The sequence below is a fragment of the Rhinopithecus roxellana genome, chromosome 13 (genome assembly GCF_007565055.1).
Source record: "Rhinopithecus roxellana isolate Shanxi Qingling chromosome 13, ASM756505v1, whole genome shotgun sequence".
Lineage (NCBI taxonomy): Eukaryota > Metazoa > Chordata > Mammalia > Primates > Cercopithecidae > Rhinopithecus > Rhinopithecus roxellana.
The window spans coordinates 58,078,927-58,221,750 of NC_044561.1; the positions used below are offsets into that span (position 1 = coordinate 58,078,927).

Consider the following 142,824-nt stretch of genomic DNA (forward strand, 5'->3'; position numbering starts at 1 on the left):
TTTGCATCCTACTTTTTCTTACTTTTGTTAAATTTGGCCTAAAGCTGCCTCATAAACAGTGAACTATATCCTAATTTAAGCATGTAAGCATTTTACTAAAGGAACATACAAGTAAAATGTTAAAGAAAGAAAGAAAAAAAGCGTAAACATTTGGGAAAAAGCCTTTAGGCCTTGTCAGTTTCTAGAATTTATTTATTTTCACTGCCCTGGGGACTCCATTTCCAGTATTAAGGTCCATTCTCAGAAGATGGATTTGGCTGAGCATGAAAAAAGGGGTGGGGGAGTAATCATACAAATAATTGTGTCCAGTTCAGGTTCCTAGGACCAGAGGGACCCCTCTGTATGGCAGAGGCACTCGACAGCCGTAACCAATGTGTATCCTTGGAACGACTTTATGGTCAAAGAAGAAAGTGTGTTCGGAGCCCCAAGCTAAGGAATCACGAGTGGCAAGATCCTGGAAGGATGCCAACCTGTGAAACTCTGAGTCAGGAGGTCAAGCTGGACAGTTGGTTTCTCAGGTCGACCGCTTGGCCCTCTTCCAAGTTCTACTTTCCTTCTTTCCTTTACTTCCTGTTCTAAAGTTTTTTCATAACCATTTTTTAAAATACTATCTCACTCTATAGCCCAGGCTGGAGTACAGTGGCTCAGTCTCAGCTCACTGCAATCTCCACCTCCCAGGTTCAAGAGATTCTCCTGCCTCAGCCTCCCAAGCAGCTGGGATTACAGGCGCTCACCATCACGCCCAGCTAATTTTTGTATTTTTAGTAGAGACATGGTTTCACCATGTTGGCCAGGCTGGTCTCCAACTCCTGATCTCAGGTCATCCACTGGGCTCAGCCTCCCAAAGAACTGGGATTACAGGCATGAGCCACCATGCCTGTTCCTGGCCTGCTTTTTAATAAAATTTTACTCCTGTTCTGCAACTTGCCTCTATCTGGTTTCTACTTTATGACCCTCAGTTAAACTCTTTCTTCTGAGGAGGCAAGAATTGAGGTTGTTTCAGTTGTGTATGGATTCACCACTGGGAACTCGGATACCTTCCACTGGTAACAGGTCGAGGATGCTAGGTGAAAATGTTATGGAAGCTGCATGCTTTTTACAAATGTAGCGGTTCTCATGTCCAGCCACAGCCACTGCACCTGTGTGCAAGTCCCCTTAATAAACCTATGTCTCTTTTACTGTCCCCAGATCTCTTCCTCTACCCTTCCACACGATGCCTTCCCTACTGGAGTAAAGTGGGGTCCCGCAGAGCACCCTCTCCCTGAAAAAAAATTTTTTTTTTTTGAGATAGAGTCTTCCTCTGTTGCCCAGGCTGGAGGGCATTGGTGTGACCTTGGCTCACTGCAACCTTTGCCTCCCAGATTCAAGCGATTCTCTAGCCTCGGCCTCCCGAGTAGCTGGGATTACAGGCGCCTGCTACCACGCCCGGGTCCTTTTTTTTTTTTTTTTTTTTTTTTTGTATTTTTAGTAGAGACGGGGTTTCGCCATGTTGGCCAGGCTGGTCTGGAACTCCTGGCCTGAAGTGATCCACCCACCTCAGCGTCCCAAAGTGCTGGGATTACAGGCTTGAGCCACTGCACTTGGCCTCTCTCCCTGCATCTTCATATGTCTTCAACGCCAAGAGGCAGCCTCTGGCCCCTTACTTAGGGTCGGGGTCCCAGAGGCCCAGGGTCAACGCTATGGCCGCCTCCCAAGGACGTGCATCCCTGCAAGAGGCTGCATCCAACAGTCAAGGAAGAGGCTCCGCTGGGGCCTGCTCCAATTCCTGCTGGGGAAAGAAAGTGGAGGTGCCCCTTGAAGAAACGGGGATCCCACCAATCTCAGGGGTTCTGTCCTGGTCTGCCGCCCTGGATCATCCAGCCTCTGCTGCTGGGATGGGGAGCAGACGACGCCCTTCTTGGCTGGCGCTGAGGGTCGGGGGGTCCCGCTTTCCCAAAGGCCTAGCGGGGGGTTCCAGCCACAAGCCCCACTGGGCAGCACCTGGCGCCGCCCCGCGTCTCCAGGCTTGGCACTTGCCCTCAACAAAGATGGCGCGGAAGACCTCACGCGCGTCACGCGACCCGTCCGCAGGACTCCTCCTGCGCCGCTCACATTCCCGCACACGGCGGCCGAGATGGGGAGGAGGAAGCATGGACTGGCGGGCGGCTGTGGCCGGGGAGGCTCTCGGGCTGCTGTTGTGTGGCTGCGCTGCTGGAGCTGCCGGGCGGGATGCTGTACCCCCGGAAGAGACCGTCGCAGGAGCGCCAGGAGCTGGACGGCCTCTGGAGCTTCCGCGCCGACTTCTCCGACAGCGGACACAGGGGCTTCCAGGAGCAGAGGTACCGGCGACCGTTGCGGGAGGCGCGGGCTCAGGGCAGGGCCAGGAGGCGCCCGGAAGCCCGGCGGTGGGAATGGGGTGAGCCCCGGCGCCCGGCAGTCTCCTACATCTGAGCGCCCCGGAGCTGGGGGCCTGGAGGAGGTTAAAGGTCAACGGGCTTGGGGTCGCGGGGTTGGAGGACGAGGGGGACTAAGGGGACCCGGGAGGGCCCGGGCGGAGGAGGCGGAGAGGCGGAGGAGAGGAAGCGCTCCTGTTGAGCCCCGTCCGGAGGCGAAGGCTGAGCCCGGGCAGTGTCCTTTCTAATGTTTACTTCGAATTTTTGAAACGTTTTTGAGACTGGGTTTGGCCCTGCCGCCCAGGTTGGAGCGGAGTGGCGCAATCCTAACTTCTGAGCTCAAGCGATACTCCCGCCCCAGCCTTCCAAGTTAGCTGGGGCCGCCATGCCTGGCTAATTAAAATAAAAACAAAAACAAAACTTGGTCTGGCTCCGTGGCTCACGCCTGTAATCCCAGCACTTTGGGAGGCGGAAGTGGGCCAATCATCTGAGGCCAGGACTTCAGGACCAGCCTGGCCAACGTGGTGAAACCCCGTCTCTACTAAAAATACAAAAATTAGTCGGGTGTGGTGGGGAGCGCCTGTAATCTCAGCTACTTGGGAGGCTGAGGCAGGAGAATTGCTTGAACCAGGGAGGCGGAGGTTGCAGTGAGCCAGGATCAGGCCACTGCGGTCCAGCCTGGGCGACAAAGTCAGACTCCATCTCAAAACAAAAACACAGTTAAGTTTTTTGTTTTGTTTTGTTTTGTAAGATACTGGGTCTGACTACGTTAACCAGGCTGGTCTGGAACTCCTGGCCTGAAGCCATCGTCCCACCTTGACCTCCTACAGCTCTGATTACAGTCATGAGCCAGCAGACACTCGGCAGGCCTGAGCGGCAGGCGCTGCCCAGAGCTGAGTCTGGGATTGGGAGGACGGGACAGTTTAGACATTCTGAGGTCAGCTCTGCGCAGGTAGGAAGGTACCTTGGTTTTCAAGGTTCAGATAGAGGACAGAATGTGACATCAGGCTGAGGATGCCACTCCTGTTCCCCTCCTGACTTGGATGCGGTCAGCAGAGAAGTGGGATCCAGTGAGGTCTGGTCCGCTTTTGCCTGGTCTACATCCTTTTTTTTTCTTTTTCAGAAGGAGTCTCGCTTTGTCACCCAGGCTGGAGTGCAATGGCACGATCTTGGCTCAGTGCAGCCTCCACCTCCTGGGTTCAAGCGATTCTCCTGCCTCAGCCTCCCGAGTAGCTGGGACTACAGGTGCCTGCCACCACACCCGCTAATTTTTGTATTTTTAGTAGAGATGGGGTTTCACCATACTGGCCAGGCTGGTCTCGAACTCCTGTCCTTGTGATCTGCCTGCCTCCGCCTCTCAAAGTGCTGGAATTACAGGTGTGAACCACTGTGCCCAGCCAATATCCTCTTTTTCTGACCGTGGCATTCAGTACAGGAGGAAGAGAGGAGAAGGCTGGGTGCCAGCGTGTGCGTCACTCACAGTGTCCTAAGCAAAGCCCCCCCATCCCCCTAACCAGGCTTCCTCCCTGTGACAGGCAGTGGGTCATTTGCATCTTAGTCACAGGTCTGAACCTTCTTGCCTCAGGCTGGGATGTGCCCCTGGGTTCACCCGTGTCTCGGGAGATACTGGGTCCCATCCGCTCCAACGAGGATCTCCTGGCCCCACTGGCCCAGATGCACAAACCGTCCTGGCAGTTGACCTGTCATCAGCAAGTTATCTGGGGAGGCAAGTGAGCTGAGGTCAAAAGACCCATGGCAAGGGCCCAGCGAACCACAGTCCTCCGCCTTAGGTATCCCAAGGTTACTTTGTCCAGAACACAGACTGACTTCTTCAACTACATGAGACTGGAGCGGTCTGTGGTTGTATACACAACACCAACTACCTGCATCGATGACATCACCATCACCACTGGTGTGGAGCGAGATAGTGGTGAGGGCTTCTGGTGGGATCCTCCCTCAGCGGGGCCCGGGGTGGCTCTGTTTGTTCCCTGTTTGGAAAGCTGTCCCAGGAAAAAGGTTCTCCCAGCATCTCTAAATCCTCACAGGTTCCCATCCACCTACAAAGCTAAAATGCAGGCTGTCTCAGCGGCACGGGCTCCCGAGATCACTCATGTGGTTGATCTCTCTTGGAGAAGAGAGGTCTGGCCTAAGGTCACATAGCTCAGGGTGGCAGTCCTGTCCCTTCCCCACGGTGCTGCTCTCACTCTAGCTCCCCTTGATACACCTCGTGTTCAAGGAACAGGCAGCTTTGGGGGGCTGGGTGCGGTGGCTCACGCCTGTCATCCCAGCTTTTTGTAAGGAGAACTTGGTAGGAGGATCACTTCAGGCCAAGAGTTCAAGACCAGCCTGGGCAACATAGCGAGACCATCAGCACAAAAAATTAAAAAATTTGCCAGTCATGGTGATGTGTGCTGGTAGTCCCAGCTGCTGAGGCAGGAGCATCAGTTGAGCCTGGGAGGTCAAGGTGCAGTGAGCTGTGACTGCGTCACTGCACTCTGGTCTGGGCAACAGAGGGAGACCCTGTCTTTTTAATTTTTATTTGTTTTTGAGCTGGAGTCTCACTCTGTAGGAGTCCAGACTGGAGGGCACTGGTGCAATCTTGGGCTCACTGCAACGTCTGCCTGCCAAGTCAAGTGATTCTCCTGCCTCAGCCTCCTGAGTAGCTGGGATTACAGGCACCTTCCACCACATCCAGCTAACTTTTTAATGTTTTTTAGTAGAGATGGGGTTTCACCATGTTGGCCTGGTTGGTCTTGAACTCCTGACCTCAGATGTTCCACCCGCCTCGGCCTCCCAAAGTGCAGGGATTACAGGTATGAGCCACCGTGCATGGTTGGGCTACCCTTTCTTTAAGAAAAATTTTAAAACAATTTTTTTAAAATATATCTTTTTCCTCTTGTGAGAGGAGGCCTTGCACTGTTGCCCAGGCTGGATGGCAGTGGTGTGACGATTGACAGCTGTTGTGGGGCCGCAGTTGTAAGTTTCAAAGAATTTAGGCTGGGTGTGGCGGCTAATGCCTGTCATCCTAGCACTTTGGGAGGCCACGGTGGGTGGATCGCTTGAGCTCAAAAGTTCAAGACCAGCCTGGGCAACATAGTAAGACCCTGTCTCAAAAAGAATAAATAATTAAAATAAATAAAAAAGAATTTAAATGAGAATCACACAGCAAAGATGATGCAGCATAGAGCAATTTATTGTAAAGGGAAAAGTATTTTGCAAGTGAAATGCAGAATAACCCGGGCATAGAGGCTCATGCCTGTAATCGCAGCATTTTGGGAGGCCGAGGCGGGTGGATCACTTGCGCTCAGGAGTTCAAACCAGCCTGGACAGCATTAGCTGGGTGTGGTGGCGTGTGCCTGTAATCCCAGCTACTAGGGAGGCTGAGATGGGAGAACTGCTTGAACCCGAGAGGTGGAGGTTGCAGTGAGCTGACATTGCAACACTCAATTATATAATCCCAGGTACTCGGGAGGCTGAGACAGCCTGGGTGACAGAGCGAGACCCCATCTCAAAAAACATGGTGAAGTGCAAAATACACGGTTCACCCTGAGAGAGAATTCAGGGCAGGCTGCTTGTAAGGATGAGAGAGCGCTGGTTATTATTGGGGTAACTCCCTTTCTAGGAGTCTTCCATGATGAATTCCTAAGGAGCTGGGAAGAGGTGTTACTCTAAGCACGTTCTGGGTCATCCTCTGGGTGCACATGGGCTGTAGCTGTACATGCTTGTTCACACATCACACGTCTCAGTGCTGTGGTTGGTACGTCTGAAGGACACGGTCGCTTCCTTGACTACCTACTCTGCCTCAAGATCGTAGCTCACTGCAGCCCCAGTCTCCTGGCTCAAGCAGTCCTCCCACTTCAGCCTCCCAAGTACCTGGGGCTTCTGGGACTGCAGGCACGTGCCACCATGCCCAGCTAATTTTTGTTATTTTTAGGGAAGATGTGGTTTCCCTGTGTTCCCCAGGCTGGTCTTGAACTACTGGACTCAAGCAGTCCTCCCACCTCAGCCTCCCTGTGTTGGTGTGTTGGGATTACAGGTATGACCACTGTGCCTGGCTGAAAAAAAAATTTTTTTTCTTTTTTTTTTTGAGACAAAATCTTGCTCTTGTCACCCAGGATGGAGTGGTGCAGTGGCACGATCTTGGCTCACTGCAACCTCCACCTCCGAGGTGCAAACTTTTCTCCTGCCTCAGCCTCCCAGGTAGCTGGGATTACAGGCATGTGCCACCACCCCCGGCTAATTTTTGTATTTTTGGTAGAGATGGGGTTTCACCGTGTTGACCAGGCTGGTCTTGAACTCCTGACCTCAGGTGATCCACACCTCTCGGCCTCCCAAAGTACTGGGATTATAGGCGTGAGCTACCACACCTGGCCCCCAAAAAATGTTTTTTTAAATTAAAAAAAGCGTGCCAGGCGCGGTGACTCATGCCTGTAATCCCAGCACCTTGGGAGGCTGAGGCAGGTGGATCATGTAAGGTCAGGAGTTCGAGACCAGCCTGGCCAACATGGCAAAACCTGTCTCTACTAAAAATACAAAAATTCACCAGGTGTGGTTGTGCATGTCTATAATCCTGGGTACTCAGGAGGCTGAGACAGGAGAATCAACTGAACTCCAGAGGTGGAGGTTGCAGTGAGCCGAGATCACGGCACTACAGTCCAGCCTGGGTGACAGAGCGAGACTCTGTCTCAAAAAAAAAAGAAAAAAAAAGAAAAAAAAACAGAAGCAAATGGCTGCCTGGGAGTGGCCGCTGTGGGGCATTCCCATTTGTGTGACCCAGGTCGTGTCCCTCCCTAAGCCCTGGTCTCTCTTGCCTCCTGCAGGGCTGGTGAATTACCAGATCTCCGTCAAGTGAAGTAACTAGTTCGAGTTGGAAGTGCATCTTTTGGATGCAGAAAACAAAGTCGTGGACAACGTGGCCGGGACCCAGGGCCAGCTGAAAGTGCCGGGTGCCAACCTCTGGTGGCTGGACCGGATGCACGAACGCCCCGCCTGCCTATACTCGTGGGAGGTAATGGTGGTTCGGGACTTGCTTAAGGGAAGTCTTTTGCCCCCTCTGGTAGTCCTGGTTTCAGCAGGGGCCTGGGACAGGTGAACAGGCAGGCGCGGTCCTCTGAGCTCTCTGATGTTTCCCACTTTTGGCGGGAGGCCCAAAGGGTTTTTTTTTTTTTTTTTTTTGAGGTGGTCTCACTCTGTCACCCAGGTTATAGTGCATTGGCCTGATCACAGCTCACTGCAGCCTTGAGCTCCCAGGCGGCAGCTGTCCTCCTACCTTGGCCTCCTGGGTAACTGGGACTGTAGGCACATGCTGCCATGCCTGGCTAATTAAAACAATTTTGTCTGTAGGCCGGGCATGGTGGCTCACGCCTGTAATCCCAGCCCTTTGGGAGGCTGAAGTGGGCAGATCACTTGAGGCCAGGAGTTCGAGACCAGCCTGGCCAACATGGTGAAACACTGTCTCCACTAAAATACGCAAATTTGCTGGGCATCTGTACTCCCAGCTACTCAGGAGGCTGAGGCAGGAGCATTGCTTGAACCTGGGAGGCAGAGGCTATGGTGAGTTGAGATCACGCCACTGCACTTCATCCTGGGCGACCGAGTGAGACTGTCTCAAAACAAAATCTTTTTTATAGAGTTGGGGTCTCACTGTGTTGCCCAGGCTGGTCTTGAACTCCTGGGCTCAAGTGATCCTCCTGGGGATTCCAGGCATGAGCCACCTCGTCTGATCAAGGAGAAGGCCCGATTTTGAAGGGCAGGTCCCAGGGTCAGCCAGGAAAGGGCAGAGCCTCTGATTGCTGCTTCTCTGCAGGCCCCAAGGCGGCTGCTGGGGTGCACTGGGGGTCTTCCTGCTGCAGGGTAGGGCAGGCCAGATGGGGCTCAGGCTGTCGGGGTGCTCACACCTGGCGCTTTAGCTATCGTAGCTGTGGCTGACTGCACAGACATCACTGAGGCCTTTTTCTGACTTCTAGACACTCCCTGTGGCGATCCTCACTGTGGCTGTCACCGAGAGCCAGTTCCTCATCGATGGGAAACCTTTCTGTTTCCACAGTGTCAACAAGCATGAGGATGTAGACGTGCATTGGGGCTCCTGGGTCCTCATGGGGGCTGCTTCTGGTCACCTTCCACTTTCGCCTTCCCTGTGTGCTGTAGCTGAGGGCAGCTCAGGGCAGTGAGGCAAATGGCTCCAAACTACCCCACTGTGGAGCTGGTGCTTGGGCTGGAGTGGGGGCTCATGGCATGGCTCTCCAGAGTCCTGCCATTGGAGGAAGTGCAGATTTGACAGGGACAGGGGTCACTAGGCTCTGCTGTCTTCTAGATCCGAGGGAAGGACTTCGACCTGCTTTGCTGGCTTGGCACTAACGCCTTCTGCACCAGCCACTATCCCTACGCAGAGAAGCTGCAGATGTGTGACCGGTATGGGATTGTGGTTATTGATGAGTGTCCCGCTGTGGGCCTCTTGCTGCCATGAGTCCCTGCTGTGCACCTGCTCCGCCTGGCCAGCCCATGGGCCACACCGTGCCTCTGTCCCTTCCCTCCTGGCCCGCGGCAGCTCTTCAACAACTTGTCTATGCATCACTACATGGGGTTGATGGAAGAACTGGTGCACAGAGACAAGAATCACCCTGCCCTGGTGATGTGGTCTGACCAACGAGCCTGCGTCCTACCTAGAATCTGCTGGCTACTACATCAAGTGAGTGCCCCCGGCCTCGACTTCACTACAGCCTCGACTTCCCAGGCTCAGGTGACCTTTCTGCCTCAGCCTCCCGTGTAGCTAGGATAGCAGGTGCCCACCACCACGCTGAGCTAATGTTTTGTATTTTTAGTAGAGGTGGGATTTCACCATGTTGGCCAGGCTGGTCTCTAATTCCTGACCTCGGGTGATCCACCCCCCTCAGCCTCCCAAAGTGCTAGGATTACAGGCATGAGCCACAGCGCCCAGCTGTACCAGGGTTTTCTATTGAGTTTCTTGCCAAGGGTGACTTCCAGTAACAACCCCCCTGCACTTTTCTCAGGACTGGAAAGCTCAGGCAGCCCAGGGTGAATAAAAGCCTGAGTAGTGCAGTTAGCACAGGGGCCCTGGGTGGCCACAAGGTGGGCAGCAGCAGGGATGGGCATTGTGAGGCCTTGGGTGGGACTGTGGGGCTGGAGATTGTGAGTCACTAGCCTGGCCTGGCTGTTTCCTGGTAACCAGGTGACATAGGAAGCTTTGTGGGTTATAGGCATCAGCCAGGGCCAGCAGCCCTCAGTCGGTAGTGAGGAGGAAGAGGAGGAGCTCCGACTGTGCTGTGTCCCAGCAGTTTGTGCCTCTCGGCGCTTGTCGTGTTCATTTATCTGTGTCTTCAGAGAAGACAGCAGGTGGCGGCAGAGTAAGAGCTGAGGCCCCAGATCTGCCTGGGGTCAGGCTGCTTCTGTAAGTGCTGTGCCAGCCTCAGTAGCGTGGCTGCTGGGACAGCACCATTTCAGTTTCATCGAAGGCCCAGGCTGGACTGGACAGGCGTGTGGGTGACCCATGGGGTGTATACTGACCTGTTGTATCGACTCTACCTGTGGCTGTTGCGGGGTGGAGGAGGAACCCTGTTGTGAATCTGATACTTATGAGGCTGTGGCTGCTGCAACATCAGAATCCGCTACTGTAGAGCCTGGCAAGCTGGATGTGGGAGCCACGGAGGGCCACGACCTGCAGCACATCAGCAGGCAAAAGATGCCCACAGGTAAAAAAGCCTTGGGTTCCATTTACTCTCTGGCACACCTCTGGCCACCTCACCCCCTTCCCATACCCTCATCCCCAGAGACATCCTCAGCTTCCAGCTCCATCCTGCCCATAGCCAGCTTTCCCAGGTCTGGGCATGGGGGGCAAAGGTTGGCTCTGCCTCTTGTCTTAGACATTGAGGCTTTTTTGATCTAGAAAAGGGAGAGCCCTCTTCTCAATGAAATTTCAAATACCCCAATTTTGGAGTTCCCGTCCCATCCAGCCCTGGGCTGGATCGGGAAGGAGACCCTGGCAGGTGGCAGACGGGTGGACGTGTGCAGTCCGAGATCAGCGTCCCATCCCACCCCAATGGGAGGGCCGTCCATACCCGGGCAGTTCAGGGAACCAGATATCCACCTACCCAAATTGTGGTTTTATTTTTCTATGTTTTTGAGACGGAGTTTTGCTGTGTCGCCCAGGCTGGAGTGCAGTGGTGAGATCTTGGCTCACTTCACCCTCGGCCTCCTGGGTTCAAGTGATTCTTCTGCCTCAGCCTCCTGAGTAGCTGGGATTACAGGCACGCATGAGGGCATGCACTTGGCCTGTTTTGTTTTTGAAATGGGGTTTCACTCTGGTGGCCCAGGCTGGAGTACAGTGGCACGATCTTGGTTCACTATAGCCTCGACTTCCCAGGCTCAGGTGACCTTTCTGCCTCAGCCTCCCGTGTAGCTAGGATAGCAGGTGCCCGCCACCACGCTGAGCTAATGTTTTGTATTTTTAGTAGAGGTGGGATTTCACCATGTTGGCCAGGCTGGTCTCTAATTCCTGACCTCGGGTGATCCACCCCCCTCAGCCTCCCAAAGTGCTAGGATTACAGGCATGAGCCACAGCGCCCAGCTGTACCAGGGTTTTCTATTGAGTTTCTTGCCAAGGGTGACTTCCAGTAACAACCCCCCTGCACTTTTCTCAGGACTGGAAAGCTCAGGCAGCCCAGGGTGAATAAAAGCCTGAGTAGTGCAGTCAGCACAGGGGCCCTGGGTGGCCACAAGGTGGGCAGCAGCAGGGATGGGCATTGTGAGGCCTTGGGTGGGGCTGTGGGGCTGGACATTGTGAGTCACTAGCCTGGCCTGGCTGTTTCCTGGTAACCAGGTGACATAGGAAGCTTTGTGGGTTATAGGCATCAGCCAGGGCCAGCAGCCCTCAGTCGGTAGTGAGGAGGAAGAGGAGGAGCTCCGACTGTGCTGTGTCCCAGCAGTTTTGTGCCTCTCGGCGCTTGTGTTCATTTATCTTTCAGAGAAGACAGCAGGTGGCGGCAGAGTAAGAGCTGAGGCCCCAGATCTGCCTGGGGTCAGGCTGCTTCTGTAAGTGCTGTGCCAGCCTCAGTAGCGTGGCTGCTGGGACAGCACCATTTCAGTTTCATCGAAGGCCCAGGCTGGACTGGACAGGCGTGTGGGTGACCCATGGGGTGTATACTGACCTGTTGTATCGACTCTACCTGTGGCTGTTGCGGGGTGGAGGAGGAACCCTGTTGTGAATCTGATACTTATGAGGCTGTGGCTGCTGCAACATCAGAATCCACTACTGTAGAGCCTGGCAAGCTGGATGTGGGAGCCACAGAGGGCCACGACCTGCAGCACATCAACAACAAAAAGCTGCCCACAGGTAAAAAAGCCACAGGTGTCGTTTACTCTCTGGCACTCCTGTGGCCATCCCCACCCCCTTCCCATACCCTCATCCCCAGAGACATCCTCAGCTGACAGCTCCCCCCTGCCCATAGCCAGCTTTCCCAGGCCTGGGACATGGGGGCAAAGGCTGACTCTGCCTCTTGTCTTTGTTATTGAGGCTTTTTTGATCTAGAAAAGGGAGAGCCCTCTTCTCAATGAAATTTCAAATACCCCAATTTTGGAGTTCCCGTCCCATCCAGCCCTGGGCTGGATCGGGAAGGAGACCCTGGCAGGTGGCAGACGGGTGGACGTGTGCAGTCCGAGATCAGCGTCCCATCCCACCCCAATGGGAGGGCCGTCCATACCCGGGCAGTTCAGGGAACCAGATATCCACCTACCCAAATTGTGGTTTTATTTTTCTATGTTTTTGAGACGGAGTTTTGCTGTGTCGCCCAGGCTGGAGTGCAGTGGTGAGATCTTGGCTCACTTCACCCTCGGCCTCCTGGGTTCAAGTGATTCTTCTGCCTCAGCCTCCTGAGTAGCTGGGATTACAGGCACGCATGAGGGCATGCACTTGGCCTGTTTTGTTTTTGAAATGGGGTTTCACTCTGGTGGCCCAGGCTGGAGTACAGTGGCACGATCTTGGTTCACTATAGCCTCGACTTCCCAGGCTCAGGTGACCTTTCTGCCTCAGCCTCCCGTGTAGCTAGGATAGCAGGTGCCCGCCACCACGCTGAGCTAATGTTTTGTATTTTTAGTAGAGGTGGGATTTCACCATGTTGGCCAGGCTGGTCTCTAATTCCTGACCTCGGGTGATCCACCCCCCTCAGCCTCCCAAAGTGCTAGGATTACAGGCATGAGCCACAGCGCCCAGCTGTACCAGGGTTTTCTATTGAGTTTCTTGCCAAGGGTGACTTCCAATAACAACCCCCCTGCACTTTTCTCAGGACTGGAAAGCTCAGGCAGCCCAGGGTGAATAAAAGCCTGAGTAGTGCAGTTAGCACAGGGGCCCTGGGTGGCCACAAGGTGGGCAGCAGCAGGGATGGGCATTGTGAGGCCTTGGGTGGGGCTGTGGGGCTGGACATTGTGAGTCACTAGCCTGGCCTGGCTGTTTCCTGGTAACCAGGTGACATAGGAAGCTTTGTGGGTTATAGGCATCAGCCAGGGCCAGCAGCCCTCAGTCGGTAGTGAGGAGGAAGAGGAGGAGCTCCGACTGTGCTGTGTCCCAGCAGTTTGTGCCTCTCGGCGCTTGTCGTGTTCATTTATCTGTGTCTTCAGAGAAGACAGCAGGTGGCGGCAGAGTAAGAGCTGAGGCCCCAAATCTGCCTGGGGTCAGGCTGCTTCTGTAAGTGCTGTGCCAGCCTCAGTAGCGTGGCTGCTGGGACAGCACCATTTCAGTTTCATCAAAGGCCCAGGCTGGACTGGACAGGCGTGTGGGTGACCCATGGGGTGTATACTGACCTGTTGTATCGACTCTACCTGTGGCTGTTGCGGGGTGGAGGAGGAACCCTGTTGTGAATCTGATACTTATGAGGCTGTGGCTGCTGCAACATCAGAATCCACTACTGTAGAGCCTGGCAAGCTGGATGTGAGAGCCACAGAGGGCCACGACCTGCAGCACATCAACAACAAAAAGCTGCCCACAGGTGAAAAAGCCACAGGTGTCGTTTACTCTCTGGCACTCCTGTGGCCATCCCCACCCCCTTCCCATACCCTCATCCCCAGAGACATCCTCAGCTGACAGCTCCCCCCTGCCCATAGCCAGCTTTCCCAGGCCTGGGACATGGGGGCAAAGGCTGACTCTGCCTCTTGTCTTTGTCATTGAGGCTTTTTTGATCTAGAAAAGGGAGAGCCCTCTTCTCAATGAAATTTCAAATACCCCAATTTTGGAGTTCCCGTCCCATCCAGCCCTGGGCTGGATCGGGAAGGAGACCCTGGCAGGTGGCAGACGGGTGGACGTGTGCAGTCCGAGATCAGCGTCCCATCCCACCCCAATGGGAGGGCCGTCCATACCCGGGCAGTTCAGGGAACCAGATATCCACCTACCCAAATTGTGGTTTTATTTTTCTATGTTTTTGAGACGGAGTTTTGCTGTGTCGCCCAGGCTGGAGTGCAGTGGTGAGATCTTGGCTCACTTCACCCTCGGCCTCCTGGGTTCAAGTGATTCTTCTGCCTCAGCCTCCTGAGTAGCTGGGATTACAGGCACGCATGAGGGCATGCACTTGGCCTGTTTTGTTTTTGAAATGGGGTTTCACTCTGGTGGCCCAGGCTGGAGTACAGTGGCACGATCTTGGTTCACTACAGCCTCGACTTCCCAGGCTCAGGTGACCTTTCTGCCTCAGCCTCCCGTGTAGCTAGGATAGCAGGTGCCCGCCACCACGCTGAGCTAATGTTTTGTATTTTTAGTAGAGGTGGGATTTCACCATGTTGGCCAGGCTGGTCTCTAATTCCTGACCTCGGGTGATCCACCCCCCTCAGCCTCCCAAAGTGCTAGGATTACAGGCATGAGCCACAGCGCCCAGCTGTACCAGGGTTTTCTATTGAGTTTCTTGCCAAGGGTGACTTCCAGTAACAACCCCCCTGCACTTTTCTCAGGACTGGAAAGCTCAGGCAGCCCAGGGTGAATAAAAGCCTGATTAGTGCAGTCAGCACAGGGGCCCTGGGTGGCCACAAGGTGGGCAGCAGCAGGGATGGGCATTGTGAGGCCTTGGGTGGGGCTGTGGGGCTGGACATTGTGAGTCACTAGCCTGGCCTGGCTGTTTCCTGGTAACCAGGTGACATAGGAAGCTTTGTGGGTTATAGGCATCAGCCAGGGCCAGCAGCCCTCAGTCGGTAGTGAGGAGGAAGAGGAGGAGCTCCGACTGTGCTGTGTCCCAGCAGTTTGTGCCTCTCGGCGCTTGTCGTGTTCATTTATCTGTGTCTTCAGAGAAGACAGCAGGTGGCGGCAGAGTAAGAGCTGAGGCCCCAAATCTGCCTGGGGTCAGGCTGCTTCTGTAAGTGCTGTGCCAGCCTCAGTAGCGTGGCTGCTGGGACAGCACCATTTCAGTTTCATCGAAGGCCCAGGCTGGACTGGACAGGCGTGTGGGTGACCCATGGGGTGTATACTGACCTGTTGTATCGACTCTACCTGTGGCTGTTGCGGGGTGGAGGAGGAACCCTGTTGTGAATCTGATACTTATGAGGCTGTGGCTGCTGCAACATCAGAATCCACTACTGTAGAGCCTGGCAAGCTGGATGTGAGAGCCACAGAGGGCCACGACCTGCAGCACATCAACAACAAAAAGCTGCCCACAGGTGAAAAAGCCACAGGTGTCGTTTACTCTCTGGCACTCCTGTGGCCATCCCCACCCCCTTCCCATACCCTCATCCCCAGAGACATCCTCAGCTGACAGCTCCCCCCTGCCCATAGCCAGCTTTCCCAGGCCTGGGACATGGGGGCAAAGGCTGACTCTGCCTCTTGTCTTTGTCATTGAGGCTTTTTTGATCTAGAAAAGGGAGAGCCCTCTTCTCAATGAAATTTCAAATACCCCAATTTTGGAGTTCCCGTCCCATCCAGCCCTGGGCTGGATCGGGAAGGAGACCCTGGCAGGTGGCAGACGGGTGGACGTGTGCAGTCCGAGATCAGCGTCCCATCCCACCCCAATGGGAGGGCCGTCCATACCCGGGCAGTTCAGGGAACCAGATATCCACCTACCCAAATTGTGGTTTTATTTTTCTATGTTTTTGAGACGGAGTTTTGCTGTGTCGCCCAGGCTGGAGTGCAGTGGTGAGATCTTGGCTCACTTCACCCTCGGCCTCCTGGGTTCAAGTGATTCTTCTGCCTCAGCCTCCTGAGTAGCTGGGATTACAGGCACGCATGAGGGCATGCACTTGGCCTGTTTTGTTTTTGAAATGGGGTTTCACTCTGGTGGCCCAGGCTGGAGTACAGTGGCACGATCTTGGTTCACTACAGCCTCGACTTCCCAGGCTCAGGTGACCTTTCTGCCTCAGCCTCCCGTGTAGCTAGGATAGCAGGTGCCCGCCACCACGCTGAGCTAATGTTTTGTATTTTTAGTAGAGGTGGGATTTCACCATGTTGGCCAGGCTGGTCTCTAATTCCTGACCTCGGGTGATCCACCCCCCTCAGCCTCCCAAAGTGCTAGGATTACAGGCATGAGCCACCGTGCCCAGCTGTACCAGGGTTTTCTATTGAGTTTCTTGCCAAGGGTGACTTCCAGTAACAACCCCCCTGCACTTTTCTCAGGACTGGAAAGCTCAGGCAGCCCAGGGTGAATAAAAGCCTGATTAGTGCAGTCAGCACAGGGGCCCTGGGTGGCCACAAGGTGGGCAGCAGCAGGGATGGGCATTGTGAGGCCTTGGGTGGGGCTGTGGGGCTGGACATTGTGAGTCACTAGCCTGGCCTGGCTGTTTCCTGGTAACCAGGTGACATAGGAAGCTTTGTGGGTTATAGGCATCAGCCAGGGCCAGCAGCCCTCAGTCGGTAGTGAGGAGGAAGAGGAGGAGCTCCGACTGTGCTGTGTCCCAGCAGTTTGTGCCTCTCGGCGCTTGTCGTGTTCATTTATCTGTGTCTTCAGAGAAGACAGCAGGTGGCGGCAGAGTAAGAGCTGAGGCCCCAAATCTGCCTGGGGTCAGGCTGCTTCTGTAAGTGCTGTGCCAGCCTCAGTAGCGTGGCTGCTGGGACAGCACCATTTCAGTTTCATCGAAGGCCCAGGCTGGACTGGACAGGCGTGTGGGTGACCCATGGGGTGTATACTGACCTGTTGTATCGACTCTACCTGTGGCTGTTGCGGGGTGGAGGAGGAACCCTGTTGTGAATCTGATACTTATGAGGCTGTGGCTGCTGCAACATCAGAATCCACTACTGTAGAGCCTGGCAAGCTGGATGTGAGAGCCACGGAGGGCCACGACCTGCAGCACATCAGCAGGCAAAAGATGCCCACAGGTGAAAAAGCCACAGGTGTCGTTTACTCTCTGGCACACCTCTGGCCACCTCACCCCCTTCCCATACCCTCATCCCCAGAGACATCCTCAGCTTCCAGCTCCCCCCTGCCCATAGCCAGCTTTCCCAGGCCTGGGCATGGGGGCAAAGGCTGACTCTGCCTCTTGTCTTTGTCATTGAGGCTTTTTTGATCTAGAAAAGGGAGAGCCCTCTTCTCAATGAAATTTCAAATACCCCAATTTTGGAGTTCCCGTCCCATTCTCTAGCCTTACCTATCCGGCCGGTTTGGTACCTAAATGAAGGAAACAGGTAAGGGTCAGATTGTTTCTTTTCTTCCATCCCTTAAGGTAGCTTATTTTTATTTTATTTATTTAATTAATTTATTTAGATGGAATCTCACTCTGTTGCCCAGGTTGGAGTGCAGTGGTGCGATCTGAGCTCACTGCAACCTCTGCCTCCTGGGATCAAGCCATTCTCTAGCCTTAGCCTCCTGAGTAGGGACTACAGGCGCCCGCCACCACGCCTGGCTAATTTTTTGTATTTTTAGTAGAGACGGGGTTTCACCGTGTTAGCCAGGATGGTCTCTATCTCCTGGCCTCGTGATCCACCTGCCTCAGCCTCCCAAAGTGCTGGGATTACTTAAAGGCATGAGCCACCGAACCCAGCCCCTAATTTAATTTTTTTTTTTTTTAAAGTTCTGAGATACATGTGCAAGATGTACAGTTTTGTTACATAGGTAAAATTGTGCCATGGTGGTTTGCTGTACCTGTCAACCCTTCAACTAGGTATGAAGGCTTGCCTGCATTAGCTATTTATCCAGATGCTCTCCCTTCCCCTGGCCCCTGACAGGCCCTAGTGTGTGTTGTTCTCCTCTCTAACACTGTACATAGTCTAAGACCACTCCCTTGCTGATGACAAATGTAAGTGATGGGTCGCGGGGGACTCTCTTGCCTGCTTTTGTCTGGAGAGCCTGCCTGGCATCCGGTTCCTGATAGGAGTGAGGACCTGGAGTGCAGTGTGAGAAACAGATGGCTCCGTGAAGAACTGTGATCGTCCACTGGAGACCCTGGAAACAGCCATATCATTTAATTGGTGTGGGTTTGTGTGCAGCAGGGTTGGGAGGTAGCTAGGGGTGAATCCATGTGTAGTGAGTGTGAGCGTGTTTGTCAATGTGTGTTTTCCCCCAAAAATGGGCCCTGCATGCCCAGCACAGTACAAGTGTCACTTTTCTTGAATTCCTGGCCTATGTGGTCCTCTCACCTCAGCCTCCCGAGTCATGTCTTCTAATAAAAAGGAAGAAAAACTTGAGCACCACCATACACTTTACATAAATGACCTCTTTCCTCCCTCACCCCAGCTGTACCTGAAGGTCCATTCAGTATCCCTACTCCTTAGCTGGAGAGAGTGCAGAAAGGAATGAACCCAGATTCTGACCTCCTGAATCGAGGAGGTAAAAGCAAACCCAGAAATGGGTCCCAATGTTGAAGGTCTGTATTAATCAACTGTGTCATCATTCAGGCTTGGTGATAGGACCCCACACCAGGGAGTTCCAGCACCTATGTGTGCACCTGGAACTGTGTGGCCTATAAGCTGCCAAACTTTGCCCATCATCAAATGGGGCCCCAGTGGTCACATAACCCAGGGTAGCAAAAGGTACACGGAACAATAGACGTTTGCATGCACGTTACTGTGAAATACACATAGAAAGCCCACAGGCTTCTGGTCAGCTCACAGATTCTGAGAAGTGTAAGGGTTCACATAGAACAGTGCAGCTCAACATCTGTCAGTGCTGGGGTCATTCGTCAGCACTTGGTCAAAGCAGGGAAGGATCAGGAAGATACTGCACTGTATTTAATAACAGGACTACCTCAAGCCTTAGAAATGCTCCAATCCATGGCCTGGCGCAGTGGCTCATGCCTGTAATCCCAGCACTTTGGGAGGTCGAGGTAGGTGGATTGCCTGAGGTTAGGAGTTCGAGACCAGCCTGGCCAACCTGGTGAAACCTTGTCTCTACTTAAAATACAAAAATTAGCTGGGTGTGGTGGCAGGCTCCTGTAATCCCAGCTACTCAGGAGGCTGAGAGGAGAATCTCTTGAACCCAAGAGGCGGAAGTTGCAGTGAGCCGAGATCGAGCCATTGCACTCCTGCCTGAATGACTGAGTGAGACTCCGTCTCAAAAAGAAGAATAAAAGAAAGAGAAGAGCAGAGGAGGAATAGCTAACAGGGTTAGTACTCATATCGCTGAGAACCCTTCTGAGTAGGAGTGAGCAGGACCTGGCCTTCCTGTCTGCCGAGAGCATGGCGTGGACATCATCCTAAATGCCTCAAGAATGGAGTTTCAGGCCGGGCGCGGTGGATCAAGCCTGTAATCCCAGCACTTTGGGAGGCCGAGACGGGCGGATCACGAGGTCAGGAGATCGAGACCATCCTGGCTAACACGGTGAAACCCCGTCTCTACTAAAAAAGAAAATACAAAAACTAGCCGGGCAAGGTGGCGGGTGCCTGTAGTCCCAGCTCCTCGGGAGGCTGAGGCAGGAGAATGGCGTAAACCCGGGAGGCGGACCTTGCAGTGAGCTGAGATCCGGCCACTGCACTCCAGTCCGGGCGACAGAGCGAGACTCCGCCTCAAAAAAAAAAAAAAAAAAAAAAAGAATGGAGTTTCATCGCTTTCTCTTGTCTTCTCCATCTTTGTGTGATGATGGCGGTGACACCAGCAGAAATTGGTGAGGAGGCAGAACAGGAATCAGGTCCCCACTTCTCTGACACAGAGCAGACAGGACACAAGTCAGGACAGACACAGACAGGTCCCAGGCCTGATCTTTCTGGGGCTAGGACAGATGAGTTTTTCTTTTTCACCTCTTCTGGAAGCCACTTGAGGAATAGTCCTTGAGGAGACAGTATTGTCCAAGGGTTGTCTGCCCTAGAAATGTGCTTTTTTTTTTTTTTTTTTGAGAGGGACCCTCACTGTGTTGCCCAGGCTGGAGTGCAGTGGTGTGATCTCAGTTCACTGCAACGTCCACCTCCCAAGTTCAAGTGATTCTCCTGCCTCAGCCTGTTGAGTAGCTGGAATTACAGGCATGCACCACCACGCCCAGCTAATTTTTGTATTTGCAGTAGAGATGGGGTTTCTCCATGTTGGCCAGGCTGGTCTCAAACTCCTGACATCAGGCGATCCGCCCACCACGGCCTCCCAAAGTGGTGGGATTACACACGTGAGCCACCATGCCTGGCTGACGTGTTTCAACTGGACAGAGCTCCCTAGCACTAATACCAGGGGAGGTGGGGAGGGACACAAGTTCCAGTGCACCAGGAGCCAGCAAAGGGATGGGGACTGATTCCAGAGTCCAGCTCATCCTTGCAACTGTTCTGTGGAATCCACAACACATCAGTTTCCACTTATTTTGTAGAAGGTTTGGAATCTTCAGTGTCAAACTCTATCTGTGTTGTGTCTTCCCACAGGGTGGATAGAAGAACCCTGGCTATGGATGTTTCCTGCCAGGGCAGTGACTGTGTCTTCCTCATTAGTCCTTACCCCAGAGCTCAGTCCTGGGGAGAACATGTTAGGCCCCATGGGCACTGTAGTGAACACATCCCTGGGGTGAGTTCTAGGTCAGCCCTGGGCTGGGATCTAGCGCAGGTGTGGAAATGTTCCCTTCTCAGCCTGTCCAGCCTGTTGAACCCTACACCAATCCTGGAGCCTGCCCCAGCTTCTGAGTCAGGGTCCCTGGAGATGAGGTTGAGCTCCTGAGGACAGTGAGGTGCCCCTGCCCCTCGGCTTTTGCTTCTCTGATGCTGTCTAGACAGGGAGTGCAGGGCCACGCTCTTCCCCTGTGTGCACATGCGCCCCCTGCTGGCCTGCCTCTGGACCTGGATGTTGTCCTCATTGTCATCTCCCCAGCCCCACACAGTGACTGGCCCTTGTGCACATGCCCAGGAAGTAACCATAAATGTGTGGTAGCAGCACAGCTGTAAACCAATTTGCAAGAAAACACCAGGGGAGGGGGTCATGTCTTCCTCATGTCGGGGTCTCCTGTGTCATCTATTGTGGTTGTCAGTCATATATGTGCCTCCTCGTATTTCTTCTTCTTTTTTTTTTTTTTAGAGATGGAGTCTTGCTCTGTCGCCCAGGCTGGAGTGCAGTGGCCAGATCTCAGCTCATTGCAAGCTCCGCCTCCCGGGTTCCCGCCATTCTCCTGCCTTAGCCTCTGGAGTAGCTGGGACTACAGGCGCCCGCCACCTCGCCCGGCTAGTTTTTTGTATTTTTTAGTAGAGACGGGGTTTCATCGTGTTAGCCAGGATGGTCTTGAAATCCTGACTTCGTGATCCGCCCATCTCAGCCTCCCAAAGTGCTGGGATTACAGGCTTGAGCCACCGCGCCTGGCTGCCTCCTCAAAAGTTCAGGACTGGGCATGGTGGCTCACACCTGTAATTCCAGCACTTTAGAAGGCCAGGGCAGGTGGATCACCTGAGGTCAGGAGTTAGAGACCAGGCTGGGCAACATGGTAAAACCCCATCTCTACTAAAAATGCAAAAATTAGCCATGTATGGTGTTGCATGTCTGTCATCCCAGCTACTCAGGAGACTGAGGCAGGAGAATCGCCTGAACCCGGGAGGCGGAGGTTGCAGTGAGCCGAGTTCATGCCATTGTACTCCAGCCTGGGCAGCAAGAGTAAACCTCCATCTCACAACATTGAAAACAACAAAAAAAAAACAAAAACCTCATCACAACAGCCGCCGTGCAATGGCCTGACAGAACGCTCTTTCCCATCTGCTGTGAGCCTGACTGAGGGGCCGATTGTTGAACTCCTGTAACTCAAAGCATGCGTGTCAAAGTGGGAATCTCAGGGCTATGAGATTGGAGGTGAGACCTATAATGTGCCAGTGGAAGGAAAAAGTTGAAAGGTGGTTCCTTCAGTTCTTCTTTCTCACTTGAAGGCTGGCAAGTGTGAACGATGCCTTTCTAGAGACCTCTGACTCCCCAGAGCCCAGGGATAGTCTGACAACACCAAGGGAAGGACAGAGTGATCTTGTGTAACCCAGTGTGGCCTCACCTGGAGTAGGAGGGTGGGCGAGTTGCTCTCTGGAATAACTTCTTGTGGAGTTTTTGTTTCTAATGATTGGCCAGTGGACACCGTCCATGAGGCCAGCTGCAGTGAGGCAGACCTGCAGATGGAGAATGATACTCTAGGAGGATCTCTGGGAGCAGTTGGGTGACACCTGTTGCTTTGGAACCTAGGAACAGGGTGAGGAAGTCAGAACCAAAGGAAATACGTGTAGAAGTCTGACTTGTTCCTTTTGTATTTTAATAAGATAGAGGTGAGAGACAATTAGTGTCCATGGGCTTTGTGTGCTGTAAACATTTTTTTTTTTTTAACCATTTTGTAACCATTTTTTTCCTTGCTCTGATTTTAATGATTACCTTTCCCAGAAGACCAGTTTTTCCTTTCTATGTGACAGCAAACATCAAAGCCTTGAGTTTTGATTGGTTAATATCTTCTGGAACTTGGGAATGCAAGAGCCTTATTAGGTCCAGGCACTGACTAAGATGCGAGGTATCTGGTGAGACTCCCTCATGCTCACTACTTGAACATAGTTGTTTCTCTGAGATGGTGTCAGAATCTTCAGTCCCGCGCTCCATATGCCGCATCCAGCAAAGCTCCCTGAGGGACTCACAGTCTCCAACCCCCAGGGCACTGACATTAACTCTGTGTCCTTTTAGGTCCCCCTGAGGACAGCCTGAGTTTAAAATCTCTAACACCAAGTGAGAAACACATTGCTGATGTCCAGGTAAGACACCCTTTCTTTGCCTTCTGAGGAAATGTTGCTTTCCTGATGTGAGAAACAAACTCACCCATCCAAATCCAAAGAATGAACTCAGGCCCGCAGAACAGAGAAAGCGAGACTTTTAATGGTGGTCTTGCAACATTGGGTGTCTGAGGGCAGACACACCCAGAACAGTTTCTTTTTTTTTTTTTTCTTTTTTTTTTGAGACAGAGTTTTGCTCTGTCGCTCAGGCTGGAATGCAGTGGCATGATGCTGGCTCACCACAACCTCTACCTCCTGGGTTCAAGCAGTTCTCCTGCCTCAGCCTCCTGAGTGGCCGAGATTACAGGCACTTGCCACCACACCCAGCTAATTTTTTAATAGTTTCAGTAGACACAGGGGTTTTACCATGTTGGCCAGGCTGGTTTTGAACTCCTGACCTCAAGTGATCTGCCTGCCTCAGCCTCCCAAAGTGCTAGGATTACATGCGTGAGCTACCACACCCGGTCCCACCCAGAAGAGTTTCAACCACCAATTTATCCCCTGGTGTGCAGGTCCCTCCCCTGGTTCCTCATAGGCTGAGTACTATGAGGTCACAATCTTCCCGGGTGTCACATATTGACTGATGTGTAGGGGCTTTAGGTATTTTTTTTTTTTTTTTTGAGACAGAGTCTCGCTGTCACCCAGGCTGCAGTGCAGTGGCCGGATCTCAGCTCACTGCAAGCTCCGCCTCCCGGGTTTACGCCATTCTCCTGCCTCAACCTCCCGAGTAGCTGGGACTACAGGCGCCCGCCACCTCGCCCGGCTAGTTTTTTGTATTTTTAGTAGAGACGGGGTTTCACCGTGTTAGCCAGGATGGTCTCGATCTCCTGACCTCGTGATCTGCCCGTCTCGACCTCCCAAAGTGCTGGGATCACAGGCTTGAGCCACCGCGCCCGGCCTAGGTATTCTTTTTATTGTTGTCTTACTGCATTTTGTTGAAGCCACATGCGTTGCCATCCTAGTCAGCTCAGGGGCTCTTCAAGTATTTGACTTATGACCTAAGTAGCTGGGTAGGCTGATAAGAATAGACAAAGTGAGCTATTCTGCAGGCTAGTGAACTTTCAACTTAGACTAAACTTATTTGTTAAAGTGAGGACAAGTAAGCGGGGTGCAAGGGGGACCCAACAAGCAGGCATTGCCCATCCAACCAGGAGCCTAGGATTTCTTCTGTCCTTTGCTGACCTAAACAGGTTCAAGGCACTTTGTCTTAAAAATGAACAGCTGTGGCCGGGCGCGGTGGCTCAAGCCTGTAATCCCAGCACTTTGGGAGGCCGAGACGGGCGGATCACGAGGTCAGGAGATCGAGACCATCCTGGCTAACACGGTGAAACCCCGTCTCTACTAAAAATACAAAAACTAGCCGGGCGAAGTGGCGGGCGCCTGTAGTCCCAGCTACTCGGGAGGCTGAGGCAGGAGAATGGCGTAAACTCGGGAGGCGGAGCTTGCAGTGAGCTGAGATCTGGCCACTGCACTCCAGCCCGGGCGACAGAGCGAGACTCCGCCTCAAAAAAAAAAAAAAAAAAAAAAAAAAAAAAATGAACAGCTGTGTGGCTGGGCGCTGTGGCTCACGCTTGTAATCCCAGCACTTTGGGAGGCCGAGGCGGGCAGATCACGAGGTCAGGAGATCGAGACCATCCTGGCTAACATGGTGAAACCCTGTCTCTACTAAAACAAAAAATTAGCCAGGTGTGGTCACGGGCGCCTGTAGTCCCAGCTACTCGGGAGGCTGAGACAGGAGAATGGCGTGAACCCGGGAGGTGGAGCTTGCAGTGAACCGAGATCGCGCCACTGCACTCCAGCCTGGGCAACAGAACGAGACTCCGTCTCAAAAAAAAAAAAAAAATCGACTGCTGTGGTCGGGTGTGGTGGCTCACGCCTGTAATCCCAGCCCTTTGGGAGGCCAAGTGGGCAGATCACAAGATCAGGAGATCGAGACCATCCTGGCCAACATGGTGAAACCCCATCTCTACTAAAAATACAGAAATTAGCTGGGTGTGGTGGCACACGCCTGTGATCCCAGCTACTCGGGAGGCTGAGGCAGGAGAATAGCTTGAACCTGGGAGGTGGAGGTTGCAGTGAGCTGAGATCGCACCACTGCACTCCAGCCTGGTGATAAAGCTAGACTCCATCTCAAAAAGACAAACAACAACAACACCAAACAGACCACTGGATGCATTATTTCCTTCACCTGATTTCTTTCCTTCTCAATTAATTCTGATGTAAGATGAGGCCCATTATGTACAACGTACATAATAGTCCTTCTTGGGGTGGAGTTCAGCGGGAATGTCTTCCCATCTCATACATGACATGCTAGGATGTTTTTAAATCACAACATATATCATCAACTGTAATGCAGAGGCATTTTCCTCCACACCAGTTTTCCTCTTTGAATTAGGCATTGTGCGCTTGCCAATCTAAATCAACTTCAAAGAAATTCTGTGGGAAAAGCTCTTGTCTTTTCCACACATGTCCTCTATGCTAGAATGTTTTGTCTTTGACATGGACTCAACCACTGTTTCACAAGTAGTTTTGTGAAGTCATCAGGAGACTAACAGATCTGTGTAAAGGGTGCAGCAGAATTGATCTAATCCTCATGGCATCTTCTTTTGTCTCATTGCAGATTTACCATCAGTTGTCCAGGGTACGTACCTTGAACTAACTCACTTTCTGAGAAACAACCTTGCTGGCTTTAATATATAGAAACCTTAATCTGGGTTCCTGTTAAAAATCTTGGGGGTGTGGTGAGAGGAAATGATTTTGCAAGTGTATAACTGTGAGCAGAGGGGCTGTAGAAATGTGTGTGAACCCAGAGGACCAACCAGGAGATTGTTTGTGAGCCAGTGTGTCTTCACCTGGAGTAGGAGAAGTGAGTGCACTTCTCACTGACTTATCCTGATGTTGGTGGCTCTAAAGAGTGGATTCTGGAGAATCTCAGCACCGAAGAGGATACCTTTCCAGGTAGGCAACAGGACTTCAGATGGGATCTAATCAAACAACATTTCCAGGAACCTTCATGTTATACCTGCTGCTTGGGAGGCTGAGGGAGGCTGTAGAAAGAGAAAAAGGAAAAGTAAATATAAGCTGCGTTTGTTATTTTCAGAGTTTAATGTCATCTTGGTGAGAAGTACTATGTTTATGGACTTTTGAGTATCCTGTGTTTTCGATCACCTCTTCTTGCTTTATTATTTAAAGATGATTTTTCTGAGAACAACTGCTCTTTTCTGTCTGTGCCACTGTAAAATCTCAGAGCCTTTGGTTTGGGATGCAGTTCTGTCACAGGCAGTTACTTAATCTTGGATATAAAATTCTTCTGCAGTGTGCCCGGATGCTTAGGATAAATGGATCCTCACCTTATGAACTGTTAGGTTTCATGGCAGCACATTCATTTGTCTGTCCTTGCTGTTTTACCTCTGGTATCAAGACATCTCCCTGGGTGTGGAGGACAGAACGAAAATTCACTCTGGGTTCACTGCAGAAGCTCCAATGTCTTGGAAATGGAGGGAGAAGCACAACCGTGAGCACACTGTCAGCATTCCATTTCTTCATTTGAATGAGAATGTGCAGTTTTACCGTCATTTGTGGAAGAGACTTTCCTTTCCCCATTGGGTATTCTTGGCACCTCTGTTGAAGATCAGCTGACTCTATGTGTGCATTTAATTCTGGGCTCTCGATTCTATATCTGTGATACTTATGGGTGCCCCCATGCTAGAAGCATGCTGTCTCAGTTTCTCTGTTTTTTATAGATTTCAATCTCATGAATGTGTTTCCTCCAACACTATTCTTTTTCAATGTTACCATGGTTATTTGCGGCATATAAAAATTCCTTAAAGTCTTAGGATTAACGTTTCCATTTCTGCACAGATGTCTGTTGCCAGTTTGATAGCAGTTGTTGTGAGTCTGTAGATCATGTGTGTAGTATTGTGTGTTAGTCAAGTTTACTCTTCCTATCCATGAATACAGGAAGCCTTTCAACTTATTTGTATGATCTTTACTTGAGTCTTTATTTTGACAGCTGATTAGCTAGATTTAACATGACTAAGATAGATTTGTGTTTTTTTTTTTTTTTTTTTTTTTTTTTTTTGGAGATGGAGTCACTCTGTCACCATACTGGGGTGCAGTGATGTGATCTCCGCACACTGCCACCTCTGCCTCCCAGATTCAAGTGATTCTCCTGCCTTATCCTCCCAAGTAGCTGGGACAACAGGTGCGTGCCACCGCATCCAGCTAATTTTTGTCTTTTTAGTAGAGATGTGGTTTTGCCATGTTGGCCAGGATGGTCTTGTTCTCTTGACCTCATGATCCACCCACCTCAGCCTCCCAAAGTGCTGGGATTACAGGCATGAGCCACTATGCCTGGCCAAATTTGTGGTATCGTATACCAGTATTTTGTATATCTGAATGAATAGGCATCAAAAAAATACTATGTAAGCTAGTTAACCAAAAATCACCCCCGTACTCATGGACGTTTTTTCATGAATTTCTTCATTTCTATTGGTATATATTTTCTCATTTCAGTAGATCATGTATATTTGAACCTGGAAACTTATCCTCATGGCAGAAAGTGTTCAGAGTCACATCTCTCAGCTTCACTGGTATAGGTTGCGCAGGCTCTGGGTGCTTGGCCTGTTCGAATGAAGCTTGATCTTTAGGGAATCTCCTCAGGGAGAGTGACACAGAGCTGCTGAAGCCCTTGACCGCAGGGGTCCAAAAGGTTGTGTGCACACACCCTGGTTCCAGAAGAAGACTTCCAAGGAGGAAATCATGACTATTTTTTTTTTTTTTTTTTTTGAGATGGAGTCTTGCTCTGTCGCCCAGACTGGAGTACAGTGGTGCGATCTCGGCTCACTGCAAGCTCCGCCTCCTGGGTTCACACCATTCTCCTGCATCAGCTTCCCGAGTAGCTGGGACCACAGGCACCCGCCACCACATCCGGCTAATTTTTTGTATTTTTAGTAGAAACGGGGTTTCACCATGTTAACCAGGATGGTCTCAATCTCCTGACCTTGTGATCCGCCCTCCTCGGCCTCCCAAAGTGCTGGGATTACAGGCATGAGCCACCGTGCCTGGCTGACTATTTTTAATTGTAGCATTTTAGTATTTAATTTTTGAACGACCTCTATGAAAAAGAAATTGTGATCAGCTGGGCGCGGTGGCTCATGCCTGTAATCCCAGCACTTTGGGAGGCCGAGGTGAGTGGATGATGAGGTCAGGAGATTGAGACCATCCTGGCTAACATGGTGAAACTGTGTCTCTACTAAAAATACAAAAAAATTAGCCAGGCCTGGTGGTGGGTGCCTGTAGTTCCAGCTACTCAGGAGGCTGAGGCAGGAGAATGGTGTGAACTGGGCAAGCGGAGCTTGCAGTGAGCTGAGATCACGCTCCTGCATTTCAGCCTGGGGGACAGAGCAAGACTCTGTCTCAAAAAAAAAAAAAAAAAAGAGTGTGTGATCAGTAGAGTAGAGTAATTTGGGTGAAATTGAATCCACTTCACCAATAAATTAAGTAATTAATCCTTTAAAACAGATGCTAAATATAGTACCATCATAATTGGATCCTAGTGTACTGCCATGGTCTTGAATACATTAAGAAAATGCTGTTTGTTTAGAAGACTTTCAAAACATTTGAGAGGGAGGAAGGCACTCTTCCATTGACCCTCAGTGTGCATTTTAGATCCATTTGGGGTAGACTGTTTTGTGTTGCTCCCTGATGCCTCTAGCACAAGGCCAAGGCCTCCACGTCTCATGTCTTTCTTTCTCCCCTTCTCTGCCATCCCTCTTCCACTCAGGGGAATAGTACAGCATCAACTCAGTCCATGCTTGTTAATCAACCACCTCCATATACCACATCCAGCAAAGCTCCCTGAGTGACTCACAGTCACAAACACCCAGGGCACTGATCTTTCCTCTGTGGCCTTCCAGGTTCTTCTGAGGACAATCTGAATTTAATACGCCTACCGCCAAGTGAAGTTGGTGATTGGGAAAATGATGATAATGATGAGGATGATGAGGATGTTGATATCATCCAGGTAAGACCACCTTTCTTTGTCTTCTGAGGAAGTGTTGGTTTTCTGATGTGAGAAACAAACTCACTAGTCCAAACCCAAAGAATGGACTCAGGGAGCTGAAAAATAGAAAAAGTGAGATTTTCTTTCCTTTTTTTTTCTTTTTCTTTTTCTTTTTTTTTTAAGAAAGAGTCTAGTTCAGTTGGCCAGGCTGCAGTGCAGTGGTGCAATCTCGGCTCTATCTCCTGGGCTCAATGAATTCTCCTGCCTCAGCCTCCTGAGTAGCTGGGATTACAGGCATGTGTCCCCATGCCTAGCTAATTTTTGTGTTCTTAGTAGAGATGGTGTTTCAGCATGTTAGCCAGGCTGGTCTCGAACTCCTGACCTCAGTAATCTGCCCACCTCAGCTTCCCAAAGTGCTGGGATTACAGGCATGAGCCACCCCGCCTGGCCGAAAGTGAGACTTTTAATGACAGTGTTTCAAGATGCGGTATCTTATGGGCAGACACACCCAGCACAGTTTCCACAAGGAATTTATCCCCTAGTGTGCAGGCCTCTCCCCTGGTTCCTCATAGGCTGAGTATTATGGGGTCACAATCTTTCCAGGTGTTGCCTATTGATTTTTGGGGAGAGGCTTTAGGTATTTTTCTAGGGTTGTCTTACTGCATTTTGTTGCAGCCCACAATGCATTGCCGTCCTGGTCAGCTGTCTCTGGGCAGGCTGATAAGAACAGACAAAGCGAGCTATTTTGCAGTCTAGTAAACTTTCATCTTAATCTTCTTTGGTTGAAGTGAGGGCAACGAAGCGGGGAGGAGGTGGGGCCAATAAGCAGGCATTGCCCTTCCAAGCAGGAGCCTGGCATATCCTATTTCTTCTGTCCTTTGCTGACCTAACCGGTACAAGACACTTTGTGTTAGAAATGGACTACTGTATACATTATTTCCCTCACCTGATTTCTTTCCTTCTCAGTTAATCTTGATATAAAAATATGACAAGGCACATTATGTACAACATACACAATTCTCTTTGTGAGGATGGAGTTCGGTCTGAGTTTCTTTTCATCTGATACATGACACACTAGGATGTTTTTGAAGGACAGCATCCATCATCAACTGTATTGCAGAGGGATTTTCCTCCAAACCAATTTTTCTCCTTGGATTAGGCCTTGTGCATTTACCAAGTTAAATCACCTTCAGAGAAATTCTGTGGGAAAAGCTTTTGTCTTTTCCACACATGTCCTCTATGCTAGAATGTTTGGCCTTTGACCTTGACTCACCACTGTTTCACAAGTAGTTTTGTGAAATCATCAGGAGACTAACAGATCTGTGTAAGGGGTGCAGCAGAATTGATCTAATCCTCACGGCATCTTCTTTTGTCTCATTGCAGATTTTCCCATTGCGTGACCAAGGTATGTACCTTGAACTAACTCACTTTCTGAGAAACAAGCTTGTTGGCTTTAATATATAGAAACCTTAATCTGGGTTCCTGTTAAAAATATTGGGGGTTGGCCAGGCACGGTGGCTCAAGCCTGTAATCCCAGCACTTTGGGAGGCCGAGATGGGCAGATCACGAGGTCAGGAAATCGAGACCATCCTGGCTAACACGGTGAAACCCCGTCTCTACTAAAAAAAAAAAACACAAAAACTAGCCGGGCAAGGTGGCGGGTGCGGTAGTCCCAGCCTTCTCGGGAGGCTGAGGCAGGAGAATGGCGTAAACCCGGGAGGCGGACCTTGCAGTGAGCTGAGATCCGGCCACTGCACTCCAGTCCGGGCGACAGAGCGAGACTCCGCCTCAAAAAAAAAAAAAAAAAAAAAGAATGGAGTTTCATCGCTTTCTCTTGTCTTCTCCATCTTTGTGCGATGATGGCGGTGACACCAGCAGAAATTGGTGAGGAGGCAGAACAGGAATCACGTCCCCACTTCTCTGACACAGAGCAGACAGGACACAAGTCAGGACAGACACAGACAGGTCCCAGGCCTGATCTTTCTGGGGCTAGGACAGATGAGTTTTTCTTTTTCACCTCTTCTGGAAGCCACTTGAGGAATAGTCCTTGAGGAGACAGTATTGTCCAAGGGTTGTCTGCCCTAGAAATGTGCTTTTTTTTTTTTTTTTTTTGAGAGGGACCCTCACTGTGTTGCCCAGGCTGGAGTGCAGTGGTGTGATCTCAGTTCACTGCAACGTCCACCTCCCAAGTTCAAGTGATTCTCCTGCCTCAGCCTGTTGAGTAGCTGGAATTACAGGCATGCACCACCACACCCAGCAATTTTTGTATTTGCAGTAGAGATGGGGTTTCTCCATGTTGGCCAGGCTGGTCTCAAACTCCTGACATCAGGCGATCCGCCCACCACGGCCTCCCAAAGTGGTGGGATTACACACGTGAGCCACCATGCCTGGCTGACGTGTTTCAACTGGACAGAGCTCCCTAGCACTAATACCAGGGGAGGTGGGGAGGGACACAAGTTCCAGTGCACCAGGAGCCAGCAAAGGGATGGGGACTGATTCCAGAGTCCAGCTCATCCTTGCAACTGTTCTGTGGAATCCACAACACATCAGTTTCCACTTATTTTGTGGAAGGTTTGGAATCTTCAGTGTCAAACTCTATCTGTGTTGTGTCTTCCCACAGGGTGGATAGAGGAACCCTGGCTATGGGTGTTTCCTGCCAGGGCAGTGACTGTGTCTTCCTCATTAGTCCTTACCCCAGAGCTCAGTCCTGGGGAGAACATGTTAGGCCCCATGGGCACTGTAGTGAACACATCCCTGGGGTGAGTTCTAGGTCAGCCCTGGGCTGGGATCTAGCGCAGGTGTGGAAATGTTCCCTTCTCAGCCTGTCCAGCCTGTTGAACCCTACACCAATCCTGGAGTCTGCCCCAGCTTCTGAGTCAGGGTCCCTGGAGATGAGGTTGAGCTCCTGAGGACAGTGAGGTGTCCCTGCCCCTCGGCTTTTGCTTCTCTGATGCTGTCTAGACAGGGAGTGCAGGGCCACGCTCTTCCCCTGTGTGCACATGCGCCCCCTGCTGGCCTTCCTCTGGACCTGGATGTTGTCCTCATTGTCATCTCCCCAGCCCCACACAGTGACTGGCCCTTGTGCACATGCCCAGGAAGTAACCATAAATGTATGGTAACAGCACAGCTGTAAACCAATTTGCAAGAAAACACCAGGGGAGGGGGTCATGTCTTCCTCATGTCGGGGTCTCCTGTGTCATCTATTGTGGTTGTCAGTCATATATGTGCCTCCTTGTATTTCTTCTTCTTTTTTTTTTTTTTTTAGAGATGGAGTCTTGCTCTGTCACCCAGGCTGGAGTGCAGTGGCCAGATCTCAGCTCATTGCAAGCTCCGCCTCCCGGGTTCCCGCCTTTCTCCTGCCTTAGCCTCTGGAGTAGCTGGGACTACAGGCGTCCGCCACCTCGCTCGGCTAGTTTTTTGTATTTTTTAGTAGAGACGGGGTTTCATCGTGTTAGCCAGGATGGTCTTGAAATCCTGACCTCGTGATCCGCCCATCTCAGCCTCCCAAAGTGCTGGGATTACAGGCTTGAGCCACCGCGCCTGGCTGCCTCCTCATATTTCAATACATTTAAATATTTACAATTAAAAGTTCAGGACTGGGCATGGTGGCTCACACCTGTAATTCCAGCACTTTAGAAGGCCAGGGCAGGTGGATCACCTGAGGTCAGGAGTTAGAGACCAGGCTGGCCAACATGGTAAAATCACATCTCTACTAAAAATGCAAAAATTAGCCATGTATGGTGTTGCATGTCTGTCATCCCAGCTACTCAGGAGACTGAGGCAGGAGAATCGCCTGAACCCGGGAGGCGGAGGTTGCAGTGAGCCGAGTTCATGCCATTGTACTCCAGCCTGGGCAGCAAGAGTGAACCTCCATCTCACAACATTGAAAACAACAAAAACAAAAATGTCATCACAACCGCCGCCGTGCAATGGCCTGACAGAACGTTCTTTCCCATCTGCTGGGAGCCTGACTGAGGGGCCGATTGTTGAACTCCTCTAACTCAAAGCATGCGTGTCAAAGTGGGAATCTCAGGGCTATGAGATTGGAGGTGAAACTATAATGGGCCAGTGGAAGGAAAAAGTTGAAAGGTGGTTCCTTCAGTTCTTCTTTCTCACTTGAAGGCTGGCAAGTGTGAACGATGCCTTTCTAGAGACCTCTGACTCCCCAGAGCCCAGGGATAGTCTGACAACACCGAGGGAAGGACAGAGTGATCTCGTGTAACCCAGTGTGGCCTCACCTGGAGTAGGAGGGTGGGCGAGTTGCTCTCTGGAATAACTTCTTGTGGAGTTTTTGTTTCTAATGATTGGCCAGTGGACACCGTCCATGAGGGCAGCTGCAGTGAGGCAGACCTGCAGATGGAGAATGATACTCTAGGAGGATCTCTGGGAGCAGTTGGGTGACACCTGTTGCTTTGGAACCTAGGAACAGGGTGAGGAAGTCAGAACCAAAGGAAATATGTGTAGAAGTCTGACTTGTTCCTTTTGTATTTTAATAAGATAGAGGTGAGAGACAATTAGTGTCCATGGGCTTTGTGTGCTGTAAACATTTTTTTTTTTTTAACCATTTTGTAACCATTTTTTTCCTTGCTCTGATTTTAATGATTACCTTTCCCAGAAGACCAGTTTTTCCTTTCTATGTGACAGCAAACATCAAAGCCTTGAGTTTTGATTGGTTAATATCTTCTGGAACTTGGGAATGCAAGAGCCTTATTAGGTCCAGGCACTGACTAAGATGCGAGGTATCTGGTGAGACTCCCTCATGCTCACTACTTGAACATAGTTGTTTCTCTGAGATGGTGTCAGAATCTTCAGTCCCGCGCTCCATATGCCGCATCCAGCAAAGCTCCCTGAGGGACTCACAGTCTCCAACCCCCAGGGCACTGACATTAACTCTGTGTCCTTTTAGGTCCCCCTGAGGACAGCCTGAGTTTAAAATCTCTAACACCAAGTGAGAAACACATTGCTGATGTCCAGGTAAGACACCCTTTCTTTGCCTTCTGAGGAAATGTTGCTTTCCTGATGTGAGAAACAAACTCACCCATCCAAATCCAAAGAATGAACTCAGGCCCGCAGAACAGAGAAAGCGAGACTTTTAATGGTGGTCTTGCAACATTGGGTGTCTGAGGGTAGACACACCCAGAACAGTTTCTTTTTTTTTTTTTCTTTTTTTTTGAGACAGAGTTTTGCTCTGTCGCTCAGGCTGGAATGCAGTGGCATGATGCTGGCTCACCACAACCTCTACCTCCTGGGTTCAAGCAGTTCTCCTGCCTCAGCCTCCTGAGTGGCTGAGATTACAGGCACTTGCCACCACACCCAGCTAATTTTTTAATAGTTTCAGTAGACACAGGGGTTTTACCATGTTGGCCAGGCTGGTTTTGAACTCCTGACCTCAAGTGATCTGCCTGCCTCAGCCTCCCAAAGTGCTAGGATTACATGCGTGAGCTACCACACCCGGTCCCACCCAGAAGAGTTTCAACCACCAATTTATCCCCTAGTGTGCAGGTCCCTCCCCTGGTTCCTCATAGGCTGAGTACTATGAGGTCACAATCTTCCCGGGTGTCACATATTGACTGATGTGTAGGGGCTTTAGGTATTTTTTTTTTTTTTTTTTTGAGACAGAGTCTCGCTGTCACCCAGGCTGCAGTGCAGTGGCCGGATCTCAGCTCACTGAAAGCTCCGCCTCCCAGGTTTACGCCATTCTCCTGCCTCAACCTCCCGAGTAGCTGGGACTACAGGCGCCGCCACCTCGCCCGGCTAGTTTTTTGTATTTTTAGTAGAGACGGGGTTTCACCGTGTTAGCCAGGATGGTCTCGATCTCCTGACCTCGTGATCTGCCCGTCCCGACCTCCCAAAGTGCTGGGATCACAGGCTTGAGCCACCGCGCCCGGCCTAGGTATTCTTTTTATTGTTGTCTTACTGCATTTTGTTGAAGCCACATGCGTTGCCATCCTAGTCAGCTCAGGGGCTCTTCAAGTATTTGACTTATGACCTAAGTAGCTGGGTAGGCTGATAAGAATAGACAAAGTGAGCTATTCTGCAGGCTAGTGAACTTTCAACTTAGACTAAACTTATTTGTTAAAGTGAGGACAAGTAAGCGGGGTGCAAGGGGGACCCAACAAGCAGGCATTGCCCATCCAACCAGGAGCCTAGGATTTCTTCTGTCCTTTGCTGACCTAAACAGGTTCAAGGCACTTTGTCTTAAAAATGAACAGCTGTGGCCGGGCGCGGTGGCTCAAGCCTGTAATCCCAGCACTTTGGGAGGCCGAGACGGGCGGATCACGAGGTCAGGAGATCGAGACCATCCTGGCTAACACGGTGAAACCCCGTCTCTACTAAAAATACAAAAACTAGCCGGGCGAAGTGGCGGGCGCCTGTAGTCCCAGCTACTCGGGAGGCTGAGGCAGGAGAATGGCGTAAACTCGGGAGGCGGAGCTTGCAGTGAGCTGAGATCTGGCCACTGCACTCCAGTCCGGGCGACAGAGCGAGACTCCGCCTCAAAAAAAAAAAAAAAAAAATGAACAGCTGTGTGGCTGGGCGCTGTGGCTCACGCTTGTAATCCCAGCACTTTGGGAGGCCGAGGCGGCAGATCACGAGGTCAGGAGATCGAGACCATCCTGGCTAACATGGTGAAACCCTGTCTCTACTAAAACAAAAAATTAGCCAGGTGTGGTCACGGGCGCCTGTAGTCCCAGCTACTCGGGAGGCTGAGACAGGAGAATGGCGTGAACCCGGGAGGTGGAGCTTGCAGTGAACCGAGATCGCGCCACTGCACTCCAGCCTGGGCAACAGAACGAGACTCCGTCTCAAAAAAAAAAATCGACTGCTGTGGTCGGGTGTGGTGGCTCACGCCTGTAATCCCAGCCCTTTGGGAGGCCAAGGTGGGCAGATCACAAGATCAGGAGATCGAGACCATCCTGGCCAACATGGTGAAACCCCATCTCTACTAAAAATACAGAAATTAGCTGGGTGTGGTGGCACACGCCTGTGATCCCAGCTACTCGGGAGGCTGAGGCAGGAGAATAGCTTGAACCTGGGAGGTGGAGGTTGCAGTGAGCTGAGATCGCACCACTGCACTCCAGCCTGGTGATAAAGCGAGACTCCATCTCAAAAAGACAAACAACAACAACACCAAACAGACCACTGGATGCATTATTTCCTTCACCTGATTTCTTTCCTTCTCAATTAATTCTGATGTAAGATGAGGCCCATTATGTACAACGTACATAATAGTCCTTCTTGGGGTGGAGTTCAGCGGGAATGTCTTCCCATCTCATACATGACATGCTAGGATGTTTTTAAATCACAACATATATCATCAACTGTAATGCAGAGGCATTTTCCTCCACACCAGTTTTCCTCTTTGAATTAGGCATTGTGCGCTTGCCAATCTAAATCAACTTCAAAGAAATTCTGTGGGAAAAGCTCTTGTCTTTTCCACACATGTCCTCTATGCTAGAATGTTTTGTCTTTGACATGGACTCAACCACTGTTTCACAAGTAGTTTTGTGAAGTCATCAGGAGACTAACAGATCTGTGTAAAGGGTGCAGCAGAATTGATCTAATCCTCATGGCATCTTCTTTTGTCTCATTGCAGATTTTACCATCAGTTGTCCAGGGTACGTACCTTGAACTAACTCACTTTCTGAGAAACAACCTTGCTGGCTTTAATATATAGAAACCTTAATCTGGGTTCCTGTTAAAAATCTTGGGGGTGTGGTGAGAGGAAATGATTTTGCAAGTGTATAACTGTGAGCAGAGGGGCTGTAGAAATGTGTGTGAACCCAGAGGACCAACCAGGAGATTGTTTGTGAGCCAGTGTGTCTTCACCTGGAGTAGGAGAAGTGAGTGCACTTCTCACTGACTTATCCTGATGTTGGTGGCTCTAAAGAGTGGATTCTGGAGAATCTCAGCACCGAAGAGGATACCTTTCCAGGTAGGCAACAGGACTTCAGATGGGATCTAATCAAACAACATTTCCGGGAACCTTCATGTTATACCTGCTGCTTGGGAGGCTGAGGGAGGCTGTAGAAAGAGAAAAAGGAAAAGTAAATATAAGCTGCGTTTGTTATTTTCAGAGTTTAATGTCATCATGGTGAGAAGTACTATGTTTATGGACTTTTGAGTATCCTGTGTTTTCGATCACCTCTTCTTGCTTTATTATTTAAAGATGATTTTTCTGAGAACAACTGCTCTTTTCTGTCTGTGCCACTGTAAAATCTCAGAGCCTTTGGTTTGGGATGCAGTTCTGTCACAGGCAGTTACTTAATCTGGGATATAAATTCTTCTGCAGTGTGCCCGGATGCTTAGGATAAATGGATCCTCACCTTATGAACTGTTAGGTTTCATGGCAGCACATTCATTTGTCTGTCCTTGCTGTTTACCTCTGGTATCAAGACATCTCCCTGGGTGGGAGGGACACGAACGAAAATTCACTCTGGGTTCACTGCAGAAGATCCAAGTCTTGGAAATGGAGGGAGAAGCACAACCGTGAGCACACTGTCAGCATTCCATTTCTTCATTTGAATGAGAATGCTGCAAGTTTTTACCGATCATTGTGGAAGAGGACTTTCCTTTCCCATTGGGTATTCTTGGCACCTCTGTTGAAGATCAGCTGACTCTTGGTGTGCATTTAATTCTGGGCTCTCGGCTAACACGGTGAAACCCCGTCTCTACTAAAAAAATACAAAAAAAACTAGCCGGGCGAGGTGGCGGGCGCCTGTAGTCCCAGCTACTCGGGAGGCTGAGGCAGGAGAATGGCATAAACCCGGGAGGCGGAGTTTGCAGTGAGCTGAGATCTGGCCACTGCACTCCAGCCTGGGTGACAGAGCGAGACTCCTTCTCAAAAAAAAAAAAAAAAAAAAAAAAAAAAAAAAAAAAAAAAAAAAATTCTGGGCTCTCGATTCTATATCTGTGATACTTATGGGTGCCCCCATGCTAGAAACATGCTGTCTCAGTTTCTCTGTTTTTTACAGATTTCAATCTCATGAATGTGTTTCCTCCAACACTATTCTTTTTCAATGTTACCATGGTTATTTGCGGCATATAAAAATTCCTTAAAGTCTTAGGATTAACGTTTCCATTTCTGCACAGATGTCTGTTGCCAGTTTGATAGCAGTTGTTGTGAGTCTGTAGATCATGTGTGTAGTATTGTGTGTTAGTCAAGTTTACTCTTCCTATCCATGAATACAGGAAGCCTTTCAACTTATTTGTATGATCTTTACTTGAGTCTTTATTTTGACAGCTGATTAGCTAGATTTAACATGACTGAGATAGATTTGTGTTTTTTTTTTTTTTTTTTTTTTGAGATGGAGTCACTCTGTCACCATACTGGGGTGCAGTGATGTGATCTCCGCACACTGCCACCTCTGCCTCCCAGATTCAAGTGATTCTCCTGCCTTATCCTCCTAAGTAGCTGGGATAACAGGTGCCTGCCACCGCATCCAGCTAATTTTTGTCTTTTTAGTAGAGATGTGGTTTTGCCATGTTGACCAGGATGGTCTTGTTCTCTTGACCTCATGATCCACCCACCTCAGCCTCCCAAAGTGCTGGGATTACAGGCATGAGCCACTATGCCTGGCCAAATTTGTGGTGTCGTATACCAGTATTTTGTATATCTGAATGAATAGGCATCAAAAAAATGCTATGTAAGCTAGTTAACCAAAAATCACCCCCGTACTCATGGACATTTTTTCATGAATTTCTTCATTTCTATTGGTATACATTTTCTCATTTCAGTAGATCATGTATATTTGAACCTGGAAACTTATCCTCATGGCAGAAAGTGTTCAGAGTCACATCTCTCAGCTTCACTGGTATAGGTTGCGCAGGCTCTGGGTGCTTGGCCTGTTTGAATGAAGCTTGATCTTTAGGGAATCTCCTCAGGGAGAGTGACACAGAGCTGCTGAAGCCCTTGATCGCAGGGGTCCAAAAGGTTGTGTGCACACACCCTGGTTCCAGAAGAAGACTTACAAGGAGGAAATCATGACTATTTTTTTTTTTTTTTTTTTTGAGATGGAGTCTTGCTCTGTCGCCCAGACTGGAGTACAGTGGTGCAATCTCGGCTCACTGCAAGCTCCGCCTCCTGGGTTCACACCATTCTCCTGCGTCAGCTTCCCGAGTAGCTGGGACCACAGGCACCCGCCACCACATCCGGCTAATTTTTTGTATTTTTAGTAGAAACGGGGTTTCACCATGTTAACCAGGATGGTCTCAATCTCCTGACCTTGTGATCCGCCCTCCTCGGCCTCCCAAAGTGCTGGGATTACAGGCATGAGCCAGCGTGCCTGGCTGACTATTTTTAATTGTAGCATTTTAATATTTAATTTTTGAACGACCTCTATGAAAAAGAAATTGTGATCAGCTGGGCGCGGTGGCTCATGCCTGTAATCCCAGCACTTTGGGAGGCCGAGGTGAGTGGATGATGAGGTCAGGAGATTGAGACCATCCTGGCTAACATGGTGAAACTGTGTCTCTACTAAAAATACAAAAAAATTAGCCAGGCCTGGTGGTGGGTGCCTGTAGTTCCAGCTACTCAGGAGGCTGAGGCAGGAGAATGGTGTGAACTGGGCAAGCGGAGCTTGCAGTGAGCTGAGATCACGCTCCTGCATTTCAGCCTGGGGGACAGAGCAAGACTCTGTCTCAAAAAAAAAAGAAAAAAAAAAAAAGAGTGTGTGATCAGTAGAGTAATTTGGGTGAAATTGAATCCACTTCACCAATAAATTAAGTAATTAATCCTTTAAAACAGATGCTAAATATAGTACCATCATAATTGGATCCTAGTGTACTGCCATGGTCTTGAATACATTAAGAAAATGCTGTTTGTTTAGAAGACTTTCAAAACATTTGAGAGGGAGGAAGGCACTCTTCCATTGACCCTCAGTGTGCATTTTAGATCCATTTGGGGTAGACTGTTTTGTGTTGCTCCCTGATGCCTCTAGCACAAGGCCAAGGCCTCCATGTCTCATGTCTTTCTTTCTCCCCTTCTCTGCCATCCCTCTTCCACTCAGGGGAATAGTACAGCATCAACTCAGTCCATGCTTGTTAATCAACCACCTCCATATACCACATCCAGCAAAGCTCCCTGAGTGACTCACAGTCACAAACACCCAGGGCACTGATCTTTCCTCTGTGGCCTTCCAGGTTCTTCTGAGGACAATCTGAATTTAATACGCCTACCGCCAAGTGAAACTGGTGATTGGGAAAATGATGATAATGATGAGGATGATGAGGATGTTGATATCATCCAGGTAAGACCACCTTTCTTTGTCTTCTGAGGAAATGATGGTTTTCTGATGTGAGAAACAAACTCACTAGTCCAAACCCAAAGAATGGACTCAGGGAGCTGAAAAATAGAAAAAGTGAGATTTTCTTTCCTTTTTTTTCTTTTTCTTTTTCTTTTTTTTTTAAGAAAGAGTCTAGTTCAGTTGGCCAGGCTGCAGTGCAGTGGTGCAATCTCGGCTCTATCTCCTGGGCTCAATGAATTCTCCTGCCTCAGCCTCCTGAGTAGCTGGGATTACAGGCATGTGTCCCCATGCCTAGCTAATTTTTGTATTCTTAGTAGAGATGGTGTTTCAGCATGTTAGCCAGGCTGGTCTCGAACTCCTGACCTCAGTAATCTGCCCACCTCAGCTTCCCAAAGTGCTGGGATTACAGGCATGAGCCACCCCGCCTGGCCGAAAGTGAGACTTTTAATGACAGTGTTTCAAGATGCGGTATCTTATGGGCAGACACACCCAGCACAGTTTCCACAAGGAATTTATCCCCTAGTGTGCAGGCCCCTCCCCTGGTTCCTCATAGGCTGAGTATTATGGGGTCACAATCTTTCCAGGTGTTGCCTATTGATTTTTGGGGAGAGGCTTTAGGTATTTTTCTAGGGTTGTCTTACTGCATTTTGTTGCAGCCCACAATGCATTGCCGTCCTGGTCAGCTGTCGCTGGGCAGGCTGATAAGAACAGACAAAGCGAGCTATTTTGCAGTCTAGTAAACTTTCATCTTAATCTTCTTTGGTTGAAGTGAGGGCAACGAAGCGGGGAGGCGGTGGGGCCAATAAGCAGGCATTGCCCTTCCAAGCAGGAGCCTGGCATATCCTATTTCTTCTGTCCTTTGTTGACCTAACCGGTACAAGACACTTTGTGTTAGAAATGGGCTACTGTGTACATTATTTCCCTCACCTGATTTCTTTCCTTCTCAGTTAATTTTGATATAAAAATATGACAAGGCACATTATGTACAACATACACAATTCTCTTTGTGAGGATGGAGTTCGGTCTGAGTTTCTTTTCATCTGATACATGACACACTAGGATGTTTTTGAAGGACAGCATCCATCATCAACTGTATTGCAGAGGGATTTTCCTCCAAACCAATTTTTCTCCTTGGATTAGGCCTTGTGCATTTACCAAGTTAAATCACCTTCAGAGAAATTCTGTGGGAAAAGCTTTTGTCTTTTCCACACATGTCCTCTATGCTAGAATGTTTGGCCTTTGACCTTGACTCACCACTGTTTCACAAGTAGTTTTGTGAAATCATCAGGAGACTAACAGATCTGTGTAAGGGGTGCAGCAGAATTGATCTAATCCTCACGGCATCTTCTTTTGTCTCATTGCAGATTTTCCCATTGCGTGACCAAGGTATGTACCTTGAACTAACTCACTTTCTGAGAAACAAGCTTGCTGGCTTTAATATATAGAAACCTTAATCTGGGTTCCTGTTAAAAATATTGGGGGTTGGCCAGGCACGGTGGCTCAAGCCTGTAATCCCAGCACTTTGGGAGGCCGAGATGGGCAGATCACGAGGTCAGGAAATCGAGACCATCCTGGCTAACACGGTGAAACCCCGTCTCTACTAAAAAAAAAAACACAAAAACTAGCCGGGCAAGGTGGCGGGTGCCTGTAGTCCCAGCTCCTCGGGAGGCTGAGGCAGGAGAATGGCGTAAACCCGGGAGGCGGAGCTTGCAGTGAGCTGAGATCCGGCCACTGCACTCCAGTCCGGGCGACAGAGCGAGACTCCGCCTCAAAAAAAAAAGAATGGAGTTTCATCGCTTTCTCTTGTCTTCTCCATCTTTGTGCGATGATGGCGGTGACACCAGCAGAAATTGGTGAGGAGGCAGAACAGGAATCAGGTCCCCACTTCTCTGACACAGAGCAGACAGGACACAAGTCAGGACAGACACAGACAGGTCCCAGGCCTGATCTTTCTGGGGCTAGGACAGATGAGTTTTTCTTTTTCACCTCTTCTGGAAGCCACTTGAGGAATAGTCCTTGAGGAGACAGTATTGTCCAAGGGTTGTCTGGCCTAGAAATGTGCTTTTTTTTTTTTTTTTTTGAGAGGGACCCTCACTGTGTTGCCCAGGCTGGAGTGCAGTGGTGTGATCTCAGTTCACTGCAACGTCCACCTCCCAAGTTCAAGTGATTCTCCTGCCTCAGCCTGTTGAGTAGCTGGAATTACAGGCATGCACCACCACGCCCAGCTAATTTTTGTATTTGCAGTAGAGATGGGGTTTCTCCATGTTGGCCAGGCTGGTCTCAAACTCCTGACATCAGGCGATCCGCCCACCACGGCCTCCCAAAGTGGTGGGATTACACACGTGAGCCACCATGCCTGGCTGACGTGTTTCAACTGGACAGAGCTCCCTAGCACTAATACCAGGGGAGGTGGGGAGGGACACAAGTTCCAGTGCACCAGGAGCCAGCAAAGGGATGGGGACTGATTCCAGAGTCCAGCTCATCCTTGCAACTGTTCTGTGGAATCCACAACACATCAGTTTCCACTTATTTTGTAGAAGGTTTGGAATCTTCAGTGTCAAACTCTATCTGTGTTGTGTCTTCCCACAGGGTGGATAGAGGAACCCTGGCTATGATGTTTCCTGCCAGGGCAGTGACTGTGTCTTCCTCATTAGTCCTTACCCCAGAGCTCAGTCCTGGGGAGAACATGTTAGGCCCCATGGGCACTGTAGTGAACACATCCCTGGGGTGAGTTCTAGGTCAGCCCTGGGCTGGGATCTAGCGCAGGTGTGGAAATGTTCCCGTCTCAGCCTGTCCAGCCTGTTGAGCCCTACATCAATCCTGGAGCCTGCCCCAGCTTCTGAGTCAGGGTCCCTGGAGATGAGGTTGAGCTCCTGAGGACAGTGAGGTGCCCCTGCCCCTCGGCTTTTGCTTCTCTGATGCTGTCTAGACAGGGAGTGCAGGGCCACGCTCTTCCCCTGTGTGCACATGCGCCCCCTGCTGGCCTGCCTCTGGACCTGGATGTTGTCCTCATTGTCATCTCCCCAGCCCCACACAGTGACTGGCCCTTGTGCACATGCCCAGGAAGTAACCATAAATGTATGGTAGCAGCACAGCTGTAAACCAATTTGCAAGAAAACACCAGGGGAGGGGGTCATGTCTTCCTCATGTCTGGGTCTCCTGTGTCATCTATTGTGGTTGTCAGTCATATATGTGCCTCCTCGTATTTCTTCTTCTTCTTTTTTTTTTTTTTTTTAGAGATGGAGTCTTGCTCTGTCGCCCAGGCTGGAGTGCAGTGGCCAGATCTCAGCTCATTGCAAGCTCCGCCTCCCGGGTTCCCGCCATTCTCCTGCCTTAGCCTCTGGAGTAGCTGGGACTACAGGCGCCCGCCACCTCGCCCGGCTAGTTTTTTGTATTTTTTAGTAGAGACGGGGTTTCATCGTGTTAGCCAGGATGGTCTCGAAATCCTGACCTCGTGATCCGCCCATCTCAGCCTCCCAAAGTGCTGGGATTACAGGCTTGAGCCACCGCGCCTGGCTGCCTCCTCATATTTCAATACATTTAAATATTTACAATTAAAAGTTCAGGACTGGGCATGGTGGCTCACACCTGTAATTCCAGCACTTTAGAAGGCCAGGGCAGGTGGATCACCTGAGGTCAGGAGTTAGAGACCAGGCTGGCCAACATGGTAAAACCCCATCTCTACTAAAAATGCAAAAATTAGCCATGTATGGTGTTGCATGTCTGTCATCCCAGCTACTCAGGAGACTGAGGCAGGAGAATCGCCTGAACCCGGGAGGCGGAGGTTGCAGTGAGCCGAGTTCATGCCATTGTACTCCAGCCTGGGCAGCAAGAGTGAACCTCCATCTCACAACATTGAAAACAACAAAAACAAAAACCTCATCACAACAGCCGCCGTGCAATGGCCTGACAGAACGCTCTTTCCCATCTGCTGTGAGCCTGACTGAGGGGCCGATTGTTGAACTCCTCTAGCTCAAAGCATGCGTGTCAAAGTGGGAATCTCAGGGCTATGAGATTGGAGGTGAGACCTATAATGGGCCAGTGGAAGGAAAAAGTTGAAAGGTCGTTCCTTCAGTTCTTCTTTCTCACTTGAAGGCTGGCAAGTGTGAACAATGCCTTTCTAGAGACCTCTGACTCCCCAGAGCCCAGGGATAGTCTGACAACACCGAGGGAAGGACAGAGTGATCTCGTGTAACCCAGTGTGGCCTCACCTGGAGTAGGAGGGTGGGCGAGTTGCTCTCTGGAATAACTTCTTGTGGAGTTTTTGTTTCTAATGATTGGCCAGTGGACACCGTCCATGAGGGCAGCTGCAGTGAGGCAGACCTGCAGGTGGAGAATGATACTCTAGGAGGATCTCTGGGAGCAGTTGGGTGACACCTGTTGCTTTGGAACCTAGGAACAGGGTGAGGAAGTCAGAACCAAAGGAAATATGTGTAGAAGTCTGACTTGTTCCTTTTGTATTTTAATAAGATAGAGGTGAGACAATTAGTGTCCATGGGCTTTGTGTGCTGTAAACATTTTTTTTTTTTAACCATTTTGTAACCATTTTTTTCCTTGCTCTGATTTTAATGATTACCTTTCCCAGAAGACCAGTTTTTCCTTTCTATGTGACAGCAAACATCAAAGCCTTGAGTTTTGATTGGTTAATATCTTCTGGAACTTGGGAATGCAAGAGCCTTATTAGGTCCAGGCACTGACTAAGATGCGAGGTATCTGGTGAGACTCCCTCATGCTCACTACTTGAACATAGTTGTTTCTCTGAGATGGTGTCAGAATCTTCAGTCCCGCGCTCCATATGCCGCATCCAGCAAAGCTCCCTGAGGGACTCACAGTCTCCAACCCCCAGGGCACTGACATTAACTCTGTGTCCTTTTAGGTCCCCCTGAGGACAGCCTGAGTTTAAAATCTCTAACACCAAGTGAGAAACACATTGATGATGTCCAGGTAAGACACCCTTTCTTTGCCTTCTGAGGAAATGTTGCTTTCCTGATGTGAGAAACAAACTCACCCATCCAAATCCAAAGAATGAACTCAGGCCCGCAGAACAGAGAAAGCGAGACTTTTAATGGTGGTCTTGCAACATTGGGTGTCTGAGGGCAGACACACCCAGAACAGTTTCTTTTTTTTTTTTTTCTTTTTTTTTGAGACGGAGTTTTGCTCTGTCGCTCAGGCTGGAATGCAGTGGCATGATGCTGGCTCACCACAACCTCTACCTCCTGGGTTCAAGCAGTTCTCCTGCCTCAGCCTCCTGAGTGGCTGAGATTACAGGCACTTGCCACCACACCCAGCTAATTTTTTATAGTTTCAGTAGACACAGGGGTTTTACCATGTTGGCCAGGCTGGTTTTGAACTCCTGACCTCAAGTGATCTGCCTGCCTCAGCCTCCCAAAGTGCTAGGATTACATGCGTGAGCTACCACACCCGGTCCCACCCAGAAGAGTTTCAACCACCAATTTATCCCCTAGTGTGCAGGTCCCTCCCCTGGTTCCTCATAGGCTGAGTACTATGAGGTCACAATCTTCCCGGGTGTCACATATTGACTGATGTGTAGGGGCTTTAGGTATTTTTTTTTTTTTTTTTTGAGACAGAGTCTCGCTCTGTCACCCAGGCTGCAGTGCAGTGGCCGGATCTCAGCTCACTGCAAGCTCCGCCTCCCGGGTTTACGCCATTCTCCTGCCTCAACCTCCCGAGTAGCTGGGACTACAGGCGCCCGCCACCTCGCCCGGCTAGTTTTTTGTATTTTTAGTAGAGACGGGGTTTCACCGTGTTAGCCAGGATGGTCTCGATCTCCTGACCTCGTGATCTGCCCGTCTCGACCTCCCAAAGTGCTGGGATCACAGGCTTGAGCCACCGCGCCCGGCCTAGGTATTCTTTTTATTGTTGTCTTACTGCATTTTGTTGAAGCCACATGCGTTGCCATCCTAGTCAGCTCAGGGGCTCTTCAAGTATTTGACTTATGACCTAAGTAGCTGGGTAGGCTGATAAGAATAGACAAAGTGAGCTATTCTGCAGGCTAGTGAACTTTCAACTTAGACTAAACTTATTTGTTAAAGTGAGGACAACTAAGCGGGGTGGAAGGGGGACCCAACAAGCAGGCATTGCCCATCCAACCAGGAGCCTAGGATTTCTTCTGTCCTTTGCTGACCTAAACAGGTTCAAGGCACTTTGTCTTACTGTGTGGCTGGGCGCTGTGGCTCACGCTTGTAATCCCAGCACTTTGGGAGGCCGAGGCGGGCAGATCACGAGGTCAGGAGATCGAGACCATCCTGGCTAACATGGTGAAACCCTGTCTCTACTAAAACAAAAAATTAGCCAGGTGTGGTCACGGGCGCCTGTAGTCCCAGCTACTCGGGAGGCTGAGACAGGAGAATGGCGTGAACCCGGGAGGTGGAGCTTGCAGTGAACCGAGATCGTGCCACTGCACTCCAGCCTGGGCAACAGAACGAGACTCCGTCTCAAAAAAAAAAAAAAAAAAAAAATCGACTGCTGTGTCCGGGTGTGGTGGCTCACGCCTGTAATCCCAGCACTTTGGGAGGCCAAGGTGGGCAGATCACAAGATCAGGAGATCGAGACCATCCTGGCCAACATGGTGAAACCCCATCTCCACTAAAAATACAGAAATTAGCTGGGTGTGGTGGCACACGCCTGTAATCCCAGCTACTCGGGAGGCTGAGGCAGGAGAATAGCTTGAACCTGGGAGGTGGAGGTTGCAGTGAGCTGAGATCGCACCACTGCACTCCAGCCTGGTGATAAAGCTAGACTCCATCTCAAAAAGACAAACAACAACAACACCAAACAGACCACTGGATGCATTATTTCCTTCACCTGATTTCTTTCCTTCTCAATTAATTCTGATGTAAGATGAGGCCCATTATGTACAACATACATAATAGTCCTTCTTGGGGTGGAGTTCAGCGGGAATGTCTTCCCATCTCATACATGACGTGCTAGGATGTTTTTAAATCACAACATATATCATCAACTGTAATGCAGAGGCATTTTCCTCCACACCAGTTTTCCTCTTTGAATTAGGCATGTGCGCTTGCCAATCTAAATCAACTTCAAAGAAATTCTGTGGGAAAAGCTCTTGTCTTTTCCACACATGTCCTCTATGCTAGAATGTTTTGTCTTTGACATGGACTCAACCACTGTTTCAAAAGTAGTTTTGTGAAATCATCAGGAGACTAACAGATCTGTGTAAAGGGTGCAGCAGAATTGATCTAATCCTCATGGCATCTTCTTTTGTCTCATTGCAGATTTTACCATCACTTGTCCAGGGTACGTACCTTGAACTAACTCACTTTCTGAGAAACAACCTTGCTGGCTTTAATATATAGAAACCTTAATCTGGGTTTCTGTTAAAAATCTTGGGGGTGTGGTGAGAGGAAATGATTTTGCAAGTGTACAACTATGAGCAGAGGGGCTGTAGAAATGTGTGTGAACCCAGAGGACCAACCAGGAGATTGTTTGTGAGCCAGTGTGTCTTCACCTGGAGTAGGAGAAGTGAGTGCACTTCTCACTGACTTATCCTGATGTTGGTGGCTCTAAAGAGTGGATCCTGTAGAATCTCAGCACCGAAGAGGATACCTTTCCAGGTAGGCAACAGGACTTCAGATGGGATCTAATAAAACAACATTTCCAGGAACCTTCATGTTATACCTGCTGCTTGGGAGGCTGAGGGAGGCTGTAGAAAGAGAAAAAGGAAAAGTAAATATAAGCCGCGTTTGTTATTTTCAGAGTTTAATGTCATCATGGTGAGAAGTACTATGTTTATGGACTTTTGAGTATCCTGTGTTTTCGATCACCTCTTCTTGCTTTATTATTTAAAGATGATTTTTCTGAGAACAACTGCTCTTTTCTGTCTGTGCCACTGTAAAATCTCAGAGCCTTTGGTTTGGGATGCAGTTCTGTCACAGGCAGTTACTTAATCTTGGATATAAAATTCTTCTGCGGTGTGCCCGGATGCTTAGGATAAATGGATCCTCACCTTATGAACTGTTAGGTTTCATGGCAGCACATTCATTTGTCTGTCCTTGCTGTTTTACCTCTGGTATCAAGACATCTCCCTGGGCGTGGAGGACAGAATGAAAATTCACTCTGGGTTCACTGCAGAAGCTCCAATGTCTTGGAAATGGAGGGAGAAGCACAACCGTGAGCACACTGTCAGCATTCCATTTCTTCATTTGAATGAGAATGTGCAGTTTTACCGTCATTTGTGGAAGAGACTTTCCTTTCCCCATTGGGTATTCTTGGCACCTCTGTTGAAGATCAGCTGACTCTGTATGTGTGCATTTAATTCTGGTCTCTCGATTCTATATCTGTGATACTTATGGGTGCCCCCATGCTAGAAGCATGCTGTCTCAGTTTCTCTGTTTTTTATAGATTTCAATCTCATGAATGTGTTTCCTCCAACACTATTCTTTTTCAATGTTACCATGGTTATTTGAGGCATATAAAAATTCCTTAAAGTCTTAGGATTAATGTTTCCATTTCTGCACAGATGTCTGTTGCCAGTTTGATAGCAGTTGTTGTGAGTCTGTAGATCATGTGTGTAGTATTGTGTGTTAGTCAAGTTTACTCTTCCTATCCATGAATACAGGAAGCCTTTCAACTTATTTGTATGATCTTTACTTGAGTCTTTATTTTGACAGCTGATTAGCTAGATTTAACATGACTGAGATAGATTTGTGTTTTCTTTCTTTTTTTTTTTTTTGAGATGGAGTCACTCTGTCACCATACTGGGGTGCAGTGATGTGATCTCCGCACACTGCCACCTGTGCCTCCCAGATTCAAGTGATTCTCCTGCCTTATCCTCCCAAGTAGCTGGGACAACAGGTGCGTGCCACCGCATCCAGCTAATTTTTGTCTTTTTAGTAGAGATGTGGTTTTGCCATGTTGGCCAGGATGGTCTTGTTCTCTTGACCTCATGATCCACCCACCTCAGCCTCCCAAAGTGCTGGGATTACAGGCATGAGCCACTATGCCTGGCCAAATTTGTGGTATCGTATACCAGTATTTTGTATATCTGAATGAATAGGCATCAAAAAAATACTATGTAAGCTAGTTAACCAAAAATCACCCCCGTACTCATGGACATTTTTTCATGAATTTCTTCATTTCTATTGGTATACATTTTCTCATTTCAGTAGATCATGTATATTTGAACCTGGAAACTTATCCTCATGGCAGAAAGTGTTCAGAGTCACATCTCTCAGCTTCACTGGTATAGGTTGCGCAGGCTCTGGGTGCTTGGCCTGTTTGAATGAAGCTTGATCTTTAGGGAATCTCCTCAGGGAGAGTGACACAGAGCTGCTGAAGCCCTTGATCGCAGGGGTCCAAAAGGTTGTGTGCACACACCCTGGTTCCAGAAGAAGACTTACAAGGAGGAAATCATGACTATTTTTTTTTTTTTTTTTTTTTTGAGATGGAGTCTTGCTCTGTCGCCCAGACTGGAGTACAGTGGTGCGATCTCGGCTCACTGCAAGCTCCGCCTCCTGGGTTCACACCATTCTCCTGCCTCAGCTTCCCGAGTAGCTGGGACCACAGGCACCCGCCACCACATCCGGCTAATTTTTTGTATTTTTAGTAGAGACGGGGTTTCACCATGTTAACCAGGATGGTCTCAATCTCCTGACCTTGTGATCCGCCCTCCTCGGCCTCCCAAAGTGCTGGGATTACAGGCATGAGCCACCGTGCCTGGCTGACTATTTTTAATTGTAGCATTTTAATATTTAATTTTTGAACGACCTCTATGAAAAAGAAATTGTGATCAGCTGGGCGCGGTGGCTCATGCCTGTAATCCCAGCACTTTGGGAGGCCGAGGTGAGTGGATGATGAGGTCAGGAGATTGAGACCATCCTGGCTAACATGGTGAAACTGTGTCTCTACTAAAAATACAAAAAAATTAGCCAGGCCTGGTGTTGGGTGCCTGTAGTTCCAGCTACTCAGGAGGCTGAGGCAGGAGAATGGTGTGAACTGGGCAAGCGGAGCTTGCAGTGAGCTGAGATCACACTCCTGCATTTCAGCCTGGGGGACAGAGCAAGACTCTGTCTCAAAAAAAAAAAAAAAAAAAAAAAGAGTGTGTGATCAGTAGAGTAGAGTAATTTGGGTGAAATTGAATCCACTTCACCAATAAATTAAGTAATTAATCCTTTAAAACAGATGCTAAATATAGTACCATCATAATTGGATCCTAGTGTACTGCCATGGTCTTGAATACATTAAGAAAATGCTGTTTGTTTAGAAGACTTTCAAAACATTTGAGAGGGAGGAAGGCACTCTTCCATTGACCCTCAGTGTGCATTTTAGATCCATTTGGGGTAGACTGTTTTGTGTTGCTCCCTGATGCCTCTAGCACAAGGCCAAGGCCTCCATGTCTCATGTCTTTCTTTCTCCCCTTCTCTGCCATCCCTCTTCCACTCAGGGGAATAGTACAGCATCAACTCAGTCCATGCTTGTTAATCAACCACCTCCATATACCACATCCAGCAAAGCTCCCTGAGTGACTCACAGTCACAAACACCCAGGGCACTGATCTTTCCTCTGTGGCCTTCCAGGTTCTTCTGAGGACAATCTGAATTTAATACGCCTACCGCCAAGTGAAATTGGTGATTGGGAAAATGATGATAATGATGAGGATGATGAGGATGTTGATATCATCTCAGGTAAGACCACCTTTCTTTGTCTTCTGAGAAAATGATGGTTTTCTGATGTGAGAAACAAACTCACTAGTCCAAACCCAAAGAATGGACTCAGGAGCTGAAAAATAGAAAAAGTGAGATTTCTTTCCTTTTTTTCTTTTTCTTTTTTCTTTTTTTTTTTTAAGAAGAGTCTAGTTCAGTTGGCAGGCTGCAGTGCAGTGGTGCAATCTCGGCTCTATCTCCTGGGCTCAATGAATTCTCCTGCCTCAGCCTCCTGAGTAGCTGGATTACAGGCATGTGTCCCATGCCTAGCTAATTTTTGTATTCTTAGTAGAAGATGGTGTTTTCAGCATGTTAGCCAGGCTGGTCTCGGAACTCCTGACCCTCAGTAATCTGCCCACCTCAGCTTCCCAAAGTGCTGGGGATTACAGGCATGAGCCACCCCCGGCCGGGCCGAAAGTGAGACTTTTAATGACACAGTGTTTCAAGATGCGGTATCTTATGGGCAGACACACCCAGCACAGTTTCCACAAGGAATTTATCCCCTAGTGTGCAGGCCCCTCCCCTGGTTCCTCATAGGCTGAGTATTATGGGGTCACAATCTTTCCAGGTGTTGCCTATTGATTTTTGGGGAGAGGCTTTAGGTATTTTTCTAGGGTTGTCTTACTGCATTTTGTTGCAGCCCACAATGCATTGCCGTCCTGGTCAGCTGTCGCTGGGCAGGCTGATAAGAAGCAGACAAAGCGAGCTATTTTGCAGTCTAGTAAACTTTCATCTTAATCTTCTTTGGTTGAAGTGAGGGCAACGAAGCGGGGAGGAGGTGGGGCCAATAAGCAGGCATTGCCCTTCCAAGCAGGAGCCTGGCATATCCTATTTCTTCTGTCCTTTGCTGACCTAACCGGTACAAGACACTTTGTGTTAGAAATGGGCTACTGTGTACATTATTTCCCTCACCTGATTTCTTTCCTTCTCAGTTAATTTTGATATAAAAATATGACAAGGCACATTATGTACAACATACACAATTCTCTTTGTGAGGATGGAGTTCGGTCTGAGTTTCTTTTCATCTGATACATGACACACTAGGATGTTTTTGAAGGACAGCATCCATCATCAACTGTATTGCAGAGGGATTTTCCTCCAAACCAATTTTTCTCCTTGGATTAGGCCTTGTGCATTTACCAAGTTAAATCACCTTCAGAGAAATTCTGTGGGAAAAGCTTTTGTCTTTTCCACACATGTCCTCTATGCTAGAATGTTTGGCCTTTGACCTTGACTCACCACTGTTTCACAAGTAGTTTTGTGAAATCATCAGGAGACTAACAGATCTGTGTAAGGGGTGCAGCAGAATTGATCTAATCCTCACGGCATCTTCTTTTGTCTCATTGCAGATTTTCCCATTGCGTGACCAAGGTATGTACCTTGAACTAACTCACTTTCTGAGAAACAAGCTTGCTGGCTTTAATATATAGAAACCTTAATCTGGGTTCCTGTTAAAAGAATTAAGAAATGGCAGATCACGAGGTCAGGAGATCGAGACCATCCTGGCTAACACGGTGAAACCCCGTCTCTACTAAAAAAAAAAATACAAAAACTAGCCGGGCGTGGTGGCGGGTGCCTGTAGTCCCAGCTCCTCGGGAGACTGAGGCAGGAGAATGGCGTAAACCCGGGAGGCGGAGCTTGCAGTGAGCTGAGATCCGGCCACTGCACTCCAGTCCGGGCGACAGAGTGAGACTCCGCCTCAAAAAAAAAAAAAAAAAAAAAAAAGAATGGAGTTTCATCGCTTTCTCTTGTCTTCTCCATCTTTGTACGATGATGGCGGTGACACCAGCAGAAATTGGTGAGGAGGCAGAACAGGAATCAGGTCCCCACTTCTCTGACACAGAGCAGACAGGACACAAGTCAGGACAGACACAGACAGGTCCCAGGCCTGATCTTTCTGGGGCTAGGACAGATGAGTTTTTCTTTTTCACCTCTTCTGGAAGCCACTTGAGGAATAGTCCTTGAGGAGACAGTATTGGCCAAGGGTTGTCTGGCCTAGAAATGTGCTTTTTTTTTTTTTTTTTTTTTTGAGAGGGACCCTCACTGTGTTGCCCAGGCTGGAGTGCAGTGGTGTGATCTCAGTTCACTGCAACGTCCACCTCCCAAGTTCAAGTGATTCTCCTGCCTCAGCCTGTTGAGTAGCTGGAATTACAGGCATGCACCACCACGCCCAGCTAATTTTTGTATTTGCAGTGGAGATGGGGTTTCTCCATGTTGGCCAGGCTGGTCTCAAACTCCTGACATCAGGCGATCCGCCCACCACGGCCCCCCAAAGTGGTGGGATTACACACGTGAGCCACCATGCCTGGCTGACGTGTTTCAACTGGACAGAGCTCCCTAGCACTAATACCAGGGGAGGTGGGGAGGGACACAAGTTCCAGTGCACCAGGAGCCAGCAAAGGGATGGGGACTGATTCCAGAGTCCAGCTCATCCTTGCAACTGTTCTGTGGAATCCACAACACATCAGTTTCCACTTATTTTGTAGAAGGTTTGGAATCTTCAGTGTCAAACTCTATCTGTGTTGTGTCTTCCCACAGGGTGGATAGAGGAACCCTGGCTATGGGCGTTTCCTGCCAGGGCAGTGACTGTGTCTTCCTCATTAATCCTTACCCCAGAGCTCAGTCCTGGGGAGAACATGTTAGGCCCCATGGGCACTGTAGTGAACACATCCCTGGGGTGAGTTCTAGGTCAGCCCTGGGCTGGGATCTAGCGCAGGTGTGGAAATGTTCCCTTCTCAGCCTGTCCAGCCTGTTGAGCCCTACACCAATCCTGGAGCCTGCCCCAGCTTCTGAGTCAGGGTCCCTGGAGATGAGGTTGAGCTCCTGAGGACAGTGAGGTGCCCCTGCCCCTCGGCTTTTGCTTCTCTGATGCTGTCTAGACAGGGAGTGCAGGGCCACGCTCTTCCCCTGTGCACATGCGCCCCCTGCTGGCCTGCCTCTGGACCTGGATGTTGTCCTCATTGTCATCTCCCCAGCCCCACACAGTGACTGGCCCTTGTGCACATGCCTAGGAAGTAACCATAAATGTATGGTAGCAACACAGCTGTAAACCAATTTGCAAGAAAACACCAGGGGAGGGGGTCATGTCTTCCTCATGTCTGGGTCTCCTGTGTCATCTATTGTGGTTGTCAGTCATATATGTGCCTCCTCGTATTTCTTCTTCTTTTTTTTTTTTTTTTTAGAGATGGAGTCTTGCTCTGTCGCCCAGGCTGGAGTGCAGTGGCCAGATCTCAGCTCATTGCAAGCTCCGCCTCCCAGGTTCCCGCCATTCTCCTGCCTTAGCCTCTGGAGTAGCTGGGACTACAGGCGCCCGCCACGTCGCCCGGCTAGTTTTTTGTATTTTTTAGTAGAGACGGGGTTTCATCGTGTTAGCCAGGATGGTCTCGAAATCCTGACCTCGTGATCCGCCCATCTCAGCCTCCCAAAGTGCTGGGATTACAGGCTTGAGCCACCGCGCCTGGCTGCCTCCTCATATTTCAATACATTTAAATATTTACAATTAAAAGTTCAGGACTGGGCATGGTGGCTCACACCTGTAATTCCAGCACTTTAGAAGGCCAGGGCAGGTGGATCACCTGAGGTCAGGAGTTAGAGACCAGGCTGGCCAACATGGTAAAACCCCATCTCTACTAAAAATGCAAAAATTAGCCATGTATGGTGTTGCATGTCTGTCATCCCAGCTACTCAGGAGACTGAGGCAGGAGAATCGCCTGAACCCGGGAGGCGGAGGTTGCAGTGAGCCGAGTTCATGCCATTGTACTCCAGCCTGGGCAGCAAGAGTGAACCTCCATCTCACAACATTGAAAAAAACAAAAACAAAAGCCTCATCACAACAGCCGCCGTGCAATGGCCTGACAGAACGCTCTTTCACATCTGCTGTGAGCCTGACTGAGGGGCCGATTGTTGAACTCCTCTAACTCAAAGCGTGCACATCAAAGTTTGAATCTCAGGGCTGTGAGATTGGAGGTGAGACCTATAATGGGCCAGTGGAAGGAAAAAGTTGAAAGGTGGTTCCTTCAGTTCCTCTTTCTCACTTGAAGGCTGGCAAGTGTGAGCGATGCCTTTCTAGAGACCTCTGACTCCCCAGAGCCCAGGGAGAGTCTGACAACACCGAGGGAAGGACAGAGTGATCTCGTGTAACCCAGTGTGGCCTCACCTGGAGTAGGAGGGTGGGCGAGTTGCTCTCTGGAATAACTTCTTGTGGAGTTTTTGTTTCTAATGATTGGCCAGTGGACACCGTCCATGAGGGCAGCTGCAGTGAGGCAGACCTGCAGGTGGAGAATGATACTCTAGGAGGATCTCTGGGAGCAGTTGGGTGACACCTGTTGCTTTGGAACCTAGGAACAGGGTGAGGAAGTCAGAACCAAAGGAAATATGTGTAGAAGTCTGACTTGTTCCTTTTGTATTTTAATAAGATAGAGGTGAGACAATTAGTGTCCATGGGCTTTGTGTGCTGTAAACATTTTTTTTTTTTAACCATTTTGTAACCATTTTTTTCCTTGCTCTGATTTTAATGATTACCTTTCCCAGAAGACCAGTTTTTCCTTTCTATGTGACAGCAAACATCAAAGCCTTGAGTTTTGATTGGTTAATATCTTCTGGAACTTGGGAATGCAAGAGCCTTATTAGGTCCAGGCACTGACTAAGATGCGAGGTATCTGGTGAGACTCCCTCATGCTCACTACTTGAACATAGTTGTTTCTCTGAGATGGTGTCAGAATCTTCAGTCCCGCGCTCCATATGCCGCATCCAGCAAAGCTCCCTGAGGGACTCACAGTCTCCAACCCCCAGGGCACTGACATTAACTCTGTGTCCTTTTAGGTCCCCCTGAGGACAGCCTGAGTTTAAAATCTCTAACACCAAGTGAGAAACACATTGATGATGTCCAGGTAAGACACCCTTTCTTTGCCTTCTGAGGAAATGTTGCTTTCCTGATGTGAGAAACAAACTCACCCATCCAAATCCAAAGAATGAACTCAGGCCCGCAGAACAGAGAAAGCGAGACTTTTAATGGTGGTCTTGCAACATTGGGTGTCTGAGGGCAGACACACCCAGAACAGTTTCTTTTTTTTTTTTTTCTTTTTTTTTGAGACGGAGTTTTGCTCTGTCGCTCAGGCTGGAATGCAGTGGCATGATGCTGGCTCACCACAACCTCTACCTCCTGGGTTCAAGCAGTTCTCCTGCCTCAGCCTCCTGAGTGGCTGAGATTACAGGCACTTGCCACCACACCCAGCTAATTTTTTTATAGTTTCAGTAGACACAGGGGTTTTACCATGTTGGCCAGGCTGGTTTTGAACTCCTGACCTCAAGTGATCTGCCTGCCTCAGCCTCCCAAAGTGCTAGGATTACATGCGTGAGCTACCACACCCGGTCCCACCCAGAAGAGTTTCAACCACCAATTTATCCCCTAGTGTGCAGGTCCCTCCCCTGGTTCCTCATAGGCTGAGTACTATGAGGTCACAATCTTCCCGGGTGTCACATATTGACTGATGTGTAGGGGCTTTAGGTATTTTTTTTTTTTTTTTTTGAGACAGAGTCTCGCTCTGTCACCCAGGCTGCAGTGCAGTGGCCGGATCTCAGCTCACTGCAAGCTCCGCCTCCCGGGTTTATGCCATTCTCCTGCCTCAACCTCCCGAGTAGCTGGGACTACAGGCGCCCGCCACCTTGCCCGGCTAGTTTTTTGTATTTTTAGTAGAGACGGGGTTTCACCGTGTTAGCCAGGATGGTCTCGATCTCCTGACCTCGTGATCTGCCCGTCTCGACCTCCCAAAGTGCTGGGATCACAGGCTTGAGCCACCGCGCCCGGCCTAGGTATTCTTTTTTATTGTTGTCTTACTGCATTTTGTTGAAGCCACATGCGTTGCCATCCTAGTCAGCTCAGGGGCTCTTCAAGTATTTGACTTATGACCTAAGTAGCTGGGTAGGCTGATAAGAATAGACAAAGTGAGCTATTCTGCAGGCTAGTGAACTTTCAACTTAGACTAAACTTATTTGTTAAAGTGAGGACAACTAAGCGGGGTGGAAGGGGGACCCAACAAGCAGGCATTGCCCATCCAACCAGGAGCCTAGGATTTCTTCTGTCCTTTGCTGACCTAAACAGGTTCAAGGCACTTTGTCTTAAAAATGAACAGCTGTGTGGCTGGGCGCTGTGGCTCACGCTTGTAATCCCAGCACTTTGGGAGGCCGAGGCGGGCAGATCACGAGGTCAGGAGATCGAGACCATCCTGGCTAACATGGTGAAACCCTGTCTCTACTAAAACAAAAAATTAGCCAGGTGTGGTCACGGGCGCCTGTAGTCCCAGCTACTCGGGAGGCTGAGACAGGAGAATGGCGTGAACCCGGGAGGTGGAGCTTGCAGTGAACCGAGATCGCGCCACTGCACTCCAGCCTGGGCAACAGAACGAGACTCCGTCTCAAAAAAAAAAAAAAAAAAAAAATCGACTGCTGTGGTCCGGGTGTGGTGGCTCACGCCTGTAATCCCAGCACTTTGGGAGGCCAAGGTGGGCAGATCACAAGATCAGGAGATCGAGACCATCCTGGCCAACATGGTGAAACCCCATCTCCACTAAAAATACAAAAATTAGCTGGGTGTGGTGGCACACGCCTGTAATCCCAGCTACTCGGGAGGCTGAGGCAGGAGAATAGCTTGAACCTGGGAGGTGGAGGTTGCAGTGAGCTGAGATCGCACCACTGCACTCCAGCCTGGTGATAAAGCTAGACTCCATCTCAAAAAGACAAACAACAACAACAACAACAAACAGACCACTGGATGCATTATTTCCTTCACCTGATTTCTTTGCTTCTCAATTAATTCTGATGTAAGATGAGGCACATTATGTACAACATACATAATAGTCCTTCTTGGGGTGGAGTTCAGCGGGAATGTCTTCCCATGTCATACATGACGTGCTAGGATGTTTTTAAATCACAACATATATCATCAACTGTAATGCGGAGGCATTTTCCTCCACACCAGTTTTCCTCTTTGAATTAGGCATTGTGCGCTTGCCAATCTAAATCAACTTCAAAGAAATTCTGTGGGAAAAGCTCTTGTCTTTTCCACACATGTCCTCTATGCTAGAATGTTTTGTCTTTGACATGGACTCAACCACTGTTTCAAAAGTAGTTTTGTGAAGTCATCAGGAGACTAACAGATCTGTGTAAAGGGTGCAGCAGAATTGATCTAATCCTCATGGCATCTTCTTTTGTCTCATTGCAGATTTTACCATCACTTGTCCAGGGTACGTACCTTGAACTAACTCACTTTCTGAGAAACAACCTTGCTGGCTTTAATATATAGAAACCTTAATCTGGATTCCTGTTAAAAATCTTGGGGGTGTGGTGAGAGGAAATGATTTTGCAAGTGTATAACTGTGAGCAGAGGGGCTGTAGAAATGTGTGTGAACCCAGAGGACCAACCAGGAGATTGTTTGTGAGCCAGTGTGTCTTCACCTGGAGTAGGAGAAGTGAGTGCACTTCTCACTGACTTATCCTGATGTTGGTGGCTCTAAAGAGTGGATTCTGGAGAATCTCAGCACCGAAGAGGATACCTTTCCAGGTAGGCAACAGGACTTCAGATGGGATCTAATAAAACAACATTTCCAGGAACCTTCATGTTATACCTGCTGCTTGGGAGGCTGAGGGAGGCTGTAGAAAGAGAAAAAGGAAAAGTAAATATAAGCCGCGTTTGTTATTTTCAGAGTTTAATGTCATCATGGTGAGAAGTACTATGTTTATGGACTTTTGAGTATCCTGTGTTTTCGATCACCTCTTCTTGCTTTATTATTTAAAGATGATTTTTCTGAGAACAACTGCTCTTTTCTGTCTGTGCCACTGTAAAATCTCAGAGCCTTTGGTTTGGGATGCAGTTCTGTCACAGGCAGTTACTTAATCTTGGATATAAAATTCTTCTGCGGTGTGCCCGGATGCTTAGGATAAATGGATCCTCACCTTATGAACTGTTAGGTTTCATGGCAGCACATTCATCTGTCTGTCCTTGCTGTTTTACCTCTGGTATCAAGACATCTCCCTGGGCGTGGAGGACAGAATGAAAATTCACTCTGGGTTCACTGCAGAAGCTCCAATGTCTTGGAAATGGAGGGAGAAGCACAACCGTGAGCACACTGTCAGCATTCCATTTCTTCATTTGAATGAGAATGTGCAGTTTTACCGTCATTTGTGGAAGAGACTTTCCTTTCCCCATTGGGTATTCTTGGCACCTCTGTTGAAGATCAGCTGACTCTGTATGTGTGCATTTAATTCTGGGCTCTCGATTCTATATGTGTGATACTTATGGGTGCCCCCATGCTAGAAGCATGCTGTCTCAGTTTCTCTGTTTTTTATAGATTTCAATCTCATGAATGTGTTTCCTCCAACACTATTCTTTTTCAATGTTACCATGGTTATTTGAGGCATATAAAAATTCCTTAAAGTCTTAGGATTAATGTTTCCATTTCTGCACAGATGTCTGTTGCCAGTTTGATAGCAGTTGTTGTGAGTCTGTAGATCATGTGTGTAGTATTGTGTGTTAGTCAAGTTTACTCTTCCTATCCATGAATACAGGAAGCCTTTCAACTTATTTGTATGATCTTTACTTGAGTCTTTATTTGACAGCTGATTAGCTAGATTTAACATGACTGAGATAGATTTGTGTTTTCTTTCTTTTTTTTTTTGAGATGGAGTCACTCTGTCACCATACTGGGGTGCAGTGATGTGATCTCCACACACTGCCACCTCTGCCTCCCAGATTCAAGTGATTCTCCTGCCTTATCCTCCCAAGTAGCTGGGACAACAGGTGCGTGCCACCGCATCCAGCTAATTTTTGTCTTTTTAGTAGAGATGTGGTTTTGCCATGTTGGCCAGGATGGTCTTGTTCTCTTGACCTCATGATCCACCCACCTCAGCCTCCCAAAGTGCTGGGATTACAGGCATGAGCCACTATGCCTGGCCAAATTTGTGGTATCGTATACCAGTATTTTGTATATCTGAATGAATAGGCATCAAAAAAATACTATGTAAGCTAGTTAACCAAAAATCACCCCCGTACGCATGGACATTTTTTCATGAATTTCTTCATTTCTATTGGTATATATTTTCTCATTTCAGTAGATCATGTGTATTTGAACCTGGAAACTTTTCCTCATGGCAGAAAGTGTTCAGAGTCACATCTCTCAGCTTCACTGGTATAGGTTGCGCAGGCTCTGGGTGCTTGGCCTGTTTGAATGAAGCTTGATCTTTAGGGAATCTCCTCAGGGAGAGTGACACAGAGCTGCTGAAGCCCTTGATCGCAGGGGTCCAAAAGGTTGTGTGCACACACCCTGGTTCCAGAAGAAGACTTACATGGAGTCTTGCTCTGTCGCCCAGACTGGAGTACAGTGGTGCGATCTCGGCTCACTGCAAGCTCCGCCTCCTGGGTTCACACCATTCTCCTGCCTCAGCTTCCCGAGTAGCTGGGACCACAGGCACCCGCCACCACATCCGGCTAATTTTTTGTATTTTTAGTAGAGACGGGGTTTCACCATGTTAACCAGGATGGTCTCAATCTCCTGACCCTGTGATCCGCCCTCCTCGGCCTCCCAAAGTGCTGGGATTACAGGCATGAGCCACCGTGCCTGGCTGACTATTTTTAATTGTAGCATTTTAATATTTAATTTTTGAACGACCTCTATGAAAAAGAAATTGTGATCAGCTGGGCGCGGTGGCTCATGCCTGTAATCCCAGCACTTTGGGAGGCCGAGGTGAGTGGATGATGAGGTCAGGAGATTGAGACCATCCTGGCTAACATGGTGAAACTGTGTCTCTACTAAAAATACAAAAAAATTAGCCAGGCCTGGTGGTGGGTGCCTGTAGTTCCAGCTACTCAGGAGGCTGAGGCAGGAGAATGGTGTGAACTGGGCAAGCGGAGCTTGCAGTGAGCTGAGATCACGCTCCTGCATTTCAGCCTGGGGGACAGAGCAAGACTCTGTCTCAAAAAAAAAAAAAAAAAAAAAGAGTGTGTGATCAGTAGAGTAGAGTAATTTGGGTGAAATTGAATCCATTTCACCAATAAATTAAGTAATTAATCCTTTAAAACAGATGCTAAATATAGTACCATCATAATTGGATCCTAGTGTACTGCCATGGTCTTGAATACGTTAAGAAAATGCTGTTTGTTTAGAAGACTTTCAAAACATTTGAGAGGGAGGAAGGCACTCTTCCATTGACCCTCAGTGTGCATTTTAGATCCATTTGGGAGTAGACTGTTTTGTGTTGCTCCCTGATGCCTCTAGCACAAGGCCAAGGCCTCCATGTCTCATGTCTTTCTTTCTCCCCTTCTCTGCCATCCCTCTTCCACTCAGGGGAATAGTACAGCATCAACTCAGTCCATGCTTGTTAATCAACCACCTCCATATACCACATCCAGCAAAGCTCCCTGAGTGACTCACAGTCACAAACACCCAGGGCACTGATCTTTCCTCTGTGGCCTTCCAGGTTCTTCTGAGGACAATCTGAATTTAATACGCCTACCGCCAAGTGAAATTGGTGATTGGGAAAATGATGATAATGATGAGGATGATGAGGATGTTGATATCATCCAGGTAAGACCACCTTTCTTTGTCTTCTGAGGAAATGTTGGTTTTCTGATGTGAGAAACAAACTCACTAGTCCAAACCCAAAGAATGGACTCAGGGAGCTGAAAAATAGAAAAAGTGAGATTTTCTTTCCTTTTTTTTCTTTTTCTTTTTCTTTTTTTTTTTAAGAAAGAGTCTAGTTCAGTTGGCCAGGCTGCAGTGCAGTGGTGCAATCTCGGCTCTATCTCCTGGGCTCAATGAATTCTCCTGCCTCAGCCTCCTGAGTAGCTGGGATTACAGGCATGTGTCCCCATGCCTAGCTAATTTTTGTATTCTTAGTAGAGATGGTGTTTCAGCATGTTAGCCAGGCTGGTCTCGAACTCCTGACCTCAGTAATCTGCCCACCTCAGCTTCCCAAAGTGCTGGGATTACAGGCATGAGCCACCCCGCCTGGCCGAAAGTGAGACTTCTAATGACAGTGTTTCAAGATGCGGTATCTTATGGGCAGACACACCCAGCACAGTTTCCACAAGGAATTTATCCCCTAGTGTGCAGGCCCCTCCCCTGGTTCCTCATAGGCTGAGTATTATGGGGTCACAATCTTTCCAGGTGTTGCCTATTGATTTTTGGGGAGAGGCTTTAGGTATTTTTCTAGGGTTGTCTTACTGCATTTTGTTGCAGCCCACAATGCATTGCCGTCCTAGTCAGCTGTCGCTGGGCAGGCTGATAAGAACAGACAAAGCGAGCTATTTTGCAGTCTAGTAAACTTTCATCTTAATCTTCTTTGGTTGAAGTGAGGGCAACGAAGTGGGGAGGAGGTGGGGCCAATAAGCAGGCATTGCCCTTCCAAGCAGGAGCCTGGCATATCCTATTTCTTCTGTCCTTTGCTGACCTAACCGGTACAAGACACTTTGTGTTAGAAATGGGCTACTGTGTACATTATTTCCCTCACCTGATTTCTTTCCTTCTCAATTAATTTTGATATAAAAATATGACAAGGCACATTACGTACAACATACACAATTCTCTTTGTGAGGATGGAGTTCGGTCTGAGTTTCTTTTCATCTAATACATGACACACTAGGATGTTTTTGAAGGACAACATCCATCATCAACTGTATTGCAGAGGGATTTTCCTCCAAACCAATTTTTCTCCTTGGATTAGGCCTTGTGCATTTACCAAGTTAAATCACCTTCAGAGAAATTCTGTGGGAAAAGCTTTTGTCTTTTCCACACATGTCCTCTATGCTAGAATGTTTGGCCTTTGACCTTGACTCACCACTGTTTCACAAGTAGTTTTGTGAAATCATCAGGAGACTAACAGATCTGTGTAAGGGGTGCAGCAGAATTGATCTAATCCTCACGGCATCTTCTTTTGTCTCATTGCAGATTTTCCCATTGCCTGACCAAGGTATGTACCTTGAACTAACTCACTTTCTGAGAAACAAGCTTGCTGGCTTTAATATATAGAAACCTTAATCTGGGTTCCTGTTAAAAATATTGGGGGTTGGCCAGGCACGGTGGCTCAAGCCTGTAATCCCAGCACTTTGGGAGGCCGAGATGGGCAGATCACGAGGTCAGGAGATCGAGACCATCCTGGCTAACACGGTGAAACCCCGTCTCTACTAAAAAATACAAAAAAAAACTAGCCAGGCGTGGTGATGGGCACCTGTAGTCCCAGCTACTCGGGAGGCTGAGGCAGGAGATTGATGTGAACCCGGGAGGTGGATCTTTCAGTGAGCTGAGATCTGGCCACTGCACTCCAGCCTGGGCGACAGAGCAAGACTCTGTCTCAAAAAAAAAAAAAATTGCAGGTGTCGTGAGAGCAAATGATTTTGCAAGTGTATAGCTATGAGCCAGAGGGGCTGTAGAAATGTGTGTGAACCCAGAGGACCAACCAGGAAATTTTGTGTGAGCCAGTGTGTCTTCACCTGGAGTAGGAGAAGTGAGTGCAGCTCTCACTGACTTATCCTGATGTTGGTGGGTCTAAACAGTGGATTCTGGAGACTCTCAGCAGGGAAGAGGATGCCTTTCCAGGTAGGTAAGAAGATTTCAGGTGGGGTCTAATAAAACAGCATTTCCAGGAACCTTCATGTTATACCTGCTGCTTGGCAGGGTTAGGGAGGGTGTAGAAAGAGAAAAAGAAAAGGCAAATATAAGTGAAGTTTGTTATTTTCAGAGTTTAATGTCATCATGGTGAGAAGTGTCATGTTTAAGGGCTTTTGAGTATCCTGTGTTTTGAATCACCTCTTCTTTATCATTTAAAGATGATTTTTCTAGAACACTTGCTCTTTGCTGCCTCTGCCACTGCAAAATTTCAAAACCTTTGGTTTAGGACAGAGTTCTGTCATAGGCAGTTACTTAATGCTGGAGACAAAATTCTTCTGTGATGTGCCCAGATGCATAGGAGAAATTAACCCTCACCTTATGAACTGTTAGGTTTCTTGGCAGCACACTTATTCGTCTGTTTTTCCTGCTTACCTCTGGTATCAAGAGCTCCTCTTGGGCATGAAAGACAGAATGAAAATGCACTCTGGGCTCACTGCAAAAGCTTCAGTATCTTGGAAATGGAGAGAGAAGCACAACCTTGAGCACACTGTCAGCATTCTGTCTTTATTTGAATGAGAACATGCAGTTTTACCATCGTTTGTGGAAAAGGCTGTCCTTTCCCCATTGTGTATTTTTGACACCTTTGTTGAAGATCAGTTTACTGTATATGTGTGCATTCAATTCTGGGCTCTCTATATCTGTGAAACTTAACTTATGGGTGCCCCCTCGCTAGAACCATGCTGTCTGAATTTCTGCATTTTTCTGTATGTGTGGATTTCAATCTCATGAATGTGTATTCTCTAACACTATTTCTTTTTAAACATCATCATGGTTACTTGAGGCACATAAAATTCATTAAAATAGTAGGATTATCCTTTCCATTTCTGCACAGATGGCTGTTACCAGTTTGATAGTAATTGTTGTGAGTGTGTAGATCATGTGTGTAGTATTGTGTGTTAGTCAGGTTTGGTCTTCCTACCCATGAATACAGGATGCCTTTCCACTTATTTGTACCTTATTTCCTAGGATCTTCATGTTGACAGCTGATAAGTTAGATTTAACATGACTGATAAAACTTTTTGATTTCTTATACCAATATTTAGTGTGTGTGTGTATATATATATATATATATGATGCCTATTCATTCATACTATATAGATAGATAGATGTCTATTCATTCAGAATACTACATATATATATTTTGAGATGGAGCTTCGCTCTTCTTGCCCAGGCTGGAGTGCAATGGCGAGATCTTGGCTCACTGCAACCTCTGCCTCCCAGATTCAAGGGATTCTCCTGTCTCAACCTCCTGAGTAGCTGGGATTACAGGTGCTCACCAGCATGCCTGGCCAATTTTTTGTATTTTTAGTAGAGACAGGGTTTCACCATGTTGGCCAGGCTGGTCGTGAACTCTTGACATCAGGTCATCCGCCCACCTCAGCCTCCCAAAGTGCTGGAATTACAGGTGTGAGCCAGAGTGCTCAGCCAAAAAAATAATTTTTACGTAAGCTAGTTAACCAAAAACCACCCCCGTACTCATGAACATTTTTTCATGAATTCATTCATTTCTATTGGTATACATTTGCTCATTTCAGTAGATAATGTGTATTTGAACCTGGAAGCTTATCCTCATGGCAGAAAGTGTTCAGAGTCATGTCTCTCAGCTTCACTGGTGTAGGTAGAGCAGGCTGTGTGAGATTGACCTGTTTGAATGAAGCCTGATTTTTAGGGAATCTCCTCAGGAGAGTCACACAGGAGGTGCTGGGGCGCCTGATCACAGGGGTCCAAAAGGGTGTGTAGAAGTGGTTCCAGAAGAAGACTTACAAAGAGGAAATCATGAGTCTTTTTAATTGCGGCATTTTAACATTGAATTTTTAAATGATCTCTATGAAAAAGAATGTGTGATTAATAGAATAATTTGGGTAAAATTGAGTCCGTTTCACCATAAAATTGGCTTTTAATCAAGTAATAAATCCTTTAAAACAGATGCTAAATGTAGTACCAGTATAATTAGATCCTAGTGTACTGAAGAGGTCTTGGATAAGTTAAGAAAATGCTGTTTGCTTTGAAGAGTTTCAAAACATTTGAGAGGGAGAAAGGCACTCTTCCACTGACCCTCAGTATGCATTTTGGATCCATTTGGGGTTGTCTGTTTTGTGTTGCTGCCTGATGCCTCTAGTACGAGGCCAACGCCTTCGTGTCTCGTGTCTTTCCTGCTCCCCTTCTCTGCCATCCCTCTCCCACTCAGGGGAATAGCCCAGCATCAACTCAGTTCATGCTTGTCAACCACCTCCATACACCACATCCAGCAAAGCTTCCTGAGTGACTCAGAGTCCTCTGAGTCCTTCCAGCTTGGCCTGAGGATGGCCTGGTTTTAAGAGGCTCACCACAATGCAAAGATGAAGAAGAAAAAGAAGATGATGATGATAATAATGATGCCCACGTAAGACTCCCCTTTTTTGTCTTTTACAGCAATGTTGTTTTCCTGATTGCTTTACTTCTCAATTAATTTTGATATGAAAATCTGACAATGCACATTATGTACACTGTATACACTATTCTCTTTGTGGGGCTGGAATTCAGTAGGCGTGTGTTCCCAACTGATACATGGTCTGCTAGCATGCTTTTCAATGACAGCATCCAGTATCAACTGGAATACTGAGGCATTTTCTACAATACCACTTTTCCTCCTTGGATTAAGCATTGTGCATTTGAATATAAAATTAAAGGTAAATTCTGTGAATTAAGGTATTATTTTTCTATAGCTATCCTCTGTGCTGGGCTTTGGGGACTTTGATCTATGGTTCAATCACTGTACCACCTTCTGGATTTTTATCGTTGTCCAGAGAATAACAGATCTGTGTGAAGCGCACAGCAGAATCTGATTCTCACGATGTTTTCTTTTATATAATTGCAGGGAACAGCTTGGAAAGAAAATGGTATGTACCATGAAATAACTCACTTTCTGAGGGAAAAACTTGCTGGCTTCAGTGTATAGAAACCTGATTCTCGGTTCCTGCTGGGAAAGAGGCTTGGGGTTCTCATGAAAGTGATTTTGCCAGTATAGAACTCTGGCCCGAGAAGCTGTAGGGAGGTTTGTCAACCCAGAAGAAAGATTAGGGGATCATGTATGAAGCAGCGTGGGGTGGGAGAATAGCCCATCATTCAGCTTCAGCTAAAGTAGGAGGAGTGGGTGAGTCACTCTGTCTAATGACTTATCCTGGTGTTTTTCTTTCTAAAGACTTGACGCTGGAGAGTATAAGTGACAAGAAGACTCATCCAGTTAGGAGCTACGTGCCAGGAAAAACCCAATGGGAAAAGGTTCCCAGGAGCCTCCAGGTTATCCCTGCTGACTGGGAGGAGGGGCTGAAGGGGGGGGGGTATGAAATCAGAAAGAAAATGGAAATACGTGTGAGGTCTGGCTTGTTTTCAGAGTTTCTTGGCATCATGGTAAGAACTGTCTCTATGGGCTATGGGGGTGCCGCGTTCATGAGAGATTCTCTTTGCAGTCCACCTGCTCTTTTCTGCCTGTGGAACATCAGAACCTTTGGTTTGGATTAGTCAGCACTCCTTGGGATTGTGCACAAGGGGTGTTGGCTTAAGCACTGGGTGTCATCTGTGATGAAGGGAATCTGGGGGACACAGCTCTCTCACAGGCATTTCCTGGAACCTAGAGAAACAGTTCTTCTGCTGTGTGCCAAGGGGAAATCGAGAATCACCCTCTGAACTTTTAGGACTTGTTAGTGCACGTTCATGTTTCTGTCCTCACTGTGCGCTCCTGGATTAAAGGGATCTCCTGGGGTGGATGGCGGAGTGAATATTCATGCTGGGCTCACTGATAAAACTCCAGTCTCCTTTGAAGGGAGGAGGAATGTTCGACCTTGAGCACATTTCCATCCTCCATTTCCCAACCCAATCACAGATTCTGAGATGAGGTTTCTTTCTCCCTAGTTCTCTAATTTTTGGGGAAGCCAAGAGTTCCTTCCCACGAAAGATAGTATCACACTATTTCCTGTCTTCAAAAATTTGGCTTTGGTTTTGGCTTTTGAGATGATATTCATCACTAAAGTTCTAGACCTTTTTTTTTTAGCCAGAGCTCTCTGTATCTGTGATACTTATGGGTGCCCCCAAGCTAGGAGCATGCTATATGAATTTTTCTTTTTTCTTTTTTTTTTTTTGTAGATTTCAATCTCATGAATGTGCATCCTCTAACACTATTCCTTTTCAAAGTTACCGTGGTTATTTGAGGCATATGTAAATTATTTAAATCTTAGGATTATCTTTTCCATTTCTGCACAGATGGCTGTTACCAGTTTCATAGCAGTTGTTGTGAGTCTGTAGATCATGTGTGTAGTATTGTGTCAGGTTTAGTCTTCCTATCCATGAATACAGGATTCCTCTCAACTGCTTTGCCCCTTCTTTACTTTCTAGAATCTTTATGTTGACAGCTCATAAGGTAGATTTAACATGACTAATAAAAATTTGTGATTTTTTAGTATTTTTTGGGCAGAGTCTTGCTCTGTCATTAGACAGGGTGCAGTAACATGATCTCCACTCACTGCAACCTCTGCCTTGTAGGTTCAACTGATTCTCCTGCCTTAGCCTCCCTAGTAGCTGGGACTACAGGCGTGTGCCATCACCCCCAGCTAGTTTTTTTATTTTTAGTAGAGACATGGATTTACCATGTTGGCTAGAATGATCTCAATCTCTTGACCCCGTGATCTGCCTACCTCGGCCTCCCAAAGTGCTGGAATAACAGGCATGAGCCACCGCACCCGGCCAAATTTGTGATTTTTTTATACCACTATTTTGTATATCTCAATGAAGTGGCATCAAATAAAATTTTTTTTTTGTAAGCTAGTTAACCAAAAAAATCACCCCTGTCCACATGGGCATTTTTTCCTGAATTTGTCCATTTCTATTGGTATACATTTCCTCATTTCAGTAAACAGTGTATATTTGAACCTGGACACTTATCCTCATGGCAGAAAGTGTTCAGAGTCATGTCTCTCAGCTTCATTGGTGTAGGTAGAGCAGGCTCTATGAGCTTGGCCTGTTTGAATGACACCTGATCTTTAGGGACTCTCCTCAGGGAGAGTGACACAGGAGCTGCTGAAGCCCCTGATTACAGGAGCCCAATAGGTTTTGTGCACACACCCTGGTTCCAGAAAAAGACTTGCAAAGAGGAAATCATGACTAGTTTTAATTGTAGCACATTAATATTTAATTTTTTAAACGATTTCTATGAAAAAGAGTGTGTGCTTAATAGAATAGAGTAATTTGGGTAAAACTGAGTCCATTTCATTAATAGGCTTTTAATCAAGTAACAATTTTTTTAAACAGATGCTAAATGTAGTACCAGCGTAATTGGATCCTAGTGTACTGACAGGGTCTTGAATATGTTAAGAAAATGCTGTTCGTTTCGAAGAGTTTCAAAACATTTGAGAGGGAGGAAGGCACTCTTCCATTGACCCTCAGTGTGCATTTTAGTTTCATTTTGGGTTGACTCTTCTCTGTTGCTGTCTGATGCCTCTAGAGTGTAAGGCAAAGATCTCCATGTCTCGTGTCTTTCCTGCTCCCCTTCTCTGCCCTGTTCCACTCAGGGGAATAGCCCAGCATCAACTCAGTCCATGCTTGTTAATCAACCTCCATACACCACATCCAGCAAAGCTCCCTGAGTGACTCACAGTCACCAACCACCAATGAACTGATCTTTCCTCTGTGTCCTTCCAGCTTGGCCTGGGGACTACCTGTATGCAAGATATGCACTAGGAGATGCGTATGAAGATGAAGATGATGATGATGCTGATTGTGATGATGATGTCCATGTAAGATCCCCTTTTTTGGTCTCCTGTAGCAATGTTGCTTTCCTGATTCCTTCACTTCTCAATTAATTTTGATATGAAAATCTGGCAATGTGCATTATGTACACTGTACCCTGTTCTCTTTGTGGAGCTGGAATTCAGTAGGAGTGTCTTCCCACCTTATATGTGGTACACTGGAGTGCTTTTCAATGACAGCATCCATTATCAACTGGAATGCTGAGGCGTTTTCCACAGCACCAGTTTTCCTCCTTGGATTAAGCATGTGCATTTGCATATAAAATTAAAGATAAATTCTGTGAATAAGGGTATTATTTTTCTATAGCTATCCTCTGTGCTAGTCTTTGGGGATTTTGATCTATGGCTCAATCACTGTACCACCTTCTGGGTTTTTCTCGTCCAGAGAATAACAGATCTGTGTGAAGTGCACAGCACAATCTGATTCTCATAATGTTTTCTTTTATATAATTGCAGGGAACAGCTTGGAGAGAAAATGGTATGTACCATGAAATAACTCACTTCCTGAGGGAAAAAACTTGCTAGCGTCAGTGTATAGGAACTTGATTCTGGGTTCCTACTGGGAAACGGGATTGGGGTTCTCGTGAAAGTGATTTTGCTGGTATAGAACTCTGGCCCGAGAAGCTGTAGGAAGGTTTTTCCACCCAGAAGAAAGATTAGGGGATCATGTATGAAGCAGCGTGGGGTGGGAGAATAGCCCATCATTCAGCTTCAGCTAAAGTAGGAGGAGTGGGTGAGTCACTCTGTCTAATGACTTATCCTGGTGTTTTTCTTTCTAAAGACTAGACGCTGGAGAGTATAAGTGATGAGGAGACTCATCCAGTTAGGGAGCTATGTGCCAGGAAAAACCCAATGGGAAAAGGTTCCCAGGAGCCTCCAGGTTATCCCTGCTGATTGGGAGGAGGGGCTGAAGGAGGGGGTATGAAATCAGAAAGAAAATGGAAATACGTGTGAGGTCTGGCTTGTTGTTTTCAGAGTTTCTTGGCATCATGGTAAGAACTGTCTCTATGGGCTTTGGGGGTGCCGCGTTCATGAGAGATTCTCTTTGCAGTCCACCTGCTCTTTTCTGCCTGTGGAACATCAGAACCTTTGGTTTGGATTAGTCAGCACTCCTTGGGATTGTGCACAAGGGGTGTAGGCTTAAGCACTGGGTGTCATCTGTGATGAAGGGAATCTGGGGGACACAGCTCTCTCACAGGCATATCCTGGAACCTAGAGAAACAGTTCTTCTGCTGTGTGCCAAGGGGAAATTGAGAATCACCCTCTGAACTTTCAGGACTTGTTAGTGCACGTTCATGTTTTTGTCCTCACTGTGCGCTCCTGTTTTAAAAGGATCTCCTGGGGTGGATGGCTGGGCTCACTGATAAAACTCCAGTCTCCTTTGAAGGGAGGAGGAATGTTTGACCTTGAGCACATTTCCAGCCTCCATTTCCCAACCCAATCACAGATTCTGAGATGAGGTTTCTTTCTCCCCAGTTCTCTAATTTTTGGGGAAACCAAGAGTTCCTTCCCACAAAAGACAGTATCACACTATTTCCTGTCTTCAAAAATTTGGCTTTGGTTTTGGCTTTTGAGATGATATTCATCACTAAAGTTCTAGACCTTTTTTTTTTGAGCCGGAGTCTCGCTCTGTCGCCCAGGCTGGAGTGCAGTGGCGCGATCTCAGCTCACTGGAAGCTCCGCCTCCCAGGATCACACCATTCTCCTGCCTCAGCCTCCCGAGCAGTTGGGACTATAGGCATCCACTAACATGCCTGGCCAATTTTTTATATTTTTGATAGAGACAGGGTTTCACCATGTTGGCCAGGCTGGTCATGAACTCCTGACCTCAGGCAATCTGCCTGCCTCGGCCTCCCAAAGTGATCAGATTATAGGCATGAGCCACCGTGCCTGGCCAGAGTTATTTTTAATATAATTGTGGCTGTCTCAAGTAATGGTGCTTTGAGTATTTTTGTCAGTGGTTTTGGAATAACACAAGCACTCACTTCTGCCGAGTACACTGTTAGAAGGGGGTATATCTTTCATTGTCATAGATAATGCAAAACTTTTTCCAAAATGATGACACCAATTCATGCTCCTCTCACAGCATACGTGAGTAGCCATTTCTCCAAATCCTCATCGACTCTTCGTTTTATCTCTTTCTAAAAACCATCACTTTGGCCGGGCGCGGTGGCTCAAGCCTGTAATCCCAGCACTTTGGGAGGCCGAGACGGGCGGATCACGAGGTCAGGAGATCGAGACCATCCTGGCTAACACGGTGAAACCCCGTCTCTACTAAAAATACAAAAAACTAGCCGGGCGTGGTGGCGGGCGCCTGTAGTCCCAGCTACTCGGGAGGCTGAGGCAGGAGAATGGCGGGAACCCGGGAGATGGAGCTTGCAGTGAGCCGAGATTGCGCCACTGCACTCCAGCCTGGGCAACAGAGCGAGACTCCGTCTCAAAAAAAAAAAAAAAAAAAAAACCATCACTTTGTTTAGTCTTTCATTTGTATAACATATTGCTTAAAATGTTTACCAAAAAGAAATGTTGTTTGACTCTAATGATGCAGCGCAGTAGGTTTGTTTACACCGCCTCACCACAGACACGTAAGTAATGCATTGCTCCAACATTCCAACAGCTACGACTTTACTAGGCAAAAAGAAATTTTCAGCTTTGTTATAATCTTACGGGACCACTGTCATACATGTGGTATGTCATTGACCAAAATGTCATTCTGCCACATATGGCTGTAGTTAATAAGCAGGTGCTTAAGTTATAAGAATGCAAATAATAACAGATACAAATTGAGTATCAGATATTATATGGACACTTCTCTGTCTTGCCTCCTTGAAGTGTCACAATCACTTTGAGACAGAATTAGTTTTGTTATAGTCATTATACAGATGAGGAATGTGAGTCTCAGCTAAGTAAATTACTCATGAGACACACCATGAGTTGGATCTCTTTAACACCAAAGGCTAGTCTATGAACTAACATGCTACACTGCCTGTCATGGCAAAGTAGACTTACCATAAAATGAAATGTGCTTCCACAGCTGGGCATGTGAGCTTAGTAGTGCTGGTGTTACCCATTGCTCCATGGCTCAGAAATTGGTCTTGCTGAAACTCGGATGGAGAGGCTCTTGGTTCAGGGACTGAAAAGTTACAGGTTATATGAGTGCAATTGAAGGATTATGCTTCCATAGAGCATGTGGTTGTTCTCATGGAATGAGAACAGAGAGAATCAAAGAGAATCACCCAGAGCAATTCTCTGTCTCAAAAAAAAAAAAAACATTGCCCATCTAATAGGTTAAAAATTAGATACAGTCAACCACACTGGTCTAAAATGTGCTTTTAGACAGTGATGGGAAAGAAGAAAAAAATTAAAATAGTTGATGTGTTCTATATGGGAGTCTGAGATAAACTGCTGTTAAATAGAATTTTATATGAAGTTCTTTAGGCAATAAGTAAAAATGGAAGGGAAACCTGATGGCAGAGAGCAGCCAGGACCACAGTTGCCTGTGGATGCAGAGACTGTGGTGGAGCCTGGAACGCACCAAAGACCACGAGTCCCTGTGGGCAGTCAGTTCAGTGACAGCACTGCTCATTTTCTGATTGGAAGGCACCCCAGTAGCACATGGAGAGAACAGGGAGGCCTAAGATGAGTCCGGGCCATGGAAGGTCTCCAATGAGGGGATCTTGGAAGATGTGAAAAGCATCCTGGAGGGGGAGGTAGCCCTGCAGCTTAGCGGTCCAGTTTCCCTCACTGATCTGACTTGGTATGGCATAGAGGGGCTCACACAGCAGCCCCCAGTGTCCTTCCACTTCCCTAAAGGCTTAAACACACCATGACGTGGATCAGTTTCTTAAAGAGCACAAGAGCACATTACTGAACAACCGGAATTGCAGAGAAGTGGCCTCGTTTCCTGGAAGTGTTTCAGGGAGGGGGAGGTGGTGAGGCTCCACTGGGGAAATGCTCATGACCAAAGAAAGATGAAGTCTGAGGATTGGCGGTTGGGCTCAGCCACATGGAGACCACGTGGTACCCTATAAGAGCAATCTGGTGGTGTGGTACTGGGGAGGGGAGAGGGCCAGGACCACAGAGCCTGTGCAGGGATTCAGAACCAGAGGGCTCCTCAGAACAGGCACAGGAGATGGTCTGTAAGGACTTGTCCCACTCCAGTGAGGGCATGAGGGGCAGAGAGGGAGGAAAGCAGCCCCACATAGGAGGATACCTAGCGTGGGGAAGCAGGTCTCAGAAGAGCTAGGTTTCAGTCTAAGAAAGGAAAGAATGTTCCAGGGAGAGGGCGAGGCCCTGGGGCCTCCAGAGGGCTTGGAAAAAAGGTTTCAGCAGACGGGATCAGAAAAGGAGTATTCAGGGCCTTGAGGGGGAGGTGAGCTGAGCTTCTTGTAGACCCTGATGCAAACAGGGATGAAGGACATAATGAGATTAGTCCTGATTCTGAGGCAGAGAGTGGTGAGGAGGCTGTGAGTTTGGGAAAGTGAAGGAAGGGCCTGGCTGGGAGAAGGTGGTGCTCTGGGCTCTCTACAGTCTTTCCAGGGAAGGTCAGAGCCCAGAGAAGCCCAGGGCTCCCTCCTGACATCTGCACAAACAGATGTGCCTCTGGTCAGGGGGTGCTCTATAGACTGCTGTGGGGGTGAGGGAGCAGCTTCTCCTGGGCATAGGACCCCAGGAACCTGCAGGATGCAGGACTCCAGGCCCCCTCAGATGCCTGCTGGTGTGTCTCCTCTGAGGGATTGTAAATTAGCTTCTTGGGTACCCACAATGTACAAAGCACTTGTTTTCAGTATGATGTACCTGGCACTGCCAAAATCATACCCATTTATGATAGGCACAACTACTATCCCCACTTTAGAGCTAGGAAAACTGAGGCACTGAGCAGTTAATCAACTTGCCCCAGGCTCCATAGATAAACAGTCGGTGTAGAGCTGGGGTCTCAACACAGCAGGCTCCCTCCATAGTGTGGGCTTATAGCCACTGGCTGTCCCACTGCCCTTGTCCAGCCTTGGCTGTCTGGGGTGGCAGTTTGTGCCTTTGGGCTACAGTTGAACTACCAGTTGCCTCTTCCAGGCTGGCTCCCATACCTCTCCCAGCAGCAGCTTCTTAAATCCCAGAAGCTGAAATGGTGTGGTAAATGGGCCTTGGCGTATGGAGGCAAGAGTGTGGTGCTCAGGACTTCTAGGACCCAACACAGGCTGTGTTCCTGGCCCTCCCTTTGTAACAGAGGCACCTCTGTCCCTGGCTAATGAGTTCCCGCATCTCTAATTTCTCCTCAGCCTGGACTGTAGAGGTGGGAGCCCAGGAGATGCTGGTGTGGAGGCTGCTTAGTGGGATGACGTCACAGTGCACAAAGCTGGGAGCCTGCACTCACTGAAAAGGGGTTGTCTCTTCTTCATCCAGGGTGAAGCCCTTCTAGGAGCTGACCAGGGTGCTGACTCAAAGGGAAGGCCAGCACGTGCTGCAGGGACGTCTGAGGGAGACTCAAGCTCTGCAGTCAGGCATTTTCCCAGGCTTGGCGTAAAGAAGTGATGGAGACTTTCCTGTGATTCCTAGGCTCCCCTCCTGGACAGCACCAGGAATGGGCCTTCGAGGGGGCTGGGCTTCAGGCCAGCCTGGCGGCGTGCTTGGGTGACTTGGGAGAATGTAGCTGTTTGCTGGGAAGATCTTAAGGAGGAAACCAGAACCTCTCCCTGTCCCAAGCTTTCATCCCTGGGGGAGCCTGTTAGGACAGAGTTCATCCTCAGTCAAAAGAAAGTGCATCTGGTTTCCCATTTTACCTTCCTTCCTGCCACCCAGAGTGGGAGCAGGCAAACCTGGCTGAGGAGAGCCACACCCAGCCACACCCCATGGGTCAATCACTGGAGCTTCTGAAACCTGGGTGGTGCCTGGTACAGCTGGGTTCCTTCCTTCCCCCAGCCCAAGTTCCTGCCCCCAGCTTTGTCCCTGGAGGTCTCAATCGTGCTCTCTACATTCTGAGGGGAACTCTTGGCCCCAGCAGAGAGCAAAACTCCAAGTGCACCTCCCATACACCCCCCAGCACTGGGTTCGGCCTGTACCATCCGGGACCTGGTGCTTCTGGGCCTGGAATTTTGCCTTTGGCAAGAGAGTGAGAAGAGACGTGACTGCTCCAGGAACGGAAAGTGCCATTCCGACTTGAAATAAAGAGACTGAGCGCATTGATTCAGGTGCAGAGGTGGCTGATCAGATCTGACCCGAGGGGCTCAGGGTTTCCACTCAATGCCATCGATGGTGATGTGGGTCGCCTGCCGTAAGGCCTCACCCTCTAAGCCTTGCTGTCAGAGTCCTTCTCCAGGACACAGAAGGTGTGCATGTGGGCCTGCAGGACCTTCCAGCCCTCGGGGGCCTCTGGCAGCGAGGTGAAGGCCTTGGTGGCTTTCAGGCACACCCTGCCCATGGGTGAGTGTAGCGCCTTCAGGAGCAGGCTGATGGCTTGTGTGTCCAGGGACACATACTTCTCAGCAGGCCACCAACACAGGGCATTCCTAACAGGCTGAAGGGGTCTCTTCTCACCTCCTCACACCCTAGCCCTCTTTTGACCCTTGTGCCTGCAGTCTCAGGGGAGGTGCCACCCCGTCCCCCTGCTGCAGGGATTCCCTGACTCATTCACGCAGCAAGACGCTGAGGCAAGAGCTGGGTTTCCCACCTCAGCACTCTTTTGAGCCAGGTAATTCTCAACTTGGGGCCCAAGTTCCCCTGCTGTGACCTTTGGGGATGACGCAGAAAATGACGGCAAGGATGGTGGTCACAGTGGACACAGGAGGATTAGGGGAGGCTGGGGAGGCCGCAGTTTGAGAGAGCAAGCTCTCTCCTGGAAAGCCACTCTCCTGATCGCACAGAAAGGGACCTCTGTGCAAACCTAAGAATGATGGGGCTGGGACGGGGCCTGGGAACATGCATTTCCACAGACCACCCGGGGTCTGGTTCAGGGGCCACACTTGTAGAAATACCCGAGCCTCTAATGAGACTCTCAGAAGAAAGAGAAGCCAGGACCTAGGGAAGGCAAGAGGGCCCCCCAGCAAGGGGACATGACCACAGCCACGGCAGGGACTCTGGGGGTCGGTGACCGGCCCATCCTCACAATGAGGGGCCCAGTGTGGGAACACCCCCCAACCACCACAAGCTCTGAGTCTTTGTGCTCCCCCAGTTTTGAGGCCAGGATGTAGACTATGATTCTGTGTGACCTGGGGTGAGAGACAAGACACTGCGCCTCCGTTTCCTCACCTGTGGAGGCAGACATCGCCTCCCTGGAGGGTTGTCTAAATGTGAGGTTTGGAGACAATGCCTGGCACACAGGAGGAGGCTCTCAGTGACTGCTGGGTGTCAGGATCGTCGTCAGTGCTTCTCCTGTTCTCGCCTTCCTCATGGGGAGGAGGTGCCAGACCCTCTCCTGCATGCTCCTGCAGGCAGAGGCCAGGATGAGCTCCTGGAGCTGCTCCTCTGCAGCTTCTACACCAGTGAGCAGATGAGACCCTTGCTGATGACACCGCGGGCCGCTGCACGACAGGAAAGGGCACTGAGGGTGGACCAGCCACACCCCCTCCCATGCTGGTTGGCCTCAGGGCTCAGGAAGGATTTTGCAGAGCAACTGGGTGGGTTTGAAAAGAGATCTTGCAAGTTCCCCGTCACCCCCCAAAGCTGCCTGGCCAGGGGCCTGAGAAGCCAGCAGGAGTCTGTGGGTGAAGCCATGTCAGGGGCTGAAAGGGCAGATGCAGAGGACCCAGGAAGGGCCAGCCGTTGGTTGCTGGCATCTCAGGGGACGTCTGCCATAGCAGGGCACAGTGGCCTGAGAGGTAGCAGCCACCCCTGGGAGTCCGGCAGTTCACTGCTGCGGGGCCCAGGCACATGAGGGGACCCTCCACTCTTCCCTACCACCGCCCCAGAGCAGAGGAGCCAATAAAGCCCCCCGTTCCCACGCAAAATATTTCAAAGGAGTTGGAGACTCACACCTGGTCAGACCAGCCCTTGAGAAGAGCTTGGGTTCGACTCTGAGATGGAAGACCTAGAGTGTAGGCTGGTGTCACACACACCAAAAAGAACTGTGCCCCAACTAAAGGCGATGGGAAGCCATAGGCTCTGGCCAAGGGGTCTTGAAGGGACCTGGGGCTCTGTGGGAAGGGGGGCTCCACATGGCACAGCTGTGGTACAGGTACTGGGAGACGTACAATGAGGCAAGGCTCCCCCATAAACAGGCCCCACTTGGCTCCTCCCAGCTGGAGCTGGAAGCCTGGGAGGGAAGTGGTCTCTCCCTCGAGGCCTCGAGAGCCTGTGGGGCAGGTAAGGGGCGAGAGATTTTACGGGACGTGGAGGCCTGTGGAGGAGACAAGCCAGAGGGGTGAGGGGCGAGAGATTTTACGGGACGTGGAGGCCTGTGGAGGAGACAAGCCAGAGGGGTGAGGAGGAACATCAGTCCCTAGAGGGACCTGGGCAGACACTAGCTTTCACTAAAGTTACTTTTTTTTCCATCATGAACTTTTTTTTTTTTTTTGGTGGGGTCTCACTCTTGTCACCCAGGCTGGAGTGTAGTGCCATGAACTCAGCTAACTGCAACCTCCACCTCCCAAGTTCAAGTGATTCTCCTACCTCAGCCTCCCAAGTAGCTGAGATTACAGGTGCACACCACAATGCCCAGCTAATTTTCTTATTTGTAGAGATGGCATTTCGCCATGTTGGCCAGGTTGATCTCAAACTCCTGACCTCAAGTGATCCACCTGCCTCGGCCTCCCAAAGGGCTGGGATTACAGGCATGAGTGCATAATTAGCCTGTGCCTGGCCTAATTTTTGTTTTTAAATGTCTTATTAAAATATCATTTATCTTGATTCCTGGGATTTCTGGCCCCTCTTAAATTTGGCACCAAGGCCAGCATCTCACTGACCTCTCCCCAGTCCTCTGGGTATGGCAGGAATGGAAGCAGGGGCCACAGAGGATGGCGGCTGCTCTCTCCACAGGGCACCCAGGCTGCTCCTTTCTCCCTATCCCCCTCCCCCCCACCGCGTATGTGCCGCCTCCACGCCCTTTCCCCCACTGGGCGGGGGCCACCTCCCCGAGCTCCAGGTGGTGGGCTCCAGCTGATGTTGCGGGAGCCTTCCCTGGGGTTCCTGGGTCACTGGATCTCAGCCAGGGTCACCTCCTAGAACTGATCCCTAGGATACCCAAGCCCACACAGGGTGCAGGTGCCTCTGAGGGAAAGGCCCTGGGGAGGGCTTGTGGGGGACACAGTGCAGCCCCTCTCCCTGTGTGACCCCAGTCCTTTCTCTCTCTGTGTGGGGGGAAGTCCCCAGATAAGGCACTGAGCATCTGGGTTCATTTACAGCCTTCTGGGTCACAATGGCCTGTTCATCACTGAGGAACTTTATACCCCATATAATAATCATTTCAGGGACAGCACCTCCATCTCAGTGGTCTCATAGGCAGGTCCTGCTGTGATCCCCATTGTACAAATGGGGATAGAGGCCAGAGAGGTGAGGCCACCCGCCCAAGTCACTCAGCTCATATCGCAGAGCTGGCAGAGTTCCTGAGTACTTTGCACAACTGCACCAAATGCGATGGATTGGGATAACTAGATCAAGATGTAATTTCACAGAAATAAAGGGAAGGCCTTGTACTTTATTCCAAATACCAACTCTGAAAGGAACCGGACAATAAAGAATAGTGCCAGCTCAGCAGCACTAGTGATTGAGAAAGTCACAGGGCTTTAGTTAGGCCAACCAAAGCTCTTCCCTGTCCCTGTCCCCGGAGCTGATGGAGCTGACATGTGCACTTCTGCGGCCTCAGTTTCCCCTTCTGCAAAGTGAGAGTTCCTGATTGGTGAGGGCCTTGCATCCTGATGCCCACCCCTGCAGTGGCCGTGGTGAGGGCTTCCACGAGGAAAGCTGACCCTGTGCAACTCCAGCAGTGCCCCCATCGGGGGAGGGTTAAGACTAGTGGGTGCCAGGCTGGGACCCGGGTCTGAGAGTCCTGCAGGTACTTCCAGGCAAGGAGTCCCCATCGGGGTCAGGCTTTGTGCCAGGGCTGAGATCCTGGAGGAACCAGACTTACCCCAACTCAAGTCCACAAAGGGAGGGTGTCATGTGAGCTGACAGCCACATGCAGTGTGATGCCTGCAGGAGAGAGACTGGGACAGGGAAAGCCCAAAGGGTCTACACAGAGGATGAGTGACAGGTGTAGGGGACACCTGGAAGGGGACTCCCAGGCATAGAGTCTCAAGAAGCTCCAGGTGGCCCACAGGGCTGGAGCAAATGAGTCCTGGGGCCAAGGTGGTTTGAGAGCAGGCTAGACAGGTACCAGGCCCAGACCCAGAGAACTCATCCCTGGGGGACAGACTCATCTGGGGAGTCCTGGAGGTTGTTTGCAGGGAATCGATGAGACCAGTCTTGGATGGGTGGGGGGGCAGGGGTGTGAATCCAGAACTAGAGACACCCCAGGGAGGGTGTTGTGGTGACCCAGGCAGTTTGGCTGATATGAGGACAGACTCAGGAGAAGGGGGAACAGCAGAGGGAAGAGCAAGGACAACCCTGGGTTTTTTTGATAAACAGTGAAGAGAACACTGTATGTCAGCACATCCTGTGTTTTAAACAAAATGCCCAAGGGAAGTGGTGGTCTGCAAAGCATCCCAAGAAGGCAGCAAGGGCTTGGCTTGGTCTCCCCCAAGGCCATCCACTCACTGACTTGCTCATAAAGGCTTACTGGGGGCCAGGTTGGGGGACACAGGGAGGGTGGACCAAACGGAGGGGGACTGTCCAGTCAGGAGGACAGGTCATGGCCCATTTTTGGAGCAATAAAAGGGGAGGGGGTTCCCCCTCTGCAGTGGAGGGATGCCAATACTGGTCTCACAGATCGAGCAGTACTGGCTGGTGATGGGTGCCCCTCAAAGTCAGCAGTGCTAGTGGAGAGAAGACCAAAGGCTGTAGAGGGGAGCCCCTGGGGGACACGAAGGGAGAGGCTGACAGACCACACGGTCCTTGTGGCTCGCCTTTATCCTCAGATCCAGGAGGAGTCTTTGGAGAGATTTGGGTAGGAGACTGATCATCAGATTTGTGTGGTTCTGGTGAGAGGCTGGTGTAGACCAGATTAGAGGAGGGAGGCCCAGGGCAGAGAGTGGGGGTAGCCAGGTCTGGGGGAGGTGAGCAGCCTGGAGGAGGCACAAGTTTAAGCCACCCAGGGGCCCAGATTGCTGTGAAATGGGTGGGTGAAGCTGAATTGGGGGCACCAGAGGCTGATGGGGAGTAGCAGGCATTCTCGGGCCTGCCGGAGGGAGACTGGATTTCAGAAACATGTATGATAAATCATAAAAATGTACATTCCTGGGCCAGGCGCGGTGGCTCAAGCCTGTAATCCCAGCACTTTGGGAGGCCGAGGCGGGCGGATCACGAGGTCAGGATATCGAGACCATCCTGGCTAACACGGTGAAACCCCGTTTCTACTAAAAATACAAGGAAATTAGCCGGGCGTGGTGGCGGGCGCCTGTAGTCCCAGCTACTCAGGAGGCTGAGGCAGGAGAATGGCGTGAACCTGGGGGATGGAGCTTGCAGTGAGCCGAGATCGTGCCACTGCACTCCAGCCTGGGGCACAGAGCAAGACTCCGTCTGAAAAAAAAAAAAAAAAAAAAAAGTACATTCCTTTTAATCAAGTCATTCCACTTCTAGAAATCTGTCTTGGAGACACAAAATTTCAGCTAAAAATTCTTAATGTGTGGGAGGCTGAGGTAGGAGAATCGCTTGAACCTGGGAGGCAGAGGTTGCAGTGAGCCAAGATTGTGCCACTGCACTCCAGCCTGGGTAACAGAGCGAGACTATCTCAAATAAATAAATAAATAAATAAATAAATAAATAAATAAATATGTTCATGGAGGGTAAAGTGGAAACAGCCTAAATGTCGAACATTAGGGGGAAGTAAAATAAACTCTGTTACATCCATGGGAGAGACATTAAACATTGAAGAATTGAAGATAAGTATGTTTTTGACAACTGTAATGACATAATAAACATTTTAAAACATTTAAATATTTGAAACATTTCTATTTTAATTTACAGTAAACTTTACTCTTTTTGGTGTAGCTAATAAAACCTAGTATAATTTTTTAAAATATCATTGACTCATGTAACTATCACGATTGAAATACAGAATATTTCCACCACCACCCCCAAATTTCTCTAAGCACCCCTTCTTTAGAGACACAGTCTCACTGTGTCACCCAGGCTGGTGTGCAGAGGTGCAATCTCGGCTCACTGCAACCTCCGCCTCCTGGGTTCAGACGATTCTCTTGCCCCAAACCCTTGAGTAGTTGGAATTATAGGTGTGTCACCACACACGGATAATTTTTGTTATTTTTAGTAGAGACAGGGTTTCGCCATGTTGGCCAGGCTGGTCTCAAATTCCTGGCCCCAAGTGACCCACCTGCCTCAGCCTCCCACAGTGCTGGGATTACAGGGGTGAGCCGCTACTCTCAGCTCTTTTGTGCCTCTTGTAGTCAAACCCTTTCTGTACCCCAACCACAGCAACCACTGATCTCTTTCTGACCCTATACTTTTGCTTTTTACAGAATATCATAGAAGTGCAAACGTAAAGGATGTGACTGTTTTTTAAATTAAACTTTTTATTTTGAGATAACTGTAGCTTCTCATGTAGATATGAGGAATAATACAGAGGGATCCTCGGTACTCCGGGCCAGTTCCCTCAAAGGTAGCATCTTGCAGCTACAGTAACGGATCACAGCCAGGATATTGACACTGATACAGTGACAACCAAAGTTTCCCTCCCAAACATCCCTCATGCTGCCCTTTCACAGAAACACCCACTTCCCACTGTCCCAAACCCCTCCTTGACCCCTGGCAACCACTAATTTGGTCTCCCCTTGTATAATTTTGTTATTTCAAGAATGTTCTGCACATGGAATCATACATTATGTGACTTCTAGGGACTGGCTTTCTCCCACTCAGCATAGTTTTCTAGGTGTTTCTCCAGGTGGCTCGGTTGCAACATAGTTTGTTCCTTTTTAATGCTGAGTAGAAGTCTAAGTATGTAACCTTCTGAGTCTGGCTTCCTGAGGTCAGTGTAACAATGTTGCAATTCATCCCAGTTCCCTTATGGATCAATAGTTTGTTCCCTATTATTGCTGAGTCTGATTCTATTTATGAAGGTGTCACAATGCATTCACCAGCTGAATGACAATTGGGTTGTTTCCACTTGTGTCTGTGGTGTGTGTGTGGTGTGTGGTGTGTGTGGTGTGTGGTGTGTGTGGTGTGTATGTGGGGGTGTGTGTGGGGTGTGTGTGGTGTGGTGTGGGTGTGTGTGGTGTGTGGGTGTGTGTGCTGTGTGCGGTGCGTGTGGTGTGTGTGGTTTGTGGGTGTGTGGTGTGTGTGGTGTGTGGCGTGTGTGTGGTGTGGTGTGTATGTGGGGTGTGTGTGGTGTGTGTGTGGTAGGGGCATGTGGTGTGTGTGTGGTGTGTGATGTGGTGTGTGTGTGTGGTGTGTGTGATGTGCGTGTGTGTCGTGGGTCAAACCAAATGTTTCTGCTTCTTGCTAATGGTGAATAAAACCAGTGTAAATATTTTCAAACAAATTTTTGTTTACACATAAGTTTTCATTCCACTTGGATAAAAACCTAGGACTAGGGTTTGCTTGATACGCATAAGCATATGTTTATTAGAAATTGCTGGCCGGGTGCAGTGGCTCACGCCTGTAATCCCAGCACATTGGGAGGCCAAGGTGGGTGAATCACAAGGTCAGGAGATCGAGACCATCCTGGCTAAAGATGAAATCCCATCTCTACTAAAAATACAAAAAATTACCCGGTAGTGGTGGTGGGCACTTGTAGTCCCAGCTACTTGGGAGGTTGAAACAGCAGAATGGCATGAACCCAGGAGGCAGAGCTTGCAGTGAGCTGAGATCATGCCACTGCACTCCAGCCTGGGCCACAGAGCGAGACTCCGTCTCAAAAAAAAAAAAAACAAAAAACAAAAAACAAAATTGACAAATGGTTTTTAGAAGGGAAGTTGGTTGCGGTGGGGACATAGGGGTAGGGGAGGGTTCGGTTAATGAAGCCTACCCTAGCACAGCTGGAAAATGGGCCTGTATCCCAGCACCGAGGTGCCCAAGCCCTGTGCCCAGACCTAAGCTAGACAGGGTCTCAAGATCACAGTCAAGGATCAGAAGTGACATCTGCTGCTCCAGAACCTTCTGTTCATGCAGCCCCTGCCTCCTCCTCAGGGATCACCAGGAACTTTTCAAAATGCTGGGTGCAGAGCTATGGCCAACTGTAGGGCACCGCCAGACACTCGGAGCTCAGAGGGACCCAGGGGTGGGCAGGATTGGCAGAAGCTGGAGGTGGGTCCTTACAGAACACACCCCACCTGCTGCCTCCAGACCTTGGACATTTCAGGGGGGCTGGGCCAGTTACAGGGAGTGAAAGGGAAATGGGGACCCTTCCGATTGCTGCCCTGGGACCCTAAGATCTTGTGTAGTGACTAGGAACCTGGAAGCACAGCTGTCCCCAAGAGGCCTTCCTGGGTCCCTCCTCCATGGACAAGACTTCAGACTGGACAGTTACTCATCCGTTTTTCCATCAGTTTGTCCATCCATATATCTGTCCATGCACACCCCCATCCTTCCACAAGCCCCCTGAGGTATCCTGGGGCCCGACCTATACAGACCCTCAGCTCCTGATGTCCCAGGCAAGGCAGGCTCGGCCTCACCCAGCCCCGGTGAGACCTGAAGTGTGCCTGCTCATGCACCGTGGGAGAAGGGGGCTGTGGCACTGGGGTCCCCTGGGAGTACTTGTCCCTGCCCAGCCCAGAGCTCAGGCTGCAGGTGAGACCCTCTGTGAAGAAGACAAGGGGCAGTGGATACTGGGGATTCCACATCGGCAAAGGTGACCTGGTGGCAGTGGCAACCTCAAGCAGGCCTGGGAGCTGGAACCAGGGCTGGAGGGCAGAGGGAGGAAGTCATGCTGGAAGATGGGTGTGAGCAAAGGCACAGGAGTGACCTTAGCGCTCCTTCTCTCAACAGGGATATGGCAGGTGCACACAGGCCCCCCACAAAAGCACCCTGAAGGATCATCTCAGAGACCCTAGAACCTGTCTGCCATGCCACCTGCCCTGCCACTCTAGTCACCACCCAGAAATTCCTTCTGTTCTGCCACATGACTGGGCCCTGCACTGGGCCAGGTCTTCATTGGGATAGGGGACAAGGGAGGGAGAGGGTCTGGGCCCTGAATGGGACACAGGCAGTGACCCCTAGTAGAAAAGACTGAATGAGCAGAGGATGTGGGGAGGCAGGTCCAGGGCAGGGCCCTGCATGGTGCACAGTTCTCTGGGGTGGATGGTAGACAAGGGCTGTGAAAACGCACACTGGGCTGGGCCAGCAGGCTGACGTGTCCTAAGCCCCAGAGTCCTGTAGAGGGGCAGGAACAGGGACCAGAGGGAGCAAGGCTGAGAATGAAGGCCCTGAACGCCTCAGATCTGGCCAGATTTGCAACTCCTAAAGGCAGCTGTGTCCTGTGTTGAAACGCAATTGAGTGGCCTTATTTTCCCTGAACATTTATAAAACATGGGACATGTTATCCAGCTGAGCCACTCAGGGATTCTGTGGGGACCACGGCCGGGATCATGGTCCCATTTCACAGGTAGGATAACTGAGGCCCAGAGCAGTTAAATCCCAATGAGTCAAGCAGAGCCAGCTCAGGGGTGCCCTTTCAGCCCAGGGCCTCCCATCTGAGAAATGGGGAGATCAGGAGAGGAAGGGGCCTGCCCAAGCTCACAGTCGGAGCACACCTGTATGGAGCACACCTGTAGGGAACATACTTGTATGGAGGGTGTCTGTATGGAGCACTGCCCTCTGCCAGGCACCAGATATGCTCAGGCGGGGTGACCTCCCTTTACCATTCCCCAGCTCTGACCCCATTTCAGGGATGCAGAAAAGAGGCCTCAGAGCAGAATCAGGCAGAGTCAGGGCTACGGAGCCTGATGGCCACTCCTCCCCTGAATGGCTAGGCGGACGAAGGGCAGCTGGCAAAGGCATGCAGGAGCCCAGAGCGTGTTCCTCCAAGTGGAGCCTCTGCTGTGGGAGCCCCAACCCCAGGGTCAGACAGAAAGTGTCCTGCCCAAGCTCAGCCCTCAGCAGCCCTTGACCTTGGGCAATTTGATTACCTTCAATGGGCCTCAGTTTCCTCATGTGTACGGGGGGGTGATAACATTCTCTCCCCACAGGTGGTTTTGGGGATTAAATGAGAATGCCTAGGGAGCGCCAGGCCCATGGGGACCCTCACCTAACCCCAGCCATTGCTGTTATCTCCTGGGTTCTTGCCCAGACCTGTGGCTGACACACTGTGTGATCCTGGGCAAATGCCTTTCCTCCCTGGGCCCAGCCTTCCCTCTGGTCAAGGAGAAGCTGGGTCAGGGATCCTGAGGGCCAGCCATTCAGGAAACCACCTTAAACCAACATGGTGAAACCTCGTCTCTACTAAAAATACAAAAGAAATTAGCCAGGTGTGGTGGCACACGCCTGTGGTCCCAGCTACTCAGGGAGGCTGAGGCAGGAGAATCACTTGAACCCAGGAGGCAGAGGTTCCAGTGATTACACCACTGCACTCCAACCTGGGTGACAGTGGGAGACTCCGCCTCAAAAAAAAAAGCATCATCCTGCTTTGGTAAGAGATGGAAGTCTGTTCTTCAGGATTTCTAAGAGTGAGAATCTTATTGTCTTGTGTAAAACTCCACTGGGGCAAGCGTCAGAACCGAGGAGTGACCTTCTTGAACCCCTGGACTCTTTTTGACTATGTGAACCCCCCCAGTGACAGTTTCCTCACAACTGAATTCTAATCTTGAGCGCTGCACTTCCCAGAATGTTCTGGACAAGGCCTGGTACCGTCCCTGCTGCAGTTCCTGGAGGGAGAGCAGGGTGTCTCCTTGGGGCTGATGTGGAGTCTTTGGGGCACGAGGGAGGCTCCTGCGGGGAGGATGACAGATCTGTTCACTTGTGGACTGGACACAATTCCGTACTGTAGGCTGCCCTCTGGATGTGAATTCTAGATCCACAGGTAATTAACAGCAGACATTCCTCTAAGATTATGTCTGTCTATGGTTATGTTGGTTTGAAAAGTGTTTTGGTCATTTGAGTCTTCATACTTGGTAAGCAAACAAAAATAAACTGGAAAAAATTCTGAATTTGTAAAGCGGTATCAACGGTGTACATACATTCTAACATCAACAAAGTAAGAGAGGGGCCAGCATCTGGGGGGCCAGCAGGTTTTGTCCCTCTTCCCTGCCTGCCTGTGTCACTGTGAGAAGCATCACTGGTCCAGGCATACAGTAACAGCCTTGTCCTCAAGCTGGGGCCCAGAGATGTGAAGAATCCCTGCGTTTTCAGGGGCATCTTTGGTTCCAAAGAAGCAGCTGGGGATGCTGGAGCCCTGGTGCTTATTTGAATGTGAGTGCTAGCTCAGGAGATACTGGGGAGGGCTCCCTGGCTTCTGCCATCTCCAGTGTGTCCCACGGTCACCAACACTGAAGCCACTGTGCAGGGTGCAGGGGAGTCTGGCAGATGCTCCCGGGGTTGCAGAGAGGGAGGGCAGCGGAGTCAGCACAGGCTGGAGAGGGAACCTGCAGACACAGTCAGTCACTGGGCTGGGTCAAGGACCAGGGTGAAGATTCTCAGGGCTAGACCCAGAAGAGATGAAAGCAGACTGGGGGCTGCCCTGGGTTTCTAAGGCCTGTCCCTACCTGTGCAGAGAGAGAGGGACATGAGGAGGAGAGGAATCCAGGCCGTGGTGGACACAGCCCCTGATGCTCACAATGGGGCTGGGCTGTCCCAGCCTTGTCTGGCTTGTCTAATTTCCCTCCTGCCCCCAGGGAAAAGAAGGGGCTGTTCATGCAAATTCACTTCCCCCCGCCTGGATCCCTCAGACCCTGCCTGATCACTGATTCAGGAGTCCGAGAGGGGACCTCAGGACAGAGGAGGCTGAGGGAGGGGCTGCTCTGAGTGCAGGCCCAGCAGCATTGTGCAGGGAGCAGCTGTTGGGAACACACACAAGACCCTGCCAAGCCTTGAGAGCACCAGGCCATTGGGTCACATTCTGAGCACAGGGGAAGGCTCTGACTCTGCCAGTTGGAAGCCAGTGGGGCTCACCCAGTTGTGAGCAATCCCCAGACAGGGCCTGGGACAGGGCACGGCACTCCTTACTGGTCACAGGTCCAATTTCAGTGTACTCAGGGTCTGGGTACTTAATGCCCCAGGACTTGGCACCATCATTCAACACACAGTCTCCCAGGTCTCTGTGTGAGCAGTATCCTCAGGTTCACTTCACAAACACGGATGCACTCTCTGTGATTTCAGAGGCTTGCAACACAGAGGGAGAACTTCTCACTCCAAAGACAATCCTGTGAATATTAGGGGCTCAACAAAACACAAAACAGTGGGGCTCTCTGGCCTGGTGCGGTGGCTCCCAACACTTTGGGAGGCCAAGGTGGGTGGATCACCTGAGGTCAGGAGTTCAAGACCACCCTGACATACATGGGGAAACCCATCTCTGTTAAATACAAAAAATAAAAAAAAAATTAGCCGGGCATGGTGGCGGATGCCTATAATCCCAGCTACTAGGGAGGCTGAGGCAGGAGAATGACTGAACCCGGGAGCTGGAGGTTGCAGTGAGCTGAGACTGCGCCATTGCACTCCAGCCTGGGCAACGAGAGCAAAACTCCATCTGAAAACAAATAAATGTATTAAAAAAAAAAAAAAAAAGCAGGGCTCTGACAACACTCAGACATTTTGAGAACTAATCAGAGGAGGCGTCCTTGAAATAAAGTTGTAAGAGACAAGTGAGGATGTGCTACTCCTGGTGAAATAACAGAACACAGAAAACAATGAGCTTGCTTTCTTCTTTTTTTTTGAGACAGAGTCTCACCCTGTCGCCCAGGCTGGAGTGCAGGGGCATGATCTCGGCTCACTGCAAGCTTCACTTTCCAGATTCACTCCATTCTCCTGCCTCAGGCTCCCCAGTAGCTGGGACTACAGGCGCCCGCCACCACGCCTGGCTAATTTTTTGCAATTTTTAGTAGAGACAGGGTTTCACTGTGTTTAGCCAGGATGGTCTCTATCTCCTGGTCTCATGATCCGTCCGCCTCGGCCTCCCAAACTGCTGGGATTACAGGCTTGAGCCATCGTGCCCGGCTATATGTTCATTTTTACACAACTTTTGCCGTAGACATGAGTGTGAAAATCACAAATGCACCCTGATGTTCCTGGTCAGGTTGGAGATTCCAGGAGTTGCCAGGGGCCATGCAGAAAATAGTGGCCCACACCTGAAGCCCAGCACATACAAAATTGTTGACATATTTTGGCATATTTGTTAATATAATCACCACAAACCCAGAAATGCTCAAATCCTGTGAGCTAAAACCCCCAGGGATAGTTACAAATAAGAACTCAGAGTATTGGCCAGGCACAGTGGCTCACACCTGTAATCCCAGCATTGTGGGAGGTTGAGGTGGGTGGATCACCTGAGGTCAGGAGTTAAGTGACCAGCCTGAACAACATGGTGAAACCACGTCTCTACTAAAATAGCAAAATTATCCAGGTGTGGTGCCAGGCACCTGTAATCTCAGCTACTCGGGTGGCTGAGACGAGAATTGCTTGAACCCAGGAGGCAGAGGTTGCAGTGAGCAGAGACCACGCCATTGCACTCCAGCCTGGGCAACAAGAGCGAAACTCCCTCCAAAACAAAACAAAACAAAACAAAAAAGGAACTTGGCTGGGCGTGGTGGCTCACGCCTGCAGTTCCAGCACTTTGGGAGGCCAAGGTGGGTGGATCACAAGGTCAGGAGTTCAAGACCAGCCTGACCAACGTGGTGAAACCCTTTTTCTACTAAAAATACAAAAATTATCTGGGCATGGTGGTGTACACCTGTAATCCCAGCTACTCAGTAGACTTGAGGCAGGAGACTCTCTTGATCTCTTGATCCTGGGAGGCTGAGGTTGCAGTGAGCCGAGATCGCACCATTGCACTCCAGCCTGGGCAATAGAGCGACACTCTGTTTCAAATAAAAAAAAAAAAAAAAAGGGAACTCAAAGTATCACTTGAGCACTAGTCTGGTTTCCTTCATCTGTTGCAACTTGCTTGTGCACCTGGTTCAAGACCCTCTGCACTCGCCTGGCCTCTCCTCCATCATCAACAGTCTCACTGCTCACTGGCATGTGTGGCCTGCACAGCCACCAACCCAGTGGACACACACAGCACAGAAAATGAGGACTGGAAGGAACACAGCATATGATTAGTGGTTGTTTTCATTGATAGGATCACTTTTCTCCAATCTTCTATAAATGATTATATTTTGACATAAGAATACTAAACAGAATAGAATGCTTTTCCTAGAACTGATTCCTGTTCTCTCAATAAAAGTTGGCTTTCCATCAAGCATGAATCCTCTACAGAAGATGGACACAGCAGCAGCATATGTGGACCCACGGATTTGGAAGATGTAAAGAAGATAGTGTCAATTTAGCTGGACTTCAAACATGGCAGAAGGACTGAGGGAATGCTACGATTGTATCACAGTATAGAGATAGGGCCATATGTACACTATTTCATGTGACATTAGGTGGCCTTTAGGTACAAGGCCAAGAACTCTGTTTCTCATTCATGTCCTGCTTTTTCTTTTCTTTTTTTCTTTTTTCTTTTGGTCACCCTTCTTCTGCCAAAAAGGATAGAACAGCAGCAGCTCTCTTCCTGCTTGACAACCAACACCGCCATTCACTCCAGCCACTGCCCAAGTCAAGCAAACTCTGCGAGTAAGTCATGAGCAGCACCACCAATGTCCTGAGAGTGACTCTGTGTCCTCCTAATTCCCCAAGGCCTGTTGGAGAAGTCTTCTGACAAATTAGAAGAGGAGAACCCAGATTTTGCCAATAGGAGGTTGCTTGTCTTCTCTTACTTGGAAATGTGGCTAAAGAAGTTGATATCCTAGGTTATCAACAATGCTCTGCAGGCTCTGGAAGCAGATGCATTCCCTCTAGGTGGTGGGGGCTTGTGTGTATGGGTCTTGGAGTGTGTCTGGGTATGAATGTAAGTGGGAGAACTGTGCTCTCTGCCAAAGCTCCAGTGTCCTGGGACAGGAGAGAGAAGCATGACCTTGAGCGCATTTCAAGCCTCCTTGCCTTACCCCAATCATGGATTCTGGGATGAGGCTTCTTCCCTAGTTCTCTAAGTAAGCATAACTTTGAAAGCAAAGTCTAGTGAAAAAAATGTCAAGAAGGAAAAGTCTATTTGATTCATAAACAGTTGTATAACTTCTTTTTTTTGAGACAAAGTCTCACTCTGTCGCTCAGGCTGGAGTGCAGTGGCTCGATCTTGGCTAACTGCAACCTTTGCCTCCCAGGTTCAACTGATTCTTGTGCTTCAGCCTCCCGAATAGCTGGGATTACAGGGGCCTGCCACCACCCCCGGCTAAGTTTTGTATTTTTAGTAGAGGCGGGGTTTCACCATGCCTCAAACTCCTGACCTCAGGTGATCCAATCGCCTTGTCCTCCCAAAGTGCTGGGATTACAGGCATGAGCCACTGCACCCGGCCTAGACATGAATAATTCTTTTTTTTTTTTTTTTGAGGCGGAGTCTCGCTCTGTCACCCGGACTGGAGTGCAGTGGCCGGATCTCAGCTCACTGCAAGCTCCGCCTCCCGGGTTTACGCCATTCTCCTGCCTCAGCCTCCCGAGTAGCTGGGACTACAGGCGCCCGCCACCTCGCCCGGCTAGTTTTTGTATTTTTAGTAGAGACGGGGTTTCACCGTGTTAGCCAGGATGGTCTCAATCTCCTGACCTTGTGATCCGCCTGTCTCGGCCTCCCAAAGTGCTGGGATTACAGGCTTGAGCCACCGTGCCCGGCCGACATGAATAATTCTTAAACAAAACATGAATTAACCAAATCTAGGGACACAGAAAGAAAAAAAAAAAAAAAAAAAAAATTAATCATCACCAATTTTGGTGTGTTCCAGGAATGCAAGATTGACTGAACATTAGAAAATCAAGGCTCACATCTGTAATCCCAGCACTTTTGGAGGCTGAAGCCTGTGGAACCCTTGAACCCAGGAGTTCGAGACAAGCCAGGCCAACATGGCAAAACTTTGTCTCTACCAGAAAATGCAAAAATTAGCTGGGCATAGTGGCACACACCTGTAGTCCCAGCTATTCAGGAGGCTGAGGTGGGCGGATCACTTGAGCCTAGGAGGTGGAGGCTGCAGTGAGCCAAGATCACGCCACTGCCCCACGGCCTGGATGACAGGTCCAGACCCTGTCACAAAACAAAGAAAAGAAAAAAGAAAATCAAGCAACACAATTCACCACACTCACAGAAAAAAGAAGAAAAGTCACTCACCATCTCAGTAGATGCAGAGAAGCATTTGATAGAATTCGCCAACATTCAGTTACAATAAAAATTTTCGGCAACTGGGAATGAAAGGAAACTTCCTTAATCTCATAAACTGCAGCTACAAAAACCTACGGTGTCATGCTTAAAGGCACAACATAAAAAGCCTCCCTTTTAAGATGGAAACCAAGCTAAGAATTATTTCATTATTTCCTTTCAGTAGTATAGGGGAAGTCTTAGCCAATGTAATAAGGTGAGAAAAACAAAACCCATAAAGATTGGAAAGGAGGACATGAAACTTTCATTGACAGAGCAGGAACATCGCCATCTTGGACAAGCACCATCATTTTAAAGTTCACCTTGATCAAAAACTGCCTAAATCCAAAGGGCATCAGCCTAATGGTTAAGGTCAGCATGACCATAAACTGCAAATAATCTCTCCGACCAGAAACATTCTAAACCCCTCCCTGACTGGAGACATGCCAGCCCCGAGATAACCTCCCCTCTGGCCAGAGAGACATTAGCCCCAAGATAACCTCCCCTGGGACCAGACTTCCAACCCCAGCATAAACTTCTCCCCCACACAGAAACATTCCAAGCTAGTGATAATCCCTCTCACCCTAAAAAACCAATAAATACTCTTAGTTTGTAATAGAGCGTGCCCCTGATGGAAATCAGCCAGAAGCCCCTCTCAGGTTTATTCTCCAAAATAAATCTGTCTTTGACTGTTGAGCCACTTTTCGTGTTTTGTCCCTCTTTCTTTAACTTTTACAGTCATTATTTGTAGATACTCGAGAAACTTAGGTGAATTGAGCAAGGTCATTGTAATACAGAGGTTATTAAAAATAACTTTTAGGCAAATAATAAAGGTAAAGGTTCTTGGTAAAAATTTTCCTGTAATAAAAAACAACCCCAAAACCATCTCTTTTCTAATTAAAAAAAAAAAAAAAAAGGCAGCTTAAAGGGCCTGGCCAGCAACCTTTAATATGCAAATACCAGCCATTAAAAACTGGGTTCACTCAATATGGCAATTTCCACCATCATCTCCTTGTCACCAGGTGTATCAAGTGTCATGACCACCTCCAAATAACACCATGTGTTCAAAACATGGCAATGTGCATTTGCATATTAAAGGGCTAAAGTAAAAGGGCCAGTTTTTGCTGGCTAGGTAAATAACACACCTGATCAAACCAATCCCCTGGGCCTTATGCAAATCAAACACCTTCTCCTCCAGCATCCCAATAAAAGCAACCACTTTTCTGACTCACACACAGATTCTAGTTATTCAAATTCCCCTCCCTCTGTCCCTGTATGGAGAAACTTTTTCTCTCTTCTTCTTTCCCTTTTTTTCTCTCTCTCCTCTGTCTCCTGTATTTATTTTTCTTTCTTGCCTATTACACCTTTTGCTCCTTAAAACCACTCCACCAGCCTGACCAACATGGTGAAACTCCATCTCTACTAAAAATACAAATATTAGCCAGGTGTGGTGGCACACGCCTGTAATCCCAGCTACTCTGGAGGCTGAGGCAGAAGAATTGCTTGAAACCAGGAGGCGGAGGTTGCAGTGAGCTGAGATCGTGCCATTGCATTCCAGCCTGGGTAACAAGAGTGAAAACTCTGTCTCAAAAAAGCAAACTAAAAACAAACAAAAAACCACTCCATGTGTGTTGGTGTCATTAATCCTATCAGTACAAAACAAAAACCCTGGTGTTCCTCCAGTCATCAAAGCTGCATCAACTGGAATCAAGGAATATATGCAAAAATCAATAGTATTTCTACATTACCAGCCACAAATAAAAAAACCTTTTCTGAAGTAAAATCGCTTGTAGTAGTGTAAACCAGAAAGCATCTGAGACAGGTCTCAATCAATTTAGGAGTTTACTCAACCAATTTAGGAGTTTACTTTGCCAAGGTTAAGGACAATGCCCAAGAGGAAAAAAAAAAACAGAATCACAGAAGCAGCCTATGGTCTGTGCCTGTCCCCAAAGGTGATTTTGAGGGCTTCAAAATTTAAAAGAGAAGGGTGAGTTGGGAGGATTGCTCGAGTCCAGGAGGTCAAGACCAGCCTGGGCAACATCGTGAAACCCCATCTCTACAAAAAATACAAAAATTAGCCAGGTATGGTGGTGCATGCCTGCAATCCCTGCTATACAGGAGGCTGAGGCATGAGGATCGATTGAGCCCAGGAGGTGACTATAGGTGCCTACCACCACGCTTGGCTAATTTTTTTGTATTTTTGATAGAGACAGGGTTTCACCATGCTGGCCAGGTTGGTTGTGAACTCTTGACATCAGGTCATCCGCCCGCCTCAGCCTCCCAAAGTGCTGGAATTACAAGTGTGAGCCAGAGTGCTCAGCCAAAAAAATAATTTTTACGTAAGCTAGTTAACCAAAAATCACCCCCTTACTCATGAACATTTTTTCATGAATTCATTCATTTCTGTTGGTATACATATGCTCATTTCAGTAGATAATGTGTATTGGAACCTGGAAGCTTATCCTCGTGGCAGAAAGTGTTCAGAGTCATGTCTCTCAGCTTCACTGGTGTAGGTAGAGCAGGCTGTGTGAGATTGGCCTGTTTGAATGAAGCCTGATTTTTAGGGAATCTCCTCAGGGAGAGTCACACAGGAGGTGCTGGGGCGCCTGATCACAGGGGTCCAAAAGGGTGTGTAGAAGTGGTTCCAGAAAAAGACTTACAAAGAGGAAATCATGACTCTTTTTAATTGCAGCATTTTAACATCGAATTTTTAAATGATCTCTATGAAAAAGAATGTGTGATTAATAGAATAGAGTAATTTGGGTAAAATTGAGTCCATTTCACCATAAAATTGGCTTTTAATCAAGTAATAAATCCTTTAAAACAGATGCTAAATGTAGTACCAGTATAATTAGATCCTAGTGTACTGAAGGGGTCTTGGATAAGTTAAGAAAATGCTGTTTGCTTTGAAGAGTTTCAAAACATTTGAGAGGGAGAAAGGCACTCTTCCACTGACCCTCAGTATGCATTTTAGATCCATTTGGGGTTGTCTGTTTTGTGTTGCTGCCTGATGCCTCTAGTACGAAGCCAACGCCTTCATGTCTCGTGTCTTTCCTGCTCCCCTTCTCTGCCATCCCTCTCCCACTCAGGGGAATAGCCCAGCGTCAACTCAGTTCATGCTTGTCAACCACCTCCATACACCACATCCAGCAAAGCTCCCTGAGTGACTCACAGTCACCAACCACCAGTGCACTGATCTTTCCTCTGTGTCCTTCCAGTTTGTCCTGAGGATGGCCTGGTTTTAAGAGGCTCCCCACAATGCAAAGATGAGGAAGAAGAAAAAGAAGATGATGATGATGATAACGATGCCCACGTAAGACTCCCCTTTTTTGTCTTTTACGGCAGTGTTGTTTTCCCGATTGCTTTCCTTCTCAATTAATTTTGATATGAAAATCTGGCAATGCGCATTATGTACACTGTACCCTGTTCTCTTTGTGGAGCTGGAATTCAGTAGGAGTGTCTTCCCACCTTATATGTGGTACACTAGAGTGCTTTTCAATGACAGCATCCATTATCAACTGGAATGCTGAGGCATTTTCCACAGCACCAGTTTTCCTCCTTGGACTAAGCATTGTGCATTTGCATATAAAATTAAAGGTAAATTCTGTGAATTAAGGTATTATTTTTCTATAGCTATCCTCTGTGCCAGTCTTTGGGGACTTTGGTCTATGGCTCAATCGCTGCGCCACCTTCTGGTGTTTTGTCGTTGTCCAGAGAATAACAGATCTGTGTGAAGCGCACAGCACAATCTGATTCTCATAATGTTTTCTTTTATATAATTGCAGATAAGAGCTTGGAGCGACAACGGTATGTACCATGAAATAACTCACTTCCTGAGGGAAAAACTTGCTAGCATCAGTGTATAGGAACCTGATTCTGGGTTCCTGCTGGGAAACGGGATTGGGGTTTTCGTGAAAGTGATTTTGCCAGCGTAGAACTCTGGCCCGAGAAACTGTAGGGAGGTTTGTCAACCCAGAAGAAAGATTAGGGGATCATGTATGAAGCAGCGTGGGGTGGGAGAATAGCCCATCACTCAGCTTCAGCTAAAGTAGGAGGAGTGGGTGAGTCACTCTGTCTAATGACTTATCCTGGTGTTTTTCTTTCTAAAGACTTGACGCTGGAGAGTATTAGTGAGGAGGAGACTGATCCAGGTAGGGAGCTATGTGCCAGGAAAAACCTAATGGGAAAAGGTTCCCAGGAGCCCCCAGGTTATCCCTGTTGATTGGGAGGAGAGGCTGAAGGGAGGGAGTATGAAATCAGAAGGAAAATGGAAATAGGTGTGAGGTCTGGCTTATTGTTTTCAGTTTCTTGGCATCATGGTAAGAACTGTCTCTACGGGCTTTGGGGGTGCCGCGTTCATGAGAGATTCTCTTTGCAGTCCACCTGCTCTTTTCTGCCTGTGGAACATCAGAGCCTTTGCTTTGGATTAGTCAGCACTCCTAGGGATTGTGCACAAGGGTGTAGGCTTAAGCACTGGGTGTCATCTGTGATGAAGGGAATCTGGGGGACACAGCTCTCTCACAGGCATTTCCTGGAACCTAGAGAAACAGTTCTGCTGTGTGCCAAGGGGAAATCAAACAGAATCTGAGGGACACAACTCTGTCACAGGCACTTACTTGAACCTGGAGACACAGTTCTCCTGGTGCGTGCCCAGGGGTGCAGGGGAAATTCACGGTCGTCCTCTGAACTTTTAGGACTTTAAAAAGCACTCATGTTTCCATCCTCGCTGTTGACTCCTAGCTTAAAGGGAGCTCCCGGGGTGAGTGACGGAGGCGGAATCGGATCCTGGCAGTCTGACGGCAACACCTGTGTTCCTCTGCACTGGGCCTTGGACAACATTACACACCTTGGTGAGCATCCAGAATTGAGGCTAACCACATCTGAAATTGAGATGGATTGGATATAATGGAAGAGGGGTGCATTCAGAAGTATCTGTATTAATGGGACCCACATGATATGGGTGAGAGCTATTAGGGTGAGAAAAAACCTGGGAGCACAATGAAATATGTAAATATTCAAACATTGTATATGTAAATATGTAAATATTCAAACATTGTTGAAATCTCCATGGTACTTTAGTAGTTGAAGTCATTCTTGTGGTCATCACTGCCTTTCCCAAACATAACAAGCTACTTAATGTCATATGGACTTATGCTATGAGGAATGATGATCAGTTTGGAAAATGCCAGTAAAACCATTGCCTGTAGAAGCCACAATATTTCATCCATATATTTCAATGTCCATGTGTAAATATAGTTCAAATGTCAGAAATTTATTATTATCTAATAGAATATGCATGACAGCCTCATGTCCACCTGACATGTGCCAGCAGGAGGCCAGGAACAGAGGCGTTTCTTATTAGCTAAGGTTTCTAAATGTATTACATATTCACGGTTAGAAATTACTCTAAATATCACAAAAAGTTAGCAAGGAAGTTTCCCTTCCACTCTGAACTTCCAAACACCAAGTCAACATTTTTGGTTACATATCATCCCTACAATCTATGTGCAAATGGAACATGCGCCTGGAATGCATGCTGATGCGTGATCGTGTTTATACAAAGTCGTCTGCAGCTCTGCATATACCACTGGGCAATGCACCTTAGTTATTATTCCACAAATGAAATGTAAATCCATTGTATTGTCTCAGATCTATGAAGTACTGCACACTATGACTCTTCCCAAAATTACTTAAGCACCCCCCTCTGGGTATCCATTTGTTCTGTTTCCAGTCTTGCTCTTATAACCAATGCTGTAGTGAACAGCACTGTGTTGAGTAGAAGTGGTGAACGTGGCATCTTTGTCTTGTTCCAGTCCTCGGAGAATGCTTTCAACTTGCCCCATTCAAGATAATGTTGGCTGTGGCTTTGCCATAGATGGCTTTTATTATATCATTTGGGCTTTTATTACCTTAAGGTATGTTCCTTCTATGCTGATTTTGCTGAAGGGTTTTAATCATGAAGAAATGCTGGATTTTGTCAAATACTTTTTCTGCATCTATTCAGATTATCATATGATTTTTGTTTTTATTTTATTTGTGTGATGTATCGCATTTATTGACTGGTGTATGTTAAACCATCCCTGCATCCCTGGTATGAAACCTACTTGATCATGGTGGATTATCTTTTTGATATGCTGTTGGATTCAGTTAGCTTGCATGTAGCATTTCTTATTATTCTAATCTGTGGAGTGTATTGGTTTAAATAATGAAAACATGTTCTATCTTCACTGCTTAGCATTTTCTGTTTCTTTAACAGCCTTCCCAACAGAGCAGCATAAAGGCAGGAGCCCCACTAGTCTCCCCTTAACCTGGAATTCCCCCCTTCTGCACAGCTAGCTGATTGGACAGGATAGACTGGGCACCCAGGCCTCAGGGTAAGGACACACTCTGTCACCTAGAGGTGCAGTGCCTGGGAAGGACAACGTTAAAGGGGTGCTGCCAGCTTTACAGTGATAGAGATGTTGGGAGGGACTGACCACCAATTCATAAGGCTGTGCTTTGTTGGTGACGTCAAGGATTGTTTTGCAGATTGTTGGGGAGGGACAATCCCAAGGCCTCACCTGGCCCTGGTCCTGGCTCTGCACAAAGGCAATAAGAGAGGGATGCTGGTAAGGGCTGACCTGTTCCTGTGCTGGGGAGGAAGGTGCTGGGCTGAAATTCAGGAGGCTGAGGATGCAGCAGTCCCATAGGAGGTACATGACCTTCAGGATATATTTTCTTAATTGATGATAAATGGAAATGATAAATCACTGACTATTTTTTCTATCATTGGACATCTACTCTCTACTGCTGGTGCTGTTCCTGTCTTTATGGAGAAGATGGAGGATCAATCAGTGTGTGCTGCACTGAGTGGAAGGAAGGAGAACTGCAACAAAAATTAAGAGAGGATGAGGGACGGGAGGGCCCTTCATCCAGGTGCCTGCAGAGCCCTCCTGAGGAGGAAAGCCCCATGGCTGCCTGGGGAAGGAGCCATGAGGGCTGCGTGACTCCCACAGTGAAGTGTGTGGTATGTCTGAGGACACCCAGGCTGGTCTGTGAGGAGCCAGTGGCAGAGTGAGAAGCAGCAAGGCCAGGAGGGTGGCTGGAGGCCAGGCTCTGGGTCATTCTCCATGTGATGGAAACAGCCGGAGCCCAGTGTGGGCTGGGAGGTGCAGGACGTGGTGGCTGATGACAGAACAATGCGGAGAGAAGTGTCAGATGTCCAATCCTTACTTTGTTCTGTGAATTGTGCTAAAACTTCCCATGGCTCATCCCATTTAGGGACTGAAAGTTGCAGAGGTTTAGGAAAGTCGCCCACAATACTGGAGCCCCCATCTCCTGCCCCAGTGCTGTCCCCCTTCTCACCCAGCCACCACCTGTTTCAGGGGAACACACAGAAGTGGTAACCTTTTATGGACAGGGAAGTAAATTCTGCTATTTTTGTTATTCACAGAAAAAAACACTGGCTCCTGTGGGTTGGGAAGGAGAAATACCAGAAGGTTTTCATCTGGTTATTTCTACCTATGTGAATCCTATAATATTGAAATGCACAGGTTAGCATTTTTGGCCAATTTACTCAGCATTCTGGGGTAAAGGCTTTTATTTAATAATTAATTTATGTATTTTTGAGATAGAGTTTCACTCTTGTTGCCCAGGCTGGGGTGCAACAGTGCTATCTTGACTCACTTCAACCTCAGCCTCCCAGGTTCAAGCGATTCCCCTGCCTCAGCCTCCCAAGTAGCTGCGATTATAGGCTCATGCCAACATGCCTGGCTAATATTTTGTATTTTTAGTAGAAATGAATTTCACCATGTTGGTCAGGCTGGTCTCAAACTCCTGACCTCAGATGATCCTCCCACCTTGGCCTACCAAAGTGCTGAGATTATGGGCGTGGGCCATACAAATATGGCAATACAAAATACAAAAATGGCAATCTCTTTTATCACACAAATAACTTCTTTTTAATAGTGATTTTTCTAATTGATGACTTTTCATTTACTAATTCTTAATTGCTTACATTTGAAGTGTTTTACAAATTAATATTTAATTGCATAGATGAAGATTACTAGTCATAGACATTTTACTAAGCAATACTCGTTAAGCACAGCATGGATTCATGTGATGTCAAGGGGCTATTTTATTTGCTGAAAGGAAAAAGCACAAGAACGAATGCAAGAACTGGACCAGTGGAGACACCGACAGTGATCTAAGATCTAAATCACTCTGTTGTCTTCCCGGCCTCCTTACCATCCTCATCATTGTTGTCAGCATTGTTGGGTCCTTTTAGCACAGATTTCTCAAAATGGGCAACTCCGTAACACTTGGAAGCTTATGAATTCATAGAATTTGTAAGAGGGCAATTTTGGAGTACCTATTTTAAAATTCCAATAACCTGGGAATTTCATCCCATGTCTGGAGTCTTTTATGTAAAATATTTCCACAATTAGGAGAAATATGTGCATGGGACTTTTCTATGCAGCAGTGTTTTAATGGAATAGAAAATTGGTAAAAACCAAATTTCCATCACAAAGGAAATAGTAATACACTGAATAATAATACAGCGAATATTATGCTGACTTTAAACATCAAAAAAGAGCTCAATGTTTGACTTCCGATGATGGTGTTGAAGGAGGTCACAGCTGGTTGACATTTGATTATCGTGTGGGAACCCTGGAAGTCTGCCTTAGTGATTTTACATGTGGCTCAATTTAGCTAATGAAAAGCTATTCCAAGTATGGAAAAATGAAACTTTAAAAAGTATCTCGTCAACAACCAAGTGGACCTGTTTCACGTAGAGCCCACACATTCATCTGCCTGCCCGTCACTCTGTCTGTCCACATGGGCATCACTTGTTAGTGGAACTGAGTGCCCACTGTCGAGCTGACAAGCCCGTACCTCCCTGTTCCTAGTCACACATTAATTCTTCAACAAATGCCTTTTGATAGATTGAGCTTAGCTGTTATTTCCAATTGCTTCCCCAAACGTACTTCTCACTGTTCTCCCATCACACCCTTCAGCCCATGCATGCGGGGTTCCTTTGCTTTTCCCACCTTACACCAAACTCCCTATTTTTACTCCCACTTTTACCTCCTCTCCAAGACAAAACAAACAAACAAAACTAGCATTTGAAAACTTTGAGATGGCGGCGCCTGTAGTCCCAGCTACTCGGGAGGCTGAGGCAGGAGAATGGCGTGGACCCGGGAGGCGGAGCTTGCAGTGAGCTGAGATCCGGCCACTGCACTCCAGCCTGGGCGACAGAGCGAGACTCCGTCTCAAAAAAAAAAAAAAAAAAGATTGGCAGATAATTTTTCTTTTTATACTTAATTTTTTTTGTTTGGTATTAAGATAACAGTATTCTCATCAAATTAATTGAAAGTAGCCCCCTTCATTAATTTTACGGAAATCTTTCAATCAGATTAGAATGACAACTCCATTGTAATTTTGGATTTAGCCAATAATACTATTAGGGCTCTGTGTGTGAGAGACAGCGGGAGAGAGAAAAAGAGCAAGGGAGAGAAAGAGACAGAAAGAGACAAAGACCAATTTTGTTTTTTTTGTTTTGTTTTTTTTTTTTAGACGGAGTCTCTCTCTGTCGCCCAGGCTGGAGTGCAGTGGTGCGATCTCCACTCACTGCAAGCTCCACCTACTGGGTTCACACCATTCTCCTGCCTCAGTCTCCCGTGTAGCTGGGACTACAGGCGCCCGCCACCGCGCCCGGCTAATTTTTGCATTTTTAGTAGAGACGGGGTTTCACCTTGTTAGCCAGGATGGTCTCGATCTCCTGACCTTGAGATCCACCTGTCTCGGCCTCCCAAAGTGCTGGGATTACAGGCGTGAGCCACCGTGCCTGGCCAAAGACCAGTATTTCTTAACTACTGATTAAATTTACATAGAGTCTGCTGAACTATTTAGGATTTTTATTTCTTCATGAGTTCATTTTAGAAAATTGTACTTTCTAGGATCTTATCTATTTTGTACACATTTTTAAATGTATTGGCATAATATCCATATTCATATATATTTGTATACATAACACGAATACATATGAAGATTTGAATACATATATATGTATTCATAATATCCACTGATTGTTTTGTAATCTCTGCTACTTCTGTGGTTATGTCTTCCTACGAATTTCTGATGAATTTTGATGATTTCCCTTTTTTCTTGGTAAATCTCACTAATGACTTTTGTATTAGACTTTTCTCCAAAACAACTGTGGGCTTTGTTACTGCTCCCTAATATTGTCCTTATTTTCCATTTAATCAATTTCTCTTCTCATCTGTTATCCTTCCATTACATTATCTGCGTTTATTCTGATGTTACTTTTTTCTAACTTGAGTTGTATGCTTAATTAACTTTCGGCCTTTCTGAGTTTCCAATGTAAATAACTAAGCTCATAGATTGCTCTCACATAATGCTCTTTGCTACATCTCACAATTTTCAGTTTGCACACATTTTATTATTTATCCATATTATCTAATTGCATTATGATGTTTAGAAGTATGCTCTGCATTTTCTAGTGTTGCAACCAATGGTCTTGTGCACGAGTCTTTTCAGTTTTTGCCAGTCTCCTTTAGGAGAGATTTTGAGGTGTAGGATTGTAGGTTGAAGTGTTACTGCTTTGCAGCTTTGCTAAATGTTGCCAGATTCCCCTCCACAGGTGCCTAATGGGGCTTTCTTAGCAAGAATGTGTGCACAGCCAAGCTGACATAGTTACATGTGAAACTTCTAAAATTTTGTCTCTAAAGTGGTTATTAAGGTGATTTAAAAATTCTTTTCAGTGAGATTAAAAACCATTTGGTTTTCTTCATTTATATTTTTTGTTCATGTCTCCAACATGCTTACATGTGATTGTTGGCAGTCTTCTTCCCTACATTTAGAGACTTGTTACATTTTAAGTCTGTTACAACTTTTGTGATATGCCTGGTCGTATTTTTTTTCCCATTTACCATGTATCTTTTGTACTTTTTAAATTGAACTTCACGTCACACTGAGGTTTTCTATTTTTATGTAATAAAATATTGTAATTTCATTGTGTTCTCAGGGGCTACCACTTTCAAGGCTGCTGTTGACTTTCTACAGTAACATGTGCTGCGTTGATGAGGAGCAGCCAGTGTCTCCCATGTTTTGTAATAATTGTTTGTTTGTTTCAGATAACCCTGAGAAATATATTGGCTGTCTCCACAGGCTTATGATTTCTTCTCAGGTTTGAAAAATGCCCCCAGCTGAGCAACATGGGACTGACACATTGAGGGAGCAGCTGCAGGACACACCCAAGAAGCCTCCTGGAGGACTCGGGGGACATTTACGGCTGGAAGCTTCATCTATGGCTGGTGTTTTCATCTACGGCTGCGGGCTTGATCCATGGGCTGGAGACTTGATCCACTACTGGGGCTTCATCTATGGCTGGAGGCTTCATCTATGGCTGGGGGTTCATCTGTGGCTGGCGGCTTCATCTATGGCTGGCGGCTTCATCTATGGCTGCGGGCTTTTTCCATGGGCTGGAGACTTTATCCACTACTGGGGGCTTCATCTATGTCTGGGGGCTTCATCTATGTCTGGGGGTTCATCTATGGCTGGGGGTTCATCTATGGCTGGAGGCTTCATCTATGGCTGGAGGCTTCATCTACGGCTGCGGGCTTTATCCATGGGCTGGAGACTTTATCCACTACTGGGGGCTTCATCTATGGCTGGAGGCTTCATCTATGGCTGGGGGTTCATCTGTGGCTGGCGGCTTCATCTATGGCTGGCGGCTTCATCTATGGCTGCGGGCTTTTTCCATGGGCTGGAGACTTTATCCACTACTGGGGGCTTCATCTATGTCTGGGGGCTTCATCTATGTCTGGGGGTTCATCTATGGCTGGGGGTTCATCTATGGCTGGAGGCTTCATCTATGGCTGGAGGCTTCGTCTATGGCTGGCAGCTTTGTCTATGGCTGGCAGCTTTGTCTATGGCTGGCGGCTTCATCTATGGCTGCGGGCTTTATCCATGGACTGTGGGCTTCATTCACGACTGCGGGCTTTATCTATGGGCTGGAGACTTTATCCACTACTGGGGGCTTCATTTATGGCTGGGGGTTCATCTATGGCTGGCAGCTTCGTCTATGGCTGGCAGCTTTGTCTATGGCTGACGGCTTCGTCTATGGCTGCGGGCTTTATCCATGGACTGTGGGCTTCATTCACGACTGGGGGCTTTATCTATGGGCTGGAGACTTTATCCACCACTGGGGGCTTCATCTATGGCTGGGGGCTTCCTCCACGGGCTGGGGGCCTCATCTATGGCTGGTTTGCCAGATCTCTTTCTGAGCCACAGAAACAGATTATTAAACAGATAATTTTATTGAGTTCCACACATAGTTTTTTTATACTTTTTGTTTCAAAAGTTGTTTGTTGATAATTGTATGAAATAACTAAACCAGAATTACCCCTTTTAATTATTTCCTTGTGTCAATATAGAAAGAGTGGATTTAGGGAAACACTGAGATGCCCGTCTGTGTTTGTGAACAGGTGTGTTGGGTCTAAAGCCTTTGTCTGGTAGCTTTCCAGAAGATCGCCCCGCCTTACACTTGCTTTCTGCGGGTTCCAGAGGCTTCCATTTGAAAGGAGCCTCTCTCCCTACTCTGCCTCACCCCACACCAGCTCACCTGCCGCCCACTGACTTTGTAAACACTTTCTTCCACCTTCACCTCATTGAATTCAGAACTTTGGAAAATAAAAAATTCTAAAAACGTGGGAGTGGGTATGATCTGGAAATCCCTGCTGTAATATTTTTGATGGAATCTACTAGAAACTATTAGTTTATGTTTTAAATAAAACCATCCCTTAGCACTAGAATATCAAGCATTCATTTTTTAGCAGAACTTTTAGATATAATTCAAATACCATAAATTTCACCCCCATATAGTATACAATTCAGTGGTTTCTAATATGTTCACAGAGGTCTGCAAAAATTACCACAATTGAATTTTAGACATTAGTATCATTTGTTGACATCCTTACATGCATACAGATGTAGGTATATGTAATTCTAATATCTTGAATATTATCGTATTTAACATTGTACTATAATAATATCTGTGTCTTTATATTGCTGTTTTGTTACTCTAAATGATGATGATCTCCAGGTACCTTTATACAGGTTTAAAATACACCTTTTTACAACTCAAGAAATTAAATTGTTTTTAGTAAATCATATAAGAAACACATATGCTATTGTTATAAAAATGCAAATACTGCTTAGGTCTGTAGAATGAAATGTATCACTGCCAGCGCCCCGCCCACTCAGTCATCCACATCCACTTACACACAGATAGACACGCCCATGTTTTTACATAATGTAATCCTGCTTTGTGTGTTGTTCCCTGAGTGGCTTTTCCACATAAAATAGAATTTGGTGATCATTGCTTATCAGCACATATAGGTCTCTCTCATTTATAGTTGCATCATTATTCGACAGGGTATTTTACCATAATTTGGTCATTTTTCACTGTGGAATTTTTATGTTGGATTCAGTTATCTGTTACCATTACCTACACTATCATGGGTACACCTGTATATTCATCTTTGTGGTACCTTAGTTAAGTGGGTTTTTTCTTTTATGATTGATTTCTAAAAAAAAATACTGAGGCAAAGTATGAATATTGAATATTTTGATAAAAAATTAAAAATCTATGTTTCAAGAAAAGTAATGATCTTATACTCCCACCATCAGTATATGAGAGTTCCTATTTCCACACACCCTTGATTAATTACAGAGGAAATGACCAATGCTAATGTTGGCCAATTTTGTAAGAAATATTTGCACTTTTAATTTGGATCTTTCCACTTACTGGAGAGATTGTGCATTTCTGTGTATATTTATTGGCCATTTGTATTTCTCAGAATTTCATAATGATACGTTTTACTAGTTTTCTAATTCATGTAATGATATTTTTAATATATTCTGCAAATTTATTTCATATAATTAGCAAGTTTCTTAAGGTCTGTGTCATAACTTTTGTATTTGTTTTGAAGAAACTTTCATTTTTACATAGTTAAATTGTTCAATATTTTCCCTATCATGTCTGGATTTTGTAACTTGTTTCCAACAATATGTCCTTTTAGGGCTTTATTGATTGTTTAAAGAACATACTCAACTCCTACATTCTTTAGTAATTTACTTTCTCCCATGACAGTACGACATCACTAATTCCAACTAATGTAGATCGAATGTATCATTTGAATTTCTGTGTAGTAACGCGCATTATAGATAAGTTCTGATTTCTTTAACTCTTCCCTATTAGATGGATATTAAGGTTGTTTTTAAAAATTCCCACCACTAATGACTTTTCAATAATCATCAATATACATGGATCCCACTGATGTTTTTGTTTATATTTCTTCTTTTCTGTAGTATAGGATTCTCAAAGTGGTATAACTGACCTATGATACATTTTAATTATAATTTTAATTATACTGGCAGATTACTTTCCAAAAAATTGATCAATGAACACTCTTATCAACTACATAAGTAAGTCTCTTTCTATGTAGGCTAAACAACACGAAAAGATTTTTTTAAAATAAAAATCCTAATTTGACTGGTGAAAAATCCCACAGGTGCTTTAATCAATTTTTTTTCTATTTCAATGACTTGTCTATTCATAGCCTGTGTGTGTGTGTGTGTGTGTGTGTGTGTGTGTGTGTGTGTGTGTGTTTCTATTTGGCAGTTTATGGTTAGAAACACTTTTAAAAAAGGAAATCTAAAAAACACACAAAATACAAAAATATATTTGATTAGCAAGAAATTTCTGCATATCCAAAAAAATGGCTAAAAATATTAAAATTATAGTCAAAATAGCAGCTCATGAAACAAAGCAAACAAAAATACTAAACAAAAGAAACAGGCCAGGTGCAGTGGTTCATGCCTGTAATCCCAGCATTTTGGGAGGCTAAGGCAGGCGTATATCACCTGAGGTAAGGAGTTCAAGACCAGCCTGGCCAACATGGTGAAATCCCATCTCTACTAAAAACACACAAAAATTAGCTGGGCATGGTGGCAGGTGACTGTAATCTCAGCTACTCGGGAGGCTCAGGCAGAAGAATCGCTTGAACTCAGGAGGCAGAGGTTGCAGTGAGTTGAGATGACACCGGTGCACACCAGCCTGGGTAACAGAGGGAGACTGTCTCAGAAAGAAAAGAAACAATAACAGAAAAACTCCCACAGGATTTCCAAGGAGTAAATACCAAAAAAAAAAAAGACAACTTTGATTTTCAAATTTCATGTGGATGGAGAAGACTTCATAAGAAATAAAAATAGCAAGTTGGAAAGAACAGACGGGCTTTCCTGAATGTGCTGTAGCTCTTGTAAACCAGCATATTCCTTGCAGGGACCTGAGTGAAATAAGCTCACCAGCCACCCGAGAGACTGCATCATTGGATGAAGGAAGTTTGATTTCTTCCTGGTTTACATGGAACAACTCATATAAAACCGTTAGGGTGATTTATCATTTGTTTTTAATTTTTTATAGTTGTTAGCAAGTTTTAAGAATTTAGATCGAGACCATCCTGGCTAACACGGTGAAACCCCGTCTCTACTAAAAATACAAAAACTAGCCGGGCGAGGTGGCGGGCGCCTGTAGCCCAGCTACTCGGGAGGCTGAGGCAGGAGAATGGCGTTAAACCCGGGAGGCGGAGCTTGCAGTGAGCTGAGATCTGGCCACTGCACTCCAGTCCGGGCGACAGAGCGAGACTCCGCCTCAAAAAAAAAAAAAAAAAAAAAAAGAATTACCGTTTGATTTCTAATTTGTTGAGACTCTTAAAATTACAAGCAAATGTTGAATTTTTATCAAATGGTTTTTTGTATCTTAAAAACATCACAGGACTACTGTAAGAAAATCATGCAAATTTGTCCCTGCCTTATCCCAAATGCAAAAATGATTTGACTCACACTTTTCATATAAAATGAAAAAGTATAAAGATTATAGAAAAATATGAAATAGCATCTTTATATCCTAAATGACACATATATGATACATATATATATTTATATAGTGTGTGAGTGTGTGTGTGTACAGTTGCTTTAGGACACAAAAATACTAATCTTGAGGAAAAAACATTGGTCTACATAAACATTGAAACTAGCTGGCATAGCAAAAGTCCCCTTTAAGAAAATGACTTACAAAGCACAGAATGACGGAAAATGCTCACAGCGTGTACATGTGAAGAATGTGTAATGTTGGTCCCGGCTGTCAACACTGCCAATGTTGCTGCCGTCCTCACTGCAGACAACTGTGGCTTTTGTTGAGAACCCTCAGATGCTGAGGGTGGCTGAGCTGACCCTGCCTGGGCCACAGACCCTAAACAGGACAGAGGGGAGGGACTGTGGGTCAGAATCGCAGGCCACTGAGGAGAGGGGGTGTATGGAGCAGAGCCAAGTGTGGATCTCCCGTCCCCAGGTGAGGTACCCCCCCTCCTGTGCAGTGAGTGAGGAGGGTCAGGACAGGAGCCCAGGGTATGGTTCAGATGTTCAGATGTGACTCTGCTTCCTGATGATCTGTGGAGCCTGGGCTCCCTGAAGCCTCCTTACATCTCCCAAAACTTTATGGGGGCAGAGCCACTGTCTTCAAATAAGAGCTTGCCACCTGTCTGCTCCTTGGCCTTTCTGCCCTGGGTTCTCACAGCTGACCCAGTGGGTGGGAGGTGTGTCCTGGTAGGTCAGCATTGCCACCCAACCTACTCAGTGGGCACCCTGATGGCCGAACTCCCATGGAGACTGAGTCATTTCCCAACTGGAAGGGGCCATCTCAGGAGTGTCTGCCACTGTCCCACACAGTCCTCAGACTCCAAAGCTGTCCTGCCTCTCTGACACACCTGGGCATCTCAGGTGGAGGCCCCTGACCGTCCTGATCCTCTTTTTTTTCTTTTTGAGTCGGAGTCTTGCTTTGTCACCCAGGCTGGAGTGCAGTGGTACAATCTCGGCTCACTGCAAGCTCCGCCCCCCGGGTTCAGGCCATTCTCCTGCCTCAGCCTCCTGAGTAACTGGGACTACAGGCGCCCACCACCACGCCCGGCTACTTTTTTTTGTATTTTTAGTAGAGATGGGGTTTCACTGTGTTAGCCAGGATGGTCTCGATCTCTTGACGTTGTGATCCGCCCGTCTCGGCGTCCGAAAGTGCTGGGATTACAGGCGTGAGCCACGGCGCCCGGCCCTGATCCTCCTTTCTAAAGCTGCTCACCATGTTAGAGAGGGAACAGGGCTGCCAGGAATCCTAAACAAAGAGGGTGTGGGTTGAAGGGAGGTCCCTCTGGCTGAAGAGGCTGCAGCCGCTTGCCCTTCAGCAATGCCAGCAGAGCGCGTGTGGCATTTTCTGTCGGTGTTTCCTGGGACCCAGACGCACGGAGTTTACTCACACTTATTAACCCTCTCATCCTCAGCTGCCTAAAGGCCTCTCTTTTGTATTTTTTTTCTTTTTCTTTTTTTTTTTTTGAGAGGGAGTCTCGCTCTGTCGCCCGGACTGGAGTGCAGTGGCCGGATCTCAGCTCACTGCAAGCTCCGCCTCCCGGGTTTACGCCATTCTCCTGCCTCAGCCTCCCGAGTAGCTGGGACTACAGGCGCCCGCCACCTCTCCTGGCTAGCTTTTTGTATTTTTTAGTAGAGACGGGGTTTCACTGTGTTAGCCAGGATGGTCTCAATCTCCTGACCTCGTGATCCGCCCGTCTCGGCCTCCCAAAGTGCTGGGATTACAGGCTTGAGCCACTGCGCCCAGCTTGTTTATAACCATTTCAGATCATGTTTCCCTCCGTCTCTCTGAGTCATCAACTCAAGAGTAAATAATGTGGTTTCACTCTGACTTCCAAATCATCTCTACAGATACTTAAAGAATTCCTAGTCTGTTTGAGTCTGTTTGCATTTTTTAAGTAAATAATTTTTCCTCTTTGGGCCTCATCTGGTTTTTTATTTTTTGTCAGGCTTAAACATTTAATTTTGTCCATGTGTGCATATGAACCCCTTCCATTACTTCCAACAGGTCAGCATTGTTTAAACTATACTTTAGTTATAAACCCTGGTGCTGAGCAGCCAGGTTGCTGCCGATACAATGTTACCAGTGAGGACTTCCTCCTGTGTATTTCCCTACATCTCTGAGCCAGAGTGGACTTGCTGCGTGGGGGGTGCACACTTAATGTTCTATGTGCTGAGGGAGTTCCCTCCGGATGGCTGACCCTGTTAATACTCCAGTTGTGAGCGAGCGCTTCTGAGGCTGCACAGCCTAACTGAAATTTTGTTTTTATTTTTTAAAATTGCAACAGTTGTCAGCTCAACACTCACTGGTTTCATGCCTCACTCAGAAGTCTAACTGCATGATTCTAGGGCATCCACAGGAACCTACAGGTTTTGCCTGCCTCTGCCCTGGCTGGCTGATCTCCAAACCCTCTCCCTGGCTCCATACACCCCCCTCTCCCTAGTGGCCTGTGATTCTGACCCACAGTCCCTCCCTGCTCTGTCCCGTTTAGGGTCTGTGGCCCAGGCAGGGCCAGCTCAGCCACCCTCAGCATCTGAGTGTTCTGAACAAAAGCTGCAGTTGTCTGCAGTGAGGACAGCAGCAACACTGGCAGTGTTGACAGCCAGGGCCAACATTGCACATTCTGTGCTTTGTAAGGCATTTTCTTAAAGGGGACTTTTGCTATGCCAGCTAGTTTCAGTATTTATGTAGACCAACGTTTTTTTCTCAAGATTAGTAATTTTGTGTCCTAAACAACCATACACACACACACACACTACATATATTTAGGATATAAAGATATTATTTTATATTTTCCTAGAATCTTCATACCTTTCATCTTATATGAAGAGTGTAATTGAAATCATTTTTGCATTTGGGATAAGGCAGGGACCAATTTTCACTATTTTCATACAGTAGCCCTGTGATACTGGAGTGCAGTGGCACAATCTCGGCTCACTGCAACCTCCGCCTCCTTGGTTCAAGTGATTCTCCTGCCTCAGTCTCCTGAGTAGCTGGGACTATACATGCTCGCCAACACGCCTGGCTAATTTTTGAATTTTTTTAGTAGAGACGGGTTTCACCATGTTGGCCAGGCTGGTCTCAAACTCCTGATCCCGGGTGATCCACCTTCCTTGGCCTCCCAAGGTACTGGGATTACAGGTATAAGCCACAACACCTAGCTTCTATCTCATATTTTAAATAGAAATAACTTCAATTTTTTATGTACAGGAACACATACTGCTCTCTTTTAACTGGGAAAATCATGATAGCAAATTGTGTAAAAGACATGTCAAAAAAACATGAATTAAAAGCCAAAGTCTTCTGAATACTGTTGCCGAAATCCAACACAATACACTAACAATCTTGATTCCCAGGTTTTTTGGGATACATGTGCAGAATGTGTGGGTTTGTTACATAGGTATACATGTGCCATGGTGGTTTGCTACACCTATCAGCCCGTCATCTAGGTTTTCAGCCCTGCTTGCATTAGGTATTTGTCCTAACGCTCTCCCTCTCCTTGCCCCCAACCCCGACAGGCTCTGGTGTGTGATGTTCCCCTCCCTGTGTCCATGTGTTCTCACTGTTCAACCCCCACTTATGAGTGAGATCATGAGGTGTTTGATTTTCTCTTCCTGGGTTAGTTTGCTGAGGATGATGGCTCCCAGATTCATCCATGTTCCTGCAAACCACACGAACTCACCATTTTTTATGGCCGCACAGTATTCCATGGTGTATGTGCCACATTTTGGTTTTTTAAAGGCAAGACTGGGGTTTTTGATGTGGATATAAATGCGGTGGGATGAGGACAGGACCCCTACTGTTTAGGGTGCTCCTGGGGAGGGTGGTAAGAAGGGACAGAGCCATCAGGTTAGTGGAATGAACATTTGGGGAAAGAGGGGAGGAGGACTTGGGTGGTCCTCAGGGGCAGTCCTGGGGTGGGGTCTCCAGGCTGTAGCTCTGGAGGAGCCCCTCTAAGAGGAGAAAGGACTTGACTCTGTGCCTTGTCCCTGCAGGGCCCAGGGATGAAATAGGAGTCTGAAGACACTGATCTTTGGTTTGGAAGAAATGAACACTCTGTACCGGCGCAGCCACTGCCCGTCCTCAGCCAGGCCTTAGTCCAGGTGCACAGACAGTGGCTCAGATCAATACTGAGTGAGGTGGGAAGCTTTATAAACTGAGTCCATTAAGCTCCCACTCCAGGCCAGGTGCCACTTATCAGTTAAAGGTCATTAACTGCTCACCCAGGGTTGGTCAACTGGAGGGAAGCTAAGTGGTTACGTGACAGCTTGGAATGTTGCTGTCTAATACAGTTGGGCATTAGAACATCTAATAAAATTAGGTGTCAGTTGGCTGCAGGGGTCTGTTGCAGACAACTGATCACTGGGAACAGTAGGCCATGGCAGCTGACTGTGAGCCTGCTAGGAAACGATTGCCCTGTTTTGAATCACCCTCAACCTTCAAAGGGGCTTCATTTGAGGCAAACCACATCCTGTTTTGGGTCTGGGATGGAAAGGAAGAGACAGAGGCCAAGTCATGTGTCCAAGCTCGTTTCCAGGCTCAGGCACCTATTCCAGGGCATTGGCCCTCCCTGAAACCTTGGGTCAGGACGTCTTGAGACAGTCAGGGCAGTTCACGTTTTGGGGGTTCCAGAGCACGATCTGGAGGTCTCAAGGGTAAAGACATCTCTGGCCCCAAGGCCTCAGGTGCATCACGCACCAGTGCGGTGACTGGGAAGTTGTATGACCCCCTTAAAGAGAATGCCTTCAACTGTAAAGTGCAGGCCACAGCTCCTGCTCTGCCTGCCCACAGGGCTGACGTGGGGCTCACAGGAGACGATGGCACGTATTGTCTATGAGTTGTAAAGCCTCCCACACAGGCAAATGAAGAAAAGCCAGCCTCCATCCTCCCCTGCCCTGGAGCATCCACGTCCCCTCTCTGGTCACCCGCTAGCAAGTGTGTAATTTTTCTCTCAGGCATTTAATGATGGAGAGATCGTGGAGCATCGAAGAATCAGCCAGTTTTTCTAAAGCTTTAACTCTGTTCAATGATGTTCAGCCTCATAATGCTAACAAGCTGACCCTAGTAAAGTGTTTAGACAGCAGCGCAGAGAACCAGAGGCTGCGGGGGTTGCAGGACCGTCTTGGGTCCATGTGGCTCTAAGTGGGATTGAGCCCAGGCCCTCAGGCCCCAGCCCCCATGCTCAGTCACTCTGCTCAGCTGCCTTTCTGGACCATCTCATCTACATAAAGGCATTTTCCACGCAACCTTTCTCTTAGGTGTTTTTAGTGCACATGGAAACGCAAGATCTTCCTGAAGCCCAGTGTTGGCTCAGAGGCTCTGTCAGGGAGTCAGCGAACAGTGGGATCAACCACTTGAGCTCTGCATAAATTACGGTCCATTTTCTCTGGTCTTCTGCCAACAAGATGTCAGCAGCTCTCTTTACTGTGAGTGCATTTCCCAGGATCTTAGCTGATGAATTTGAGGAGAAAAATTCTTCAAGAATCTATACAGCCTGAGTCCAGCAGCAAGTCAAGAAAGGGCCCCCGAGCAACCACAGGTGCACCTGCAGATGGTGAGCTGCCGGCACTGTGGGTACTCAACGCTTACGTTGATTCAAGAATAATGATTGCAAGTTTGTTCCAAAGTTGCATCTTTAAAATAAATCAATAAAAATGCTGAGCCATATTGTTATTCGTGTAAGAAAATTTTAATTTACTATTCAATCAGTAGTGCTTCAACCACATAGATACATTCACAGCTCAGCTTCGGTTCACATTTAATAGCAAAATGCATCTGAAGCTCATGTTTAGACATTAACTGATTGTTAAACATTTGCTGAAATAGATCTGCCCCTACAATAGCATTGCCAAATGACTGTTTAATAGACATTATTATTTGGATAAGTTTTACATTAGCAAAAATATAGAGCAGATACTGAAGTTAGCAGGTGCCCTGCCCATTTCCTCCACTTCCCCCATCATTGACATATTAGTATGGTGCATTTGTTATGGTTAATGAACATATATTTACACTTTATTAACTACATTCCCTTTTTTTTTTTTTTTTTTTTTGAGACGAAGTCTAACTCCGTCACTCAGGCTGGAGCGCAGTGGCGCAATCTTGGCTCACTGCAAGCTCCGCCTCCCGGGTTCACACCATTCTCCTGCCTCAGCCTCTCAAAGTGCTGGGTTTATAGGCATGAGCCACTGCGCCCGGCCTATTAACTAAATTTCTTAATTGGCATTATGGATTTCTCTATTGTGAATTTTCAGGTTTTTTTCGTTTTTTTTTTTTTTTTAATTTGCAATGTCTTGCTCCACTTTGCATGCACTCATGGGGAATCGTTCTGCTGCTGAGAACTCCGTGCTTCACCTGTTACTCCTCCTCTCTTTTCCTGATGAGTTTTTGCTTTTCTCTTTAAAAAAAAAAAATTATTTATTTATTTATTTAATTGTTTGTTTATTTATTTATTTTGAGATGGTGTCTTGCTCTGTCACCCAGGCTGGAGTGCAGTGGGGTGATCTCGGCTGACTGCAAGCTGCGCCTTCTGGGTTTACACCATTCTCCTGCCTCAGCCTCCCCAGTAGCTGGGACTACAGGCGCCCGCCACCGCACCCGGCTAATTTTTTTGTATTTCTAGTAGAGACAGGGTTTCACCGTGTTAGCCAGGATGGTCTCGATCTCCTGACCCTGTGATCCGCCCGCCTCAGCCTCCCAAAGTGCTGGGATTACAGGCGTGAGCCACAGCACCTGGCCCCAATTTTACACTTCTTATGTGTGCAGTTCATGACACTCCAGGCTGTGGCACAGGGCCAGGGGAGACAAGGGTGGACTCCTGGGGACAGCGAGGTGTTCCCTCCCCTCTGCTGCAGCTTCCCTAATTTTCCAGCATAGGGTTTGCAGGGCCATGCTCTTCACTCTGCTTACAAGTTGCCCCCAGCTGTGAACCCCTCTAAGACCTGGATGTGACTCTCTGTTTAGCCCCCACTAGGGCCTCACAGAATGACCATTACTTGTGCCTGTACACAGGAAGCGCCTATTAGATGAAAGGTAACACTTGTCCATTGATAGCTACTCTGCAAGGAAAAACCAGGGGAGGGGAGGTGATGTCTCCCGCATCTCTGGATCCCCAGCGCTATGCTCTCCAGGGTGGAACTCATTAGCCAGGGGTGTCTATTTAATTTTTTAAAAATGTAATATCTAGTCCCTCATCATACTAGGCACATTTCCAGTGCCCAGTAGCCCTGCACCCAATGCAGAGAGAACATTCCCATCCACACAGAACAGTCTTGTAGCGACAGCTCAGACCTGCCACAAGGTTTGTTTATTGGATCACAGACCTGAAGCCTGCCCATTGCGGCTGTAGCCCCACATTGATAAGGCTGGTGGTGAGAGCTGTAATGATCCGGAGGACAGGGGAGTGGCAGGTTGAAAGGGGGTCCTCTCTAGATGTGAAAGTTTGCAAATGTGAGCAGTGACTTGGTGAAGGCCTCTGACTCCAGAGAGCTCAGGTAAGTTCTGAGAAGGTAGAGGACGGAGCAGGGAGTTGCTGTGGGAGCCAGCGTGGCCTCTTCTGCAGCAGGGAGGCCGGGTGAGCTCCTCTGGGTAACACCTTTCTTGCTGGTTTGTGTCTCCAGAGTTTGGCCACAGGAGACATGATTCCAGCAGTGACAATGAAGACACTCCAGGCAGATGTGCACACTGGAGAGAGGGCACCACAAAGAGGCTTCCCAGGGGCAACCCAGCCAGGCCTGCTGCTTCAGAGATGAAGAAGGAAGAGGGGGATGAAATCAGAAAAGAAGGAAATATGTGTAATTTATAAAATGTTAATGATACAATTTAAAAAGTGATTATGCCTGTGGCTTCTGAGTGTCATGTTTGTCACCTTTTCTTGATTTGCTTCTCAAACATGACCTGCTCTTTTGTGCCTCTGCCACCACCAAATATCAAACACTAGGGTTTTGTTGGTTGTCATCTCTTAAGAACTGAGCATAGAGCGATTGGGCTGGGTTTTGGGCCTGGCCTGCACTGCAGGATATCCATGGGCACAGCTCTCTCTCAGACACTAGAACCTGGGGACCCAGCTCTCCCAGTGCGCGTCAGGTGGGGGATGGACGTGGACCTCTCCCATCTGCACTCCCAGGTCTTGTAGCAACTGGGTGTTTCTGTCCCCCCTGCTTACTTCTGGTTTAACAACACTCCTGTGGTCGTGGAACTTCAAGAATCAGCCTCAGTGTGGAGCTGTGATAGCAAACTCAGCCCCTTCTATGATGACCTCTGGAGCTGGGCCAGCCCCTCCAAGTCCTGAAGTGGGTGGGGGGCTCCGCCTTCATCACTGCACACAACTCGGTCATGGAATGCAGGCTGTTTCTGGAAGAGCAATTGTGAGTGACCCCAATCCAATTGTAAGAACCATAAGTCGTCTCAGATGACACTGGTTGAACAGTAATATTCAGGTATTTGGGAAAGCATGTTCAGACCTGAAGAGCTGTTGTGATGGACACCGTCACTTCCACTAATGTCCACCCCGTTGCACTGCCTAGACACACTCATTTCATGGAGTAGTTTCTCCAGGAATCTCTTTGGCCTTTTTTCTCAGAGAAAAAAAAAAAAAAATTGTCAAGAGGTTGTCAGTGGAAGAGCCACAGGCCCTGCTAGTCTCCAGCTGTAACTGACACTCACTGCCCTCCTCCCTGACTGCCCTTCAAGCTGCCCCTGCCAGACACTGAATGTGCATCCACAAAGCCATGTGTGGATATCCTAATCCCCAGTGTGATGGCCTCAGGAAGCACAGCCTCTGTGCAGTGATTAGGTCATAAGGGCTGAGCCCTCAAAGAGCCTCCTGTAGCTTCTCCCACGCCCACCCTGCAAGGACACAGCAGAAAGACAGCGACCCATGACGGAGGAAGCTGCCCTTATCCGGCATGGCCTCACCCGGTGCCTCCATGTTGGACTTCCCAGTGCAAGTAAATTTCTGTTGTGTGCGCGCCACCTAGTTTACAGAATTTTACTACAGCACCCTGCATGGACCATCTGCATCACTGTGGAGAAACTCGCTGTGCCACAGAGCACAGTAACACCCAGCCTCCTGCTTGGGCTGGGCCGCGTGATGAGAGGTCAGCCTTGTTGCCAAGCAGGGAGCCTAAAATCAGACAGGGACCCCTGGGCCCCGGTTCCTGGTGTCACCTATGAGACCCTGGGCTAATAGATTAGATTGGGCTTCTGTTGGATGCAGTGGGCAGAGCGGCTGGTGATGATGGCCCCAGCACTGCAGCCACAGGGGACTGTGACCGGCCCTCCAGGAGCTGTGGATAGTGATGCTTCCTGAGTCATCACAGCCTGGGAGGCGGCTCCTGAAAACAGATGCGAGACCAAAAGGTCAGGAGAGGAGATGGGGCAGGAAGGCTCAGTGTTGCCTGCCCTCACCCAGCGCAGAAGCTCCCCTGAGCTGTGCAGGCAGCCAGGACCATGAGCAGGAGAGGAGCCCGGCCATGGCGTAGATGGCCCACTACAGTGCTGTTCTAGACCTGCTCCCGCAGGGCCATCCCCAGCTCCCGGGGTCACACCAGGTCCCTGCAGGGTAGGAGCTTCCAGACAGAGGGCCCGCACAGGTGGGAGAGATGAGTGACAGCCAAGCTCAGGGGCTGGCTGGGAGGCAGGTGCATCCTGGGTGAGTTTATCAGGGCAGCATGGCAGGTGCTGGATGACAGCTATGCAGTTGGAGGGGCGGGAGACAGAGCACAAGTCACTTCTACAGGTCTGGGCTGAAAGGGGCACTAAAGAGTGAAACTTTTATTTTTTAAAAATCTGGTTTTCTTAGAATACAATTGAACATTTAGAAAACTCCAAAAAGTATAAACAATCATCCTTGTTTTGAATAATCCATATTTTCCTGTCATAAGTAAGCTTTCTTTGGAAACTGGAAGCCACTGGCGTGTGCGGTCTGTCCTCACATCAGGCAGACACCTGATTTGTGCTGAGGTGAGAGAAGCAGCACCTACTGACCCCAATTTCCACATGAACCCCAAGTTCCATTCTGAAGACCAAACCCCAAGTTCTGTCTTCAGAATGGTGACACTACATCAAGGTTCTCTGACATTTTAAGGAATTGGGTACTGACAGCTTTTATTTAATGGCTTTTTACTACATAAAAAGCACTTTTTTGCTAGCTTAATCACCCAATACTATCAAAGGGTTTTAAAATTATTTCACTGATGAGAATTGAGAGGTTCATATTGGCGGATGATTTGCTCATCTCCACAGTGGGGAGGTGGCAGCTCATAGGTGTTCCTTCTATTGGTTAGCCTGCAGATTCATGAAAATTGGAGGGGAGTAGAATTTATTTGTAAATTCCCTAGTACACATTTTATCATGACCACTCTGAAGTAGAATTGACATTTTATTGTGGAGTGGCGTGTTTCACACTACACCTCCTGTGGCATGTATGATGAAGTGATTATGTATGACAGTGTACCTCTATGGATGGATCCAAAAAATATCTGCTGAGTCAGCCCAGAGGAACCAAACCATGGCCTGGACTTTGACAGGGTTTGAGCTTTTCTTTGCTTTTCTTCTCCCTCCCTCCCTCCCTTCCTTCCTCCCTCCCTCTCTCTCTCTCTTTTTTTTTTTTTTTTTTTTTACAGGGTCTGGCTCTGTCACCTAGGCTGGAGTGCAATGGCACATTCTCAGCTCACTGCAACCTCCGCTTCCCGGGCTCAGGCCATCCTTCCACTTCAGTCTCTTGAGTAGCTAGGACTACAGATGCACGCCAGCATATCCAGTTAATTTTTTGTGTATTTTTAGTAGAGATGGCGGGGGTCTCACTATGTTGTCCAGCTGGTCTTGAACTTCTGAGCTCAAGCAATCCACTGGGCTTGGCCTCCCAAAGTACTGGGATTAGGGGCGTGAGCCACCACACCTGACCAAGTTTTAATCTCATTGAGCCTAAAGTTATGCTATTTATTCAGCCGCAGCACAAACTTTGTATAAAGGGATAGTAAATCATTTAGGCTTCGCCATAGTGGTGTCCGCTGCATTCATTCAACCCAGCCTCGGGAGCCTGGAGAGCGGCTGAAGCGGAATGCGGCGCACAGAGAGGCACATCCGCAAGGCCACAGTCACAGGCCCCGAGCTGCTCCCGGGCCTGGGCGCGCAGGGCAGCTGCGGAGACATGAGAGTTCCTGGCCGGCCAGGCTCGGCCCAGCGCGGTCGCCCGGGGTCTGCAGGGGCGGCAGGGGCTTGGCAGCCGGTAAGCCTGGGTGGGCGGGCAGGGAAGAGCGCGCTGCAGCAGCGGGATTCTAGGGGCACCTCCTGCTCCAGAGGAGGCGGCCTCTTCCTCGGGGGACAGGGGACTGTCCCAGAGCCAAGGTTGGGGCTGGGATGTGCAGTGTGCCGCCGCCACCCTCGCCACCTCCCATGCAGCGGCCCCCGGGGTCTCCGCCAGAAGGGCTCTCCCCAGGGTGCGTGTCTGGCGCCTCCAAATTTAGCAGCGACGCCCAAGGGGGCTCGGTGAGGCCATTCAGCCCAGGACTAGTCGGAGTCGGGAGCCCGGACTCAAGACTTCCGGCAGACTAAACGTCTCTGGCCAGTGAAGGAGCCGCAGCGGTCGTCCTGGGCTCCTGGAGACGCGGTTCCACTCGGGGCTCGTCCATGCCCTGTCCGTTTCGCCCCGGCCCTACTGGGCAGGGAGGAGGAAGCAGGCCTGGGACGGCTCCGGGCAAGGCCGCGTGGGATTGAACCCTGCGCCCCTCGGCTGCCCGACGCTGCCGGGGACACCTGGAAGCGAGGTGCGCGGGCTCAGGGTCAAGCTGGCGGGGTTCCCTGAGTGTTCTGGCAGAAACGGGGACGTCTTTCTAGAGGCTGGGGCTCCTGGTTCCCGCCTCCCGAGCGCCTGCGGGAGAAACAGAGCCTTCCTCTTGTCCAGGGCCTGACGGATCCGCTTCCCGAGGGTCGCCTGGGCTGGGACGTCCCAGGATAGGCGCGCAAGTGAGGAAACCTCGCTTACAGACAAAGCTGCCCGGCTGCGGGCATGGGGCGTGCCCCTTTCCTTCTTCTGCTTCCTTCCGCAAACTTTAAGGCGCCCGGGTTCCAGCCCAACTCAGAAACCTGAGAGGACTCTGCGCGCCCTCTCTGGCCTTCTCCAGACGAGAAGTAGCTGCCCGCCCCCCGCCCCGTCCCCCGCCAGTGGAGTGGCTTCTACTTAGGAATGTCGGGCGGGGACACTCCAGAGAGAGGCCGTCCCCACTGTCACAGCTGCCAGAGGCCCTGGCCGCTGCAGGGGCGCGTCCACGCCCTCACCGCCCATTCTGCCCGCCACGCCCAGGGGTCCCCGCTCCGCCCGGGCCAGAAATGGAGGCGTCCCCCAACTGGGGAATGCTGCCCTTGGCCGTGAGCACCTGAGCCGCTCAGAGGCCACAAGGGTTCCTCCTGGCCCGCCCTTCCCAGCGGCCAAAGCCCGAACCACAGGCCTGGACGGGAGTGGGTTCATCTGGGTACCTGGAGCTTGATGGGACTTGTAACAGAAGATTTTCAAGGCCAACTTTACCTTCACCTAAGTCAGTAGTTCTCAAATTTCGGCGCGCATCCTAATCCAGATGGCTTGTGAAAACTGGTGGCAGGCTCTTCATAAGATTGTGGCCAGACACAGTGGCTCATGTCTGTAATCCCAGCACCTTGGGAGGCTGAGGCCCGCGGATCACAAGGTCAGGAGATCCAGACCATCCTGGCTAACGCGGTGAAATCCCATCTCTACTGAAAATTCAAAAAATGAGTCAGGCTTGGTGGCACACGCCTGTAGTCCCAGCTATTCCGGAGGCTGAGGCAGGAGAATTGCTTGAACCAGGGAGGCGGAAGTTGCAGTGAGCCAAGATCCTGCCATTGTGCTTCAGCTTGGCAACAGAGTGAGACTCCATTTCAAAAGAAAAAACAAATTAGCTGGGCATGGTGGCTCAAGCCTCTAATCCCAGGTACTTGGGAGGCTGAGGCAGGAGAATCTCTGGAACCTGGGAGGTGAGGTTGCAGTAAGCCAAAGTTGTGCCCCTGCACTCCAGCCTGGGCAACAGAGCCAGACTCCGTCTCAAAAAAAAAAAAAAAAAAAAAAAAAAAAAAAAAAAAAAAAAAAAAAAAAGAAGAAGGAAACATCGGATTCCTTTACACAATAACGCCCTGCTCCTGGGCAGAGCTCTCACACTAGTCCCCTCCCGAGATGGAGTCACCCTATAAACAAGCTCCCTTTGGGGCCAGCACCTTCTTCTTGTGCCAGGATGGTGAGAAGGCACAGGCTGCTTTCTTAGAGAGCCTGTGGGCATGGGACTCACTCAAGTCACACCACTGGGAACTCCTAAGTCAATAGAGGAGAAACAGATGCCTGAAAACGCAGGGGGAGCTTTCCTAGGGGCACCTGTGAAGGCCGGCAGTGATGCAGGTCTCTGCAGCACATGCTCTGTGCACCCTGGAGAGGACTTGCTTGTTTGCCTGTTTCCTTGGACCTGATCCAAATGTTTGGGTTAAGCCTACAAAAGCCGAATTAACAGACCAATCTGGTTTAAGGAAGACAGATAACACACACAACATACCGCCAGGATGTCTTTTGTCACAATGGCTCCTGGCTGACATTTGCTAAGACATCATCTAACGTACTTTATTTTATTTATTTTTTATTCTCATTATTTATTATTTAATTTATTGAGATGGAGTCTGGCTCTGTTGCCTAGGCTGGAGTACAGCGGTACAATCTCGGCTCACTGCAACCTCCTCCTCCTGAGTTCAAGCGATTCTCCTGCCTCAGCTTCCTGAGTAGCTGGGATTACAGACACACACCACTGTGCTGGGCTAATTTTTCTATTTTTAGTAGAGATGGAGTTTCACCATGTTGGCCAGGCTGGTCTCAAACTCCTGACCTCAAGTGATTCGGCCTCCCGAAGTGCTAGGATTACAGGTGTGAGCCACCGTGCCCAGCCACTAATGTACTTTAACAACAACAACAAATAGATGAAGTCTTGCTATGTTGTGCAGGCTGGAATGCAGTGGCTATTCATGGGTGCAATCATAGCTTACTGTGGCCTCAAACTCCTAGGCTCAAATGATCCTCCCGCCTCAGCCTCCCAAGTAGCTGGGACTACAGGTAAGTGCTAACACGTCCAACTACCTAATATAGTTTTGCTGTCCTAGATCCCATGCAGATCCCATGTGACACTGAGTCATCAGGCTGCTCCTGGCTGTGAGAGTTTCTTAGGCTTTCCTTGTATTTGATGACCTGGATAGTTTAATGAGGACTGGTCAGGAATTCTGTAGATGCCCCTTGACTGCACTGTCTGATGTTTATCTCAGAGGTAGACTGAGGTTTTGTGGAGGAAGATTGCAGAAGTAAGGGCCCTTCTCATCTCATCTTACAAGGCGACATGCCATCAGCATGACTTCTCACTGCTGGTGTTGACCTTGGTCACCTGGCTGAGGTGTGCTTGTCAGTTTCTCCACTGCAGTGTTCTCCTTCCCATTCTGTACTCTTTGGAAGGAAGTTGGGACTGCGACCTTGGTGCATTTAAAATTTTTGGCCGGGCGCGGTGGCTCACACCTGTAATCCCAGCACTTTGGGAGGCCGAGGCGGGCAGATCACGAGGTCAGGACATCAAGACCATCCTGGCTAACACGATGAAACCCCATCTCTACGAAAAGTACAAAAAAATTAGCTGGGTGTGGTGGCAGGCGCCTGTAGTCCCAGCTACTCGGGAGGCTGAGGCAGGAGAATGGTGTGAACCTGGGAGGTGGAGCTGGCAGTGGGCCGAGATCACGCCACTGCACTCTAGCCTGGGTGACAGAGCAAGACTCCGTCTCAAAAAAAGAAAAAAAAAATTATATATAGGCTGGGCACAGTGGCTCACACCTGTAATCCTAGCACTTTAGGAGGCCGAGGCGGAGGGATCACCTGACGTCAGGAGTTTGAGACCACCCTGGCCAACATGGCAAAACCCCATCTCTACTAAAAACACAAAAATTATAGGCATGGTGGCAGGCACCTGTAATCCCAGCTACTCGGGAGGCTGAAGCAGGAGAACTGCTTGAACCCGGGAGGCAGAGGTTGTCGTGAGCCAAGATCAAGCCACTGCACTCCAACCTGGGTGAAGAGCAATACTCCATCTCAATCGATCAATCAATAAAATTGTTATCTATATAAAACACCATTAAAAATTAACATTATTCTATGCAGCCAATAGTTACTTAGATTTACCCACGTATTTAAACATTTACTATCTTAGCCATTTTGAGGCAACATGAAGTACATCCTGGCTGTATCATGGCTGGGATGCTGATACAGTGTGGATGTTGTCCTCTCCAAATCTCAGGTTGAAATTTGATCCACAGTGTTGGAGGTGGGGCCTGGTGGGAGGTGTCTGCATGATGGGGGTGGACCCCTTATGAATGGCTTGGTGCTTGCGTTAACAGTCAGTTCTGCCTTTATTAGTTCCCGTGAGAGCTGGTTGTTAAAGAGAGCCTAGCACCTTCTTCCCCCACTCCTCCTTCCTTTCTCTCTCCATGGGATGCCTGCTCCCTTTTCCCTTCTGCTGCGAGTGGAAGCCTCCTGAGGCCTCATGGGAAGCAGATTCTGGCGTCACGCTGCTTTGCACCAGCCTGAAGAACTATGAGCCAAATAACCATCTTTTCTTTTTCTTTCTTTCTTTCTTTTCTTTTTTTAGAGACGGAGTCTCACTCTTGTTGCCCATGCTGGAGTTCAATGGCAGGCACGATCTCGGCTCACTGCAACCTCCACCTCCCAGGTTCAAGCGATTCTCCGGCCTCAGCCTCCCGAGTAGCTGGGATTACAGGTGTGCACCACCATGCCTGGCTAATTTTGTATTTTTAGTGGAGACGGGGTTTCTCCGCTGTTGGTCAGGCTGGTCTCGAACTCCTGACCTCAGGTGATCCACCTGCCTCGGCCTTCCAAAGTGCTGGGATCACAGGCATGAGCCACCACGCCCGGCCACCATCTTTTCTTTATAAATTACCCAGCCTTTGGTATTCCTTTCTAGCAATGCAGGAAATTAAGACAGATACCAGCCCCACCATCCATCTCCAGGACTGTCCTGGGCAGAACGTGTGGTCCCCTCTGCTGGCCTCTGTCATTGGCACCTGCACAGTGGGTCCTGGATTGATGTCACCCATTCCCTTTAGATTCTCCTCTTGGAAGGAAAGGCACCAAGGGCCTTCCCCACTCTCTGCTCAGCATCCTCCAGATAACTGGCCTCCAGGCCACCCACCCTAGGACTGACCTCCGGTCACCTGGGGCCCTGCTGCACCCCCAGGCTCCTCCTCTGAGGTCAGGTGGTTTTCACTTCTCTGGCCTGAGTCAGGGGCTGGTGGGTGGGGGCAGTGGCTCCGTACTGGGTTCATCTGTTAAAGGGCAGGGGTGGGGTAGCTCCCTAAAAGGAGGGGCAACAAGGATGGGCACACAGCAAAGTTGTGGGCGTGTCTGTCACAGGCCAGTGTCCCTGGATGCCTTGTCTTGGGTGGGGTGGGGCTGAGGCAGGAAGCCTGGCAGGCCAGAATGCCTGAGGCCCTGGCCCTGGGCTTGTGTCCCTAGGGATGCAGTGAGCACAGACCTCCCTCTAGGGGGGCCTGGCCCACCAGAAGCCCAGCCCTGGCCCCTGCCACCAGCCTGTCCCTCCTCAGCCCCTAGCTCCAGCCAGATCCCCAGAGATCAGCGACCCTTATGACCAGCAAGGCCAGCCCCACCCTCCTTCATCTCCCTCCTCTTGCCCGCACAGCCTGGACGAGGAGTGAGGTGTGAGGGTAGCTGTGACACAGTCAGCTCCCCTGGGCCAAACCCCAGAAACGCTGCTCCAGGGTCCAGGCAGTTCCAGGGGCACAGCCCTCAGCACAGAAGGGCCCAGGCTGTGGATGTGGCCTGCAGCAGAGGGTGGAGGCCTGGGAAGGGCTTGAGGGACTCAGAGGATGGGTAGAGGCCTGTTCAGAGCCAGCTGGTGACCACCTGCTCCCGAGCCAGCCCTCGGGCCCTGCTCTGCAATGGGTTCAGCTGCCCTGTGTTCGCCTTCCGGGCCCCAGCCTAGGTGGGAGGATCCTGGCACACCTGCTGGCCTCAGGCTGTGCCCTTCCTCCATCTCAGGCAGAGGAGATGGCCACTATGCACTGTGCAGCCAGGAGCCAGGTTGAGCTGAGCCCCCACCTGCTGCCCCAGGGGGACCCTGCCACATCTCTCTTAGCCTAATTTAGCTGTGCATTAAGCTCCCACCCACCCTGCACTGGGCTCCCTGGGGCCCCCTTGTGGCTGCTCACGGCCTTGGCCCCACAAGCGGGTCCCTGATTTCCACACCGCCTGCTTTTGTCCTCTGTGGACTTTTGTCCTTCTGTGCCACCTCCTTGGGTGGCAGCCACCACTTGCTGTGCTGAGCTACTTCTAAACCCCTTGGGGGGCTGGGTGTGGTGACTCACACCTGTAATCCCAGCACTTTGGGAGGCTGAGGTGGGCGGATCACCTGAGGTCAGGAATTCGAGACCAGCCTGGCCAACGTGTTGAAATTCTGTCTCTACTAAAAACACAAAACATTAGCCGGGCATGGTGGCGGGCACCTGTAATCCCAGCTACTCGGGAGGCTGAGGCAGGAGGATCACTTGAACCTGGGAAGTGGAGGTTGCAGTGAGCCGAGATTGCAACACTATACTCCAACCTGGGCAACAGAGCGAGACTCTGTCTCAAAAAAAAGAAAAACAAACAAACAAACAAAAACTAAACCCCATGGGGGAAAATACATTTTTTCATTTATAGGGTCTTACTGTTTCACGTGCGGAGCATCGCAGGACACATCTGTTCTGACATGAAGGGCCCCAGGTCAACTGGAGGCAAGAAGAGGGATCCTGAGAAGCCACCTGGGAAAGAGAACCGAAAGACAGTGACAGCGGTGACGACAATGACAGCAGTGATGATGACGGCTCACACCTCCTGTGTGCTGGGCACCAGTTCTGGGCACTTTATACAAACATACACACCAGTGAAGAGAGCAGCTGTCAGTGTCAGAGGAGCTCTGGGGACATGGAGATGTCTCACAATGGGGCTGCTTCCTCCACCTCCCCACAAAGCCTTTGGTAGACCCCAGATCCTCAAGTGCTTTCGGGTGAGTTTGTGTGGGAGTACAGTGTGGGGCATGCAGGCCTGAGAGCAGGGGCAAAGCCTGTCCCTTTGGGGGTCACTTCACATTCACAGGGACCCTGGGGCAGGCCTGGGATCCCCCATCACATGAAGGGAATGACCAGGGCTCCCAGAGCTGGAGCACAGTGCCCAGGCCGTGGCCGCAGCATGACCTGGGCTGGCTGGCTTGGACTGGTCGCCCCGTACCCGCTGCACCTGGGTGAAGCACAGGCCCTATGGGCACAGCTGCCCTCCCCTGGGGCCCTGGGTGGTGCTGGAGGGTGGACATTGTGACCTTGATGGTGATGCTGGAGTGTCTGCATTTGCCCTGAGCACACAGATCACCCTCAGATTCACCCCTGTCCCCTGGAGCCCATACTGGTGTTTGGGAGGGTGGGAAGCAGCTCAGCCTCCATCCTAGCTCCCATGTTGTACCCCAGCCCCTGAGGCTGCCCGGGCAGGCTGCCTTCCCGAGCCCCAGCTTAGCCTGTAGCAATGGTGCCTGCATGGGACGGTGGCTCTTCTCCATCCCAGAGGGGCACAGTCCCATGCCCCCTTTTGCAGCTGCGGGGTGCAGTGTGTCGCCCCTCTGCCTGCCCTGAGGAAGCAGGTGTCTGGGGCCCTCATGGAAGCCAGAGTCTGGGTTTGTGGAGGAGGCTCTGTGGAAAGGATGCCCTACACTGGATGGACTCGGTGCCCCGGAGCTGAGCTCGGTGTTGATGGGGACTTTCTATGAGCTTAAAGGGCTTCAAAAATGGACCCTGAGTCCACTCGGCCATGGCTGCCCCGCCATCACAGTCATCATGGCAGGGATGACCAAGGCCACTCACAGGGGCCGGGTCATCACTCAGGATGCTGCGTGGCCAGCCAGGAGGATGGGCTCTGGCCACAGTCCCCAGCAGGAGAGCAGCCTCAGCCAGAGGTCAGTGGCAACAGCCTGTGTGGGCCTCTCAGGGCCCAGGGCCCTGGGGTGGGCAGGTCTAGAGTTTGGTAGGGATGCAGGGAGGTGGCTGCCCTGGCTGGTGGGTGAAAGCTGCTAGGGCCCCAGGGCCAGAGATGTCGGGACTCACATCATATTTCTGGCGTTTCATCTTCTCCCCAAACTTGAACTTACCAGTCTCTAGCTAGTGCAGGGTCCCCCAGGGCTCCTTGGCCTTGGGGCAGAAGAAGTGGTGAGGCTTCGCTGAATAAGCCTCAAAGGCAGGGCCAGGCCCCTGGAGTCCTCCAGCCACCGAGGAGCACGGCCCTTGGCAGCCTGGGGAGCAGTCACCAGCCCCTGCAGGGCCACCCCGTGGGGCTGACCCCTGCAACACCCACCCCTCACCTCACTTTGCCTTCACTGAGGTGGTTGACGTTGAGTGACTTGCATCTCTCAGCAAGAATCTTGTTTCCCATCTGTTTCTCACCTCCCTTCTGGTCAGCCTGTAGGGGACAAGCCCAAAGAGAGGGGCTCAGTCTCAAGACAGTGCAGGGCGTAGCCCAGGGTGAAGACTGCCACCGTGCTCCCAGCAGCGGTATGCACCTTGGCCAGATAGCTGCTGTATTTGGCTCCCATGGAAGACAGAAACTTCTTCTTCTTCAGGTCGTTCTCTGTCCTCCTCATGGCGACCTCCTCCTCCCTTCTGACACTTTTCTCCATTGGAGACCCCGTCCCCAAGACACTCAGGGATGAAGGGAGTGCTGTGCTTTCTGGGCAGGCTTTAAAGACCCACCCTAAGTTTAGAACTGCCTGGAAGGAAGTTCCAGGTCTAGGCCAGGATTTGTTCACTTGCAAGGGTTTCTGCAGGGCGTGGGGTCCTTAGTCAGTGGCTCTGATCTTTGGCCAATGACAATGGGAACCCCAGGAGGAGGAAGGCCTCAGCCCCCTGCATTTATCAGGGCCTGGGGCTCATCAGCTGATGAGGCAGAACAGATCACTACTCTGTTCTGCCGCTCCCTCTCCTTCTTTGCAAGAAACCTCTGCTGCTCTGCTCTCTGCACGGTGCTTCTCCTACGGCCAGAGAAAGGGGTCTGCTCAGCCCTGCCCCCAGCTCCTCCGAGGGTGCCCACCAGCCCCTGTGGCAACCTGAACTGCCCCACTCATGATTCTCTCCTTGAGAGCAATCAGCTCCTCTTCCTCCTTCCAGGCCTCAAAGTGGCTGTCGATGAGGCCTGGAGCTCCATTAGGTCTCTGTTCTGACACTTTTTCTGGATGTCCTGTGGACAGGGGCAGTGGGCATTAGCCCCACCCCTCTCTCCAACCTCTGCCCTGCCTGGCCTGCCTTGCAGCAGGAGGCCCTTTCCCTTGTTCTAGCAGAGAAGCCCTGTCTCGCTTGGCCATCATGAAAATGGCAAGTGGCAAGGAATGTTTTGCCTTCTCCACATTGCCATGGCTGCTATCCTCATAGGGGCCAAGGGTGGCCTGATTCCAGAGTCAAAGAGCTGGGATGATGCCCAGTTATAAGGTCTTCAGCACCCTTGAGATGGACTCGCTCTGCCTTGACTCTGTCATCAACCTCAGAGATGCCCTGCATGGACCTGGCAGAGAGAAGGCTGCCAAGTGAGAGAAATCTGTTGGATAAATAGATGGGTGTGTGAACAGGTGCACTGATGGATGGGTGGATGAGTGATACAGGATGGAGACAGACGAGTAGGTGAATGGATGGATGATTGGGGGAATGGAGGGACAGATGAATGGATGGAAGGAAGGATGAATGCATGGATGCATGGATGGATGGATGGATGGGTAGATGGGTGGAGAGATGGATATGTGCATTAATGGTAGAGGCTGAGTGGATGGGTGGGTGAGTGGGTGGATAGAGAGGTGGGTGGATGGATGAGTGGGTGAATAGGTGCGTGGGTGGGCAGGAGGGTGGATGAATGGATGGTTGCATGAGTTAGTGGATGATAGGTGGATGGATAGATGAGTAAATGAATCAGTGGGATGGATGGATGGATGGATGGATGAGTGAGTGGGTAAATTGATAGATGAGTGGGTGGATAGATGGGTGAGTGTATAGATGGGTGGTTGGGTTGGTGAATGGATGGATGAATGGGTGAGTGGATATGTAGCTGGTTGGATGGATGGAAGTAAGGATGGATGGATGAATGGGTGGATGAGTGGGTGGGTGGGTGACTGCATGGGTGAGTAGATAATGGATGGGTGGGTGGGTGGGTGGGTGGATGAGTGAATGGGTGGGTGGTTGTATGGATGGGTAGGTGGGTGATTGGGTGGATGGATGAATGAAGGGATAGATGGTTGAGTGGATGGGTGGGTGGGTGGCTGAATGAGTGTATTGATGCGTAGGTGAATGGGTAGGTGCTTACGTGGGTGGATGGATGGATGGATAGAAGGATGGATGTAGGAGAAGGGAAATGAGATGTTTATTTTTGGAGGGGTTTCCTCTAGTCCAGGAATAGGTTATGGTAGAATTCCCCGGACCAAGGGGGCCCAGCTCTGGGTGCCTGGGAGGAAGTGACCTTCTGAGGCCTAGCCTGGAGCCCAAAAGCTGGGGAATGGGGAAATCGTGGCCATGTTGAACAGAGTCCTGTAAACTTACATCGAAGTCCACTTTCTCCTTTCCTGGGATCTCAGGAGCAGTGAGTCTCAAGAGTAGACAGAGAGGCCCGTGAGCAGAGACCCGGGAACCCATCCCAGAGGGTCAGCCTGGCCCTCTGCTAACCCTGGTGTCCTCCTGCTCTGGCCTCCAGCTGAGATGCCCCACCTAGCGGCACGTTTGCCCCAGCTTTATGCTTATGAGGTTTGTAGCCCACTATCCCAAGAGTGGCTTGAGCCCCTCAAAAAGGCTTCAGCTTCCAGCACTGCCATCTGCCTTTTGGCTTCTGGTTGTTGCAAGTGTTGCTGTACCCCAGCTACCAGGGAGGGTACCTCTGTTTCCCTCTCAAACAGACAGACGCAGCCAGGTCGGGTGAGAAGCTATGGCCACTGTGGGCGGTAGTGGCCTCCTGGGCAGGAACAGCTGTTGTGAGCCTGTGCCTCTGCCCAGCCCCTCTTTCTCCCCAGCCCCTCATTTCCCCATCTTTCTCTCTGGGGGCTCAAAGGAAAGAGGAGAGAGGGCTGGGAAGAAAGCAATCTGAGGGGGAAACGAGGCCCCCTCTCCGGCTGGGTGTGCGATCCCCTCCTCTCATCAATACATTCCAGATGCAGCAAAGAGTTAAAACAATGAGACATTTTTCCCAACAAACCATAAAAGAATGTGGAACTAAATATCCGTCAAAAACTGGAGGAGGAAAGGGTTTCCTAAGCTCAGAAGCATGAGAAGGTGGCTCTAAGGGAAAGAAGGCCAGATGACTCCATGCAAATGAAAAACTTATGTATGTGGGAAAAAAAAAAAGACTAAAAATATGTATTTCAGCAAATACAGAGAAGACATATATCCTTAGGCAAACTGATGACTAAGAAAACCCAGAGACGCTTCCACCATGAGACAAATGAGCAACAGGCACAGCTGTGAGTTCTCAGAAGAGATGAGCCATCCACAAACACAGGGAAACGTTGGCCCTGAGTGACTACTGGGGCGCAAAGCCCAACAATCGTGAGGCACCGTTTCTCATCCATCAGAGGCTGCGACGTCAAAGCACGTTTCTGTCCTTGGGTGAGGAGGGTGTGGGACACAGACCCTTCACATCCCACGGAGGAGACAGCGTTGGCCAGGCCCTTGTGGAAAGCAGCTTGGCACTGATGTCAAAGCCTTAAGAACATTCACAGTCTTTGACCCAGTAATTCCAGTTCTGGGAATGTGGCCTACGAAAAAACCCTAAAGACGGAAAATGCTTTCCAACCAGTGTTATTTATGAAAGTAAAATATTGGGGAAAGTCTGCAATAGGGGAAAGGTTAGGAAAGTTATGGTTTGTCCAACTGATGGAATATTATGTGGTCATTGAAAATATTTAAGAAGACTCTGGGCCGGGTGCAATGGCTCACGCCTGTAATCCCAGCACTTTAGGAGGCTGAGGCGCGCAGATCAGGAGGTCAGGAGATCAAAACCATCCTGACTAACATGGTGAAACCCCGTCTCTACTAAAAATACAAAAAACTAGCCGGGCGAGGTGGCGGGCGTCTGTAGTCCCAGCTACTCGGGAGGCTGAGGCAGGAGAATGGCGTAAACCTGGGAGGCGGAGCTTGCAGTGAGCTGAGATCTGGCCAATGCACTCCAGCCTGGGCGACAGAGCGAGACTCCGTCTCAAAAAAAAAAAAAAAAAAAAGAAGTCTGTGTAAAAACATGGAAAAATACTTACGAATAGTGCTACATTTAAAAAAAGCAGAATTCAAGGCTGCATAGACAGTACGATGTTTGAAAAACAGCACTGAGTTGAAATTTTCTCGGTACGGGAAAAGGAAAAAAAGGGCTTTTTATTTCTTTCTGCTCTTTTCCACAGCAGTCTGGCTGGCTGGGTGGGAGAATTACAGATGATGTTTTTTCTTCATTTGACTTTTATATATTTTTCAAAAATTTTTTTCATGAGGAATTTTACTTTCATAATGAAAACAAACAATTTTTCTAAAATGAGAAAATATCTCATAATCTGGCATTACTTAAAATCATGAAAAAATAAAGTGCAAAGGGTGGAAACATGCCAGCTATACCCTTTAGATGCCCTCACTCTGCTTCTGAGACTCTGCAATGCTCCTCAAGTGGAGCCAACAGTGAGCGTGTGCTAAGATGCTCTAAGACTACACCTCGTGCAGAGCAAAACGCAGGCAAGAGCACTCAAGAGGTAAAAGGATGAATCACGTAGTGGGTGCTGTGGCTTGTGAATACTGATTGAAAGCAGAAAAGTCAGAAGAGCTGCATTAAAAAAAACAAATCCAGCTGGGCGCGGTGGCTCACACCTGTAATCCCAACACTTTGGGAGGCCAAGGCAGGTGGATCACAAGGTCAGGAGATCGAGACCATCCTGGCTAACATGGTGAAACCCCGTCTCTACTAAAAAATACAAAAAAATTAGCTGGGCGTGGCAGCAAGCGCCTGTAATCCCAGCTACTCGGGAGGCTGAGGTAGGAGAATGGCGTGAATCTGGGAGGCAGAGCTTGCAGTGAACCGAGATCGCGCCATTGCACTCCAGCCTAGGCAACAGAGCGAGACTTCGTTTCAAAATAAATAAATAAATAAATAAATAAATCTATGAAGTGCTCACAAGCAGGTATGATGAGGACAAGCTCCTCCAAATTCTGCCCCAAAGGGGAACGGGGGCCCCTGCACAGCAAGCTATTTTGGACATAGTCAAGGTGTCATTCTGAAGTGGGTCTCTGGGCTGAGTCCCCGACCTTTCTCCCACTTCCTGACTCACTTTCCTGTCGATTTTCACATCTAGGGCTCTGGGAGTCCTCGAAGTATGGCGGGGCATGGTGTGGTCCCCCGAAGGCCGTGGGGTGAAGCAGTCCCCGACTCCCTGCACCCCACCTTCCTTCCTCAACTGTCTCCCACCCCCCTCTCCTCCTTCCTTCCTCGTGGGTAGCCCCCTCCTATAGGAAGCCCTCCTTGTCTGCACCAGATGACCTTGGGCAAAATCACACCCTGCTGGGCCTCCCATTTGCATCTCCCAGGTGACCCTTGTCCCTCCCACCCTGTGCTCTGAGCATCCCTCCGAGCATCCCTCCCAGTGCAGGCTCCAGGCATCTGGCCCTGGCCCGCTCCTCCGCCCCCACCCAGAACACACTCAGCACCAGGCCTGCCAGGACCCCACACTCACTTGGGTCTTCGCTTCTCCTCTGGTCAGCACACCAGCAGCGTGGGGGAGAGGGAGGGAGACAGCTCCGGTGAGACTGGGCGGCCTGGGGCCCTGGGTTCCCCCCTCGCTGAAGGTTGCCCTCCTTTTCAGCTGAGTGTATCCCCAAACCCCAGAAACAAGAGGGTCCTGCTTCTGCTCCAGGCCTTCAAAAGCCCCTGGTGGGGTCGGAGAGGAAGAGCTCAGGGCCTGGGGCTGGGAGGAAGGGTGAGGAGGAGGAAAGGAAGAAATAGGAGCGAAACAGGCAGTGTCCTTGAAGGCTAGGAAGGGAGGAGAGGGAGGAAAGAGGCCAGGGGCTCGGAAAGAAGACAGGGAAGGAAGGGGCTTGGGGGAAAGGGGAGGGGGTGCGCACTGCCCAGTCTCTGGCAGTGCTGGCTGGTCCTGCTTACTCCCCTTCCGCTATGTGGCAGAAACTCGGAGTGGTGGCACCCTCAAGGCCCGGGCAGCCCGACCCCTGCGGCACTTCGGAGCAGCAAGACCTGGCCCTCCGAGGCCCCCGTGCCAGGGGAAGAGAAAGAGGACAGAGGGAGCGAGAGGCAGGGCAGTGAGAGACCCCAGCCGGTGCTCTTTTCCTCGCGTCAGCCAGAGCCAGTGTCCTGCACCTCCAGCGGCAGGGGTGGGCCCTTACCTTCCACGTCCTCTTCTGCGGTGTCTTTGAGGTGGCAAAAAGCACAAGCACACGTGAAAGAGAAAAACCAGCGCGGCTGCAGGGGAGCAGCGGGCAAGGGGCCCACCCCTCTCACTCGGACCCTCTCTCCCCCAGGGTGTGCCTATGGGGGCCTACAAGTGCCCCGACCTGGGGCCGGTGAATCGATGCCTGGGGAGCGGGTGGAAGGGACTGGTTGCCCAGTGGAGCCCCTGCCCTGAAGACCTGGTGGAGAATAGGAGGGACACGGGGACCTCGCAGGGCAAGGTGGGGGGCTAAGGGCACTGGGTCTTCTCTGTCCCCCTGGTCTGTCCTCTTGGGTCTGGCAGGGCCAACCTTGGAATCTGAGACCCTCCCCACCAAGAGGGCGTTGCAGCCAGGGTGGGTGCAGCCTCTTTGCTCGGTGCTTTCCGCAGCCTGACCCCTGCCTTTGAAGTCTGTGTTACTGGGTGGAACTAGCAGGTCATGGAATGACTACAGCCCTCAGGCCTCAGGAGCCTCCCCCGGCAGCGTGATGTCTAACTCCTTGCTGGTCTCAGCCCCAGGAGCCGCTACCTGAGTCCAGAATGCCCACCACAGCCCCCATCCACAGGCCAGGAACCCAGGCGAGCTCACCCCTGACCTCTCCGAGGCCTGCCCTCTGACGGTCACATGGCTGATTTCCTGAAACGGGGATGGACCCCTCTGCTACCTCTCCCTGGCCACCTCGGGCCTGCCTGGCCTGCCCTGGCCACCCTCATAATGGGTGGCTTCCTTTTGGATACACACAGCTCCTGGACCCTGGGGTGGACCTGGCTGTCCTGGCCCGGCTGGGGCCCAGGAGGGTGGTCTGCCACTGGCTTAGAGGCACCTGCCCACTCTATCCCTTTAGTCCCTACTCTGGGCCTTAGGTGGCAGCAAGGCCGTTGACACGCGATGCTCTCGGCCCTCTGAGTCTGACCCAGCGCCATCCTCTGCACTTGGCTGAGGTCAGCAGGCCTGGGTCTGGGCATGGGGGTGGGGGTCCTGCCTTGACAGCGCCCTGCCCGGGGTGCACTGGCCCTTGAGCCCTCCTCGCTGGCGATCCCTCGGGAGCCCCCTGCATCCCACAGAGAGCCCACCAGTGCTCTTGGTTTTGCCAGTGGGCCTGAGATCACCCGTTCCAGATACCTCGAAGGGTGCGTGTGCACGGGGAGTGAGCAGTGGGACATCCTGAGTGCAGCAGCCTGGCCCAGGGCCTGGAAGGAACAGCGTGGTAAGGACGATGAATGGGCTATCGATCCCAGCCTCCGTGACTCAGGGGTTTTGCTGGATGCAGCACCTGGCTGAGGAGGAGCCCCTCGGGGTGGGAAGGCCAGCCAGGGAGGAAGACGAGCTCGGGTGGAAAGCTGAGTGCTTGGGGGACCAACCGCACAGCCGAGCCGCAAAGCTTTCCTGGTGGCCCTGCCTCCTCTGCTCCTGCCCCCTGTCCCCTGCTGTCTGTCCACTGGCCTCAGTGCTGCTCCCAGAGTGACCTGGTGGCCCTGTCACCCCCACAGGCCATCTCCTGGACACTTTCTCCCTGCATGGCTGTAGCCCCATCCCCCTTAGCATGTCCCTTCTTGTCCAGGGGACTCTCCGAGGCTTCAGTAATGCAGTAGCTCAGGCCCAGGCAGGTAGGACAGAGGGTAGTGGCTTCATCTGCCATCCCTGGCCAGGGGCCTCATAGGCTGCAGCCCCTTTGAGCTTCCTGACCTCTGCGTTGGGCATGGCCTGGCCTCCAACCAGATTTTCAGGAGCAGGGCCATGGGGTTGCTGTGGTCATGAACGGGGAGGCTGCATCAGAAACAGCAGAGCTATGGCTGGGCAGAGCTCAGAGATAGGCTCTGGGGTTGGGCCAAGGGGTGCGGAGGATCTGATGAGGGGTCAGGGCTGGTCAGGGGCAGGGGGGCAGTGGCTGCCTCCTCAGCACTGCTGACCCCAACTACCCCCTGCCCCTGGTGCTGTCCTCTCTGCACCCCAGTGTTGAATGCCCAGCTGTGGCCTTTGGGCCTACCTCTGCCAGCTGCCCTTGGTCACTAGTGAGTGCTGTCACTGGGTGGTTCTAGTCAGGCAGGGTGGCCGGGATGCTCTCTCAGTGGCTGGGGCATCTGAGAAAGGATAGGGGCATGTCACCTCCCTTGTGTGGGTGGTGGCTCTGTTGAGGTTTCGCTTTTCTGAACTGGGTGTATTCACGAGGCAAGCAGGGTTTGACATAAAACATTCAGAAAATAGTGTCTCTGAGGAGCTGAGAGAATGAGAAAGTGAAGGCCAGAACATCAGAGATTGGAGGCACTGCTCCTCAAACTGGCTTCCCAGACACCGAGGGCTGCAGGGCTGTCAGGCCCCAGTGCAGGACCTGGGAGAGGAGGGAGAAGAGGGAGGATGTCCCCAGGCTGTCTGTTATTTCGCAGTTGTCATTTCATCCACCCATCTATTCATTTCCATGCATTCACTCTCACTTTCACTACTTCCACCTTCCCTCCTTCTCTTCCATCATCCATCCCTCCATCTGTCCATGCCTCTATCTGCCCAATCACCTAAACATCTAGTCATTTATCCCTCCATTTCATCTATCCCTCCTGCCATCCATCCATCCATTCATTAATCCCTCCATCCACCCACCTATACGTCCATCTATCTATCCATCTCTTCATCAATCCATCTACCCATCCACATATCCATCCATCCCTCCCTCCCTCCATAATCAATCCATCCATCCATCCACACATCCACTCATCCATCCATCCATCCACCCACCCACCTACCCCTGGACTCATTCATCACTCCCTCCAACCATCCCTCTCTCCCTATGTCCATACATTCATCCATTTCCTCACCCATTCATCCACCCACCCATTTATCCATCCTCTCATCCCCCCCTCCATTCATCCATCCACCTATCCATTCACTCACTCACGTATCCATCCATCCATCCTTTCATCCATCCATTCATCTACCCATGCATGCATCCATCCTTTCATTCATCCATCCATCCATTCATCCACCTATCCATCCAACCACCTACCCATCCCTTCATTTATCCATCCATCCACCCACCCACCCACCCTCCTACCCATCCACTCACTCATCCCTCTCTATATTCCTCCCTCCCTCCCTCTGTCCATTCATCCAGTCATCCACTGTCCATCCACTAATACATCCCTTCATCCATCCATCTACCCATGCCCTTGAGGTGGATCTTGCCCTCACTGGGTGCACAGTCAGGGCACAGAAGTTTATATTTGGCTAGTCATGGTGAGGGTAGGATATCAAAGACATTCTGGAAAAGGAAACCTGAACCCCACCCATTGTGTGTGCCCTGACTTAGGCCATCACAGAGCTTATGTCCTGGAGTCTTACACTGCAAAGGCCATGAGACAGGTCAGACTGCCTGAACCCAGAGGCCACAGTATGCTCTGTGGTGTGAGAATGTGCTGGCCACTGACCCAGCCTTTCCATCCTCGTCAGCCCTGCCCCCTTAGTGAGTATAAGATAGTCAGCACACGGGAATACGCAGGGAACGTTATTACACAAAATGGGGGAGTGAGGGGTGGCGAGCAGAGCGCAGCGGGGAGGCAGCATCGTGCATCCTGCATTGTTGTCAGCCCTTAACCTGCAGTTTCCCCTCAGATCTGGGGGTGACCTGGCCTCTCTACACAGGCTGTGCCTCAAGCTTCTACCTTCCTAGAAGACACTTGGCCTCTCCAGGGGTAAATCCCTTTGGCCAATGATCAGGAGTTTCCTTCCTCCCCCAAGTAGTGAGAAGCAGACCTGTGGGGGTCAGAGAGTGGAAGGGCAGGGAGGCAAAAAGGTCCAGGAGCAAAACAGTGTGGCAGTGAGGGGAGTCAGAGGCGAGAGTAGTCCATGCTGGCAACAGGAAGCAGCTCCTCAGCCAGGACAGGGGGACGGATGTCTGGCCGGAATCTCCTCTGGGTACAAGGAGGTTGCCACACAGCTGGACTTGCAGACCCAGGAAGCTGGAACACAAGCATGGGGTGCAGGGAAGGGCCGCAGACCTGCCTCCTGCAAGCCCACAGAGCCTGCTCCCCATGCTTCTCTCTGCTGGCCTCCCTGCCCCGCCCACACCCCCTCTTCACCACGGGACAAGACGCCTTGCCTCAGAGGGCTGCTTCCCAGTGTGAGCACTTGTGCTCTGGGTCTGGGACTGGCTGGAGACATGACTCCAGGTGGAGGGAAGGTGGCCTGCTTGCCAATCAGCCCGCCCATCCCGGGAGCTAGAACTGGGGTTCTCGTGGTTCCTGCAGTCCTGGCGTCCAGAGGAGGAGAGTCCTGGGCAGGCTCCTTCCATCCCCACCCCTCCAGCAGCTCTGTTCTTGTCTTGGCAGAGCCAGCCCCCATCAGCAGCAGCCCCCAGGCCTCCCTCCTTCCCCAAATCAGACAGCCCCTGGCTCAGACATGCCATTTGTCAATGTCCTTGCAAACATGTGGCGCCCACAAACCAGGGTGGGCAGCTTGGCCGAACCATTCCAGCCGGGTCTGTGGGAATATCCCATATAGCATAGCTAAGCAAAAACTGCTCCTGCCTTCCGGCCAGTCTGTCTGTGATGATGCATCCTCAGCTTTCTCGAGCTTCTTGGCCACCACCCTTCACCGCTGGCTCACAGTAGACGCAACTGTGATCGGGCTGGCGATGAGGCGGGGCACCCCTCACGTGGCTGTAGCCAGCTGCTCTTCCAGCCCTGGGAGTGGCCGGCAGCTGGCCAGGGGCATGCCTCTCACTTGGGGCTCACTCATGTCTCCCACCCCGGCCCACATGGCATTGCGGCCTGACCCAGGCTGTGTACTTGGGACCTGCTTTGTGCCAGGGTGGCATGGAGGGCAGAGCCCCGGAGGTTGGTTCTAGCCCCGTCCCTGGAGGGACTCGGGCTCTGTAACCTCATTTCTACACTAGGGTGATGGTGGGGTCATCCCAAAGTCCCGGAGTAACAGTCGATCTCAGGACACCCCGGGAAGGTTTTGGGTGCTCAGGAAGCAGAATGGTCAGGTCTCCACACCCCTGGCCCCAGGTCCTTCCTGGACCAAGGGAGACACAGACCTCCCGCCCCAGGACACAGCCATGCTCATCTCGGCCATGTCCATGGCACCCGAGGTCCATGGCCCGAGCGTCCAGGGAACCCCTGGCTCCCCACTGCCCCTGCTGCCCAAGACAGGGAATGACAACCTGCATCTGCAGAAGCTCATAAGGCAGGCAGTCTGGAAGATGATGATGCAGGGTGCACACCTCACCCCACCTGGGGCTGTCCACACCTCCCTATCCCCCATGAGTGAGGCCAGCCACGACCAGGAGGTCACAGCCCTGCACACTGCTGAGGGCCCGCACCCCGTGGAAACCCCAGGCCTTTCTCAAGCCCCACGCCTCACTGAGGCTCCCCACACAGTGGCTGCCCTATCCCCCATTCCCTGCACACCCCCATCATCCACCACATGGTGTCACCCCTGCAGAAGTCCACGTTCTTTCAGCCTCACCCAGCACAGGATTCTAGCTGCTCACTTCAAGGCCACGGGGCCCCAGGTTGTAGCCTTGACCCTAGTACCTGCCCAGCCCCTTAGTTGCTGAGACCAGCTCGGTCGGGGAGACCCTAACCCAGTGGCACTAGAGGAATTAGACACACACACAGAAATAAAGGAGTGTGAAGTGGGGAATCAGAGGTCTCACAGCCTTCAGAGCTGAGAGTCCTGAACAGAGATTCACCCACATATTTATTAACAGCAAACCAGTCATTAGCATTGTTTCTATAGCTATTAACTAAAAGTATCCCTTATGGGAAACAAAGGGATGGGCCAAATTAAATGAATAGGTTGGGCTAGTTAACTGCAGCAGGAACATGCCCTTAAGACAAAAAATAGCTCATGCTATTGTTTGTGGTTTAAGAACGCCTTTAAGCGGTTTTCTGCACTGGGCGGGCCAGGTGTTCCTTGCCCTCTTTCCCGTAAACCCACAACCTTCCAGCTTGGGCGTTAGGGCCATTATGGACATGTTACAGTGCTGTGGAGATTTTGTTTATGGCCATTTTTGGGGCCAGTTTATGGCCAGATTTTGGGGGACTTGCTCCCAACACTTAGTGGCTTCATCCCTCTCAGCCCACGTGGCTGGGGCACCCACATCACCCAGGTGCATATCCAGCTGGTACCATCCCCTCTCAATGGAACCCCAGAGCCCCCCAGGATATCCCGGAATGGGGACCCAACAGCCCCGGATGGGACCCCTGAGCCCCCACAGGATATCCCAGAATGGGGATCCAGAGCGGCTGGCTGCAGACATGTGAGGGTTGCCCCACTGTCATCGCTGGCCTCGGTGCCCAGAGAGGCTCATGCCAGGGTCATGGTGCCTATAGCCCTGACCTGCCACACGCTGGAGCCCTCACTGCACAGCCTGGCCCCCATGGGCCCTGGCAGAGAGCACCTGGAGGGAAACCTCAGTGCGTGGCCCCGCCTCTGAGGCCAAGTGAGTGTCCAGCCCCGCCTGGGCCTCACCCCTGAACTATCATCAGGCCCTCAACCATGCCCTGTCCCCACAGTTGCGTCCAAGCCTCAGCTGAATGGCTGGATGTGGCTCAAGCAGCAGCTGCTGGAGGAGGCCCAGGAGCCTCCATGCCCGGAATGGCAGCAGAGCCTGCAGCCAGAGGTGCCTACCCCCACAGAGCAGGAGATACCCACCCTGTCCACACCCTGGGCCCCGCCTCCCGGGCCTCCAGAATGTGGGATGTGGAGCTGTACTGCACGTCTGTGGCGGAGGCCCTTGGGTGCCTAGCGGGGCCCAGTCTTGGGGAGTGCACCACGGCCGGCCTCACCTGCCTGCCCTTCATGTACTGGCCTGGCTTCAACGTCCTGAAGTTGCAGGAGGCCATCCGACCCCTCCCACAGTCTACTCCATCCTGGAGCTGAACACCACACCCAGGAACTTCAACTGCATAACGACCAGGTGGAGGCTCCGGTGAAGTGGCCGGAACAGCCCCCAGGACCAAGAATCATGGGGTGGACAGAAGAAAGGGCTGAGGCTCTAGCTGTGGGCCCAGAGATGCTACATGAGGATGCACCAGGGCCCAAGGGGCATGGAGCGCAGGGCAGCCTAGGAAGGACAAAAGGGGTGCCAGGACGGTGTCAAGTGGATGTCAGGAGGTTTTTCAGGAGTGTGGTCAGGTGGATGGGGCAGAGTGGGTGAGCTGGAGCCCCCGGGCTGCACTGGTGTGAGCAAAACAGAGAAGGTGCCTGCGTTGGGATGTGTGATAGGGACCTTGGGTGTCAGGAGGGTGGTCAGGTGGACAGGGAAGAGCAGGCAAACTGGAGCCCCCTGGCTCCACTGGAGCCCCAGGGGTCCACTGGGATGTGGGATGGGGCCTTGGGATGAAAACTTGAGGTAAGATGGCAGAGGATTGCACCTACTGACCTAGCCCAGGCTCTCTAGGGGCCTGGGCCTCGCATCATTCCTCCCTTTTGCTGTCAAAGGATTGGGGGCAGATCTCTGCTCGTCGAGGCATGGCTGTTGTCAGGCTGACTTGGCCATCGGCGTCAGCAGCTGAGTCAACAGTTTTGCTGCCTGCGCTTCCTGATGGCAGAGTCAGACCCTGGGACTGGGGTGCATGGGGGAGCCCCCAGCCAGCATGGGACTTGGCACTGATACGAGTGCTCAGGGGCAGACAGGGAGGGGCTCATCAGGGGGTGGAGGAGGGCCCAGCGTGACCTCTCTCACTGCACACCTCTGCTCCCCCTACCTGGGCTGACAGCCCTCTGAGGGAGCAGAACTTGAGGGGTTGGCTGGTGGGAGAGACAGGGTCTCAGCATTGGCCATGCCCGGGCTTGAACAGCTGGATGAGGAGGGAGCCCTCAGTCCCAACCCTGCGAGAACAGGTTGGCCAAGCAGGGCCGAGAAGTGGCTGTGGCCCAGGTAGGGACAGTGGAGGGCCCAGTAGGCAATCAATCAGGCTCTGGTGGGGGACACCAACCACAGGAGTAGAACACAGAAGTACCAGAAAAGGCCTCTCCTGCAGCTACTTGAGAGTCAGGATTTAGCAGGGAGAGATGGTAGGATGCCGGCTGCCACACCCTGGGGTGTGATGGGTGCTGGAAATGCAGCCCAGGGCCCAGGTCACTAATAAATGTGTGTCTAACCATGGCAGGAGTGGCATTGCTCTGTCTGCAGCATGGGATGGGGAGGGCATTAGGACCCCAAATGGTGGTCGCCTGGGACAAGGAGTAGGTCCTAAGTTCCTGCCCTTCTATGGACCCCCAGCACACACAAGGGCAGGGAACCCGAGCTCCAGGCCATCCCCTTCCTTCAATGCTAGCCCTTGGGTGACCAGGCTGCCCCTCACTTCCCTCGTGAGCCATGCTGGGGCTTTTGGGGAGTCCCAGATGGGAGCCTTGAGCTTTCCTGCTGGAGCAGTGGCTGAGCTAGGCTGACTCTGGTGAAAAGAGCCGACTTTGAATCTGGTGACAGGGGAGGGAGGCAGTGTCTGCGCAGGGCTGGGAGACTGAGCTGGTCTGGGTTCTGGCCAACTTGGGGCCCACCCCTGCAGCCTGCAACAGGGCTCCAGGCCCCCTCCAGCCCGCCAAGTTCTCAGCACGCTGCACATGTGTGCACCTTGTCCCGCTCTGTGGGTTGCTGGGGACTCACCAAGATGGGAGGCCTAGGGCGCCAGGTCCCCTTCCACAAGCACTTTCTCATTCTTTCCATGCCTGGTGGCCACAAAGGTATACCTCTTCCCCAGATGGGGTGCTCTGTTGGGGAAGGAGACCAAGAGTAAAGGTGAGAGCAGCAGAAAGGAGATGCTGCTGCCTCCACCTCTGGGAAGCCCTCCCAGATGCACAGAGGACAGCCCCTCTTTGCCCTCCTCTGCTGCACCCACCCTGCTTGCACCAAACACATTTAGGCTATTCCTTAATTGTTGATGAGGTCTTGGAGCCTCCCTTCTGCTCCCAGAGGCTTTTCTTGCTCATGTCTCCAGCCACAATATCCCGGCAGCAGCAGTAGGATATGTCACAAATGCAGACCCCTGCATCTTGGGGAGTAGAAGCCCTGGGCCCTTCTCTCTTTCCTTGCCTTACCTGGCCAGGGGGCCGGGACCTGTCTACTTAACCATTTTTTTTGTACAATCCCAGTGGAAGAGGCAAGGAAAGGGATAAAGATGCCATCTACCTCCACTCAGCCAACACAGCCTTCAACACCAGCAAAGGTGAACTCAACCCTACTGCAATACCTCAGTGTTCTGTCTACACACATTCATCCCGGACAGTCCCACACTTGTCTTAATAAGGAAACCTGGCCCGCTGCTAAACTCCCAGGTACTAGCTCTGCAGCCCAGCCTTTGCCCCTGGAAGGGACCTTACCTTGCAGGACAAGAGTCTTGGCCCCAGACTGAGCCTGCACCTTATCCATCTCCCACCGACTCTTGGTACTGGCCACGGCCATGCTGTGCAGCTCTATGGAGGCCTGGCAGGCTAGCTTGGGGGTCCAGCCAGATGCAGAGGAGGCAAAGCATCACGATTATCTTAGTGGACGGCCACCGTGGACACATCGGAGGGACACACGGGGCAACCCTCTGCTTTGTCTTTGTATCTTCCCTGGGAGCGTTTCCCAGTGCAGCCCTGGAGTGGGGACCACTGAAAAGATGTGCCTGCCTTCATTCAATGCAATTGTCAGACACCTCCCTGTCCTGAAGAGCACCCAGGGAGATGACGGTGCACGGGACAGATGTGGGTCTGCCTCTATGCTGCTCATGGGGTAGGGTTGGGGGACCAGGAGTTGGATGGGGGGGGCATTGAATGGATGGAGGGACGGTGGTTAAATTGTGAAGTATTGGTTGGATGGAGGAGGACTGATCAGATGGAGGAGTACTGGTTGTATAGAAAGGTGTTAGTAGATGAAAATAACATTGATTGGATGGAGGGATACTGATTATATGAAGAAGTATTTGTCAGATGGAGGAGCATTGATTGAATGAAATAGTATTGGTTGAATAGAGCCATATTGGTTCAATGAAGGGGCATTGATTGCATGCAATGACATTGATTAGATGAAGGAGTATTGGTTGGATGGAGGGGCACTGGTAGGATGTAAAGGTATTGACTAAATGGATGAGTGAATGAA

General features: G+C 49.5%; 1 protein-coding gene across 18 annotated transcripts; it reads left to right on the forward strand.

Moving 5' to 3' along the window:
- Nucleotides 1-7,234: 7,234 nt before the first annotated feature.
- On the forward strand, nt 7,235-75,015 carry DRICH1 (aspartate rich 1). 18 transcript variants are annotated; one of them, XM_030914815.1, is made up of 20 exons: nt 7,235-7,380; nt 8,686-9,060; nt 11,577-11,721; nt 22,382-22,449; nt 36,066-36,087; nt 39,611-39,717; nt 41,079-41,100; nt 44,591-44,658; nt 46,971-46,992; nt 55,218-55,285; nt 57,616-57,637; nt 60,867-60,973; nt 62,336-62,357; nt 64,022-64,041; nt 65,244-65,438; nt 65,842-65,934; nt 66,237-66,334; nt 68,729-68,823; nt 69,292-69,313; nt 74,236-75,015. In XM_030914815.1, the coding sequence occupies exons 2-14, from the start codon at nt 8,938-8,940 to the stop codon at nt 64,033-64,035; spliced, it is 810 nt and encodes a 269-aa protein (XP_030770675.1). In that variant the 5' UTR covers nt 7,235-7,380; nt 8,686-8,937; the 3' UTR covers nt 64,036-64,041; nt 65,244-65,438; nt 65,842-65,934; nt 66,237-66,334; nt 68,729-68,823; nt 69,292-69,313; nt 74,236-75,015. The 18 variants fall into 18 exon arrangements, with proteins under 18 accessions (XP_030770675.1, XP_030770674.1, XP_030770676.1 ...); XM_030914814.1 differs by having other exon boundaries at nt 65,913-65,934; XM_030914816.1 differs by lacking the exon at nt 66,237-66,334.
- Nucleotides 75,016-142,824: the final 67,809 nt, after the last annotated feature.

Excerpts from the sequence above, each read along its gene's own strand:
- DRICH1 (XM_030914811.1), top strand. The coding sequence starts at position 8,938 with ATGCATCACTACATGGGGTTGATGGAAGAACTGGTGCACAGAGACAAG. Across the intron at positions 39,718-41,078 it reads AGGATGTTGATATCATCCAG|ATTTTCCCATTGCGTGACCA; the intron begins GTAAGACCACCT and ends GTCTCATTGCAG. Across the intron at positions 57,638-58,417 it reads TTTACCATCACTTGTCCAGG|ACATCTCCCTGGGCGTGGAG; the intron begins GTACGTACCTTG and ends TCTGGTATCAAG.